The sequence below is a fragment of the Rhinolophus sinicus genome, linkage group LG05, assembly GCF_036562045.2.
Source record: "Rhinolophus sinicus isolate RSC01 linkage group LG05, ASM3656204v1, whole genome shotgun sequence".
NCBI lineage: Eukaryota > Metazoa > Chordata > Mammalia > Chiroptera > Rhinolophidae > Rhinolophus > Rhinolophus sinicus.
This window is the reverse complement of record NC_133755.1, coordinates 96,397,920-96,542,098: the sequence shown is the minus strand read 5'-3', so window position 1 is coordinate 96,542,098 and position 144,179 is coordinate 96,397,920. Positions and strand designations below refer to the sequence as shown.

Sequence of the window (144,179 nt, the reverse complement as noted above, 5' to 3'; positions counted from 1 at the left end):
AATGAAAAGGAAACTCAATGTAATACAGTTGAACCAGAAACAGACATATATCTATTTTCTTTCTAGATAAATGGATTGTATACCCTCTTAACCACACTTCCCTTGGTTTTCTTTCCTTCCCTCTACTTCCTTTTCTGTGACTCAGTCATTTATAGTTCTGGCCATGATACCCCCCTTTTTAATTAACAAGGGAGGCATGAAGTGGAAAATCTCACATAGAGCAGATTCCATTGTCCCTTCTGCCTTTCCCTATAAGGGAAGTCCAACTGGGAAAGATTACCTGAAAAACAAAATTGATATGGGAGGCACATTAATTAATTGAGCACCAACTATATGTTAAGTACTCTCAATCTGGAGTTATCAAGATTTAACTTTGTCAGTTATCCCCAAGTATATATACACATTGCTGTTTCTGCTTTTTATAATTAAACTAGGCAGTGTTGATGTTGGAAAGGACCTTAGGAGGCCCACATTTTATAAAGACCTTGAGGTCCAAAGAGAAACAGTGACTCGTCCAAACTGTGTAACATCTTGGATGACTTTATTTTCTTAGCCTCAGGGAAGACACCCAAGCCTTGGGATGAAATACAGATTGAGATGATGTTTGATCACTGCAGCCCATTAGGACTGGGCTGCAGCCCATTAACCCAAATGAGAAAAGCACTGGCTTCTCTAAGCAGCCTCTGAGCCTGAGGTAAGAACCAGCCTCCTAAAACAGCTATGCCTCTTTCCTCCTCTGGGTCAAGGGAGCTTTTCCACATTTGTTTATAGAGGGCCTTGCACTACTGGTGAGGTCAGGGTTGGGTTGGGTTCAATCCTGAAGTGAGCCAGTTAACTCCTCCAGACCCCAAGGTTTGGGGTGCAGCAGCCCATACCTGCCCCTGTGGGCCTCTCTCCTGAACCACCTCCTTCAAGGAACAGGGTTCAGACCACTATCCCACTAGCAGTGGGAGGGGAGCGTCATCTTTGACTTGGACCCAGAGCCCTTTAGTTACTGGGACAGGGAGTCTTTCAGTTACCTGGGAAGTGAAGTTGACGCCTCATTTTTCAAAAGGGCAAAATAAACCAAGAGATACCATTAACATGAGCTTTTATTGCAAATCTGGTTAGCAATAAGTGAGAAGAGTGTCAATTTTGAATCTTTAAAAAAATTAAAATACACCTCCTTGTGAAAACAAGTGTCCGTTTTTCTGAGAAGCAAAATTTATTGTATTTATGATGTAACAAAAACATTGTGTTTTGGTGAGGGGGTCAAAAAGAAAAAAACTTCTTGGCTATACTTGTTTGTTTTTTTTCCCTGCCTGTAGAAATAAACAATATCCATATTCAAGAAACTGAAGATGAAAACACAACAATCTTTTTATTTATGTAAATCAGATCAACACTGGACAATAAACCAATTTCTACCCATTACCATAACAGCTTGTCTATAAAGAACAGAAAAATTCAGATAGGATTCTACCTAGGGTCAAGCCGGTTTTTTTTTTTTTTTACCACCCATTCACAGAGGTATAGATTCACAGATAAATAATCCCAAACTACTTGCTCGCCATATTTACACATTCCCGTTAAATTAAGCATAAATAAATATATACAAACTTAACATGGTTACCCTCCAGAGCTCTTCTCCTGAAGAGTCAATAGATTGGTATTTTTCGATTGTGTGGCAAAAACAGTATTAGTGAATTAGAGACCAACTCAACAGAGAAGTCGATTTTGGCATTTAAAGAATAGCGTTCATTCCACCTTTAAAAGAAAACAAAACGAATTTTGATATTTCTTCTCTCCCCTCCCCCATAATTTAACATACGTCCGCATAGGAGGGGAAACACTGTTTGGACTCTTGAGGCAACATCAGCTGGTTTAAGGTTATTTCCTTTCCATATAATGTATTACGCATACAGAATATCAGATGTGATGACAAATTCTCTATAAACACTCAAGTAGGAACGAGTTGCCCTTTTAAGTAAGGCTTTGTACTGGAAGAACGGTGTGTAGGTAAGTTCGGGGTTTCAGGTTTTCCATTCGACCAAAGTTTTCTTAGGATATGAAATAATTGCTTGAGAGAAAGTGGTTTCCTTGTCCAAAGAAAATAAAACAGCCAGATCTTTGAAAAGCTTCTTCGGTTCTTTATGCGGGGGTGGAGAAAGCTAAGAATGTGGAGCAAGACAGAAGGAAAGAAAACGCAAGATAATTGGGGGGAGGGTTACCTTCCGGGTTGGAGGGAGAAGTTAAAGATCACTTTGAGATGGAATCCGCACCCGGAATAGCCTTTGTTTTTATCTCCCCTGAGACCCACAGAACTTGTAGGAAGAGGCAGTGTTGGACAGACAATGGCCAGGAGACTTTTAGAACCTCCAAAGGAACTTGCAAAGTGGAAAGTGTGAGGGCAGCGGCCGCCACATCCCGACTCCTCCTTTCTACTTGAGCTATTTTGGTTTGGGACCCAGCATTTAGGAGGGGGCAAGCGGCATGATAAATTGTCTAAAGAGTGTAGGGTTGGGGGGGAGATCTGCAACTCACCTGTTTGGTTTGAAAACAAAGCTCCAAAAGGCTTGCTTTAAACGTTTCCCTTGACTTAAAAGGCAAACTCTTGCGTTAATCCGACTGTTTATTGATTTATGGGTCCAAGGAAACCAAATCTTTTAATAACTCAATTATCAGGTAAATGTAGCGGGCCTGGCTAACGAAAGCAAAAGGGCGGGGGTCGTACATTAAAGGAGAAGTGAGGGAGGGAGGGGGCAGCGGGCTCTCTCCACGCGGGGAGGGTGGTGGGAGGGAGGAGACGCGCGCCAGGGCTCTACTTAGCTGGGGTGTGGGAGGGACGCACGAATGAGGGCGAAGGGCGACAGAGGTAACCTGCTTAGCCAAGTAAGAATTCCTATCCCATCACCCATCTTTAGGAGCGTGAGGATGGAGAGTTTTCGTCCTGGTAAAGGCGGGGAAAGCTTCCAATTCCCCGGATATTTCTAGGCCACTCGCCCTCCGGGAGCAGGCCCGGGAATGGCCGCTGGTAGCAAAGGGCCTAGGCAGGGCTGAGACCCCTCCCCGCCTGCAGCCCTCCGGGCACCGCCCCATTACCTACTGGAGAATGGGGCTTTCTCGGTCCCTTTAGCCCTTAAGATGAGACCGAGAGCGGGAAGGGCCCACGCGGCCCGCGGCCCCTCCAGCGGCTGATTCTATGTCCTCAACACGACTGGGCGCGATTGGCCCACACGCTCTCAGGCCCTGCACAGTAAGAGCAAGGCGCGTCCATCGCGTCTCTCGCACGTCACACGCGTGGGGCGCGTTGCCCTGCAAGGAAAGGAGACGACGGTTTTCAGTGTGGTTTCTCCCGGTCTTTTGCAATCAGAACACATCTAATGCAAGCGGCCACGCGCTTGGACAAAGGCGCAGGCTTCTGAGCTGGGGAGAGGTGAAGTGTCTACACTGTTCATAAGGTTTAATTCCCGGCCTTGGTACTCCTTCAACTCGTCTAGGGCTGAGCCCCACACACCCAGAGGCCCCCAGAGGCACTGGCGGTAGATGGGCTTGGGGTGTGACTTTAACCGTTGCTTTGGCCCTCCTAGTGATTAAACCAGCACTCTCCTTCCCTTATAAAAATGTCAGCGCAAACCTCACAGCAGGTTCCTAAACCCTGCCCTCCAACCTTCCCCCAAGACCAAGACCCATCCAGGCGGCAGAACTGAGAGTCCCAAGGGGTCCTAACTGTAAATCCTGCAAAGACATCTGGATCTTTATCTCCAAGGGATGTTGCAAAGGTCCTAACGTCTACTTTGTATAAAGAGGTGCTGGGTATCGATACTAAATTTAGAGACCTAGCTCACCCCCCCCCCCCAGGGGATTTCCCACTGCTTTTGAGAGGGTGGAGACAATGGGTTCCAGATCTTATTTCCTGATAATGCTCAGATGAAGCCCGAGGAAGGAGCCGGGGCTGCCAGAAGTGAGAGATATTAAACGCATAAAACTTTATCCACTGGGAATAGTCCCAATGTATCCAGACAGTAAAATTCAAAGCTGAAATACATCTCCTTTCACTTTGCATTATTTTACCATTATATGCCCAAACAAGTGCACGTCTGGGAGGGGAAAACAATGCCTCATTCATAAAGCATCTTGTAAGCGAGCAAATTGTTGCTGAAACATGGGCGCTTGCACCACACTCCTTCCCACGACCACTCCCAAAGCTGCTTCTTTCCCCGCTAAAACAGCTGTCACCAGGGCCCAAGAAATCCATTTTAAAGGCAGGGCAATGTTGTTATAATGCTGGGCTCCAAGAACCCTTACTCTTCTCCCCTAAAATTCAGTTTGCAGCTCCACCGTCCCCCAGAATTCCGTGTTATTTGTTAGCGACTAGACTCAAAGCTGCTTCAGTCTCTTATTGGCCACTTTCTAAATCATTCTCTTTGAGCTTCTTTAAAGAAGTGCACCTGCAGAATTCTGACACACAGGCTTTGATTAAAAAGGGATCGGATTTTTTTTTCTCTGTACCTTATAGATTGTGTAGGAAGCCCCAGTCCTCTTTGAAGAAGCTCATAAACCATGCGGGCAAAGCTTTGGAAAACAGAAGAGAATGAAATGGTACATACCCCTCCGAAGGAATTACATACTAATCAACGTATTCATATTTTTTTTTTACTATTGTTCTTAAAATTGGTAGATGACACAATTATAACAAATGCAAGATTTTCTGTATGCAGATGCTGGCAAGGCTGAGAACTAGTAACATTTCTTAAAGGAACTGATGATTGAGTCTGAATCAACGTATTGGTCCGGATTTTCCTCAGCCTCCGGAGCCTCTGCTCGGCCGGCCCACGCCAAAAGCTGCAAGTTGCAGCCACCGCCTGCACCTCCGCGGCCCTCCCGCCCCGCCCGCCCTCGCCCTCCCTAAGTACGCAAACGGCTGGGGAGCTGGCCACCGGTGAGTCTAAAACGCAGGGCCGGACTGGGCGGGGCGCGGGGGGGGGCGGTGACTGAGGGGATTGAAACACAACGCAAAAGGGCTAACCACACTCGTGTTCATCCCGGATGATTCCCGTGACAGCTTGAGGAAGGGAGGGCAACGTAGAAAAGGGTGGTTGGGAGAGAGATGAGTTGAGGGGGAAGGGCGGGGACTGCGAGGCAGTTTCCTAAAAAAATATTAAAAATTAAGAAGTTCGTGCGTCTCAGTCAACCAGCTGTCAAAGCACTGACAGCAACAGTTTCTCCGATTTTCTTCAAATAAGTTAGCGTTTTTTTCATGTTTAGTCTTATGTTTTATTTTCCAAATGAGGGGGGAAAACATGGTTTTCTTTTATTATCAGTATTACTAAGCTCGAAAGAACCGAAGTGGAAAATCCGGACGGTTGTCTCCAAGTGTATCTTGAAATAGACACTGAGAACCGATATTGTTGCTCCGTTGTATGCCTCAGTTTTTAAGTTATTTAGCTTTTTTGTTTTAATTTTGATTGTATGTGTATTCTACCTAATATAATTCTTCCAAAGCCAATCCAATATTTTAAAGCTAAAATTAATTTTTTTGTTTTCCTTTTGTATTTAAAACATTTTTCTTTTTTTTTTTTTAATTTTTCATTTCCTGTGTTTCTCCTCCTTGTCGCCAGTTTTACTACCTGGGCCTTCCCCAGACGTGTGCCTGTTAGTGGTGGTGTTGTTCAAGAACATCTTGTCCATGCCTTTGAGCGCTTCGGTGAGATAGTTCTGCAGGGCCGTGAGCGCGGCGCAAATGGCCGGGGCGCCGAAGCCGTGCGTGATGAGGCTGAAGTGCGTGAGGCAGCTCTGGATTCCGGGCTCCAGGATGGGGCTGGGCCGGCTGTTCCCGATCGGCGTCCGGTCCTGGGCCAGCAGATCCGTAAATTCTTTACAGAGTTGCCTGCAAAAGGGTGTGAGAGGAATGAAAAAATCATCCTTAGTGGCATTGGCATTGGCATTAGAAAGAAGACGCTCACACAAGCCCAGAGGCACCCAGTCACCGTAGAGCCGAAGAGCGAGTATAATGTGAGCGATTCCGCTCTGTTTCCTTTCTCAGCGCTCGCCCTTCTAGAGCAGCTGGGACTGGAAGAAAAGCAGGGGTGGGGAGGTTATGCATCCCTTCCATCCCAAAGCCTGGCCTTTTCCCCCTTCCAGTCTTTCCCCCTTCTTTCTGACCGCTTAAAATCTGCTTTGGGAAATCCACTAGGCTTTAACGTTTGATTTTTGAATATTCAGTAATGTTTAGCTCTTACCTGGCAGTTCTTTTAAAAGCCCTTTTCCCCTCCTCCCTCCTGCCTCTCCAACCTCTTGGTGATCAAGCTCAAAAAGCCCTGAAAGATTTAGGCCCCTCGGCCACAAGCCTGTCCCTGGCACAGGAGCAGATTGCTGGAGCCTTGCATGGCCCAGGGCAAGCAACTGTTTATTACAGAGGAGAATGCTGATTTCATTCAAGGCAAAAATCTGTTTACCTGCAGTATTTCGGAAGGGAGGCTTTTCTCCACCCCACCCCACCCCTTATTTTTTTCTTTTCAAGTGTAGGCCACTGAAAAATCTTTGTACAACAGGATTGTTGTCAATATAAAAGGATTCCTACATTGTTTAAATAAAACCTAAAGGTAGATGGTTAAGACACTTGGGAGGGTAGATTTTTATTTGTTGAAGGTTTTTTTTATTATTATTTCCTCAAGGCACCTACAATTTAGAGAAATCTCCCAGCCTTAGGAATCCTATGGGCCTAACTATGGATTGAGCTTATTTGAGAATTTTTTAATATAGAGGTGGACAGGAGGATTTTAGCCCGGAAGGGCCAATGGCTTGGCTCTGCAGGCAGTCAGAGGCCATCCCAGACTTTCAGACTAGACTTACCCACGCAGCCTGCCTCTACCCTGTCTGTGGTGGGTGGTGAGAAACGAAAACTATGAAATTCCAGTCCTAGGTCATTTGGGGATGGCCTGACATTTGTAGACATCTGGGCTGGCCAACAGGTAAACAGGACAGGTATCTGGAGGCCAGTGTGTGTGACCCTCAGGCATCCTTTCCCAGGGGATTACTCCCAGGAGTAATGGCTAAACTACATGGTAAATACCTCCTCCCCCCACGTGCAGCAGCTGACAGGTTTTTGTTTTTAAGGCTGGTGGGTAGGGAACACAAACAGGCATCCTCTCTCTACCTTCTCTACTGGTTTCTCCATTCGAAATGCATACATATCTCCTCACACCCAGGAAGAAACAGGTAACAGTTATATGACTTCAATAGGCAGTCCTTAAGCCAAAGGTTCCTCAGAATCATCTGTGGGGTTCAAATACACATATCCTGGCCTCCACCCTCACTGATTCCAATTCCTTGAGGATAGGTCCAGGAATAAATATCTGTAAAGCTCCCCATATGATTCTGATACTCACACCAAGTTAAGAAGTGCTGGCCTAAGAGAAATCACAAGGCTTCAAGGGGGGAAGTTACAAGCATTCCTTCGGGAAATGCCAGAGTCCTTTGTGGAGTCCTGTTATCTAATTTACAGAATTTGGTTTTATTTTTTTCCCCAAAGTACCTTTATTCTTTTATAAAGCACCAACTGATCTCCTGCCACCAGACACCAGGGCAAGGGGAAGGAGGGCAATTTACTGACAAAGATCTATTATATTGTTAGTTGTTAAGAAAACCTTCTAAAAAGAGGGTAGGTGCCAGGATTTGATTGTTGGAAGAGATGGTTAAAGTCTTTCCTTAAGTTTGTACTCATTACCGAAGTGCCAAAAAGGAAATTCTGAACTGGAGAGAACAAATGCTTAAAGAGTCAAACATTTTAAATCTTCAAAGCCCAAACCAAGGTCTGTAAGCAATTAAAGTTCTGGGACATTAATATTTTTTGACCCTGCGGAAAGGGGCAATCAAATTCCAATCACGTCTCAAAAACATCTGGACAAATTTGAGCAAATGATTTTTCAGCCTTCCATATATTTCTTTAAATTACGCTGTCAACGGAACAAACCGCGTCCTCGAGCACTAAATAAATGAGCGCCGCTGTTTGGGCCGCGCCTGCGAGAGAAACGTGCGGGCGCACGCAGCGCCGCCCACTGCAGGCCTGAGCCGGCCATAAAACACCAACAATATGACACGGAAGCCAAAGACAGGAGTAAATCAAATAAATAGAAAACCCACTGTAAAAGTTCAAATGAGCTCTAGACCTAAATTTAGCCAGAGATTTACTATTTTCCCCTCTGGAGTTGTAGTAAATTTTACGTCTGTGGAAGATGCCAAACAGCAACGTTGGAAAGAAAGTAATTAGGGCTGCGGGTGGAGATGGGCACACGTGGGTGACATATAGACACCCGGAGCAGCACACGTGGCTGTGTGGCTATGACAGGGAGAGGTGAAAGTCTGGCAGAAATAGACATTTAGGAATCCAGGGAAGAACTGGAACAAGGAGCCAGCCACCTGGAAAAGATATGCCTGGCATCCCCAGGTTTGGGAAGAGAACTGTAAAAAGCTTGGATTCAGATTCATAAAGCCATTTTCCACCCCACCCCGGGCCACCAAAGTTCGAAATAGACAAGAGACAGAGACAAACCCACAACCTATAATCTATTCTAGGGGGTAGGTGGGGAGGGTGGGGAGAAGAGGGACAGCTGGCAGAGCAGGGAGGGCTTTCTAGCCAGCAATGAGCAGGTTGCAAATGCTACTTCTGCCCCTGAAGAAGTCTGCATTTTGCTCCCCACCATTTCCTCCCAAGCCAGGTGGGTCAGCAGGGTAGGAATCAGGGATGAAACCCAGGGTTTGGGACACTCACTTGGTGGCCAGCAGCATATTCTTTCGGGAATGCAGGTCACTGGGGTCCGTGTGCTGCCGGTTCAAATACTCAGAAACAGCTTTGGCAGGAAACTCTGTTTCGCAGATGTATCCAAAATCCCGAGCTAAGTGAACAGCTTCTCCTGAAAAGACAGCAGCAGAGGTTAATAATCAGCACCGAGTCCCTAATCATCCCAGAGCAGGAGATACACCCTGGTCAACTCTTGTCATTTACAGAAGAGGCCAGCTGTTCAGAGGCAAAAGCAAAGGTGAGGCAGATGCCCTAAGTAAAAATGATTTTCAGGCTGTAATTAAAATGGACAAAACAAACTTTGCTCCCGCAGCTCTTTCCAGCCTCTCCCGGATCATTCTTTCAGTCAAATCCTCCTAGACATTCCCTGGATAGCTTCAGGTCTTCCCACACTCCATGCTTTGTCTTAAGGGGAAACTGGGCTGACATATTCTGGAGACACTTTACAAATGCATCTAGACAGTAGGCTGGATATTCAAGCCAGATTCCCCTCTTCTTAGTAGCATCTGCTATACTCGCTTTAAATGTTAAAGTTTTCCTGTCTTTTCTGTTATCTTTTGTAATCTTCCTCTAATTAGGAAAACTCTCTTATTAATAACTAATATCTACAAATATAAATGAATCAATATGTGTATATGTCCACATATATTAAAGAATGTGTGTAAAATATGCATGGAATGAATATTTCTACCCAGCAAGGAAATATTTATTCTCCTTGTCAGTTTCCAGCTAGTTAGGTTTCAGGTTTCTCCTCTTCAGAGGTTCCAGTCATCATCCTACCTAAGGACTTGCTACCGCACAAAGATGACACAGGAGCTGGACATCTGAGAAAGTCCTCAGCTTATGTGGAAGCCCCTCTTGAATAAAGCATTATTACCCTTTAAAGCACAGCCTTAGGGGTTTGAGGGAAGATCCTGAATATGAAAAAGAAATACGGTGAATTATCTCAGAGCTACATTATTTTTTAAGGACCATGTCTTACTTTTAATCAGCATTATTATAGTAACAACAAAAGACCTCAGACACGATGCTTACAACGATTCATAAAACTGGAAAACTGCCAACCAAATATTGGAATTTCAGTGAGATTTCCAGTTTCCTCCCTTCTCCACCCAAATCCCTGTCTTGGGCTGAGATTACCTTGACTGCTTTTCAAAATGAGGATTGTGATATTAGCAATTCCCTGAAGGGCAAAACGTAAAAGCCCCAGGCTAAGAGTCAACCAGTAATAAGTGTGGTCTGGCTATTTGGTGACTGCTGCCCCTGGAGGGTAAGTTTGGCCAGGTAACTTGCATTAAAGCTGGAAAAGTGCAATCCCTCTAAACGTGATGACTTTATGGTTGCTGCTTAAATATTCTAAGGTCCCCTCCTCCAAAAACCAACTCCCCACAGGACTGTCATAATATTACACCCATGAAAAACAGAAGAAAAAAGCTACCTGTTAGACTCTAGAGAAGATTCTACAACTTCCCCCATGAGGACCATCTGGCTGTATTTCTTATCCTTTGCCCATCCCACAAATTCAACTGAGATCCTCTTGTTCTAGACTGTAGAAGACCCTCTTTATTACATATCATAAATATCATCCCCAAATGATGAGCAAATTATAATGTGCATGTTGTAATTATGTCCTTCTAATTCACAACTGATGAATCTTACATTGAAGATTATACCTGACTCCCCTCCATGTTTCCTCACCCCCACTCCACCCATTTTCTCTTAGGCATCCTTGGCCTTACCAAGCTACAGTTCAATAACAATAAGTCCCATGTAATCAACAGGAGATAGGGCCCTGGGCGGGACGTGAGTTTTAAAATAACCGTTAGGGATTTTTAATATAATAATAGTTTCATAAATAGACAATGTGTTTTCTACTACTGATTCAGAGGTAAAATCTGGGAAGGAGAAGGGATACAGAATGGATTGCTGCTTACAATTACTCTTGCAAGAGTTCATACAGAGGGTGTTTAAGATCCTGTGTCCTACACCTGGTGGCAGAGGTGACCCTTGCACTGACTTGGAGGCTGTATCTGAGCACTTTTCACAGCATAGGGACCCTCATACACGTCCCCTGGCCTCTCTACAATTGCTGGCTCCCTCTAAGTAAAAAGACCTTTGAACTTCTCTCAGGCAGTCGCTTGACATCCACTCATAAGGGCACAACAATTGCAATGATTTCCAGTTAATCATGAAATGTGTAAAATGTCAGCCTTCCGCCGATAGTTAAGCTCAGCCACTTCGTGAAATGGCCACACCGTCTTGCTTACCTTCCACCAGGGAGGTGAGTAACGTGACATTTGCTGCTTTGCGCCTGCCCGCGGGTAAATTCAAACCGATTTTTTCTAGCCTTTCTCGCAAAGATCTCCCCCCATTTTTCGATTTGGCTCTGAAATTGCAAGAATTAACATTCTGATTAACCTCAGAGTGTTCCTGAAACAAAGTTTAGACTTAGCAATCTAAAGCCCAGTGGAGCTTGAAGAAGTTTTAACTTGAGGTTAGCACATTCCCGCCCCCCCCTTCCTTTTGGTTATTTGCTGATAGTTTGCTGAGGTTTGCTTAATTTCTGCAATACAGAGCATTAAAAAAAAAGTCATTTCTTTTTTTATCTTGTGAGAAAAGAAATCATACCAGATGGGAATAATTAGGGTGTAGGTTGTGGGTCTAGGGAAGGTAGAAGTTACACACACACACACACACACACACACACACACACACACACACATGCTCTTTCCTTGTCATGGAACCTGTTAGGTGAGCAGAAACTGGGCAAGCACAACCCTGCAGAAAACAGGAAAGAACTGCGTGGTTCAGAGAGGAGAAGGCACTAGCTGAAACAGGTGGGCTTTGCAGGGAAGGGGTCAAGAGTCCTTGTAATATGGAGTTGGGTTAAAGGGGAAGGAAGGCTGAAACATGAAACTAATGATGATGGTAATCATAATAGCAGTAAAACTAACACTTTAGGGAGTTTAGTTATGTGATAAGCACTTTATATTGATTATCTCACTTAATCTCATAGCAGGTTTTATACACACACGCTCAATGCCTGGGGGTGACTGAAACGTCCACAGGCTGGGGTTCACAGAACTCACTTGAAAACTGAACCAAAGTAGAGCTAAGAGGATTCAAAGTGAGAAAAGTCCCTGGGTCACACCCTCCCAAGATGCTCCCTGTATGTGCTAAGGTCTGGGCAAAAATACAAGAAAAAACCCAGTTACTCTGACCTCTCTTGCTGTACTTGTTCACACAGCCACTTTAGGAAAGAAGGGGATTTTCAACCCCCCAAATAGGCTAACTTGGAAAGTTCATTTCATGCAATGTCACCTTCATATCAGGGACACTACCAAAGGGTTCAGGCATTGGCAGGGACTTTGGGGGAGACTTTAAATCTTAAGATAAAAGCCATCCCTACCCCATTTTCCACAAGGAGTCTGTGGATTATCTTCCTCCAATACTGGGGAGCGTCTGAATGTCTCCAAGGAACTATTAATAATTCTAAAGTGGTATCGTTATTATTGGAGATGGTGTTACTTGAAGAAAGGAGGTCACAGTCTAGAACAGAGTTTTTCAAACTGTGAGGATCAAAGCATTAGTGGGTCGTGAACAACTCAGCCACCAAATGCATTTTCAAACAAAATAGTACACAGAGTACACGTCATGTACGAAGGGGGTTACTTGGTGAAACTTCTGTTTTAGACAAGTGTGTATAGATAGCTTCCAGGTCGCACTCAAGCAACTGAGTACCCTGTAAGTGTGCTGGGGGTAGGAGGGAGCAGTACGCTGGGCACAGGACTGGAAAAGGGTAAGGTTCCCAGGATCGCAGCACGGGTGCGAGAGGCGGTGCCAGCCTGCTGCGCGTGGGTCCGACGGGGCGGTGTTTGCACGCGGTCCTGAGCACGTGGCGGCCTCGGCTCCCCGCTTGCTCTGCGGTCCAGCCGCCCGGTTGCTAGGCAACCGCGTCAGCTTCACAGGTTTCCACGAGAACCCTTCCCCCACCCCGTAAATACTGCTTGGGTGGGGGTAGCGGTTTACCTTCTGAGGACGCCGCCGAGGAGAGACGCGTTGAGGCATTCAGGGGGTGAAAGCCGTCTCTGAACTTCCCCCACAGTTACTTTGTACTTTGAAGTTGAACTGAGCAGAGACAAACGGCCTGGGACCGAGCAAAACACCTCGCCAGTGTTGACGGACATGCCTCCAAGGAAGCCATCTTTATTCATCATCAGAGAAGTCACAGATTTGGGAGGAACCGGAACTAGAGAGAGAAAAAAATATGCCATAAAGGTGACCGGGTTTCGATCCTGGTGACCGGCTGATAGAATGTGTCGGTGCGTGCGCAGGGGCGAGGCCACAGGACAGGCGCCAAGTGGAAAGCTGGAGGAGGAAGTGTTTGTTCCAGTGGGGCTGCGGTGCGTTCAGAGCACTGTGTACAAACAAATGGAAAAGGCATCACTTCTCTGGAAATTTACCCCATGTGTGTAGACATATGAATGTCGCTTGCCACAGGCCTGCTCACTACAACGAATCAATAAACATGCAACCAAGATTTGGATTGTGTTGTATATGAAACCCTGCAAATCCCATTCCATCACATTCTGGCTGTGTAACCTTAGACATTTCATTGAACCTCTCTGAATCTTAGCTTCCTCATGTGTTTCCTGAAGATAATAATCACATTTGGTGCTGAAGCCTGTAAGTGATTATGGCTATGGATGATATAAAATGGTAACATCAATGGTCTTTATGGGAACTCCACCCTCCTCTCCTGTTGGACTCAAATCATGGTCCTCACTGGAGAGGATCAGGAGTGTCGGCCCCATCAGATGCTGTACTCAAAAACAGCCAAGTAATTCTATTAAGCTGGGGAGTTGGACCCAAAAGAGCTTCTCGTTTCTCTAACGTGGATCCCATTCTTTCTTACATCATAAGGGATTCACTTAGAAATGAACCCAAATGCTCCTTTCCCGTTAAAGCAATTTCTCAGTGACATGAATTTTGTTTACAAATTAACGTAAAGCACCGGCTGGTGATTGTTTGCAGCAGTTATGATTTACAACAGGTGCCCTGATCAATCAACCAATCACTCTAATTCATATGAGCTGCGGTCTTGCCTTGCCCCAGTTGTTTCATTTTGGCAAGTAATTGATAACAAACCGCACTCAAGGTATGTTTTATGCAGAAGTTAATAAGAGCTGACAGCTGGTTGCCACTGCTACCAAGGCGCACTCATTCTCTCCAGCCTGTATTTTTGTTTAATTGTGTTTCAGTGTCATCTGCACCTCAGGAAGAGGCAGGGCTCAGTAGAACCATAAAGATGGGAATGAGGAACAGTGAATAGTCAACCTCCCAGTTCCTTGGCAGTCTTGCTCCCTTGGACGTCTACGCTGCTAATGCCCCCCCCCCTTTTTTTTTTCCTGCAGGCTCTAGAAGGCACTGGGCAGGCAACTTCTCCTGACTTGCCCTACACCTTAGCATCTTCCATTGGAAAATGAAGCCCCCAAATCTTCAAACAGTAATTGTTGATCACCAGTAGAGGGGATTTATTGAAACGTGTATCTGGCATGAAAAAGGAGGCTTCCATTTCCCCACTTTAATAAAGATTCTGTCTCACCCTGTAATCCTGGTAGCAGAAAGATATGCTCTTTCTACCATCTGGAATATAGAACCCTATATTGTCAAACAAGTTGCATAATCTCCCTTGTATAGGACAGGGTAACCAACACTGAGTATTTTTGTAACAGCTTATTCTCTGTACCACAGATTCTAGCATGCAGACTCCACAATTCTTCAGAGACTCCTAAAAGCCAGTTAGGTCCCATATCTTTTATTTACTATGAATTGCATTCGGCCCTTTACAAACACCTTGCAGAAAAGGGCTTTCCTAGGGGAGTGGAAGGGGAGACTGAAGCGTTCCCTTTTGCTACTGCTTAGTAGACATTTTAGGACTTCAGGCTCTGTCCACAGAGTCCAAGACCTTATTCCAGGGCAGAGATGAATGATATTAGGTAACAGAGTGGATCTTCTGCACTGACGTGGTGGTGGTGAGTTACAGAGGGGGCTGCTTCTTTCTCATTCTCCTCATCATATTCTCATCAGTGAAGCTGCTTCCCATTTGAGAATGAACCAATAAAAAGTTAGAATGTGGGTATTAATTAAATTTGAGTAAAAGATGAAGTTAAATTCACTTTATAGACAGTAATTGGAGTGGGAACACCTATCATTTAATTCTTATACAATATCCACATCTGTTTTAAACTATCTTATTCCTCACAGCAGTCCTAATTTCCATATTTCAGATTCATATTCAAGCACTATAAACAAATAATTGATGATCATAGAATAGACATTAGATGACCTTGGAAAGTTTTTCCCCAAAATATAAATGGCCCTTTGTAATTTTAACATGGCAGGAACCGTAGAAATAAATTGTATAAAAATCTCATCTTTGATACTCAACAACATTTATATATATAAATACTACTTAGGAAATATATTTTAACAGAAAAAAACCCCACTAAGCTGCAAATAGTAAGTTCAGTTCCCATTTCCCATGCTGGATAACTGAGCATGTCCTGAGGACTGGAATTTTACCTGCTTCTCTCAGTCCCAGAGGCCAAATCTCTTAAAAAGCCAGGCCTTTAGAGACACTTTATAACCTGCCCTCTAATTTCACTATTGTTAATTGCCTGATTTACCTGACAAGAGCTATTTCCTTTGGGGAATGTATATTGCTCCCTCCCACGGGCTGTACCTTCCTTTCTGCATACACATTATCACCTAAATATCACCAATCCAGTCAGCTTCTGTCAGCACACTGCTGTGTGTGTGTGTGTATGGGGGGGGGGGTGTTGTTGTGTGTTTTTTTCCTCCATAGATGAAGACTATTTGAACAGGCATGCTTCAGATTGTATTTCCTTTTCTAAATTTAAGTATCATATTCCTACCCTCTACTCTCTCATCCTCAGGTTATAAAGCTCTCTTCCATCCTGATCTTAGCATCGGTCCCCTAGACTAGAGCCTACACATTTCTTGTCCCAACTTTCCTTTAAGTCCACAGTATTGATATCAGCTACCTTCTCCATTCTCACACCTGCTTAGCTCAGCTGATTAACCCCATATTTTATTTTTTCCGTCTTTTCCCTTCTGCTTTCCTCCAGTTTATCAATAAACTCAGAGAGCAACAGGGCCTCGGTTGATTTGTTAGTAATTATGAGCACACTGTTCCTGCTCAAGGAAGCCAGAGATGACTAAGATAGGTTTAAAGCGACAGCAGGAAATGGTAAGGAAATGGAGCATAGCAAAACTCAGCGTGAAGCTTTCAGTTCTTTACATGTTTACAATTTTCTGTGCATATATTAAAACTGGATGGTTTTTTCCCTTCAGATCTCTGTTGGATGGCCAACTTCTGGATGTAACACCCACAATACTTGCTTCCCACCTCTCTTTTTCCTTGCATTATTTTAGAGAGAAGACTAAAAGGTTTAAACTCCCCGATCAATATTTCAGTACAGTGACTGGAGTTTTGTTTCAGAAAGAGGAAAGAAAACTGATTACAGAAACTATGATTCATTAGTGAACAATATAGAGCCCAAGTGTCAATAGGCTAGCTCTGAATCTGTATTCTTTAAAGTTAAGTGTGAAATTGTAGCTTTGAGATCTTTGTGTTGGACTGGAAACAGTCCCTCTGTGAATCTGAGCTCCTGGTGGGGGAGAAGGGAAGAAATAGGTTCAAGGGTAAATCCCTCTGAAAGGTACTCGGACTTAAATATGTAAACAATACTGGGAAGCCACCATGAAGCTGATCATTGCTTGAAATAATTACTTCTTACCAGTAGAGCACCCTTTTCCTCATACTTGCATTGTTTCTAATCTATCTGAGGGCTAAATTTTATTCCACATGTATATATAACAAGTGCATGAATGTGGGCACTGAAATTCTGGAAAGAAAAATAAAAGGATTCCCACAAAGAAAGCTGGAATATTAAAAAAAAAAACCTACAAACACCCAGTGTTGGCATCCTTTAGGGTCAAAATCTAAGAGGCTGGAAACTGAGTTGGTCCCACCACTTACTTGACGTGTGGGACCTTGAAAAAGTCCTTTATCTTTTGTCTGTCTGAATTTCCATACTGGAGGTAGGGGTGGTGGGGGTGTTGAAAAAGAGTGTCTAACCTTTCCAGCTTTGAAATTCTATGAACTCTGATTACTCTCTGGGTGGCGGGAATGTAGCTCAGGATTCCTAGTTGAATAAATACTTATTGGGATCCAAGTCAGTTCTGGAAAGGCGAACCTTTTTGTTTGAGAGGAAACTCATACTGTTTTAGAGGCTCCGACAGACTCTCGGAGCTTTTCGCTTCTTAAGTCAGAAGGAAAACTCCCAACAGAACCCATTGTAATTGAAATTGGCAAATTCTTTATTCTCCTCCACCCCAAAGAAAATCCACACCAATCAAAGTGTTTATGTGGGGAAGGGGCCAGAACTAACGGAAAAAAAGTGAGAGAGAACGGTGGTTGAACTGAAACTAACCAAATAGGATATCCCTAAGACCAATAAAAACGCCCCACAGTCACAACATTTGAACCTTGGACTCCAGCCACGCTAGTCTTTCCAAGAAATCCCAGCATTTTTTTCCTGCTGCCTAAAGTGTCAAACCAATTGCATATTGGCCTCTGATTGCACCAAAAAATTTTTCTTAAAGCCTAGGTGACCCTTTCTAAAGTTTGGCTGTAGGATGTTGGCAGTGATCGTTTATATTAGTTGGGCACCACCCTGCCCCCTCCCCCAACCCAGATTCCCAATCTTAATGGAACTGAGAGTTAAGAATGATTTTTTAATGTCTCGTTGGATTTTTAGACTGTTAATGTACCGAATCCTTCTCATTATTACTTTATTGATTGCTCATTGACCAGCCCCCTTCAAATCGTATTAACCACCCTCTGCCAGTTTAGATTAGGAGGGTTTAAAAAGCACCTTTCATTACTCCCCCCACTCCTGCCATGGAGTTGAGACTCCGCAGCTTAATGGGAGCTCTAATGGGGCAGCTAAGAGGAGAGGGGCCACGGTCCCTGCCGATTGCATTAATAGCTCAAAGGGGGCCAATACAGAAAATTAGCCGTAAACGAGCTCTGGAGATCTTCAAATGAAAGAGCCATTTATCACGCTGGCTACCTTCACTCCACTCGTTTGCTCTCTCTACTGGGAACAACTCATTTCCTCTTAACTAAATTACTTCAGATATGTCAGCTAAGCCCAGATAGCAAACATAACAAGAGAGCTAGCCTATAATCTATGGGGTGATATCAACACGGATGAAAAATTGGACTGGTTAAATTTTAGAAGGGGGTCTTTTCATAATGAGAGAGAGAGAGAGATCCTTTATACCTAAATCTTCTAGCTTCATAAACACAGAGTCAGAGACTCCCAAACTTGGGCCAGTTGGGGCACTTTTATTAACGAGGTAGAATTTTAAATTTTAAAAATATCTTTAAAAGCCCATTAGAAAATAAATTAAGCAACTGAGTCCCCTGCCAGTTGTTGAGATTTACAATATTTAGTTCAGAAAACTTTCTCACTTCTTTTATGAAATTAATCTCTTGGAGACATCCCTCAGAAAGGTGGGATAAGGGACAAAGATGGGAGACCAGAGAACAGGGAAGGAGCTAATGAATCCATAACCTTATTTTAAGTGGTTCACAGTAATTTAGAAAAATAAATCAACCACTTATTCCTATTTTGCCTATGGCTCTCTAAAGATAAAACTATGATATTGGGATCTTTCCTTCATGTAATAAAACAAATACCTGAAATATTAAATAATGGAGTTGACCTAACACATCATAGTCATAACACACCCCCTAAAACAAAGTGACTGTGGTACCACTTAGATGTTTTAAGCTGCTCATAAAAAAAAAAAAAAAAGCTTTTGGGGCATAAAAAGTACTCTGTTTCTAAAACAAAACCCGCAACTTTAGTCAAGATTCTCCTATTCCTGGAGAAGAAATAAGATATCCTTATAGATAAATATTCCCATTCTGCTGACAAACCTATACAAGCCCTGAAATGAAAGTATCCCACATCTAAGAATATTTTCAGCTCTGTTTTGTTAGGCAAGCTAAGTTTCAAATATTTTTATTGGCCTGGCCATTAATAACATTTCTGATTGGTCATCTGTTGGGCATGCCCCACTGCCAGCCCAAATACTGTTTCTAGGATATGAAACCCTGAGCTAAGGAGCTCTAGCTTCCCATGAAAAGGGAAGAGGAACTAAAACAAAAAACAAACAAACAAACAAAAAGCCAATGGAGAAGTGCCTCTTGCCCCCTACCCCCCATCAACCAGCAATCAACCAAAATAGAAGACACAAAAGGAAATGGTACAAGTCAGCTGTCAGCACAGTTGAAAATTTAAGCACTGAAGACACTCGAGTAAACCCAAAAGTTAGCATTAAAAACCAAAAGGATTAAAGACCACAAACCTAAAGAGAGGGGCAGACGTTTGAAGCAACACTTAAATCGTTTTGCCCCAAACCTTACTATTATTCTTCTTCAGGATATTATATCCCAAAGCCAAATGGCATCATTTCAAGTACAGTTTCCCCATCCCACCTCTCAAAGCCACTTTTTCTGCCTTTGTAAAAGAAGAAAATTGAGAATACCTCACCCGTTTTGGAATCCTCACTTCACAACCCTCCTACTATACCAACTTGAATCTGGATTCCTTTCCAAAGCATCTTTTCATTGTTTTTGTGAATGTTATGTGGTTCTAATGAATCATAAATGACTGAAGCTAGGGATTGTTGACACCAAATATAAGAACAGGTCTTCTCCAGCATCGATAAGAAAGGGTTACTGTAGTTAAAATTGTATCTCCAAACACCAGTTCTTGTGATAATTACAGATTGTACTGTTTACACATTCAAGCTCCTAAATTTGTAGCATGTGAGTGGCATTTGGGCCTTTCGACAGCCACACTAATCGCCAAGCATTCTCTCAGTGACTGTCAGAGAAGAGGGGGAAAAATTAAGCAGCTGCAATACGCCCGAAATGAGTTATTGTAATTACATTTAATTAGTTTAATTAGTTAATTATTTTGCTTACAGCTGTACAAGAGACTGCAAACATTTGTTAATATCACATGCCCTTTAACAGTATGGGGTGATTCCACAGTCACACTAAATCATGAACGCATATGTAGGAAGATTTAGTAATGTGCATAGGCTGTCTCAGCTTCTCAGGATGCGCATATTTAGTAACACATTTGGCACAATTAAAAAAAATAAGAAACAACTCATAAAACACACAGACCTGGGAACAAAATTACCACCAAAAAATCAAATACAATAACAGGGAAAGAAGGAACTGTCTCAATGACATAGGGTCTAGTTAACAAACTCCAGTTATCAATGAAATAATTATGGCACATTTTTAAAAGCAGTGTTTCCCAGCTAATTCCGTACATGATGGTAGTTCAATTATTTAAGATTGCACCTAGAATTGCTGCCAAATGTACCATGAGAAAAATGGCAATAGTCTCTATCCCTCTCTCTCTCTCATCCGGGTTTCTGTCTAGTTCTTCCTTCCCCCTTTTCCTTCTTCCCTACGTGTACTTTCACCCAGACAGCCGCTGTCCTATAATTGTGAACAAACATTTGTGTCTTATAAAATAATGAATTCCCCCAAAGTGAAAACTCATCATAAGGACATGAATGCACAGGAAAACTTTGTTTACTTTTTTCAGGGGGAATAATCCATACCTTTTTTTATGACAGACTGGTCCAATAGATTCATGCCGCTGTTATTGGCATCTTCAACTGACTGTGAATATAAAAACATCACTATTCAAATTGACTGGATATTAAAGAATCGCACACATAAATCATGTCATTCCAAACTGGAGTTTCTGTTATTTCCATTTATATTAATTCACAAAGGGAGGTTTTATTATTATCATTATTACCTCCAAATCGACACAGAGATGAAATTTACCCAAATTATAAATTCTTCCAATGGAAGAAGAGGAAAAAGGAAACTCCGAAAGACATCTGGGATGCAGGATTGGTTTAGTTATTATATTAAACACAGATATTACATAGACATATAAACTTTTATATTATTTGCTTTTATGAATTGTGAAAATTTGGCAACAGCTGAAAGATTTTCACCAATATTAGTAAGAGCAATTTCAGTTTTCTATTCTGTCCCAGTGCATCTTAACCCCAGAGTCATTGTACAAATACATAATAGTTTACATCATGGGATTTTAATTAAAGTCTGTGCAATTTGGAATGGAATGCAAACGTAACCCATAGGAACATGTTTGCAAAGCCAGGACCGCACAGCCACTGCAGTCCGTACGTATCGTATCCCAGTGCGCTGTGAACTTCCTGCTGTACCACAGTCCCTGCGAGGAACCTGCACAATTTGCTCCCCCTCCCAACCCTGCTGCTGCTGCTTCCCAGCAAGGAGCACACCTGTTAGGAAGGCTGTAACTACAGACACACAGACACACACAGGCCCGGAAGTTCCCAGTCAGAACTAGGTAATGGCAAAGACCATTCATCTCCTGTGCCACAGTTTCATCTCTGAGGAGTTTCCACCCTGGGTGTTGGCAACACTTCTGAGTGGAAATGGCTGTGGGAATGAGTTTCTAACTGTCAGGATGCAGGAGCACAGAGTCCCGGCTGTGCATCCCAGGGCCTCCAAAAGCCGTAGATTCCTTCCCCTACCCGCCAATGTAAATAAATGCTAGGTCTTTCTAAAACGTACAGACAGCTGTTTTCCTTGATCCACAGAAACCTAAGTTTAGACCAATTTGTCACTCACTTTACAAAGAAGTAAAAAGCAAAGGGCTTGAGAGGTGGTGTTTCCACAGCACCTCCCACCCACTCATGGCTGCATCCCCAGACAGGGTGTGTTCATCATAAGGAAGCGACTCTGTACCCCAAACAAGCAACGTATTAGAAACGAAATGATCTAATCACGGAGAGGGCATGTTAATTTGTTTCTTTTCGTTTTGAATAGTCACTCTTTTGTTCTCAGAAAGGTGAAGAAAATTGCGATTCTCAGTAAGAACCATTTACCATGTTGCAACATTCTACGCACATCTTCAGAAATACCAAAAATCTTTTTAAAAACACTTCATCTAACTTATTCGAAACTCCTCAGGAGACCCACCACGCACACGCGCACACACACAGGATTCACGCCTTTCTGTGCTCACGTGTCTACAGTGGCAACTTGTCCACACAGTACAGAAATATTCGCTTGTGTCTGTGGGCGGGCCGACCCGCGACCTCACCCGCAAGGACCAGTGCGCCCCCCACACCTCACCCTCACGTCTGTACGTAAATATGTATATATGCCTCATCAGCGACGTGGGGTAGTTGTGGTAGTTAATGAGAAGGCTCTTGTCTGATTTTCTATCTAATTACGGCCGCCTGCTGGGTTTTTGTACAGGATATTCACGCAGCATGCTGGCGCTTAATCGTCACAGGGAGGATCGTAAAGATTTAATTAGGACTGCATGCGGAAGCGCAGAAAAACAACTCAGACTCGTAATTACTAGACTTCTTTAGTTAAAAGTGATACCAGGGGTTGCTTTAAGACACTGGGGTGTGTTTGAGTGTGTGTGTGTGTGTGTGTGTGTGTGTGTGTGTTCGCGCGCGCGCGCGCGCTCGCGGCCGCGCTGGGGGTTTTGACTTAGCATCCTTATATGTTTATACTCATGGGTGGTAGAGGTGATGAGAGGTTAGAGAGCAAAGATTGGAAGAAAAAAAAGAGGTGTTCATGGCAGCTAAACCAACTCCAAACTAGGTGTCATCTCACTCTTTTTTTCTCATGCTGTTTTTGAGTTTCTAACACACTGTCCCTTCCCCCGCGCCCCCCCCCACACACACACAATGGGTGAAATGTAGCATACCCAGAACCCAAACAGCGATTTGCTAGTTTAATAGCTCCTGTGAGTAAATTGAAATAGAAATTGACAGGGTTTTATAGTTTCATTTAAAAAATATTAGAAGCATTTGGTTAATTAGCTCTCCTCTTCTCTCACGGGTGGGGCGGTGGCCGTGTGTGTGTGTGTGTGTGTGTGTGTGTGTGTGTGTGTGTGTGTGTCTGGGTCACATAGCTACCCCCAACCCTTGGCCAGGTGACTACCCCTCGTTGTGAGGCCCACTGGTCTGGCAGCGCCCTTGGGCTCTGTCTGGCCCACGGCTGGGGTGGGGTAGAGAGGATCTGGAACACACACTAGGCCCTTGAGCTCCAACAAGTGACTGAGGTCCAGGTCCAGGCATTTTCTGGTCCCTTTTAAAGACCTGGAGCAGCCGACCCATTCCCTAACTGCAGGAAACGTTGAAACTCCCGTTCCTGTAACTTTAGCCCCCGTGCTACAGATCATGAAGTCGGAAGTGGAACCTCTGGAATCCGGGGGGTTCTGGTCCTAGGTACATCTCCTCCCCTTTCTTTGTCACCTGCCTTGTGTCACATCAAGCACACCTCGGCCTCAGGATGCCTGTCATCTTGGCGAGAACTGAGCTCATCCTTGTCTGGGACAGGTATGGGGTGTATCCCCCACGACCCTTTGCACTGGGGGTCACCCAGAGAAAGTCCTGTGGGCCTCCCCACCTCACCAGACTACCAGCTGGGATGCTTCTGGGGAAGGAATGGGAAAAGGTGGAGTGGGGTGGAGAATACATGATGGCCAGGGGCCTACACCTTCTCTCCACCTCTGCCATCTGTGTTCCCAACCACAACAACGACGCATGACAAGGGTGTTCTCCCAAATGCACGCTGACCTGGCCCTGTTTTTCTCTTGCCCTTTGCATTTGGCCAAACACTCAAAACTGCTCACAATTCTGCAGTTTTGAAAAACAAAACAAAAACAAAATCTAAAACACACACGCGCGCGTTGGGGTCCCTCTTTGGGGAGATTTCCTGGGTTCAGTCACCTGAGCCTGCAGGGTGGGGGTGACACAGCCAGTGTTAGCATTGCCCACAGCAATGGTGATGAGCTGATCCACTTTCATTATCTAGCACTTCGAACAGTACTCAGAAAGGTTAATTTAAAAACTTTTCCCCCAGACACATTACCTCAATGCATTAAAAAAAAAGCAACTATTAAATATTTCCTTTTTCATATGATATTCTGAAATGAGTAGTATCTCCAGACAGGGACAGTCAAGCTCAGTTAAATTAACAAAACTATCGTTCTTATTACTATGGGTAAATCCAGCCACAGATCAGGTGATGCCGTCATTTTTGGAAATAATAACTGCATTTCCTTTAAAACAATAAACCATCAGAGACCACGCACAAGCACCATTTGATGCTGTTACCGCATTTCAACTGTTCAAAATACATTTTTTTCAAAAAGGTAAAGAAGAAGGAATTGTACACCTTCCCTTTCCCACTTAATTTTCCTTCACTTCAGAGGTTATGTCTAAAATGATGCATAATATATACAACTATGCCAATGAGACTGAAGTGTCAATTAAATACCTTTCAACCATATTTATCTTTTCTGGAGACTATTTAAACTAAGGAGCAAAAGGAGACCTGCTCAGAATCACCCAGACAGTTTTTAGAAATCATTTCTTTGATGTTTCATTGTTTAGTTTAACCAAGTATTCTCAACCAAATCAGGCTCCATTGTGTAGGCTGCAGATGGGATAGTGCGTGGGTAGGGGGAGTGTTTTGAGCCTTTTGTTTTAAGAAATAAACACGTGATGCCTCTTCAGTTGGGATGGTAGCACTGGGAGAAGAGAGTATTAATGGAGGGGGAGGACTGAAGAGGGATGTAGAGAATATTGCTCGACAGCCATTTAATGGACCGAAAGGTGAAAAGAATCTCTAAAATGGTATGTGTCCTCATGGACTCCCAAATAGACTTATGGCTTGCTAGGTCTCTGCCCACAAATATTCCATTTCTCAGGTGATGAGTCTGGAACTCAGTTATCTTGGAAAAGGGCTCTGCAGCTTATGGGACATTCAAAGTAATACCTGGTTTGGACAAACATAGCGGCATGTTTTTCTTCCAATGTGCACTGTCATGCTTAACCAAGTCTTTTCAAATCCAGCAGGAACCTCTGGAACTGACAGAGGACACTGTGCCTCCATGCTGCAGCCCCAGCCCTTAGGCATCTGGGGTTCACCTGCCCTGTCATCCTGCCAGGCCCACTAAGGGACGTGCATGAGGGGAGTGCATTGGGGAGGGTACCCAGCTCGCTCACACAAAGCGTTAGAGAATAGGAAGGAGTGGGGAGCTAAAGCAAGACAAAAACATCTAGCCTTGATTCTGATGATCTTAAATTATCAAACTACACTACATTTTTCTCCTTCATGATTTCATTTCTAGTGGTTCTACCGTTTATAATTGCACCTCCAGAAACCGCCACTTAGAGCCATACACGTACACGCATAAACAGTTATATAGTACTATGTCGTGTCCAGCTGGTCCTGTTCTACAGATGGAAACTACCTCCCCCAAAGGAGACAGTTGCCCCACCCCCCAGAACTCCCCCCCAGCATTCTTTATTTATTTATGTATTGTCTTTTTCGTTTGTTTGTTTGTTTGTTTGTGGTTACCTGGACGTCTTCCATTCCGGGATGGCCAAGGCCGTGCAGCGAGAGACTGTCACCCATGCCCGCATCCAGGCCGTGATGCGCCGAATGCAGCAGCACGTCGGGCCGTCGGACCGAATGGTAGTCCCTCCGGGGGTCGAGGCCCGAGAGCTGGGGCAAGGCGGCCCGAGGCTGGGGCAGGAGAGAGCCGGCTTCGGAACCCACTTCTTGCCGCTGCCGTTGGCCCCAAGGGTGCTGCTGGGGCTGGTGCAGTGGGTTCAGGGAATAGGGGTCGTTGACGTGGGAGTAGGGGTCCTGGCTCTGGTGGTAGGGGAGCGGCTGGTAGGGGGGCGGGAAGTAGGGCGGCTGGAAGTCTGACGACGGAGTGTGGGACAGCGGCGGGGCGCTTGAGTAAGGTCCTTGGGACACCGAGCCCAGCTGGGAGAGCCGCGAGCTATGGCTCGGGACGCCATCGTGCCGGTCCTGGGAGCAGAGAGAAGGAGAGCGAGAGAGAGCGAGAGAGAACGAGAGAGAGAGAGAGAGAGAGAGAGAGAGAGAGAGAGAGAGAGAGAGAGAGAAAATACAAACGACAAATGGAGAAGCCTGGCTTCCGTATGTTCTTCCCGGGACAGGGGAAGCAAGAATCCGAAACTTATACTGCCAAGTTGACTCAGAGGGCACAGGGATTCAGCAATTCCACACGCAAGGCTTTGGGGGGGGGAATCACCCACTTAACCAACATCTGAGCCTTCAGTTGGGAGTGCAAAGCCAGCAAAAGGAGTGAAGGTAAAATAACTGCGTGTGGAGGGAGAGTCTAAATTCTTTAATTAAAAATATAGGAAGGAGTCTTACATATAATATTTGCTCTCCTGGGTATTTTAAACTATTTTTTTTGTGTAACTCTTCCAGAGGTCCAAAGCATAACAAATAAAAGTTCACACTACTTGCTATTCTGCTCCTCCAGTTGAAAACCAACTTCTGCCTTGACTGGCAACCCAGCCAGCTGCCCAGGAGCGCCCCACACAACCTGGTAATTCCAGGAGCTCTGAAGAGTCTGCCTGATCTGAGTTCCTAGTCACCACTCCCTCCCCAAGAGGAATTAATTTAAATAGCGTTTGATTGAAATGGATCTCATTGGAAATCATATCCTGAGCCCCTGTAAAATTGAGTTGTGGTTCACAGGAGTTATTTCTAAGGTTGCTTTTCTATACCTAATGCTGTTCTACTCCAGGGTGTGAAAATGAAGGACCTGGGGTTGGAAGGGAGAGAAAAAAAAAAAAGCCCAAACAACTTATTGTTGGTCCTATCTGGAATGGTAAACTAAGTTGAAGAAGGAGGCATGTGTGAGAGGGGTGTTTAAGTTTCTCCCTCTCCTCTGTGGAAATGCCAGGTACAGTCACCATGGTATTTTGGAGAAATAGTCACCTAAATTTCTAAACTGCAAAGGCGAATAAAAAGTTTTTCTGTTCGGTCTCCCCCCTCCCGAGCTGACTCTTGGAGCTCAGACAGAGAACACACAATGCAGAGAGAAGCAGCTGCAGCCTCGTCCAATTATGGTGCTAAATTACCAAGCCAAAGGCGCTCAAAGGAAGACAGAGACAGAGAGAGTGAGACACGCACACAGACCGAGAGACAGAGAGACAGTGAGAGGAGGGAGCATGCAATTCTGGTACAACGTGAATCCAAACTCACCATGGATGAATAGGTGTGGACTAACATCTGGAAAAAAAAGCCTGGTTACTGCTCAAAATCAAACAATGATTTCAAAAAAAAAAAAAAAAAAAAAAAGATCAAGGAGTCCAGCAGAGAAACGAGCTGGACACAGGAGCTGAGCTTGAGGTGTTTCCAGGACAAGCCATCAAAAAACAACAGCACAAAAATACCCCTCCCCACACCCCCAAACAAGATTGGTGCTGCCTGTCACACACAGACAGAGCTGTTCCTCGGTCTCTTGCTGTCTTTTGGGCCTTTTTTCTTCTGCCGGTCCTCGGGGCTCCAGATGCAGTCCTCTTCCACCCGAAGCTGGGCTCAGACTGCTCCGGCGCCCCTTCCTCCCTCCGCTTGCCTACACCGCCTCATAATAATTGATATTCATGACTATTAATATTACACGAGTACTTTAAAGGGAGAATGGAGGACAAATGGAGCGTGAAGCAGCAGCGAGCGCAGAGCTCCCCTACTATTGTAAATGACGTTCATTCAGTGGAGAATTACTAGATGTAATCAGACGAGGGGGCTGGCAAAGGCAGACTGGGGAAAAAGTTTAGCAGGAAAGAGGCAGAACTTCAATTAACTGAGCCGGGGACACGCGTAAAGCAGCCTCTGCTCTCTTGGACAAGGCAGTGAGGGAGAGCATCGCTGGGGGGCTTGTACAGAAAGTAGGTGTCCTTGTTCCTGGAGAGGGGCTTTCCTAATGGGAAGAATTAATCACCTTAGGTGCTTTGTGTGCAGATTAAAAAACAAAATAAAAAGGCGTTGCCTTCCTTCTTGGAGGGGAGAGAAGTAAACCGGTGTGCCTGGTTGTTTACAGTGACGTTTGCAGACCTTCACTGAATATTGGAGATTATGATTATTTGTTAAAAGACATAGGTAGATGGGGGGCTTTTCATCCCTTATGCAGCCTTCCCCTCTTTAATGCTCATAGTCTGTGATTTTTTTTACCACAATTTAAAATATATGCAATCAATCCTCAAGTACACTAAACTTATCCTTTCCAGGCAAAGCCAGGGGCAACAGAAAACCTTTTCGGATGTTTCAGGAACCCGTTCAACTGGCTTGACTGCCATTTCTGTTAAAGTTCAACCTTCCTCCCGACTTAAATAGGCTTCTTCTACCAGGCTGCGGGCTCTCCTATATTGCTGAGCAGAAAATTTAGGCAACTAGGAATACCTGCGATATTCTGTCTCTGTCTCTCTGTCTCTCTCCTCTCTCCCTCCCACTTTATCTCTCCCCCTCTTCCACTCCACCCCTTCCTCTTCCTCCCTCCCTTCTTCCTTCTCTCCCTCCCTCCTTTCTCATTCAGCCAGTTTACTTTTCTTAATCAAAGAACGAGTTCTAGCCTGGTTACTATTTAGAACCCACTGAAACCCTCCCTGTGTATACCCCGAGTTATTTACACCGTGGCCCGATCCCCTCCAGTGTCATGCCCACTTCGGCCGCTCACATTCTTTAAGGTAGTTCTAGCGCCTTCCACTTTACCATTATCCTGCTTGTTAAAGAAAGAAAGGAGGCCGAATCGAAACAAACCCCAGAAGGCGGAGTCGCGGCTCTCGGTTACAGTCAATACACAACCACAAAGAGGAAAGGAAAACCCCAGTCATTTGCAGAAAGACAAATCTATTTCTTTCTCTCTCTCTCTCTCTCTCTCTCTCTCTCTCTCTCTCACACACACACACAACACCCCCCCCCCGCAAAAAAAAAAAAAATTAGGATTCAGGGCTGGCCAGAGCTGGGGGGCACTGGGTGCGGGCGGCGCTGCCTGCGGGATGCAGCGGGCGAGCCCATCTGTCCGGTAGGTCTGGGCTAGCAGCATCGGTTGGAGCTCGCAGCCGCTACTGTGAGCGGCTGGTTCCTAATATCTGCAGTGCGGCTCGGGGCCGAGCTTTCCGGAGTCTTTCCGGCGCGGCAGGGTAGCGTTTACCCCACTGGGTGGGGAGCCTCTGTGCGTCCCACTGCGAAAGCTTCGTCCGACCGAGCACTGCCCGCGCTTGCCGCACGGGACTTGGTTTCCCTTCCTCTCTCCTTTCCAACTTTTCCTCTTTGCAAATCTCCACTGCCCCCGTCTCCAACTTCAACCTTCCCCTTCCCTAAATCCCCTTCGCCTTTCCTCTCCACTTTCTCCAAGCTTTTCTTTCTTCCCTCCCTCGACGTCTCCTCGGAGTCTTCGCTTTCCCCTCTTCCCTTTGAACCCAAGTCCGGGTCTCCGAGACCATCCCGCTCGAGGGCTAGGATCCGCGGGCCGCTGCCGGCCGGCCCTCGCTGTCCAGCCGCATACCCCTCGCCCCGCCCGGCCGCCCGCCTGGCCAGCGAGAAGCCTGGCCGCCGCTTCGCTCCGCGCCGGAGATCAAGACGGCTTCGCGGGCGCGGCCCAGCTCCGCCAGCTGCGGGCGCCCGGGACTGCGGGCAACTTCTCCAGCCCGAGGGAGACTTGGGCTAGCTCGTCGCTAGAGAACCGTGCGCACTGAACACTGACCGAACCTTTCGTTTAAAATGCCCAAACGTTGGGGTGTCTGGGGGTAGGTTTGGGCGCACTGACCCTCAAAAAAGCAAACCACAAGAAAAGAGAAAATTAAAAAAAAAAAAAAAAAAAAAAAACTTGTCTGCTACGGCTCCCTTGGCTTGTGCTCTGTCGACATCCATCTATCCACTTATCTACCTCCTTCTTTCTAATTTACCGTCCTCTACTTGGATCCGTTTGTTATCGATTTCAGAAATTTTACTGAAAACAAAAAAATTTAAAGCCCGAGTCTGTTACGATGAGGCTTGAAAACCTAATTCTGTCCCACACTCAAAACGAGGGGAGCCTCTGCCTTTATAGCAGTCTCTGTTTTCTCTGCTCACATTCAGTAGCTCTGCATTCCCCATCAGAGTCTAACGGGAAGGGGGGGGGGCGTGGGGAGGAAGAGAGAAAGAAAATAAAAGAAAAAGAGAAATCTTCTAAGTTAAAGTAGTCAGATTTCAACTTTAAAGTCCTTTTTCAGAATAGCGAAGTCTCCCCAAGCCAGCTTTTCTGAAAGTTAGAGAAAGCTGAGAAAACCGACCGGAAATCTACGAGTAAATAGCTTAAAAATATATATCAGTTGGGGTGTCAAGAAGTTCAAATTCTCTATCTGCAAAGCTCTAAGATGCATCTGGGGGTGTCGGCTCACCTCATAGATATCTTCGTACTTGACATTCTCCACGAGCTTCCAGAGCATGATGGCAGCCTGGTCTCTAGGAGGTGAGTGCATTCATGTGAGGAGCAGATGTCTGGCTTCTCAGGACTCCGCTGTCTGTAATGATCCATCTATAATTGGAAATGGGGGATACACACCAAATCCGACGCTCCTCTCGCATCGCAACTTATATCTGTTGTCTCAAACAATAGGCTGGAGAAGTAAGCCTCAGCAGAGAGAAAAACATTACACACACAGGAGTTAGATGCAACCCACAGACATATATATTATAAAAATCATAAACACGTATTTACACCCAGACACCCACATTTAGTTATATAAGCACCCCTGGGTCACTGCAGAGTCTACAGACTGTAAACACGCATTTAAAGGAAAGATGGTTGTTCAGTGTGATTAATATAAATATACATTTTAAAAACCTCTATATTGAAAAGGATGAATCATTGTAGCCACTAACTAAAGTCTTTAAAATTCATAATGAGCAACCAGGGGGCCAACAGCCCCCCGTTTCTATTTGGATTTTAAAAGGACTATTACTGAGATTTTTCAATACAAAAACTCCTATTCATGTTTGTTCCGCAGGAGGGTATTTTGAAGCTGGATTTGGGGATTTTAAGGGTGATCTCTCTGTGTTGATGACTACACAACTTTTTTTTTTTTTAAACTGTACCTCTGTCACTGTAGAACAAATAAGCCAGTTCACCACAGTCACCATTCTAATATTTTCTGGTCATTTTGCCCAATACATTTGGTACCTTAAATACTGTATGAACACCTCATTCTGTACCGTTTGTCGTTTTAGGGGTTGTTTGTATGTATTTTCAACAGATTCCATGTGCCATTCTTTTCTTGGCTGCAGTCTCCATTTTATGAAGTTTTTTTTTTTTTTCAGATGTTGGGAGCAACATACACACGCACACAATTACACAATGAGTGGATTTGGAGCCTTCTTTGCAAAGACACAGGACATTTTATATTTGCATCTGTTGTCTATAACGTTTAAGTGGTTTTAATCATGGAGAGCCAAGAAGTGGTCCCCTAAACCTTTGGAAGGTTTAAGCAGAATGTTCTTCAAAGACATAGTGAAAAATATTTTGGGATTGGTGGGGTTTTGTTTGTTTTGAGTGCATTTTTTCGTAGTAAGGTGATTTGTATAGTTTTTTTTTTCTTTTAAAGGACAGCATAAACAACAACAAGAACAAAGTTAACCAAACCTCGAAAATGAGCGCCTTTTAAGGCACAGGGTTTCCGAATTTCATCACGAAGTGAACATTCGCCTCGTTCCTTTTTTTTTTTTTTCACCCCCTGTATTTTTCTACTCCTTTTCAGGGTGCGGAAGGATCCCCACAGCCAGAAGGGAAGTCCTGTGGAAGATCTCTACCCCTGGGGCAGAAAATAAATGACGGGAGGGAATGAGGAGGGACCAGGGCAATTTGGGGTGGAAGTTATTAAACCTGATAAGAGTGAATCTGCAAACGGCGATTGTCTATAAATCTGAGGACTACTTGGCGCTGCCGAGTGCGAGCAGGGACAGATACTCTTTGAGGAGAGGGCACCGGACAACGGCGGTGGACATCGACTCTACAAAAACCAAGGAGACACTTCATCCAATGCAGAATGAACAATTCGGCAGATTTCTAATTTATTTATTTATTGTTTTCACGATAGGTGAAATGAAAGGAACACAAAGAAGGTGCTTCAGAAGGAACTTCAGAAATAAAGGCTGTCTTCATTGCCAGTTCTAATTTTTACGTTTTGTCTTTCCCTTCATCCCTCCCTTCTTTCTTCTCTCCATCCTGTTTCCTTCCCTCCCTCCCTCCTTCCCTCTCTCCCTCCCTCCACTTCCTTCCTTCCTCCTTTCCTTCTCTTTAAATATTGACACCTTAAATTATACAAAATCTACACAGATTTTCCATTGGGAGCCTGAGCAAAGATTTTTTTCTTTGCCCCTAGAGCTGGTTTGTACATGGGAAGGCATTCTTTCTAATTTTATTGTGTGTGGGACTTGAAACGGCTTTTACCCTCCCTTTTCTCCCTTTCCAGAACTAAAATCAGTCCAAATCAATATTTTGCAAGAGAAATACTACAGACTTGAAATTCAGATTCTCTAGACACAAATTTATTAATGGGAATAATTGTGTTCTCCCTTTTCAAATCAATAACTCTATTATCTTTTTATCTAAAGATCATTCCAACCAAATAAAAAGCATTTGTAAAAATCTTAATGTTTTTTCTAAATGCTTTTAACAGATTTTCCATCTCTTTTTGGTATATCATTGATTAGTCTAAAATAAATAAACTAAAGCTTAAACAAAAAACCCCGAGAGATAGTTTTATATAGAAAACGATTTTAAAACTACATTGTTAGTTTAACTACTTTATACCTTTATATATGTATAATTTCAAACTTTGCATATGTAATTTTATTTGATGCTAATGTTAGGTATTTTTAAAATTAGAAACGTTTTGAAATATTTTGTTAAAATATATATAAATTCTGTAGGAAAACTGAAAAATAACCAGTCTGGTTTTATTAAGAATCAAACATAAATTTTAAAATATGTACAAATATATAAAGAGATACCCAAGGAAATACATAACGATAATTAAAACCCGAGTCAATTTTTCAACATGGGCATTATTCAAAAAATCCTAGAAATTGCAAAGGAAATATTTCTTAGCGAGCCTTCTCAGTCATTGAACGGGCAACAGCGCCCTCTGTCGGGGTTTTGTATAAGCAAATCGTGCAAAGCCGCTCGATTCCTTTTTCAGCGAATTCTTTCGGTTCTTAAAAACCTGTCATTGCTAAGAGCATTTTAAAAGTTCAATTCCTATTAGATCTACTAAGTTTAGAAACGATTGTTTCAGCATTTAGAAAGTTCAAACGCCTGAAAAACTGTACAAGTAAAAGCTCAATCTCGACTGAGAAAATTTTCCTAAACCGGCTTTTTCTTGCCCTTAACTTTCTATTGCATTTGGCTTTACCCTCCAAAAAAATTAAGAAAAGATTCCAGCAAGGACTCAATAAATGCAAACGCATAGCCAAAACAAACTCTGGTTTCGAAGGGAAGTTAAGCGAGTCAAATATGCATTTTCACCATCGTTTCGTTTTTCATTTCGTCTTGCCTTGTGCCTGTATTTCTTTTTCAGGGCACACATACGCTCAGCTAGGTAGAAGCGCACTGGAGACATCCCAGATAGTTATATTCGTATTTTCCCGTTTTCACTTACATTTATTTCCGTTTATAACAGCAGAGAGGAGAGTTAGTGATACCCTCCTTTTCTCAGCCTCAGACAGAGCGATTATTTCCCAATAAACGGAGCCACTAATGGAAAGAGAATGCACCGAGCATGGAGCCCTCTGCTGGCAATTTTTGGAGTAGGTTTATAACTTTTTTTTTTTTTTTTTTTAATGTTACTGAAAAATATTTCATCCAACCAAGGTCAACTATTAGCACCTTCATGTCTCATTTCTTCTTTTTTCTAAAAATCTAATTATGAATTATCTAAATTTCTCAGACTTCCCCTATTCCTCACCTTGGCAACTAATGATTTAAGGCTTCATAAACTGTCTTCCTTTGGGGCTGCCTAATGCACTCACTTTTTATTTTACACTTTGCATGCCTGGGTCTCTCTTTTTCACGATCCCCAAATACAAAAATAATAAACTGGGAAAAGACAAGACTTTGAATTAGGATTATTGTGTCAAGTCAGGGCCCTGATCCTTCTCATTCTGAGGGAGGGGGCAAGCTATTTAATAGCCTGAACTTCAGTGCGTCTAACTGTGAAGTGGGAAGGATTGTGCCAATTCAGTAAAATAACATTTGTGAAGGAATATATTTGATACTGTCACTTGGTAAAACAATGTAATTTCTCAACATTGACTCAAGACGCGGAACCGGGTGCCAGGAAAGTGAAGGTTTCCATCAGCCATGGACTTGCTAAACTCCTGGTTAGAAAGTGGAGGTGGGAATTCCAGTGTAGGTCTTCGCACTGTGTGCTCAGCAATTACCCCCAGCACAATCATGCCGTTTGTCTTCCTTCCTTCCTTTCTTCTGAAATTAAGAAGTATTTAGGGTGGCAGATTAGCTCAGGTGATTAGAGCGCGGTGCTGGTAGCACCAAGGCTGCGGGTTTGATCCCGGTATGGGTCACTGTGAGCTGCGCCCTCCTTAAGAAAAAAAATACATATTTGGAAATAATTTTTTACAGAGTGATTTTTGTCTTGGATTTACAAACAGGCCAAGGAAGAGTGAAAAGGGAGCACTGACTTTCTTTGACATACCCAGATACTTCCCCCACCTCTTACTCATCAGAAGCATTATTGTTTGCTGAATTATTTAATATGTCACAACAGCTGCACTTTTTATTGTGACCAATCTAACTCAGTTTTTTCTACTACGTTTCAATCTTCAAGCTTACTCATGATCATATTTTGGGGGAGTCTTGATGATGTATTTTTAACATCCATTTGGAAAATTTACTGTTCAGCGTGTGAAATTACAATTCAAGTACCTGCCCTTGGATCTATAGGGCTTTGCTACCACATGGGTATCAGTGATCTGAGTACGAGGAAACATAATACGAGGGACTGATGCTTACATGAGAGTGTTTAAAAAAATTAAACGAGGGTGATGTTATCTCTAGATTGACTCTTCATGGTTATACAGATTGAGGCAAACATTGCAAAGGAAGTAGCATTTCTTACATTAACAATAGTATGCAATCAATGGTACGTTTACGAATCTATAAAGTAAAATTTAGTTGAAATGGCCTGTGAGAATGAAAATTGTTATGGCTGTGGAAACACCTATAGTCTCTCGGAGTTTTGACGGGGTGGCAGTAATTTTATTACATATTTTAGATGTTCTGAAGTCCTAGGATTTTCTAATTGTGGGAGTATAAAGTTGCCAAGAGCACAGTTTTCAAATTTCTGTCTTCTGGAGATAAAGCGGTTAAGGAATGGAATACGGAGGGCTTGGAGTAAATGATGCAAACAGCCATAGAACAGTTGCTTCCAATACCAATGGATATTTCACATACAAAATGTGAAAGGTGCACCTCTTCCCTGGCGTGACTAATGCGGGAAGACAGGTATTTCCATCACTGTGTACATTTTCCATGTTATTGCTTTAAGAAGGAGCAATCTCAAGGGGTGAAAACACTAAACAATCTGGTTTCAAAATGCAACCAATAGACCAATACATTTCTGTGAGGAAAAATTTGCAAATAAAGACGTGGAAAGATGTAGAGCAGAAATATAACCTTTAAAGCATGAATACACACACACAATGTACATCAGAGATGAAGAGTCTCTTAAGTACAGGGGACATTTGGTAGAAATTAGCATTACATTGGAACTATTTCCTAAAACTCACATTTACGCATTTTGTTGATAAAATTAGAGCATGCCATTCATTTTATGACCCTTTTTATTTCTTTAACGTAAGATGATTCTTTTACTTACCAGCCATGTTATCTTCAGCAAGTCCTTTGACCTTTCTAGGCCTCAGCTTTTTCATCTATAAAAATGAGGCTAATTTACTGGGTGATATCCAAGTTTTTCCCTTAGAAATGGACTTTATGAGATTTATGAGAGCATCAAGTAGTAATTAATGAAAAATTTAAAATGAAACTGTTCCTTCCTGAACATGTTGCTGCAAACTCTCAGCTCTCTGGGACCCTCTGGGAGACAGTTTATGAAAACTGACCCCAATCTTTTGATAAATGCTCATCACACATACACACACACACACACACACACACACACACACACAGTTTTTAGGAGTATCATCTTAGAAGAAAGCAAACAAAGAAAGGACAAGAATACAGCTTGATGGAAGAGGATATCATTTTTTTTAATTTTTAGAAATTTATTTTTCAATCGTTGACACACAATAGTATATTAATTTCAGGTGTCCAAAACAACATAGTGATTAGACATGTACATAACTCACAAAGTGATAACCCCAGTAAGTCTAGAACTCATTGGACACTGTACATAGTTATTGCAATATCATTGGCTATGTTCCTGATGCTGTACTTTACAGAGGATATCATTTTAATAGTACCTAACAGGCACTTTGAAAGAGGTCAAGCATCTAAATCTAGAAGAATGACATCTGAATGTAGTGAAAGAGTTTGCAGCTTTGATCTTGACATTATGGTCAGTAACCTTTGATAAAGTAAAGCAAAAGGGAAGCAATGTGTAATATCAGAGGTTGGAAAATACTTCAAAAATGGGTACTAGAAACAACAGGTGAGAAATCATGCTAGCGTTTCGCCTGTCAAAGTGGTTGGCCATGCACGCTGAAGGGGAAAGAGATCCCTAGGAACAAGCATGGATTCAGAAAGAACAGGTCATTCCATGTTCTCATTTCTTTTTGTTATGGATTTACTAGACTGGGGATATAATGTATCGGCAGCCCATGGAGACATTTCAAAATTTCTCGTTGGCTCTACTGTCTGAGTTGAGTGACACCTTGGTAGTTGAAGGCAGTCTGCCTTTTGACTAAGGAGATGAGATTTGGAGTGGGACATGTGTGAGTGAATTCCATGTCTGCCACTTACTCCCTTGGATATTAGACTTACTTAACCTTCCCGAACCTCAGTTTCCTTATATGAAACATTCGAAACATATTTCCATATGAGACATACTCATGAAATGAAACATGTACGATGAGGTATGATAAAAAAAAAATACAGTGAATGTTTAAATAAAAAAAAGTTTTGCCATGGCTTTAGTTGTGCTGGCTTGATGTCCTGAATAGACTCAAAATGTTTATCTTTCATGGTCATTTTGACTTTGGGGAAGAGTCAGAAGTTGCACGGCACTAGATCCAGCGAATAAGGTGGATGAGGACACACTGTAATGTTTTTTATTTGACAGAAATTGCCATACCAGAAGCGATGTGTGACATGGAGTGTGGTCACGATGGAGGATGAAGTAAAGACACTCATGAAAGAGGACTTCCAGAACTGCTTCAGAAAGTGGCAAGAACAATGGGGTAAGTGTGTTTGAAATGAGGGGGAATATTCTGAAGGGGATTAATGGCAATGTGTCTTTTTTTTTTTTTTTAAGAAAGGGAAAGAGGAACAGGACTTTATTAGGGAACAGTGTGTATTTCCAGGACTTTATTGGGGAACAGTGTGTTTTTTCCCAGGACCCATCAGCTCCAAGTCAAGTTGTTGTCCTTTCAATCTTAGTTGTAGAGGGTGCAGCTCAGCTCCAAGTCCAGTTGCCTTCTTTACTTTTTTTTTAATCTAGTTTGGGAAGGAGCTAGGGCGTGGCGCAGCCCATCAGCTCATGTGGCAGTCGAACCGGCAACCTTGTTGTTGAGAGCACGCGCTCCAACCAACTGAGCCACCCGGCCGCCCAGGAGATCAGTGGCAGCTCAGCGGCAGCTCAGCGGCAGCTGTTGTCCTTCAATCTAGTTGTGGAGGGCGCAGTTCACTGGCCCATGTGGGAATCAAACCGACAACCCTGTTACTCAGAGCTCGCACTCTAACCAACTGAGCTATCCGGCTGCCCCTGGCAATATGTCTTTTATTGTAATAATGTTTTTTATTTAAACATTCACCATATCTTTTGATCACACCTCATACATAGCAATAACCATCGCATGGGGGCGGTCATTATAATGAGATAATACATATAAAATGCTTATCATTGCCTCCAGCATAAGAAAACCACTCAGTATGTTGAATCTATTGTTACCGTCACAGATTTGCACCTATTTAAATCTCTCCCAAAGAAGATGACTGATTAATAAGAACACATTTGAGGAAAGTGCTTCAATAGTCTGCCATAGGACTTGTTCTTAATCTCATTTTTTTCTAATATTAAAAAAAAAAATTGGTGATGCGGAAGAAGAATGAGAAGACTCCCTATTAAACCAAAAAGTCTCTAAAAGAAAGCAATCAGAATACAGAGAGTCCTGGAAGCCATGTCAGGGGAGAAAGAGTTGAGAAAACTGGGATAATCATCCTGATACAGAGAAAGCTTGGGGATGTGAACTCTTGTCTTCCAGTATTTGTGGATGGTCTTGGGAAAGAAGGAGCAGAAGAAAAAAACTGGCATTTGTCTTGTTCACTGCTATATTTCCAGCATATAGCAAAGTGACTGGTGCAGAATGACTCAAAATATTTTGGTGAAATAATTATCTTTCCCTCTAAAGATACAGCATAAAGATCAATAGAGAGATGCTACTAGGAGGCCAATTTAACTCAGTGTGAGAACAAGTTTTTCTAAAAATCTGAAGTACTGGACAAGGTGGCCTTGATTGTGGTGAATTGCCAGTCTCTGCAGGCGGCAAGCAGAGCCTGAACGGCTTCTGTCAGGGGTGGGGTAACCCTGGGCAGGAGGTCCTTTACCATCCCAAGATACTGTGATTCTACTCCACAGACTTAGCTCGATATTGCATTGTGGTTTAGCAGATTAATAATTGTAAATGACTGCCACTGAGAGATGTATGTGGACGATCCTATTATTTCTGCATCCGTATAAGTATTATCTGACTGGGGACTTGTTCGTTTACTGAGCCCATGTTTCCATGTACTGCATATGTTATCTGATTTCTATTAGTAGAAATAACATCACACAGTAATTATACTCAATAGCCTTATTGGTCTTTCAGTCTCTGATTGTTTTGCTTCTGTCATTATCACTTCTCTCCCCATATTTAATAGGATATCTGTGGGTGGCTTTATAGAATAAAAAAAGGACATTTATTTATTTAGGATAGGGATGAAGGGCCTTTTAGGCTTTCATTTGTAGTCATTTTTGAGGGGCATTTGTTTGAACCCTAAAATAAATAAATCCTTTCCAAAAGATGTATCTAGTGATTACACTTAAAGTTGGACTCCCTCTGAGCAAGTTTCAAAAATCTTTAAGCTATCAGTGTTGGTGCTCTAAACAATGAACAGTTACTTTAATTTCTGGATTTCTGTGTATAAACAAATCTTTTTGCTCTTTATACTACAGTAATACTGTGTCAGTGTAACTCACAGAAAGGTACAGTAAATAAATAAATAATTTTAAAACAACAATAACCAAATCTTTAGGCTATTTAATAAACACAACGAACAGAAAAGCAATTCTTTCTAAATCTTTCCTTAATTTCAGAGGCATGTAAAGATGATTTATAAAACCTTCACTATTGGGGCCGGCCCGGTGGCTCAGGTGGTTAGAGCTCCATGCTCCTAACTCCGAAGGCTGCCAGTTTGATTCCCACATGGGCCAGTGGGCTCTCAACCCCATGGTTGCCAGTTCAACTCCTCGCGTCCCGCAAGGGATGGTGGTCTCTGCCCCCTGCAACTAAGGTTGAACACGGCACCTTGAGCTGAGCTGCCTCCCGGATGGCTCAGTTGTTGGTTGGAGTGCGTCGTCTCAACCACAAGGTTGCTGGCTCGACTCCCACCAGGGATGGTGGGCTGTGCCCCCTGCAACTAGAAAAATGGCAGCTGGACCTGGAGCTGAGCTGCACCCTCCACAACTAAGACTGAAAGGACAACAACTTGAAGCTGAACGGCACTCTCCACAACTAAGATTGAAAGGACAACAAGTTGACTTGGAAAAAAAGCCTGGAAGTACACACTGTTCCCCAATAAAGTCCTATTCCCCTCCCCCAATAAAATCTTAAAAAAAAGAACTTCACTATTATTCATAAATTATGAAATATGTTCTTTTCCTGCTATAGTGTAAAATATTTTTTATTAACTCCACCATCCAACCTAAACCAAGTAAAAAGAACTTTAAGACCCAACTAAGCATGGGTAGTCAGTTTTTAAACCTCTTTCTTTCACTAATTTCCTTCAGAATTTTGATCAATACATAAAATGTAGTGTTTTCACCATAAAAATCATGTAAAAGCTTCCAGTGAATTGAAATGAGAACTTGAGTTAGGTCCTATTTGCAGCTTCTGAAGCCATCTGATGCTTTTGTGGGGTTCATTCTTTCAATAAATATTTATTAAGGGTCTAGTGTTTTGTAATGCATTATGCAGATGCAAAGATAAATCAGAGAAGGAAATTACTTGGAAGGATTTTACTGTCTTAGTAGAGGAAATGAAATAAAGGATAAGTTTGTGATCTTGATTATGAAACTACGTTAAGTGGTATTTTAGTTTCTAAGTAAGTTATCACATCCTGTCTATGTTCAGATACCCTAGTCTGACACATTTTACTTTGTTGCTTAGAAGTATGTTTCCTTTTAAATAAAAGTCATGAATTGTGATTAGCAGATGAAATGCATAAGAGTGCATATGTGTGTGGGGGAGGGTTTATTTGTTCCCTCTCAGGCTCTAAATCCCAGACTGTTCAATTATTATTAGGAGAAGCCATTCCATATTCTGCCAGTGGTGACTTTGTCCCATAGTCTCACTCCGAGTGTTCCCAGGTCTTGATCCCATGTCACCAGTGAAAGCCTATCTTTAGGGCCATATTTCTTATCACCTTCGCAGCTTTTGGCCCTTGGCCTAAGGAAAGTAAAAAGCATTCAGTTGTGAACGGGTGAGGAGGCCTGTCTTGGCCTGGACACCAGTGTACTCTCTGGCTTTGGCTGGTCTTTTTACTTCCCTGGGTCTCAGAATCCAGGATTGGGATTCTGTGACTGAGTATGCCTGCATGTAGAATGACAGCTTGTGGAGAGAGCTGAATAAAACAGCAAGTGGTCAGTTACTTGGCGATGCTAAAAAGGATCTGTTCCAGGGCTTACAGCTTTACCTGGCAGAAACTTTCTGATTTCTACAAATCTGCAATGCAAGCCTGACATGGTTTATTCTTAAACTTGTATCTTGGGGGGATGACTCTTTTAAAAAAATCAGTGACCTTGATGTTATTTTTGCAAATACTTTTTATTTCAGTTCTAGTGATGGGGACAGTACTGAAAAATGAGGAACATAATTTTAGGCTATGTGATGATGTCAGCTGCAAAATGAACTTTTGTCCAAGTGATGCCAAAGGAAAAAATGATGTTGGCTACAAAGAGAGACCAGAGATCTAAGGCCTTCCAAGTCATATTAGATTTAAAGGGAAGCAGCATACCAGCTCTAGCCTTTTGAAATCAGGGTGTTTCAAAAATTTTCTCCAAATATTACTTGGTGAGTTAAACTATTATTTCCAGCTAGCTCTTTTTTCTTAAGTAAAAGAAGGGAGCCATTATTTTTGGAATGATTATTATATTAACATATTCTAGTACCACTGACTTACATTTGAGAAAAATGCAGTTATTCCTATGTAAAAGGTCGTATTATAGACACTTTGATTAAATTAGCAATTTTTGGTTTTAACTGGGCAGAAAGGCTCAAAGGATAACCATCATTAACGTTGCCATTTATTCAACATTTATTTTCTTTAGACTGATTAGATTCTATTTGTTTTGACAACTAACAATAATAATGCTTTAATTTCTTTTCTTTTTTTTAAATTAAAGTTTATTGGGGTGACAATTGTTAGTAATGTTACATAGATTTTAGGTGTACAATTCTGTATTACATCATCTATAAATCCCATTGTGTGTTCACCACCCAGAGTCAGTTCTCCTTCCATCACCATATGTTTGATCCCCTTTACCCTCATCTCCCACCCCCACCCCCTTACCCTCTGGTAACCACTAAACTATTGTCTGTGTCTATGAGTTTCTGTTTTAATTTCTATTATGAGCTCTTTTAGTCTTAAAATATTTTCACTGTGATTAAAGTATAGCTTCCTCCAGTTTTTTCAGATGAGAAAAACCAAGGCCCAAGGAGATTAAGCAACTTTCCCGAATTGTCATAGGACCCATAAATGACACAAATAGGACTTGAGCCTGACTGCAATTTCAAAGCTGGCCCCTTAGCCTTGTAGCCATTCTATGGGCGTTCATCAAGGCCCACAGTCAGCTGTTCTCTGACTTCCAGGGGCCTACGGTTTGGATGATAGTGAAACTAAGTCACATGTGGTAGAGACAGAAAGAAGAAACAAAGAATAATAGGATGAAAAAGAAATCAAATAGAGGAAGGAAAGATGAATGGGGAAAGAAAATGAGAAAATGGGCAAAAAGGAAAGAAAACAGATATAGCATGTGGTGAGCTATTGACTTTCTATCTAGGCAGTGGTCCTCAACGTGGGGGTGATCTTCATCCCCAAAGGACATTTGGGAATTTCTGGAGACGTTTTTTAATTGTCACAATTTGGGGTATGGCGGGGGGGGGGGTGATACTGGTATCTAAGAGGGTAGAGACTAGGAATGCTACTAAACATTAAACAATGTGTAGGACATCTTCCACAACAAAGAATAATCAAACTATCCTGAGGTTGAGAAACCCTTATCTAGGATTTGCTGGTCCAACCATGAAGATGGGACATTTTAGAGTTCTGGTCAAGATGTCAAAGTAGGTCAATGCTGTGCTTACCTTCTCTCATGACCGCATCAAAATTACAACTGAACTACAAAACAACCATCATTGAGAATCACCTGAAATCTTGCTGAACTGAAACTCTACACTAAGTACAAACAGAAGAAGCCATCTCAAGACTGGTAGGAGGGACAGAGACACGTGTGACCATTAAAAATTGGGAAGGATATTACAGCTGTGGATGTCCCCAGCAAAGGAACAAGGGGTCTCAATGCCACACCAGGCTCCCCAGCCCACGGTTCCAGTGCCACAGAGAAAAATCCCCATAATTTCTGGTTGTAAAAACCGGCGGAGATTGTGGCTGAGCAAGATGAGGGCGGCTGGAGTCCCAGGTACTTCCCTTATAAGGGCCCACACACAGACTTACTTACCAACAGGTCACTGGTTCTCATCTCCAGTGCTGGGGCAGCAGCTGGTGAGGCAACAGGGACAACAGGGGAGGAACTGAGTTTTCTGGCTTTAGGATAAGGGCTGGAGGGGCAGCTTTCTCCCAGATAAAGGAGCTGATGGAAGCCATTGTTCCTTTGTTGAGCCCTCCCCCTTCCTGGAGTGCAGATGCAGGCAACCACCATATCTGTGTCTCCAACAAGTGAGATAACACCATTTATTCACCATGCCTTGGTGATTCTGAGACCATGCCCCACCCAATTTTCAGGCCACTTCCAGTGGCTTTTTCATACAAACTGCCTACCTTGCCTCATGCTACGGAGTTTCCTAGGTGATCTCAAAGGTTTGTGGAACACAGACAAGCAGCATCTGGCTTCAGCATACCCATACCACTGGCTGAGCAGCTCTAAGCCTGGCACTAGTGGCAGCTGGCCTTGGTTCACAGCTTGGCCTCACAACACACTTCCAAACACGGTGCAGGAAGCAGCCACATGTGGATTGCTTTGTGACTCCTGCTGGGTGACCCCAGGTGGGACATGGGCTGCAGCTGAACTTGTCCTGCAATGGGTCCCCTCCCAGGTGGTCCTGGGGTTGGTGTGCCCAGTGGCTGGCTTCGAAATGAGTGGGAGCATCACCAGCTGTCTTCAAGTATGACACACCCAAGGGGTGGATTGGGCATGAACCAGAGCCTTGCTGAGGCAGATCCTGCTCTGTAGGGTCAGCTCCTGCACCACAACTTCTCCACTATAGTCACAGCCAGTTCACATAGAAGTGAGCCTGAGGATCAATCCCTCCCACTGATGTGCAAAAAACAACCAAGGCTCAACTACAAGAGGAGAGCACACACAACCCAAATAGGGACACTCCTGAAGTGCATGGGTCAGGTGACCAGGAAGAGTGTGCCACTGAGCTCCACAGCACATCTGCAAGGCCACCTTACTAAGACCAGGAGCCATAGCAGCCCTACTTAATACATAGAAACAAACACAGGGAGGCAGCCAAAATGGGAAGACAAAAAAACATGTTCCAAATGAAAGAACAGAACAAAGCTTCAGCAAAAGAACTAAATAAAATGGAGACAAGCAATCTACCAGATGCAGAGTTCCAAACACTGGTTATAAGCATGCTCAATGATCTCAAGGAGAACTTCAACAAAGAGATAGGAAACATAAAAAAGAACCAGTGAGAAATAAAGAATACAATAAAGGAAATGAAGAATACAGTACAAGGAATCAACAGTAGACTACATGAAGCAGAGGATTGAACCAGCAATTTAGAAGATAAGGTAGCAGAAAACACCCAATCAGAACAGCAAAAGAAAAAAGAATCCAAAAAAAGAGGAAAGGTGAAGGGGCTTCTGGGACAATATCAAGCATACCAACATTCACATTTTAGGGGTACCAGAAGGAGAAGAGGGAGAGCAAGGAACTGAAAACCAATTTGAAGAAATAATGAAAGAAAGCTTTCCTAACCTGGTGAGGCATATAGACATACAAGCCCAGGAAGCAAAGAGTCCCAAACAAGATGAACCCAAAGAGTTCAACACCAAGACACATCATACTTAAAATACCAAAGCTTAAAGACAAGAGAGAATCTTAAAAGCAGCAAGAGAAAATCAGTTAGTTACCTACGAGGGAGCTCCCATAATACCATCAGCTGATTTCTTAACAGAAACTTTGCATGCCAGAAGGGACTGGCAGGAAATACTCACAGTGATGAAAAGCAAGAACCTGCAATGAAGATTACACCCAGCAAATTTAATACTTAGATTTGAAGGACAGATAAAAAGCTTTCCAAACAAGACAAAGCTAAAGGAGTTCATCACCACCAAACTAGTATTACAAGGAATCTTAGATGGACTTCTTTAAGATTATATATATATATATATATATATATATATATATATATATATATATATGTAAATATATATATTTATTTACATGAATAATAATATGGCAATAACTACATTTCTATCAACAATTACTTTAAATGTAAATGGATTAAATGCTCCAATAAAAAGATAGGGGGGCTGAATGGATAAGAAAACAAAATCCTTACATATCATGTCTAAAAGAGACTCACTTTGGATCGAAAGACACACAGACTGAAAGTAAAGGGATGGAAAAAGATATCTCATGAAAACAAATAAACAAACAAAAGTGCTGGGGTAGCAATACTTATACCAGACAAAATAGATTTTAAAACAAAGAGTATAACAAGAGACAGAGAAGGACCTAGTATTCCCACTTCTGGGTATTTATCTGAAGAAACCTAAAATGCTACTTTGAGGGGACATGCTTATCCATATGTTCACTGAAGCATTATTTTATAATAGCCAAGATATGACGGCAACCTGGGTGTCCCTGAATAGATAAATGGATAAAGATGAAGTGGTACAATTCAGTTTGCGAACTCATCCTAGAAAAAGTGCTACATACCTCATTGCTGAATATCACTATGGTCACCTTCGATGTACTCCCCTTGGGAAGCTATGCACCAATGCCAGTGTCTAGTCCACCCTTCAAAGCAATATTGGAACTCTCTTTCTAGAATGGTCATCAGAGCTGTCATCGTATACCCTTGATGTCATGAATGTTATCAAAATGTCTTCCTTTCAATATTTCCTTTGTCTTCAGGTAAAGAAAGAAGTTATTGGTGGCCAGATCAGGTGAGTAGGGAGGGTGTTCCAATCCAGTTATTTGTTTACTGGCTAAAAAGTTCCTCACAGATAGTACCCTATGAGCTGATGCACTATCGTGATGCAAGAGCCATGAATTGGCGAAAAATTCAGGTCGTTTTGTCTAACATTTTTACGTAGCCTTTTCAGCACTTCCAAATAGTAAACTTGGTTAACTGTTTGTCCAGTTAGTAAAAATTCATAATGAATAATCCCTCTGATATCAAAAAAGGTTAGCAACATCATTGCAACAAGTTGATGAACTTAATTAGCAGACCTCCTACACAATGCAATATTATTCAGCCATAAAAATGAATGAAGTCTTGCCATCTGCGACAATATGGAGGGACCTAGAGGGTATAGCATAAGGAATACAGTCAATAATATTATAATAACTACGTTTAGTATCAGATGGGTACTAGATCTAGCAGGGTGATAGATGGGAGGGGGGTTGGGGGCAGGGTGAAAAATGTGAAGTGATTAAGAAATACAAATTGATAGTTATAAAATAGTCATGAGCATGTAAAGTATAGGGAATATAATCTATAATATGGTAATAACTATGTATAGTGCCAGATGGGTACTAGACTAGTCAGGGAGATCACTTCGTAAATTATATAGATGTCTAACCACTATGCTATACACCTGAAATTAATATAAAATAATATCAAATATCAACTGTAATTGAAAAATTAAAAAGGGGGTAAGATAAAGTGGAATAAGAGATCCTAAAGTCCAGGTATAAAACAAATGTCTTGAGAATGTAATATACAGCATAAGAAATATAGTCAATAATATTGTGATAGCATGGTGTGGTGTCAGACAGTTGCTGGACTTATCATGGTGATCACTTCTTTAGCATAAGAAATATAATCAATAGTATGGTAATAACTATGTATAATGCCAGGTAGGCACTGTTGAATAATTATGATGTACACTTGAAACTAATACAATATTGTATATTAGCTACATTTTAATAAAAATCTTTTAAAAAGGGATGGGACATTTTAGAATCTGTAATTTTCTAAGTGATTTTAAATCATAATCTCAAACAAGTCTAGGGTATACAAAAGAGAGAACCCTTAGTTCTAGTAATCTCGTTTTTCAAGCAAGATTTGGGAGATAAAAATTTATAATGTAGTTTTAGGGTGATACATTTTATATTTTTAATACAAAGTTCAAAAATATATTATTCCATATAAATTTCAATTCAACTAAATTCAGTCAACAATAAGGAAGCAGAACTGGGTTGAACAATCACTTCTAACTGTTCTGTGTGAGGACTTTAGAAAGCCAGTGTTAGAAGTGGGAGGAACATAAGGAACCATTATACCTGGTCCATGATTTTACAGAGGAAATTAGGGCTCAGAAAAGTGAAGTCACTTGCCTAAGGTCATACATAGCTGGGTCAAGACATAACTCCAGTTCTTCTATTTTCTAATTCTTTTTTTTTTTTTTTTTCCCTCCACCAAGTTTGCTTCTGCAATTCACTGCTACCTCTCACTGTGGAAATGACGTAAGCATCTTTTTCCTTAATTCCTCAGGCCTGTTGGTTAAAAGCACCCAAGAACATAAGCACATACCCTAATACACACACATTAACATTTGCAGTCTCTCTTAAGAGTTTTGTGATGAATGATAAATATTTGCTCTTTCCTCCGAGAAGAGAAATGGAATAATAATGACAGACTGAATTTGGTTGATCCAGATTATAGTTTTGCTATGTCGGTAGTTTGTGAACTTTTATAACTTATAGTAACTGAGGAAAACACTACTAATTCACTGTTTCTCTTCCTTTAATGTAGTTTTCAAATGTGCCCAACTTCTTTATCAGCATAACTTAACCGTGGGAGAGTGGAGCTCAGCAATTAAAATCAAATACGTGAATGATTTATGCATTAACGTACAAACGTTTGTTAGAAGCCCATTACTTGTCTTCAGCGCCTTCGGTAGTGACAATGACGACTAACACTTATTAGGTGTTTCTCTGAGCCAGGCAAAGTTCTAAATATATTTGTTGGATGTGTTACCTCATGTACTGCACTAGCCACTGTATGATTTGGAGATGAGAAGAAAGTGAAATAGGATTCCTTTGTCCTGTGGGGCTATGTATTATTTAATTAAGGAAGCAATGCATATAAAGCTAAAATCCACTTATATTTGAAAATGCCTGACCTAGTCTAAAGGAGGAATAGTTAAGAGGGAAAGCCAGTACTAGTCAGAACATGATTCTAATCAGAGAGGGTTATGGAAGAAGGTGAGTGAACAGCTAAAACTTAAGAAAGTGGAGGAGAAGGAAAAACACAAAGAGATACACAGTTGAAAGAGTGCCATTAAAATCAGACATTCCAGATTAATTCCTGATACAAAATAAAACAAATAAAATGAATGAAATATGGTGACAGAAGATAAATAACAAATACTGATAAAGAAAACATGTGTTTTTTTTTCATTACCATGCAGCTTGGATTTAATGATAAATGAAACTTCATACGGCTCTCAAAATGTGAATTTTGGCATTGTTTGCTTAGACAATGGGAAAAACACAGCTTTCATTCTCTATGCAAATAGTAGCAATATTATACCTTGGGTATTCATGGGAAAAGAGACAGAAAATTCATTTTAACAAATACTTTAAAATCCTTTTTTAGTATGTTGATCAGAATGAAGAAGCTTAAACCAACTTTAGGAATCAGTTGAAAAATAACACAATGAGCAATATTTTTCTCTCTTTCAAATTCTGGAACATGAGATGGGAACTAAATTTTCCCTTCAATTTTCCAAATATTAGAGCTACATATTTATATACAAATAAATAGTGAGAATATAATCAGTTAGATACAAAAGGTGGAGGAAATTATGGAAGCCTAGAAATCCAGATGTGATCATGAGTGAAAAAAATATGCTTGGCATTCTCTTTGTAGCACTTATGCTTCCCTTGGAAACTATCTAGATCTTGAAGTAAATAAGATAGTTGACCTCAGTACTTGTGATATAAATGCACATGGTTCATCATGCAATTAGATGAGGAAAGCATGGAAGTAATTTTTCTCGAATGGTTTTATCATATTGCAAGAAATAAAATACTTAAATTAGACTCATGAATTTTTGGTGGGAATAGCACAGAAACTATGTTTTCTCATTTTATTATGTCAGAAGGAAAATGATATCTAGCATGGCTGGTGATATTAACGTTGATTGCTTGGCTCAAATGGTGTCTGCCAGGTGTCTCCATTGTAGTCACTCTTTTCCCCTTATGAGGAGGAAACACTGGAGAAGTGCAACTTGGGATATACTACAAAATAACTGCTAATGTCATGAAAGAAAGACTGAGAAACTGTTTTATATTAAAGGAGATTAAAGAGATATGCCAACTGAATGCAATGCATGATCTGATATTTTCTTTTGCTATAAAAGACATTAATAGTAAAATTGTGAAATCTATATAAGGTTGTAGGTTATAAATAGTATTCTACCAATACTAAGTTCCTGATTTTGAAATTTTTATTGTGGCTATATAAGAGAATGTCTTTGCATTTAGAACACACAAATTGAAATATTTCAGGATAAAGCAGCATTATGCCTGCAATTTATTCCCAAGTGGATGTATATAATGCAAATGAGGTAAAATATTAATATTTGTAGAATCTGAGTGAAATGTATATTAACACACACTTTGGCAATCTATAAGGCAGAAGAAAAGGCTCAGGTCTGGCCGCTGGTCCTTGTTTTGACTTCTTGTCTAATCCTGGGAAAAATACTTAGACATTTTGCTCTTTACCTCCCTCAACTATCACTGTCACTGTTTTTCAGTTTATTCCGTTCCCATTTGTAAAGAATTTATATTCAGACTTTGAAATGCGGTTACTTTATAGCCTTAGCGAGTTCAGTTTTACTAGGAATAAACCTTGCCGAAAGGCTGTCTTTCCCAGCCTCTGATGGTCATATGTCATATGGCGAGTGAACTGTAAGTTCAGGGTGGTGTGAGACTTCAGGAAGGGTGCTCAAAGAGCAGACTCAGATGGCAAGGGTGCATTTAGACTTTGCTAATGTCTGTTCCCAATTCCTCTTGCCTTCTCTTGCCTCTTGCCTGTGGGTATGATGGCAGTCACCTGGGACGGTGAATTGAGTCTTAAAGATGGCAGCCAGGGCTTGGATAATGGAGCTGAGGGAAAGAAAGAGCCTGGGCCATTGACAACTGGAGTCGCTACATCAAGCCTGGGATGCCTACCTCTGGGTTTCTTTTATATAAGAGAGAAATAAACTTTTATCTCATTTAAGCCATCAATACTTTGGATTTTCTGTTAAACCTTTTCCTAACTGTCCACATTACTTTGAGAGGTTCACCAAGACAGTTTCTCTAGGCACTTACTATAATAAGGAATCAAACCTATATTAATCATATTTTCCCTAGTCTTTCAAGTTTGGCGTGCCTTATGGAATGAGGATATGATCGAAGACTCAGGTATTCTTCTTTACCTTGATAGAGGAAGGTTGAGTCAAAACTTTCACTTCGTCATTTGGATCTTCCCCAACAGGTACAGGTGGAGGACTAGAGGTGTAGTGATGACAGTTTTCTTCCAGGATACAGGGGGTACATATATTTCTCCCCTTCCTCCAATACTTCAGATTTCACTAGGTCTGGAAAGGGAAGGATTCCAATCACTGGGAGAGGCTGACAACGTCAGGGCATGACTTTTCTTAGGAGAAAGTTACAGTAGAATCAGCATCCAGCACAGACCCTCCCACGGCAGCATCTATCCTTCATATTTGAGGATTCTACTGACCTTCGCTTGCATCACACCCTCTTCTGGATTCAGAGACCTCCAAAATGTTTTCCACTCCCTTGATTTGGCTGATTATTTGTCTCAATCCTATCAAGCAATTTTCATCACGGTACATCAGTTTCATCATTCCAATGTCCATCTCCGGACTTTTCTTACTTTCTGCCTAATTTTAATATTATCTAGGAACCAGTCCAAGTTCCGCCTTCTCCTGGAATCATGCCCCAGTTAGTTGAGTGCTCACTGATTTCTCCAATTGCAGTTAGAGTCAACAGCACATGTTTAGTAATTAATCATCATTACATCTTTCATGGCACAGCCATCTCCTTGGGAAGTGTAACACTTTTTTGAGGGTAAGTAACACAGTTTATCCCTCGGTATATCCTGTATGTACTTCTTATATTCTCTTGTGTGCATGGCTTTCTGTATCCATGCTATGTTATTAAATTTCCCCAAACCTGAATGAGGTAGGTAGAAGGTATGTTAAAAAACAATCATTTAATAGGAAGGAAAGATATGAAGCTAGGAGAAGTGAAATGTTTAGTAGAGAATAAGTTGGAAAATAAGAATTAGAACCCAAATCTTATTTCCTAGCTCTTTCTCTTCCATAACATAACACAAGTTAGAATGCAAGCTCTATGAGGGCAGGGGCATTAGTGTTTTGTTTTGTTTTGGTTTTTTGCATCTATATCCCCAGTATCTAGAAGGGTGTCTGGAACATAGTAGGTCCTCAATACACATTTATTTATTCAATGTATGGGGGCTTCAGAAGAAGTTTAGTCTATTTGACTGCAGGAAGCAAATACTAGTTTGGTACAACAGTAATTGCAGTTTAAAAGGTTAAAAATAATTGCAAAAACCGCAATTACTTTTGCACCAACCTAATAAAAATATAAGGTATATTTGTAACAAAAATACTGCTTAAAATAAATATATATGAAGCACCTATTTCTTTCATGTCGTTAATTCTCTGATAAAATGAGCCTTCAGTAAACAGGTTAGTAAAATTGCTATTTTTTTGGGTTTGTGAAACAAAGACTATTTTAAAAATACTTAAGAGGTCACTTTATACAAAAGGAAACTCATAATTTATTTTGAGAAGTGAAGAATTCTGTATAAATGTCACTTTATTGCTATATAAATTTGTACATCCACACGACAGGTTTGCTTGAAGTGTGGCAAACTGATAAAGAGGGAATGGGGGCCAGATTCTTTCACTTATCAACCGTCTACCAACATTACACCTATATTGATAATTCTTTGTTATTGATACATGGTGAGTCTCCTAGATAGAAACATTTACAGGAGTAGTAATTTGTTATATATTTTTTTAGAAAATAGAGATATCACATGCAACTGAAATTTGCTAATTAGTACCTTGGAAACTAACCTGATAGCAAACGGAAATCCCCTCAAATTTTCCAACTTAGAATCGTAAAAGCCTATTTCACCAGAGGGTGTATAGATGAACCATATAATTTGGGGCTCACAAGTAGGTGTGGTAATGACAGCTTCCCATTTGATATTTACTTATACAGGTTGGAGCAATAGACATATGAGGAAAGATCTGCAGAATAACATTTCGGCCCTTTGGAAAAACCACTTCAAATGGTCGAGGCAACCAAGGAGTGTAAACACTGTATACAGGAGGAGACATTATGGAACCGTTAATGGTGTAATCAGGGCTAAAGACATGCTGCACGGAAACAAAAGACATCTCTCTAAAACCATTAAAACTGCAGGGAGGACACTTGCATTGTCTAATATCGCTGTATGAATCAGGAACAACAACTCTAAGATATCTCTATTGTGGTCTCTGTGTCTTATATTGCTTCTAAATAATGACTCATCCTATTCTATGCATTTGGGACACGTAGATTCTTCTAATAACTAGTAAGTTCAAATAAGGTGGGCTGGTCCAGATGTGGTAAATCATGGGATTGCAACATTAGTTAAGGTGTGAGTATTGGAAGTAGAAAACCACCTCATAAACTTTCTGGCTGTGAACAGCATTCAATTAGGTACGGGAAGGGGAAAACATTTTAGGGCTGCATCCAACCAACCTGGTCATGGATAGATGAAGGGAAAAGAAAAGCTGGGGAAGCCACAGCACATGTGAAAAGGATATTTCTTTCTCCCTTTGCAGTGCTCCGTGGGCCCTCCATTTCTCCCAGCTGGTCACATTCTCATAGGTCTCTACCACCCTCTCAGTTAGCTTTTCCATCTCCTGACCCACATTGTTTGTTTAGTCTGGACTCTCTAGTGGTGCTTGAGCCACTTGAGGAGATAGATGTGCTTTCCTATGCTTCTTTTTTTCCCCCTATGATTCATTTTCTCAGTAGACTGGCCAGAGAGGAGTCCTTGAAACCCACTCACCCTACAGAATCCTTAGATGATCTTATTCTGTGTGGTTAACTCACCCCAAACTGCCTAGTGATTTCCATGGAGATTTTGCCATCTCAGAAAGGAATTATGATTTTGAATCTACATATGTTGCAATAAATTAAGAAATGTGATTAAAACCAACAATGCTTAGCACATACTTATACACATCCATAAATACTGTGTGTGAAACTCATAGGCATCTTCTAGTCTACACAGATCCCATTTTTTTTACCATGAAGGGAAAAGGAGAGAGAGAGAGAGAGAGAGAGAGAGAGAGAGAGAATGAGAGAGAGAGAGAGAGAGATTACGATAAGGGCGTGGCAGGGTAGTAGGAGCAGAGCAGAAAGTCAGGGAAAGTCAGGGAATCCAGACTCCTCAGTCCTGGGAATGAGGCTTCAGAGGTGTACTGTGTTGCCCTCTACGTTTGACCTTCGTTCTCTGTTCTCAGATGGTAGTTTTCAAACTTTTAGGTGCTTTAATGGGGAATGCACAGTTAATATAAATTCTCAGGCTACACTCCTAAAATATTGATTCAGTAAATCGGGAGTAAGACCTAGGACTTTTCCTTTTAACAAAGACTTCAGAAAATTCAGATTCACGTGGTCCTATGAAACTTTGTAGGGGGTGGTGTACGGTGTGTGTGTGTGTGTGTGTGTGTGTGTGTGTGTGTGTGTGTTACTTCTTTTTGAATAAATGTGACCATACTGGAAATTCAGGGTTGTTATTTTGACAAAGGAGAATGAAAGGATGTCTGAATCAAGAAAGGAAAGGGGAAACCTTTATCTATCAGAAGCCACAAGTCCTAATAATCTAAAAGGAGAGTTATATTATTTTTCTGTTGTGCTTTTTCGGCAGACATATGTGATTTGATTAGGTTTAAGATCTGACAGAAAAGGCAGCCTAGACTTCATTACAAAACTTTCAGGAGGTGGGGCTATTCAGACAACAAGCTGTATCAGGAGAAAACACAAAGTAATGGAAATCACAAACCGATCTGACAATGAGGAGTTCCTGGTCCAATTTTGGTGTTTCTTGGGACAAACCTTTTACATTCTCTCAGCATCATTATTCTTACCTCTAAAATGAAGGCTCTGGGAAAGATGGTCTTTGGTTCTCTTCTAATGCTGCATTCGGCAGGACGACTGTAGTGGCCTTATTGAGTGATTCATCACTGTTAAAAACTGGATAAATGTAAAATAGTCTATAAGCACCAAGTTGTGAAGGGACCAAATACCAGCAACAATTTTATTCAGTATCCACTAGGGACCCAGATCTATGCTTCATACTTTACATGTATTTTCCCCAATCTTCCCTCAAACCCAGCAAGCTGGGTTTCTTTACTATTATTTTATAAATGAGGAAAATATGATTCAGGGAAGAGAGGTGGCATAATGTTACGACTTCAGAGAAAGGATTCTAGAACCTTGAGCCCTGGGCTTGAATTCTGACTCCAGCACTTTCTAACTTTGTGACTTCCATATGTGAAAGTTACTTAACTCTTTCTGTGTCTTAGTTTCCTTACTGATAAATGAGGATTATGAATGGTACCTCCCTCTTGGGGCTCTTATACCGGTATATATTATGCAAGTCTTTACTGTAACAGTTATTACATGTTTTTGTTGGAGCAGAAATTCCAACCCAAGTTTGAATCTGAAGCCTATGCTAGTTCCTTGCCCAATGATTGAAGTAATATTGCTGAACTGGTGTTCAAGCCCCAACACAACCCCAGTGAGTCAAGATGCATCATTCAGACATAAAAGTGAATGTCAACAGTACCTGGTAAGAGAGGTTACAACATGTTCCCAAACTAGAACCAATTAAAATTTTAAGCCATTATATTTCATGTAAACCTTTTGAAAACTTTGAATTAAATCTATGGTTCAAATAAAATTATGAGATTAAATATGACAACCATATTTTAAGAAAATTCAGACAAAACACACACACACACTGTTTATTTGTCATGCTCAGTAGGTTTATAATGTTGAAGTAAAAACATTTACTTTAAAGGTGGATGAACAAAGGTACAGAGTGATACAATTATTTACTGAATGTTGTTAGTAAGGGCTCTCATGAACTTTATAGTCCAGTAGGGCTCGTAGGTGAGTAGAGAAATATAACAAAGAATTATATTGTTGTGATAAGGTCTTTACCCATCCACTTATTCTTTGTTTATTTATTTGACACCAGTTTTCCTGTTTTAAGCTAGATATTTTCCCTCTTCTGAGCAGCTTTGGTTTATCAATTATCGGCACATTGGTTAGAATCATCTCTTTCCATGCTTCCTACTCATAAAATGTTTATGATTTTTAAGGGAGCATATAAGTTTTATTTTGCAGGTTTGTAGAAATTTAACTTAGTTCCGTAATTAATCTAATTGCAGTCTTGTCTCTGAATAATATTCTAACTATTATATCTATCCATCTATCTATCCATCCCTTTATCTATCTATCTATCATCATCATCATAATCATATATCTATTTATCATCTTTATTACATGGTACGTTGACTAGCAGGTAATAAATAACTAGTCATTGAATGAACCATGGAGAGATTTCTCCCGCTTGATCCAGCAATCTAGTTGATGGGTGATAACTCTCTCCGTCTTCCAGCAGAGGGCAGTAGAATACGCTCTCTTGCTTACCAGGGCCTTGGGAGCTACTGCTTATATTTTGAAAGGAAGTACTATGTTCAGATATGTTTGAAGAAAGAGTAAGGTGAGTTTTTAGTGAAAAATAAAATAGAGGGAAAATGGAGGTTACATTGATTGCTGTTATAAATCATAATAGAAATTATTTCTCATGGTAAATTTTTCTTCTTCAGAGAATTGGTAATTAGTGATTGGTGATGAATGCTCAAAAGCATTCGTCACCACATAATCCTGTACTTTTCTAGTATCTTCATTAATTATCTTCTGTATTTAAATAGTGTTTCATCCATATTGTATTTCCTTGTGAAATGGATGAAAGGGCATATAAATCTGCCCCTATGGTTACTAGTTTATTTAGAAAGGTAAATCTGTGCCTCATAGCTACTGAAATATTTAGTAGTCAGATAAATATGTGCTCTATAATTGTAGTTTATTTATTAGTTATTCAAGGAACATTTAAAAAGTAAGTTTAAACCATTTTTTTGGGCAAAGATTCTTTTCCAGAGCCTTTTTCCAGAGTCTCAATGCTACAGATAATATTTTTCCAAACATTGTTTGTTCGTGCCATACCTATAAACGTGTTAGGATATGCAGAAAGTTCTCTCAGCCCTCATCCTTTGATCTCAATACCTGTTTGATAATATTTTCATACCCTGTCACTCAAGTGTGCATATCTCTATCATCCACAAACATCCACACTGCCCGTGTCCCTCCTGCCACTGTGGTTATGTCTGTGCCAATTTTCAATTAGGAAGATAGAAAGTCAAGGAAGTGATAAAATCTAAGTGTTCCCCCAGATCACAACTCCTTGAGGTATACTGGTGTTGGAGATACTCAGCTGCTTCTTAGCCTTGATGAAGGTAAAACTGGAATTTGGGGAAACAATGGGTAGGGGAGAAGCATGGGCCACAATAGAAGAGATAGGAAGAGTTTACTGAGCAAAGTCACATACACAGCATTTTAAAATTGCTGTCTTGGATAAGATTTAAAGTCTATATCCTCTCAAATATTATATTCATTATTATTTTTAGACCTAAGAGACAGGATTGTATTACACCAATAGTTCATTCCACCTCCATATTCTCTAAATAGTTCCACTTACCTGTGCATGTGTCTGAGTGATTTGATGTAACAATCTCCATCAAAAACTTTTCCTGCTGTCCCAGGCACTGTAGGAATAAGATAGATGAGGTCCCTTCTCTCTTGTGAACTTTTAGAGTCCAGTAGACCTCATAAATGAAAGGAGAAATGTAATGAAGAATTATAATATTGTTCTTCCATTTAACCTTTGTTTATTTATTTAACTAACATTTATTGATGAGCTACTCGGTTAGGTACCCCACTCTCATGAAGACAGAAAATAAATGACTAAACAAATGAACAAGATAATTTCAGATAGTGCTAGAGCTATGAAAAAAATAAAAACAGTAATACAATACGGAGTGAATGGGAGAAGATGTGATCTGATTGCATTTAACCTTGATTTAGATGGTAGTTTGGGTAGTTGTGAGGGATACTACCAAAGGCTGTGTTATATACACTAAGACCCAAACGATTTGTAGGTGTGAGAGGTAAAGGAGAAGGTGGTAGGTGGACAGCATTCCAGTATGTGCCACGTCTAGATGGTATGACTTGCCCTTTGAGGTTGTTAAAATATTCAGAATCTTGCCAGGAGCTCTGAGAGAATGTGGTAGGTGGTGGGGCTGGAGAGAGGCTGACAGGGGGAAAAATGTATTAAACATGTCTTGTCCAAAGAATACGTTTAATTTCATTCATTTATTCATTAATATTTAAGTGAGTACTTCAAGTCAGGCATTGTTTTGGGTGATGGGGATACATCAGTGAACAAAACAGATGAAATTTCCCCACACAGGGAGGTTCATTTGAAGGCATAAATTAGAAGAGAATTAATTCCTTAGGGAATTGTTTTGTCCCAAGAATTTGAACGATCTGAGATTTTGCCTTACTTGCAAGTTACCAAGTTAGCCTCCCACAGTTTCACTGAAGCTGGCAGAAGACACAAGATTCCTAGGTCAGAGACAAAACACTTTATTACTCTTGATAACAGCAGTAGCTAGAGTGTAAGAATTTGTACCAGTTCCCAGTTCCCACAGGGCACTGTGAAGAGGGGCAGATGATACCTAGGTGTGCAGTGGATTGTGTTATAAGAAAGGAAATCAAACCTGAGCTTATGGAACATGAATTTTTTACAAAGGGCAGTAAACAAAAATATGACCATCCCCTGCTCCAGAGGTAGATATCATCTCTACCTTCCACAACTGTTTGTATTATAAACATCCTTGAAGACATCATTTATACCAAAGTAGTTGGTGCAAAAGACATAGAAACACAAGAGACCCATGGAGAATTGTCTCCCAACAGGTTTGTCTTTACTTCAGTCAACTTAAAACATGGGCCAGATGGGAGGGGAGTCGCTGGGGGGGTTGGTGGTGAAAACCTGAAAGGATTAAGAAGTACAGATTGGTAGTCACAATATAGTCACCAGGATGTAAAGAACAGCATAGGGAATAGCACCAATAATATTGTAATAACTATGAATAGTGTCAGGTGGGTACTAGACTTATCAGGGGGAATCCTTTCGTGTTTTTATATATATATATATATATATATATATATATATATACACACATATATGTATATATATAATATTTAATGTTACATATATATTTTACAATATATGTTACATATATAATATATAAGTATATATATGTATATGTCCATTATGCTGTATACCTAAAGCTAATATGAAATAATATTGAGCGTCAACTGTAATTGAGAAAAAAAACACATGGGCCACAAAATTATTACATGTCCAAAATAAGACTGAAAGGTCATCTACTTCTTTTATTAGGAACACTATATCTAGATATACCCTTAGTGGGTCTGCACATGTGAGCTTTTGTGAATAGCTGGCCTCAATGCATTAGATCTGTAAGTTTGTTCCTGTCTACAGACATGTTTTCACAGTGGCTGGGAGGTGTAAAGGTTCTATATACTCCTCTTTATGACTGCTTGAAGTTTGTTACACCTTTTAGCACACTTCAAGGCTGCCTTTTCTGTTTATGTTAAACTTATGTGCATATGTAAATAGGTGAGAACTAGGTATGACCAAATGTAGCCAGAGACAAATTTTTCCTCAAAAATTAATTTGTAAAACTGTCAAAATGGTAGCTCTTAAGAAATTGTCATAGGGAATTTCTGGCCAAAATTGGGGATCCTTTTTGATGGCTTCTTGTCAGTGTCTTTAAGGGATTTTCAATCATATAAATAATATTTTAATTATTACTTATTATTTTGAACTCTAGAAGTCTAGGTAATTTGAAATTTAATGTTAAAATATTTTATAGAATATACACTTAGTTACTTAATCAATAATTATATGATTTTTAAAAATGAGAAATGCTACACTTGTCAAACATATAAAAACATTCTATTTTGGGGGTTTTATGGATAAAAACGTTTTCAAAATACTAGAGGAGATAAGACCAAAGGTTTACTTAGGTAGACACAGGATTTTTTTTTAGAAAAAAATTACACTTGAAAGATTCTTTTCATTTAAAACCATCGATAATCTGAAACAACATTCAACTTTTTATACTTACTTTCCCTAAAATTCCTTGGATAAAGGAATTTATCTTGTTTTTGTTTTTGGATAAACAATATTGCATGGTAAATATAGGTGCTTTTACCGCAAGGATTTAAATGGGAGTAGCTTTATCTTCTTTTTCTAAAAGATGATAGTGTTGGCATTTTTATAGTGAAGCCATCAATGTTTATAGTTTTGGATATCACAGGAATATTCATAGTTCTAAAAAAACGAACTCACCATGGCCTGGAATTCCTTAGGTGAGTCGCAGAGTTTTCCTGCTTACTTTGTGCATCTCTTTTGTTAATAACCTCATTCATGTGACAACATTAAACTTTACCTAAACCCTGTGTCCTTGGAAAATAGCAACAGTTAAGAAATCCTCCTGCTCTTTTGTGTTCAGGAACTGGCTTCTGCAAAGAACCTGCCCTGCCTCATATCACTTAGATAAGACCCAGATGCCCCCTGCTGACCTATGATAATGCCAGATACACACTCTCCAAATTCCCCTTCCTTGTCTCATAAACGATTAGTTGAACTGTTTGTACCCACTGACTAATGTGAACAAACAAGCTGACTTGACCAAAGGGCAGTGAAGCTACCCTCCTCCCTCAGGCCCTCCAAACTTTGACTCACTCTCATCCGGAGCCTGTACAACCCCTCCTTAACAGCCCCTCCGAATCAGCTTACCAAAAGGAAAGACATTCCTGGGTTGACTGTCCTATCATTCCACCCACTCTCCCACACCAGATTCTTTCCAGCTTTGTTTACCCCTCTCCATATATTAAAGAAAAGCCCTTTTCTGCTTGACCTTTGAGACCCTGCAGGTCTTACACTTGGAATGTTCTCCCTATTGCAATAGGCCCCTGTTCCCTTCTTGTAATCCCCTTGAATGAAGCTTCTCCTTAACTGAGCCCTGATTTGTTTCTACTTAACACATGTTAACAGTATATTAACATATTGTTCTTTTCACCACTCTGCAAGAAAATTGTGAACCTGGTCTATATGGAATATTAAGGAGGGGAGGGGATGGTAGATAAAGGCAAACGGGATCAAATATATAGTGATGGAAAGGAAGGAGAACTGACTCTGGGTGGTGAACACACAATATGCTATATAGATGATGTATGACAGAACTGTACATTTGAAAACTGTGTAACTTTACTAACCATTGTCACCCTAATAAATGTTAATTAAAAAAAAAAGAAAAGAAAGAATGATTAAATAGCAAGTTTGTTATGTTACCATTGTCTAAGGAAAGCCACATGGTTAAGCTCAGAGATGGTATGAGAAGGCACCACCAAAAGTTGTGGGTGCTCAAAATCAATCAATGCGCTCAAAAAACACAACATGGAACAATATTTACCTAGAAGGCCAATCTTGAAGTCACTGCAATCCAATATCTACCAGAAATTCAGCTGAGAGGAACAGTCTTCTTAAAGTCCTGACTGATGGATACCAGTTACATAGTTACACTAAACATAACCCAGGATTAAGTTAGGCCACTGGAGGGCTGAGTAGCTAGACTATCTGACCAAAAAGAGCCTTGTTTATACTAAACAGTATCGTGATAAGTGTAATATGCCTTTTGTTTAAGCAGCAGTGTTTCTCCTCAATGGATCTACTACAGTGGTTCGTAAGGGAGAGGCCTTAGAGGGGGTGGGAGGGCAGTGTGGGATTTCAGTCTCCAGAGGACATGTAGCAATGTCTGGAGACATTTTTGGTTTTCATAGCTAGAGTAGTGGTGCTCCCATCATTTTGTGGAGAGAGTCCAGGAATTGCTGCTAACTATGTCACAATGCACAGGACATCCCCCTAGAACGAAGAATCACCCAGCCACTATGTCAAAGGTGCTGAGATTGAGAAACTCTAATCTGCTGAAAAAATATTGTTTATGGTTCTTTTTCCAAACATTCTTTTGAGAAACTTAATTTTTTTCCTAATCTAAGTGTCAGAAATAAGTGTATTTGTGATAAGCAATGGTTTTGGCTTAGTCTTAGACACAAACTAAGTGAATTGAATAAAATTATCAACTTTTCCATTTTGCAATGGCTATTAGAAAGCCCAAAGTTAAACTTGTTACCCACCTGTATGTGGCAAATACAACTCTGTTTTTCATTAGCCTCTGGTCTAATTTATAATTTTACCATTAATTTGCCTTTTTATTTCTCATCTACGGCTAATTTATAATATTTTATTATTTGTATAAGTTCCTGAAAGCTGTGTTAAATCTTATTTTTCAAGAATCTAGAGACATAAATAAATAAATGTATAAAATAAAATATATATAGTTTATGATGAAGGACTTACTCAGAAAAAAAAAATACGCAATGAGAATTGCTATTTATAGCCACCGGAAAGGAGCATGAGCGCCCAGATCTAGAACTTGAAATTAATATGAATCTTAAAGAAACAAGACCAATGACAACAAATGATTGAATAAGATTTAAAGTTCTAATGCTGAACTTATTCAGCATCTTCTATTATAGTGACTGGCATACACTAAATTCTAAATAAGTGTAGATTAATGAATGAATGGTTGGATTTCATTGGTCTTTATTTCTATAAAGACTGTGAGAAGATTTTATTAATAAAATTTCTGGGTTCAAGAAAGTCTTTGTGGATTAAATATGATTTGTTGCTGATGGTTAGCATTTTAGCTTGACCAATTTGCATAGAACTCTGGAATTTCCAAAGTTACCGTTGCATGTTCTCGAACTTACATATTCATATTAACAATTAAATACACGCTTTCATGCAGGGTAAGTTTAGCCAGGCAATAGGGGGAAACTTATAAGCAGTATGCTCTGCTTGTAGCACTGCTTTTTCCTCTATGTTCTAAAGCAGTCATAGGCAATCTTCTCCAAAACCTTTTCAATAAAACCATTACAACACTCTTCTGTCTCAAAGTCATTATAATAGCTTTATAACCTCTAGGATAAATTACTATAATTTCCAGTGGAATTCTGTCATTCATTAAGAAAACAGAAACTTACCGACTATAAAATGAAAGTTAACTAATTAGAGAAAACATTTATGAAGCCAGAAAAGAAATGCAGCTTTTCCATACCCTCTCAACTACCGTCAGGGAAAAAAAAAAAATCTTGACTGCGCTAGTAAATAGGTTTCAAATAGATAATTAGAAGCAATAAACATTTATACCCATATCAATGCTATTGGAGGATATAATAATTTGTACAAAGAATGCTTTGCTGTAGATGAGACAGTAAGTTGTCAGTTTTATTTTCCATTACTCTTTTATTTAAAATCTTAGTTTCAACAATGTATAAATACTTACAGGATTTATGCATTGAAGACTGAGCATGATAATGACTTTCTGTGTTAATGCATGAGATATTTTGTGCCTGTCACTTATCACTCTGGCATTATGAATCTGAAAACACTTCCAAGGGCTTCCAGTAATTTATGATTGTCTCCATTTTTTCTAGAGAATATTACATATTTTCTCTATACACCTTGGGTTAGTCCTTGAATTCCATTCATTCATTTGCCCATCATTCATTCCTGCCAGGTAGGACTATGCCAGGTAGGCACTGGGCTAGCTGCTGGGAATACAATGATAGGCAAGATACATGGATTCTCTCTTCAAAAAGCTCACGATATTAATATTAACAATTCTGTTATTTGCAATAATATTAACAGCTAACATCATTTGTGCCCATACTATGTCTCAGACACTGTTATTGTTTCACCTGGAAAATTTCATTTAATCCTTCTAACAACGTAATGATGCAAATGCCATAATTATCCTCACTTTACTATTATGGAAACTGAGAATCACCTTTCTTTTTTTTTTTTATAATTTATTGGGGTGACAATTGTTAGTAAAATTACATAGATTTCAGGTGTACAATTCTGTAATACATCATCTATAAGTCCCATTGTGTGTTCACCACCCAGAGTCAGTTCTTCCATCACCATATATTTGATCCCCCTTACCCTCATCTCCCACCCCCCTGCCCCCTTACCCTCTGGTAACCACTAAATTATTGTCTGTGTCTGTGAGTTTTGTTTCTCATTTGTTTGTCTTGTTCTTTTGTTGTTTTTGGTTTATATACCACATATCAGTGAAATCATATGGTTCTCTGCTTTTTCTGTCTGACTAATTTTGCTTAGCATTATACTCTCAAGACCTATCCATGTTGTCACAAATGTTCCTATATCATCTTTTCTTACCGTCAAATAGCATTCCATTGTGTATATATACCACAACTTCTTCATCCATTCATCTACCGAAGGACATTTTGTTTGTTTCCATGTCTTGGCCACCGTAAACAAAGCTGCAATGAACATTGGAGCACACGTGTCTTTATGTATAAATATTTTCAGATTTTTTGGGTAGATAACCAGGAGGGGGATTGCTGGGTCATATGGTAATTCTATTCATAATTTTTTGAGGAACCTCCACACTGTCTTCCATAACGGCTGCACCAGTCTGCGGGAATCATCTTTCTATTAGGAAAGATAATTAAGCAAGTGGTTAAAAAAAATATTTACTAAGTGACATGACCAGGATAAATGATGGTAGGGTAGCATGAAGGAGAGAGAAAAGTGTCCTGGTTTAGAGAATCAGAGAAGGTCTCTGGTCAGTAGAACTCTAAAGATGAACTCCCAAGGTTTCTGGCCCTAATCCCTGGGACTTTGAATATAATGTGATATCACATTCATAATTATGTTACCTTAGGTGATAAAGAAATTTTGCAGATTTAATTACTGCTGTTAATCTATTGACTTTGAGTGAATCAAAAGTGAGATCATCCAGTGGATACAATCTAATCATATGAACCCTTTAAAAGCAGAATGTTTTCTCCACACTCTGGAGAAAGGGAAAGTCAGAGAGACACTTGTTGATTTGATGAACCGTCACTGGCTTTGAACATGGAGAAGACCAGGAGATAAACACCTGAGAGCAGACTCTGGGAGCTCTGAGTGACCCCTGGTTGATAGCCAATAAGAAAACAGGGACCTTAGTTCTACAACGACAAGGAAATGAATTTTGCCAAACACCTAAATGAGCTTGAAAACGGATTCTTCCCTAGAGGCTCTTGGTAAGAGGCCAGCCTGGTTTTTATCTTGAGTTCAGCCTTATGAGAGGCTAAACAGTTGAGCCAGGCTAGACTTGCAACCTATAGAAATGTGCACTAACAAATGGATGTTGAATTAAGCCACTACGTTTGTGGTAATATGTTACGCAGCCATAGAAAATTTACAGAGTTGCACTGAATTAGTCACTTTGAAGCTGATGCCTGACAGATGAGCAGAAGTTGGCTTAGTACAGGAGGTTAGGTAGAACATCATGTTCCAAGATAAGAGGACTATTTAGCAAAGTCTTAGATCTTGGAGAGTTTTAGGGATTCAAAGAGGCTTAAAGTGACTGGACCATGGAGTGTGTATACGGTGGGGGGAGAAGGGAACGTGATAGGGGAAGCAAGGATACAAAGCTGGAGAAGGCTGGAGGAGAGAGCAAAAGCTAGGCCACAAGGAAGCGGTAAATCCTCGAGAAGAGTTACTTTATTTTAAGGGCAACAGCAATCCAAAAAGAGTTTTATTTGGGCTGTGCAGATCAGATTTACTTTTTAGAATGATTCTCTGCAGTGTGGAGAATGGAATAAAGAAGAGCAGGACTGGAGGGAGGCAAATTAGTTAGGTAGTTATGGCAATAACGCAATCATGAGTTGATGATGCCTTAAACTGGGGGACAATCAGTAGGCCCTGACAAATTAATTTATTATAATATTATGATATTAATTTGTCAGAACCTAGTAATTTACTCTAGGAAGGGGCAGAGAGAGGGAAACATTTAAGATGATTCACAGATTTCTTTCTTGGGCAACTATATGAGGGCATCACTAACAGAAGTAGAAAACTCAGGAAGAAGAGTTGGTTGAGGAAGGAGATAGATTAGGAATTCATTTTTTGATATATGCTGAGTTGGAAGATATGCTGTTTTTCATAAGGAGATGCCCATAGGAAGTTTATTATGTGTCTCTGGAGTACAGGAGGATAGTTTGGAATGAAGATGTGGATTGTAATTCATCAGCATTGGATTAGAGGAGGCTAACAAATAGTACCAAATAGAACCTCCTTTACCCCGACAATTTCAGCAGTTTAACATAAAAGAAGTTTAGGTCAGAGTAATGTGCACATCTCTTCCATGTGGTCATTTAGGGATCCAGGTACTTTTTATCTAGAGTTTCTGGCATCTCTGAGACAGTGGTTCTTAACTAGGAGAGATTTTTGTCCCCCAGGCGACATTTAACAATGTCTGCAGGTAATGTTGGTTGTCACAATTAAGAGAGATGCTACTGGCATCTATCATGTAGAAGCCAAAGATCTACAACACACAGAAGAGCCCCTCACTACAAGGAATTAACTTGCCCAGAATGTCAGTAGTGCCAAGCTTGAGAATCCTTGCCCTCAGGCCTCATCATCTCATGCATCTAGTCGAAGAGAACAGAAAATGGAGGCAAGAACATGGCTGGTTTTAACTAGTAAAGTCTGGAAATGGCAAAATCACTTCCATTTCCCCACTGGAGAAAACTTAGTCACATAGCTCCAAACAGCAAGAAATACTGAGAAATTTAATCTAGGTCAGGGGTTAGCAAACTGTAGCCCTCGGGACCAATACTGCCCAGTGCCTATTTTTGTAAAGATTTATTGGAATAGTCATGTCCATTTGTTTACATATGGTTATGTTCACATTTACTTATGTTTATCCTTTCCTGCTTTTCATGCGTTGTTATTTCAGATTTTATGTGTCTTGGCCTTTTTGAATCCTCTTTGATGCAGCTTAGAAGTAGCAAAAATATTGTTTTTAAGTGTAGTTAAGTATGTCTGTCTGCCAATTTAAATATATGGCAAATACCACTGTATTTGCTAAAACGTGATGTAATTTCTATTTTTGAGCCTTCAATTTAAATGTGGCAGAAATTTGATCTCAGTCCCTTTAGGGTCTCTTGAGTTGCATTTATATCCCTGAGTTGGGTGGGGAGGGCTTATGTAGAACAAAGTTTTGTGTTGGAAACCGTGGCCTTGATTTTCACCTACTGACACTGGCTTCTGCAGAGATGACCACTCTTCTGTATTGTATAATACTGGGGCTAGAAGTCTGAAAACTATCTTTCTCATAACCCTTTTCCAGTAGGCTTCTAATTGGGTTCCAACAGTGGAAGACTCTGGTGAGAACTCGATAAACGAAGGAGGGAGAAACGATGCTCCACTTACTTCCAGTTCCTGTCAGCACCCCTCCAGCAGAAGAGGAAGGCTATGGCTCCAGCCTGGAGCTTCTTTTGCATTCCCAGCATTATCCATGCTCTACCCACTCACAGCACCAGTCTCAGAGGTTCCAGCAACAACTGTAGGGAGGGGGATGCCCTCCTCCAAGCTCCCAGCTGCAGGTAACCTCACCTCTTTCCTTTTGCTCTCCCCTCTATAGGGGTGGTCGCTACTTTTTCAAATTATTAATATTTGCATGATTCAGTGTCTCATTTTTGCTCTTTCAGTCTTCTAACACCTGTTTAACCTGTTTTCTTTATTAAATCATTTCTCTTTGAAATCCCTAGAAGGGTTTCTGTTCTCCTGACTGGACTCTTAACTGATACACCTGAATTCCCACCTGGTCTTTGGCACATGTCTCAGGTTTCTCCTGTGTGTACTTGTGTCTAACCTGTGAGTATTCTGCATGCTTCTCAGCTACCTGGGTTGGTCCTGGGTGTGCCTGAAATATCCTTTTGCAACTGTATCCCTCTGGGGTGCAGGAATTGCTGCTTCTTTCTTTTCTTCCTGCACCCACATCATCCTGATCTCTCCATGCCATGTTGAGAGAGACTCCCTGGGAAAAGCCCCGTGAGGCTGTCTGGGGACCTTCTGCCTAGACACACAGCATATAGACAGCCCTTCTGCTATTGCACTATGCTGGGTGTTCGTCCTCCCTGGGCTTTTCTTGGGGATGAGGACATAGTTCTCACTGTCCCCAACCTCACCCCCAGGACATGGCCCCTTCTCAGAAAGATACAATGATAGCTCAGCTTTCTATCATTAATCTGTTATTTTCTCCTTCTTTCCCCAATCTAGGGACTATTTTCTGGTCTCCAGTGTGCGTGTGTGTGTGTGTGTGTGTGTGTATCTGTGAGGAGGAAGGAAAAACGTCCTGACAGATATGTTTTTAAACCTCAAGTCCTTCTTAGGGCCTAGAATTTTGAAACTGAAAACTAGTACAGAAGTTCAACCGTTTTGTTGCCTGTATTCCGTTGGGTTTCATTTCTGCCCTGAGGCAGTGCAGACAAAATGTTAGCCACCCCCAAAAGGTAGAAATAACCAGAAATAGAAGGTACATCTGTTAGTTTACAAAATAGTATCCTGCCCAAAATGTTTTTAATTCATCCAGAACCATAAAATCCCCTTTTCCCTGACCTTTACCTTTTTTTCTCTGATCACAACCCCTTCCTTGATTTGCCACCCTACCTTCTACCCTTCATGCCCTTCTCCCAATTCCCTGGACCCTGGTTAGGTTTGTGTTGAGGCAACATGTACATGTTTTCATCATGTCACTCACCATATGCTAATGGCTGGGATCTTCATAGGACAGTGTGAGAAACTTGAAAGAAAAATGTTCTATTCCATTCTCTATCTTCAGTCTCGAGGAGAGAGCCTGGCATATAGGAAGGGTTCAACAAACTGAGGTGAAACTGATATCTAGATAAAAAGAATAGTTTGTCCAAGTATTAATGACAATAGCTAGCACTAGCACAAACCACGCTCCTGTTCTGCTCTTAGCAGTTTAGGTACATTAACTCTTTGATTCTGACAGTAATTCTGTGAGTAGATGTCTATTATTATCTTCATTTCACAGAAGGAAAAATGGAGTCACAGAGAGGTTCAACCACTTGCCTAAGGTCACACAGTAGGAAGTGAAAGAGCCGTGACTTGAACCTAGGTAATTTGGCTTTAGAGTCTATGTTCTTAGTCACCTGGCCACACTGCCTCTTATATGATGTCTTGGCTTTTGTAAGGAGAGGGCGTGCTCATTGGGTAGAGGATCCTGACACGGCACATTTGAAAAATTGCACTGGTCTAAAATGCCTCCAAAGCGGCATAAAAGGAAGAAAATACTGGGAAATGGAATTACACTGTTTTATTCATTATTAACAAGAATAACTTATTGACACATTTACCTTAAAAGCACCAGGTGACAGAAGGTCAAATTCTTATCACTGTCACACTAGGGTCAGAATGCTCATAGGAGATAAAAGGTCATGTTATGTTCCGGACATTGAAGAGAATATATATACCCTCAAAAAATGGAACTGCAAAGCCAGAAAGAATAATTGCTGTTATTAAAGCATCACAGGGAAAAAAAAAAAAAGCAGGAGAATAGATGAGGCATCTTCCCAGTATTCTGATCTTTCCAAGGGGGAAAAAAAAGGTGAATTCAGAGTTTTCATTTTTTTTCTAGAACCATCAAGCTTAAGTCAAATGGTAACTCTAATGAAATAGCTATGGAGGTGGCATTTAAATTGGTTATTGAAACAGCCTTAAAACAAACACTTCTATTTCTAGGAATTTGACCTAATCTTCTACAAGGTTAAACATAAAAATCTTACACTAATTGTCATTATTAATTTTGGGTAAGTATGAGAGGTTTGGACAATTTTTCTGGGCAAGTAATAGTTAATCTGAAAAGCTTTTTCATTGCTTTACTTATTGTAACCTACTTATTATAACACTGAAAATCAGGTAGATTTTTGTGAACTACCTTCCTTTACTATAAACTATGCTACTAATGATTATAACTTTACTGTTGTTGAAATTCTGATACCATCTTATTTTATTTATTGTTTTATATTAACTATATCTACTTGCAACTAATGTGATATAGTGGAGATATTTGTTACTCAAATAAAAAGAATTATCCATAAATTACCATGGAAGAAGCAAGCCAGATTGAAGGACTGAATATTAAAAAAAATAAAAAATAAAAAGTAAAAAGTCCTTTGGCCCATTTTGGACGAAGAACACACACACATTCATTTACTCATTTATTTAAAAAGTGTTGAGTACCTATTATATACAAGGCAAAAGTTGGCATGTTAACAATGTCTATTAGAATATGATAATAAATAATGACTCTAAACATGACCAGTCCATCAATTCATTTATGTCCTAATGGCTGGTTAAGTTAAATGATGGGTGCTGTCCCTTTAAGGCTAAGACACCCAAAAATCCTGGTAAATAATGTGCACTGTAATTATAGTTATATTTTTGTTTCCAAGGCTAATATATAATAACACCCAATGAGGTGTTCCGAACCCAACTAATCACAACTATGGGTGGAGAAGTAAGCCGGTACGATAAGCCAGGTCTAATTTTTCATCTGAATATTGGTGAACATTTGACATGGTATATAACTATATTAAGTACCTAGCAGATATGCATATTAAAATGCCATATTAAATACATATGTATTGTTAATAATAAAAGGAATAAAAGAAAGTTAATGTGGAAACTTCATTAAGGAAATATTAGTGGCCCACATTATCTGTATATAGCTTTCCTACTACATATGAAACTGAAATATTCATCATTTTTCATGTGTATATTTTACAATATGGGAAATTTCATGTAAAATGAAATAATTTATTTTGTCATGAAACTTAGAACTGCAGCAGAATCTCGGCTTTATTCTACTTTATTTCTAAAAAATGTGAAGCCTTGAATAATGGTAAAAGTTTAAAAATGGATCTAGATAAACACATGAAATCACAATTCATTTCTTTATTTTAAGCTCTTCTACTGTGTAACTATAAAAACCCTTTATTATAGAATTCCTTAGTAGTGTCTTCTGTTAATTGGATTTAGTCTAGAAAATTTAGGTTTTCACTGGTTATGGTTCCTCTTTTCTGTACAAGACTGGAGATAAAGGTCAAATAATTTTAAGAATTATTAGACAAAAATGTTTTTTGTGTTCTCTACATGAAAAATGTTTTTTGTGATCTCTACATGGAAAATCTTGAGCAATTTCTTCTCAATTAAAAATAATACTAATATTCCCCATGGGGGTTATAATGTGGTGGCAACTTTTTTAAAATAATTAAAATATGTTAACAAGAAGACAGTATTTTCATGCTAAACTCAGTGTTGGGAGTCCAAACATTATTAAAATATTTTTTAATAGATGATGACCTGTATCTTTATTTACTTAGAAGTTTGAAAATTGCTAACAGTAGGAAGGTTGGAACAATGCGGTACCAGTCAGATTTCTTGACACTTTCAGGTTTACATGGACTGAACTGTTATTCAATTAGCCCCTGGCCCTCTTGTTTTCAGTGTCTTAACTAAAGGACAATAAAGCTATAAGAACAAGCTATGAAAAAAGGAAGCATCTTAAAAGCAAAAGTCTTCTCTGATCATTCTGGGTTTTTTTTTTTTTTATTGAACACAGACCTGAATGCTTCTGTGTTTCTAAAGGTTTAGAGCACAGCTATCAGGCAGGTAGAAGAAGCATAAAGGTAGAAAAATAAGGGGTCTCATTTTTATCTTTCAGTCATTGGCCACCCGCACTTCAAGGGGCCTCCACTAATCCCCTGGGCTCCACTCCTGTCTCTGAGAGGCAGAGCTTCCTGCAAAGATGACTGTTCCTAGTCCTGTGCTTTTCCAGGCAGTACCACACTACCACTTTCCATTGGGAGCCCAGGAGTGGCAAATCTACCTTTACCTGTACCCATCCTGCCCTGACCCTATTACGTGCAGTCTGTTTCCTTGAAGTGTTAGGTTTGGTGTGAGAGAGGAGAATGGATAGAAAAGTTCATCTCTTATCTCTTCAGTATTATGCTGAGTCTCTTCTTACCTATCAGGGAAAAATAAAAAGCGACCTAGGGTGGGGTGAGAATAGTCATACACAGAGGGAACAGAGTTTTCTGGAATTTTTAAATACCACCAAGGCACTGGCAGTTACGTGGGCGATGGGTGACCAAAATTTTAGAATTTCTGTCAGTTCTCAAGACAAAGATTCATGACTGCCCTTTTCAGTTCCCAAAGCATTTATTGACGGATTGATTGCCAGATTGGTCTAGTTAATGGAAAGAGGCACTCTTTTGTCACTGGGGAATTAAGTCAAGAAAGACCGGAGCTGTAAGCACTGGTGATGGATTCCAGGTTGGTCATGCTTTCTGATCCCTAACTATATAGTTGGATAAGAAAGTGCGTCAGTTAGATGTGAAAAAGCATGTGCTGCCTCTCCAAAGTCCAGAAGTGCTTAAAAACTGTGACGTATGTAATTCAGAACAATAAATTACGTGCACAAAAGGAGTTTATCATAACATAAAATAAAAAAGTGACAATGTCATCACACGGTTACACTGCTGTTTTTTTTTTTCCCTTTTTTTGTGTGGTTTTGTCCTTTTTTGTTTCATTTTTCAATTCCATTTTTGTTTTTTATGGAGGGTCAGGGGAGGGTAGAGATTCGGTCCACTGAAGATTAATCACCCTCAATGATATATATATTAGAAAAAATATCAGCAGCAAGACTCTCTGGAAATAGATTCTGTTTGATGTAGCTAGTCTGTCTTTTCTGTTTTGCCCTCTTTCACGGCCGCCTCTGAAGTTTTCCGCAGGGGGGCTTTCTCCGAGTTGGCATGGCCTTGGCCAGAATCTGCCGCTCCACCGTTTTTGTGGGTAGTGTGTTTTTCCAAGTAGTTCAGCATTTCACTGAGGACTGTTTGGAAAGTGCTTAGGGCTGCACATATTGCTGGAGTCCCAAAGCCATGAGTGATCAAACTGGAAATGAGAAAGAGATGAACAGCTTACAGCATGATATAGGATAATAAATCCCCCATTTTATCCAGATCATTCAATTCAACAGGCATTTCTTATGTGCCTAAGTGGTGTCAAGCATTATGCAAGATAGAATACAAGTCAATCTATTGCTTTTGACCGTAAGAAATTTAGGACACATTTGGAAGAAGACTTGTCATTGGTAGGCTTGCAAGTCTGCATGTTTAACTCATGACTTGACTTTGATTCTCTATCTCATTAAGAAAGTCAGAACATACAACTTTCTATGTATGGGAATCATCTCATTTTCGAGGATGGCATCCGCACTTGTATGGGCATAGATCATACAAGACTAAATCAAAATTGGCTGAGTGTGCCTGATGGCTGCTTCTCTGACTTCGTTCTTCTCTTCTTCATAGTAATGTAGTTTTGTCTGGGCCATCCAGCTGGAGACTACATTTCCAAGGTTCCATCGTAGCTAGCTTTGAACATGGGACTAACCCTCTCAGAGTAGAACATGAAGGGAAGTGTTGCATATATGTGATTACCACCTGCCTAAAAGGAAATTGAGTGCCCTTTATTTCCTCTCAAAATAGTTCCACAGCTAGGCAGATAAGGATAATCACCTTGGTGGTGGGGACAGAACAAGATGGAAGGAACCCACTCAACTCCAGTCTCCTAAATGAGAGAAAAGTAAAATTCTGTCTTATGTAAACCACTCTATGTTTGGGTTTTAGCAGCTAACTAACTAACTAGTAATCATAACTAATGAGCAAATGTAGGGAGTGTCAGGGCAGTCTCAGCATAGGTAGCCCTTCCAACCTTGATAAATGTCATTTCTAGTTGAGCAAATACATAATTGCAGATTCACTCTTCTTGTGAAGAGATGTCACCCAGATATTCATTTGATCAACTGTTTCTGAAGTGACAGTCTGCCAGGGGTCTCCCTACAACTCATACTTATAAAAATAAAGAAACACATGCTTGACATATTTTATGCATATGTTACAATATATATGGTATATACAGTGTATAACATGGTATATACAGTGTACATAAGAAAACCCCAAAAACTATTAACTGCTTACAAGTTCTAGGTTGCAATAGTTGTTATGACATTAGCAGTTTTTAAATCAGATAGAATGACCCTCCATAATATTTCACCTAGTTGGTTAACCATCTTAGGGTATGTAATCTTTAGGAACAAAAGTAATAAGATTTTAAGAACAATGCAAATGAGAGATTTAGGGTCTCAGGCAACTTACTGATATTCCTCAGTGGGGATAACAATAGGATCTACCACAAAAAATTGTTGTTTCTATTAATCCATGCAAAGGGTCAGGATAATGATGCCAGACCTATAATAACTGTTTAATAAATGATACATATTGTTGGCTATGGGATATTTATGGTAAGGGTAACATTTTCTGCATGTCGCTCATTATACTCTACAGGATGCTCGCATCTTTCATCTGGACATTTCACAAAGCTTTCCCTATGTCTAGGTCACAATTAACATACAAAAAAGGAAAAAATACTGCAGTCTCCAATTATTTAGAACACAAGAACGGTCAGTGCTTGGGCAACTATGTACACCAGAATTTGTAATATCAGACATCATCATAATAAAGCATATGGATATCATTTTGGCAGTGCCTTGCCCTCTGAGCAGGAATACTGATTTTAGCTCCATTTCCACAATGAGATAACTAGAGGAGAATCCATATGCTTTAGGATCGATCTGGGAGTCTGGACAACAAATGGAATTGATCTGAGTGGTGGAAGAATCAATCATAGCCGCACCCACAAAAAGAGCTGAGTGAAGCCATCCACTGATGTGCAGGTGGCCCTGGGTACAACCTGCCTCTTTTCTCATGCCTTATTCCTGTTTATGGCTTCTTGTACCATTAGATGAATTTTATTTTCCTCTGTATTACCAAGCCCTCTCGGTTGTGACTGCCCTCTTTACCTACTGCTGAGTATGCAGAATTTAGTTTCACCATGTTAATAATTAAAGTGAACAGCCAATATTTAAGTCTTGAGCATATGCCAGGCCCTGTTCTAAGTGCTTTATTCTGTATCACCTCATAGAATCCTGGTATCAGCACTAAGAAGCAGGTATTATTATTTCCATTTTACAGATGAAGAAACTAATTCTCAGAGAAGTGAAAACATTTTCCTGAGAAATCTGATATTCTGTATTGCCTTTGTGCTTATGTTCTTCTGAGGATGTGTTTTAGTCCTTTTCTTTGAGAAATCACATTAGCTTAGTTTCTCTGTGTTCTTTGGGTAGACTTGTAGGCCTGGAAGATGTTAATTATTCCTATTCACTTTCTGGTCTAAGACCAAGATTTTAAAAGTCAAGTACAAAGTGGAGAGGTCAATATAAATGCTTTAATTCTCCATCTTGAGAAGAGTTGCCACCGTAAAGAGAGATTCTTAAGCTGGTATCCCTTCTTGGCTGATGGCCTTTCTTGCTTCTAAAATACGTATCTGATCATTAGCAGTTTGCATTGTCAGCTTTGCCCTGCAGTGAGAACCAGGTGTACCAAGCCTTCACAAGGGCTCTGACCAGAAGCACTTTGTGATTTGGGGAAGTTATTTAGCCTTGTGAGATGACAATGGTCTGACTAGAACATCTGCAAGATTCTTTCTAACTCTAAGCTTTAATTCACCCGTACAAATGCTTAGTGTGCTCTTCTTAAAACCCAGGATGTGGACAGAAGATTATGGAAGCTGAAAGACCTCTGAGCTCAACAGAGAAGTCTGAAACTTATTGTGGTATATGCAACATAAGAAGAGTAACTACTTGGGGCGGCCAGATGGCTCAGTTGGTTAGAGCGCGAGCTCTCAACAACAAGGTTGTTGGTTCAATTCCTGCATGGGATGGTGGGCTGTGCCCCCTACAACTAAGGATTGAAAACGGTAACTGGACTTGGAGCTGAGCTGCTCCCTCCACAACTAGATTGAAAGACAAGGACTTGGAGCTGATGGGCCCTGGAGAAACACACTGTTCCCCAATATTCCCCAATAAAATAAAATAAAAATTAACAACAACAAAAATGAAAAGTAACTACTTGAAGTGATATCTCTTGACATGAAAAATATTATGTAAATTTTGTTAGTTTAACATTATCTGTACATCAAAAAATATGCATAGGATAATACTAAATGCAAAGGATGGATAGCCTCTGTTCTAGTAGTTTTCAGTGAGGTTTATGAATCCAAACAATTAAAATATTCTAATATTATATTAGAATAGCACAGAAAAAAGTATGAAATCACAGGATGATTCAAAATCTAGGAACATCATGCTATTCTGTTAGCCCCAACCACTCCAGAAAAATAGACGTGTTATATCACTCAGAGTGACATACAAAAAAGAGAAAAGGACTAATGTAGAATATATAGAAAAAGAAAAGAAAAACAGAAGTATGGCTGATTTTCAGTCCTAGACAGAAAATAAACTAAGGCCATCTGTAAGGCAATCCACTATAGTCAAATCTCTAAAATCTTTGATAATGAAGATTGTTTTTGTCTTTAGAAAATAAATACTATTTTTCTTTTTTTTCCCCCCAAAGAATGTCTTTAATACAGAGGTTTCAAACACCGTATTTAAGTCATGCTTGACATTTGCATATATTTCCATCAGATTAACATCAGAGAACATTTCACAAGCAAATATTACCAGAGTTAAATAGTAACCATGATGGGTGATGTGTATAATCCAACTCTAGAAGTTCTTCTAAATTCAAATTCATCTAAAAGTTTATTCTCAACAAGACACATGAAAGAGACAACTAGCATTGTGCTAGATGTGTCATCTTCATGCCACATTTAAAAAAAATGTTGCTGAACACTGGCAGAGGATGCAGATGTTATATCAGATTTTTAATGTACTTGCATTTCCCAGGCCTCGGTCCTCTCCCTTTGTACTCTTATGTCCTATTGCTTTATGTTTTGAAAAGCTTATCTCAGGGGTATTTCCTCTCCATTCCCAAACCTATGATGGCTCTTCCTATTTGTGTACCTTTGCCCTACCTCTTCTTGTCAGCCAATCAAAAGTCGACTCACCTTTCAAAGCTCCTTGAACAATACTGAAAAAAAGGAGTTAATTTTCCTGACCCCTCGATTAAGATACTGAAAAAGATGCGCTCCTGCCAAAGGATATAAACATTTGTCAATGTGACAAGAGGACTGAATAGAATTCTGAGGAGAAAGGAACAACATTCCCTCCAAAAATGTAAAACGAGAACCCAGAGAAGACAATGGGAAGAAAACAGACAGGTGAGGGTAAGATCTCAGTCATGGATATGAGGATGAGGAGTGGGTGGCCTTAGAGCATAAATGACAGTGAACGATATCAGATTTTAATGCAAGTGGCAAATAAGATGCTATATGTATCTTTAAAAATTTGTGGTTTGGGTTCTGACTATAAGTAGGTAATCACAATTATACTCTAATCTTTAAAAAAATACAAACAGTGTTAAAACAAAGTGGAAACAAATCACAAACCAAACAAGGCTGAGATGGGGCCCTACTGACATCGACCTACACTCTACTTGACAAAGACTGCTGCCAGCTTTTGGGTATTAGTCACCTGCAGGAGGCAGCAGCCTCGGGGGAGAACGGGTGGGGACTCCAGGTATGGAAAAGTTTAAAAAAGACTAAAGTTTCCTTGGTTTCATTTGGGAATCTCTGATGCCCAGGCTAGGATTTAGTTTAAAGTTGTATTTCAAGAATGAGGAAAAGGAACATTGCAGAGACAGGCGCAAGGCTGGGGGAGATAGTGCTGTGTTAGCATATGAAAGATTAAATGGTAATTAAGATACTTTGCTTTCTTTTTAAAGTATTTAATCTTTAAAACTGGCAATAGCATAATTAATGTAGTTGAGACTATTTAAGTATAGGAAACTCCTATTTCAGGATAAAGAAAACACAGGCATGTGTTTCTGAGGTACTGGAGTTGTTAGGTAATCTTTGAAAAGTCATAGAAGATGAGAAAGTAGTGAGATGGAACAGAGAAACATGCTTTAATAATCAAAGCTGAGGAACGAGACAGATTTGAGAAACTCTGGACTTTTAAATTACATTGAATTAGTCCCTAAACAAATTCCTTGTGATGAGATTTTTTTTTTTTAAATCAGGTATTGAGTTTGAATTTACATACGGTAATCTTTACCCTTTTTATTATGTAGTTAACTGAATTTTGACAAATACATAGAGTCATGTAATCACCACCATTAGTCAAAGACTATTCTTGTGCTCTTGTTTTAGTTAATTCACTCTCCCCACCCCCAGCTACTAGGAATCAGTCCTAAATTTTCTCTGTCGATTCCAGCTCATTGATTTCATTTTCCTATTGCTAATTTCACACTGAGGGACAAGAAGATTCTGACAACTGACTGTGAGCAATACAGTCACCTGCTGAGAAAATACTCACCAGACTGCTATAGTTTATGGCACCTGATGTTAGAGAAAATGTAACTTGTATTTAACAATCACCTCCTTAATTTTATTCATGGTTTTAAAAACTCCTACTTTGCTGGACCTCTCAATTAACATTCTCTAGAGCATCTTTCTGCAGCATAAACCATTTCTTCAAATGGGCCTAGTTCAGGAAGGTAGTAACAATTTGCTGGACACAGAGGTAAAGCTCTACTTTTTGAGAGAGAGAGAGAGAGAGAGAGAGAGAGAGAGAGAGAGAAATAGTTGAAGGTAAATATACCTTTTAAGCCTGACCAGCTATGATCCAAACTCTACATTTTGACCCTTGCTTGTTTAGTTTAGACTTAACTGATTTGGTAAGGCATTTCCCTAAGAATTACTCGTGACTCGGATCCCTTTCTCAGTATACTGCAAGTGGATACGGCTTCCTTAATCTCCCCTAAATTTCACCTCATTGATTTTGGCCCACCAACTAAGCTTTTTACCACAGGAAGGTATTTCTGAACGTTGGTTCTGCTATCCAGTGCAGGAATTTTCCTCTCTATTTTAATGCCAGCCATTAAGTTACAAATCCACGATGCCTTCAACCACATTGTCAATTAACATGTTGAGCAGAGTGGAATTAATGAGAGAGCCTTGCAGCACTCACTAGAGATGTCCTTCAAGGTTGACAACTGCCCTTAAGTCTACACTTTGGGTATCATTTTCCAACCAGCTGTGACTCTACCTGACTCTGCTGTCATCGAGCTCACGTCCCTCCCCCACCCCAACTTATCATATGGTATCTTTGGGGACACATTGCTAAACTCCTACGGTAAACTGCATTGTTACTGCTCTAATAACACTTTTATCAAAGGAAATAATACAGTTACCTCGCCGGGTTCCTTACTCAACCCATGCAGCACTTCAGTGATCACCTCTATTTTTTTTAATGTTACCATCTCAGATTTGCAATAACCCATTACATGAACAAATTGTGATGAATCCATTCATTGGGATACTTATCAGCAATCAAAAGAAGTTACCTATTGATAAACACGAAAACATGGATGAATCTCAGAATTATTATGTGAAGTGAAAAGAGGCAGTCACAGAAATCTACAGACTTTATGATTTAGTTTAGATGACATTCAGGGGGAAAAGTAAAAACTATAGATAGGACACTGTATGACTGTACTTGACATTAATGAGGAGGGCTGTCAAGAAACTTCCATACAACAGAAATTTCCCAAAATTCTCTTCAAGTTTCTGATCCATGGGTAAGAACATTTTTTCTTGGGGCCAAGACTTTGTGTTTACCTTTAAAATCTCCAAAGCTTCAAGGTTTATTTGAAATGGAAGTCACTATAGGATTCTGAATGCACCTCTACCAGAGGAACAAGAACTATTGTACGTTCCTGAATCTAAGTAAATATGGTTCACAGTTCATTAGCTTTGTTGGATGCTAGAGAAATGTTACAAAGCTGTTTCCATATTGCTGTAGTTGTCCTTCAGAAATGCTTTATCATTACTTTAATTGATTTGTCTAAACTAATTTAAATTAAACCACAAGAGCAATTTTCTAAAATAAAGCCTAAAGCAAACTCCTATGGAATCTTCCCCTGAATTCTTCCTATCTTAGCAAGATCTGGGCCTGGGTTCCAGCACATTCCACCTACTAAGAAAACACTAATTTAATATGTGTTGAAAACAAAATGAAAGCCTCATTAGATTTTTTTCCAGTGAAGACGGGGTCACTCAGTTGTGTCTGCCAACCATGGATGGATTTTTGTAACTTCCTTTTGAGAAACAAAAAGCTGGAAGTAACTTATACTACTATGCTACAAACCAGAAGACTGAAAACCAAGAGAAAATCGCCTGCTGCTGTCATCACCTAAGTAATTAGAGTAAAAGCAAATATCATTTTGTCAAATTTCAACTTTCTACATAGAAAATGTTTGACAGGCAAACTTCTTCCATTTCTTTTGGTGTGTGTAAAGGTTGAAATCGTTTGGGCTATTATTCCTATTATTTTGTTATGCTGCGTCATTCCCGTGGGTGTTTGAGATCGCGTTATCTTTGATTTCCCAACTTTCATACAGATGCCACTGACACCAACTTCAGTTCTGGTTTTTGGCCTGCAGGAGGCATGCACGCGGCAAGATTTAAAGTGAAATCAAGCCTCTTTTTCCTTCCCTCCTGGATTATTCAACAACTGCAGGGCTAGGTCCAAATGTAGCCCGAGGCTCAGGCTGAACTCCCCGCTACAGTTTTTGGTGGTGGCCGGAAAAGTGCCTTCTTGCACTCATGAGAACAGCCGGGAGGTCAGGAGGATGGGAAACAGGCACCGGAGAACAGCAGCAAAGGATTGTGGGGCTTCTTTGCTACACCCCACTTCTTTTCAGAGCTATGAGGGCCAGACCCTTCATCTCTCGGAAGCAGCACAACCCCTGAATATAGGCCACCCGAGGAAAGCAGCTTGGGCTTATCCTCCCAGAACTTGACAGCATCTATCCTTTGCAGCCTGACTGGTTGAGGAAAGACAGGAAAAGGGAAACCGGCTGATTGCACTTATTTTTTACATAGCGTATATTATCCCACGGTCCCAAGTACTTTTAAAATGGAGTTTAATGAAGGTGCATCATTAAGGCATATAGTTCTCTGGTGGCTAGAAATCATTGAAATGTACTCATTAGCAAGGCCTTGACAGCACTCATGAATGTTCTATGTTCCTGCAGCTGGTGGTTCTCAATCCTAGAAACATACAAGAATCATCCGGGAAGCTTATTTGAAAAAATACCAATGTGTGTGTCCCACCCCAGAGTTTCTGATTTAATTGGTTTGGGATGGGTCCAAAACATTAGTATTTTTTAGACAGCTTAGCTGCAGCCAGAGAGTTGGATGTGTTCCCTTAGGGCCAAGAAATAACACCTAACTACCATGTCTGCTCTCCTTCCTAGGAAAAGGCAGATGATGGATTTCCTCAGCATTTCTTTAGTTCCATGGGATGTTAATTAGTAGTCTGAGAAAAAAGAAACGTCTCTGGGATCAAGTTTGGAAAACATGGGACTAAGAATTCCTTCCATTCAAAAATGGTTCCATTCAAATGGTTCTGGGAGCCTTTGACACACTAATGTGTGTTAGCCGTACTTCAAGAGGAGTGTAATAGTCAGGGATGATTACGAGACACTTTCGTGGTGCATCTCATGGGATGTTTGCTCTGTGAAACTCAACTTTGGAGAAATGTGTTTATGATTGCCCTAAATCGCTGCCAGGTTGGGAGAGGTGCTGCCTATCCATCACCTAAGGATACGTTCCTCCTGCTCTTCTCAGCCACTTACTTTGAGGTCCCAACGAGAAATGGGTCCTGGTGATCCCATTTCACTTCAGTCCAGCTCACTAGAAAAGGAAGCTAAGGATACAATCGTCATACACCCAACAGGAGAGACCCAAGTCAATCACATCCAAGTAGAGGTTTTGAAGGTAAAGATATTTTTTTCTTTACTTCTACACTCTGATTTTTACATACGGGAATAGAGCTTCTGGAGATAAATGAACTATTTCCTTATATTTCTCCCTGTGAGACAATTCATATTTTTCTACTTAGTATGGGGAATGGAGACTCGAAGCTTAGGACTCTTGTGCTTTTTAAGATACGTTGTATTCAACTGTTGACTTTTAAAAACGAACGAGTTGCTAAAACATAAAGAGAAGAAATGAGATCATATGGAAGTACAACATAAACAATGATTTCAAATGGCACAGTAAATGGACAACAGGGTAAAATATCATTATTCTAGCAGGAGCCTTAGAAAGCATCCAGTTTAACTCTTATCAATCTATAGACGAATATGCAGAGGCTGGACCCCCGAAATGCCTGCTCTAAATCCACACTTCCAGCTGGTAATCAAGAGAAGACTGAGCTAGGCTCCCCGACATCCATCCTGAGTGTTTCCCATGATCTCATGCTGTCTCCCTACAGATCTCCCACAATCCACAACTCAAGAAAACCAGAAATTACTGAAATAAAAATTTACCAAATTTCTTCCCAGACATTTGCATGTTCCCTAATTAATTATTCACACATAGTTACTGCAGCTCACATTTGCAACTTGTTATTAGAAACAGTTGCCTCTGGTTTCTGTTATTTGAATTACTAATCTATGTGCTGAACCTAAAAATTCATAAAAATGTCGTCAAATGACTGCAATGAATGCTTTGATGTCCGTATCTCCTGCAGCATTTGGTTTAGTGCCATTGCAACTTGTGAAATACAATACGTAAATATTGACAACTGATTTGATTCTTTAATTTCCTACTTAATGTTAAATGAATGTAAGTAATTTAATATAGACTCATACAAGTAATGCATCATGCATGGTTTCATTTGTTTGCTAAAGAAGTGAAAACTTGCCTGTTTTATTTTTTGGTTTTTTTTTCAGTCTACATGGTTGCTAGTGAAAGTTTTCTTCACTCTTTTCAACTTTTGTGTCAATACAGACTGTTCTTGCTTACTTAACTGGTGGATAAGACCTGACAAGTATGTTCTTTTTCTTTGAGCCTGGGAATGGTACTCACTTATAGAGTTTAAGCTTTAAAGTTTAATTTCAACCTTACATAAAGGAGCTTAAGTTTGGGATATATAGGATTTTTTTTTCCTTCACAATTCAGGCCCACTATCTCCAATATCCTTAAATAAAAAGGGCTTAGGTGTCCCCTGGAGTTGGCCAGAACTCCCTGAAGATGTCTTAATATTTTTATTTCTTAAGTGCTAAGCTTAGTTGTGAGTTGTGTAATTTATTTCATGATGTTTTCTTTTGGGATTAGAGATTGAATTGAAATTTCTTCATTTCTCTTCTGGCACTAAAAAAATACTTTCACAAGATTAAGAAAATCATCCACTGCTGATTACCTTCCCTGTCACTTTCTCATCCCAAGAAAATAAAGACAAATAAACAAACAAACAAACGAAAAAACCCCACCAAAAAACAAACAAACACAAAAACACAAAACCACAAAACAACTATACATACTTCAGGCTCCTTGAGGAAGGCTAAACATGCTTACGTTTAAGAAGAGCCAAACATCCTTTCTTCAGCATGTTGCCAAGCACATAGCTAGCTGAGTTGACTGGAACACATGACATATGTGTAACACTAAAGAAAATGGTGATGTCCTGAGATGACTAGCTCAGGAAGAGAAAACTCTGAGAGACATGAGAGCTGTCTTTAGAAATTGGGAGGGAAACAAGATCAAATTGACTCTGTAAGGCCCCCTAGGAGGGGGATGTTACGGAGACAGATGTTGTCTCATTGGAAAAAAGGCCTTTCTAATAGAGCTGTCAGAGATAGAAGGGATGCCTCGTCAAGAAAAGAACAGTCTACCATTGAAAGTTTTCAAGCCTGGAATGGGTGACAACTTGACAGGGATGTTGAACAGAAGATCCAAATATAGAAGAAGAGTGGGAAATGCAAGGGGCTTTCATCAGTGAGAATCAATGAAAAAATTTAATCACCACCACACACACACAGATATCTGGGAATGCCTATACATTTCTTATTTCCAAAGCGTTATGGGAGTAGCAGGAGGATCTATTTGTTAAGAAGTTGTGATGTCAGCATACTTTTTGACTCAAATAGGAGAATTAAGCAAATTGATCATTTCACTTCTCCAGCCCACGGCTCTGGGAATGAACCAGTAGAGGATATATCCAAGACCTAATAGAGATATCATCATAATCTACGTTTATTAACATATATTTATTGAGCACTTACTATGTGCTAAGTACTGTGAGTAGAAAGATGAAAGCCTTTCCTGGTTGCTTCGGTAATTACCTGTACTCTGCTTCATTCTTTATTATAAAATCTGTCTCATGTAAATCTTTGCATGTAACTGTCTTCTACATTAGAAGTTCCTAAAGAATGGGGCAACCATTTAGTCTTCATTGCACCACCTGCCATTCGCACAGTAAAATATGAGAAACAATAAAATTTCCAGCTCCCAAAGTGGGTGCTAAGAAAATGTCCTTATTTTTTCCTAATGGTCTGTTTTCTCTGAACTGTGCATTAATCTAAATTGCTCCCCTATTTATGTTGTCAAAAGAGCTTTTGCTTGACTTCAGCTTCAATGAGGTTATGAGAATATAAGAGACAAAGAAGGGGAAAGTTAAGATTTCCCGAGATGTCAAAGAGGAGAATTCCCAACATTTCAGAAAATGAGATTTCAATATAAGCTGAATCTGTTCTGTCCGTGAAACTCCATGCCCCTGTGGTCTAATTGCAACCACCATTCCTGGGAATTGTGTCTGTGGGGTCTTCCACAGATTTAAAAATTTTTTTTTCCTTTATTTTTTTAAGGAGGGCGCAGCTCACAGTGGCCCATGAGGGGATCGAACCAGCAATCATGGTGTTATTAGCACCACGCTCTAACCAGCCACCCCCCACTGATTTCAACTAATTCTCTTTCCCCTTCCAGTGGGAGTTGTGCTGTCTGCTGTGTTCTCTACAGCAATACACTTTTTTTTTTTTTTTATGGTACTCACTAAATTATAAATAAAGAATAAACCTGCCTCCTGTCATTTTGTTGGAAACAAGCAGCTTTCCAGGCTGGGAATCATGAGGAGGGTCACTGCTTGCAGGTTTCCAGAGCACCCAGATACGTCAACTACCACAAAAGAAAATGGAGGTAGTTATCTGTGCTTTCCAAGGCCAGGTCATTCCCTAGCTTACAGGATATATTCAATCTGCTGAAAGTAAGCCACAGTTCTTAAGGTACCAAATCAGCCATCCTATAAGGTGTAATTCAAGTGCTCTGCGCTGGAAAGGAGATTTTGACTAAATAAAATAGTAGCACAAGGTGACATATAGATGATGTATTATAGAAATGCGCACTTGAAACCTATGTAATTTTACTAACCATTGTCACCCCAATAAATTTAATTAAAAAAATAGCACAAGTTGATGTTACTAATTTGAGTATCTTCTATACCTATCCAATCATGCTCTCTCCTTACTTCTTTCCCAGCCAGCACTCAACAAAACCAGTAGAAAATCAGACTCTGCCAATGGATTGTTTTTGGAGTCAGATGTGACATGTTTCCTTTCTAACTCATTTATCTCCTGAGCTTATGTTTCTATCAAAATTAAAGCTACCGCTGTCAGTAGGCAACTATAAAAGAGACAGACTTTATGCTAACACATTGTTACCCAGATTATTAGCAGAATAATAGCTGTAGAATCTTTTTAATATGTTAGTATCCAAGACAGAATTTTTACATAATTCTCAGTGTCACTATAAAAATGAGTTAGAATTGTTTTTCTTCCAAAAAGAAAAAAAGCGCTGATAGTCTAAGAATATCCTAGGACTGAGATTCCTAAAACTGCCTAATTATCACAATGAACTTCAGATCTTCAAATAACACAGATGCCTGAGTGCAATCCTAGACCTACTGAATCAGATCTTTAAAAGGGTACTTCATTCAGTTCTTAAGATTTTAAAAAAATCTCTAAGAAAGATTCTACTGTGAAGCCATTTTAAGGGCTACACTTGTAAAGCGTGGAGTCTTTTTTAAGATCAGGCAACAAGCTGGTGTTTACAGTCCTATGAAGATAGTCTACTGAGGCTACTTTTAATAAATACACAATAAAAGCAAAAATACACACATTTAAATTTGTTCTACTGACTTCCTTTTGGGTTTTAATGGGAAATGTCCACCATGTTTAAACCTTTTGCTTAAAAGGATGTACAGTAAGTTCTTGAATAACATCATTTCATCATAACATTGATGAGATGCCACAGGAATTTAACTCTTGTTTATATTAATGAGCCCGTGGTAAACTTGGTTTCATTATATGTTGTTTTGCTTAAAGTTGCAGACCCTATTGATGACGTTAAGTGAGGACTTACTGTAGCTTAAGACAGACAAAAGAAGGAAGTTGGACACATACCTTACACTATATACAAAAATTAACTCAAAATGGGTCAAAGACCTAAATATAATATCTAAAACTATAACACTCTTACAAGAAAATATAGTAGGCCAAAAGCTTTGTGACGTTGGATTTGGCAAGGATTTCCTGAATATGATGCTAAAAGCATAGGCAATGAAAGAAAAATTGGCAAATTGAATTACATCAGAAACATCCATGCGTTGGGGCAGCTGATGGCTCAATTGGTTAGAGCACAAATTTTCAACAACAAGGTTATTGGTTCAATTCCCACATGGGATGGTGGGCTGTGCCCCCTGCAACTAAAGATTAAAAATGGCGAGTGGACTTGGAGCTGAGCTGTGCCCTCCACAACTAGATTGAAGGACAACGACTTGGAGCTGATGAGCCCTGGAGAAACACACTGTTCCCCAGTAGTCCCCAATAAAAACAAACAAACAAACAAACAAACAAACAAACAAGAAATAAATTCCCAAAACAGATACATTTAAAAAAGAAATCCATGCATCAAAGGACACAATTAACAGAATAAAAAGGCAACCTACAGAATGGGAGGAAATATTTACAAATTATGTGTCTAATAGAAGGTTAATATCCAGAATATATAAAGAACTCCTAAAACTCAACAACAAAAAAGCAAATCAGCAAATTTAAAAAATGGGCAAAGGATGTGAATAGCTATTTCTCCAAAGATGACACAGAAATGGACAACAAGCATATGAAAAGATGCTTACCATCACTAATCATTAGGAAACTGCAAATCAAAACAATAATGAGATATTACCTCATACTCATTAGGATAGCTACTACTAAAAAAAAAAATGAGTGATGGCAAGGATGTGGAGGAATTAAATAAAATCCTTGTGCACTGCTGGTGAGAATGTAAAATGGTGCAGCCACTGTGAAAAACAGCATGGAAGTTTCTCAAAAAATTAAAAATAGAATTACTATATGACATAGAAATTCTACTTCTGGGTATAGAACCAAAAGAATTACAAGCAAGAGCTCAAAGAGATATTTGCACTCCCATGTTCATAGCAGCATGATTCACAATCACAAGAGGTGGAAGCTTATCTACTGATGGATGAATGGATAAGCAAAATATCTCATATATATACCATGGAATATTATTCAGTCTTAGAAGGAAGGACATTTAACATGTGCTACAACACAGATGAACCTTGAGGACATTAAGCTACATGAAATAAGCCAGTCCCAAAAGGACAAATACTGTATGATTCTACTTATATGAGGTATCTAAAAAGTAGCCAAATTCATCGGGACAGAAAGTAAAATGGTAGGTGCCAGGGGTTTGGGGGAGGGTGAAATGGGAGTTGTTATTTAATGGTCATAGAGTTTCTGATTTGCAAAATGAAAAGTCCTGAAGACTGGTTGAAAAATAATGTGAATGTACTTAACACTACTGAAACTGCACACTTAGAAATGGTTAAGATGGTAAATTTCATGTTGTGTGTTTTTTACCACAATTCAAAAAAGGTGTAATTTAGGAAATATGCTATAAGTGTCTTTTATCACCATACTACTTTCCATTAGGAAATAAAAAGATTTCATCTAAATAAATAATCTAGAATGTAGTTAAAGAAAAATAAATGAAAAATCTGGCAAACATTAAAAAAAGCATAATAAACGGGGATCATAACTTTCTGATAGCAAAATACTCAACATATAAATAATCACACCAAAATTTTATAGATAATACTTTTATCAGTAGATATACCATCTAGAGTTAAATATTTTAAGGTGTGGTTATGTATTTAAAATTTTTGCGACTGAAAATCTTCAGCCAGATTTTCAAACTCTGAAAAAAATCTTTCAGAGTTTTACACCCAAAATCTCTCTCTCTCTCTCTCTCTCTCTCTCTCTCTCTCTCTCTCTCTCTCAGCTCTGGGTAATACCAGATTGCGTCTTACCATATTCTGCATGGGGAGGTAAATAAGAGCATATAAAACCCACATAGGAAACATTCAGTTCAAGTTTAGAAGTGAAAGTTTTCTCTAAAGAGTTCTGTGGCATTAAGGTGGCAAAATGACTCAAGTATCAGCACATTATCAGATTGTGCCTATGCTGAGCAAACAAATGATTTGGCTATTTATTTCACACTGTAGCTCATATTCAATTTATGCAATGATGCTGTATTTTGTTTTGAGCCTGAAAAGGGACAGCTCACTGTCCGATGAAGGCTGCGGTGTCTCTAGTTGAAAATAAAGTAGGTAGTCGACATGACATAGAGTCTTAATCCTCTGTATTTGAACAGTAAGTTCTTCCTTACAGTAAATTTGTAATTTAACAAATTTCCTTAAATCCAGAATTGACTTTGCATGAAAATTATTAAGTTCTGACTTAAACTTCTGAAAAAATTATAAACATTCTTAGTATGTACGTAAATAAAAATGTGGAAAATATTTGTGCAGATATGATAGTGGAGCAATCTACACCATTGAAAGTTGGATCAGTGGTGGAGTAAATAATACATCATTTATCAGAATGTTTACTTTAAATTCATTTTCTCAGTTTAGCTCACCACCACCATATAACAGAAGGCTTCTTATTCCACTTGAAGCTAGGGAAAAGAGGCTTGGAAAAAGTGTCTAAGTTACTCCTAACAACCCAGCTCAAATGTGTAAGGGTCTGGATTTGAAGATGGTTCTACTGACTCCAAAGTCTTTTGCTCTAAACTTCTGGGCATTACATTTTCTTCCTGTTTTAGTATACTCACCTTCACTAACCCAATTGAATCATAGGAGAAAAGTCCTGTGAAATAGATCCTACGTTTGGTACATTTTTAGAAGATAGACCCTAAGTTTAGCCTTCAGAGATGTGTCTATTACATCTTGAGGAGACTTGTGACATTATGGAAAATAAAAGATTCTATTTAAATGTCGCTGATGTTGCAGATAAAATTCCAAATTATTTTATTATAATGGTATATCCTCCTCAACAGCATGGTAATTGAGAAGCATTAAAAACATTTTAAAGTTTAATGTATATTAGTATTTCCTTAGCATTGTTATTTAAACTAAATAATAATAATGAAGAGGGGATATTTTTATATTGATGAGAAATATCATATAGGCATAGAATTGTAAAGTTTTAAAATTGGAAATCTCCTGAATAGTTATCATGTTCTTTTTCACTTTGTATCCAGGACATGAATTAACCAGAAAAAACTCTATTCTCTTCCAAAGCATCTCAGAAAATGAAATTTAAAATATGTTTTTAATAACACCTTCCAAGCTTTTTAATATATGTTTGTGTGGACTAACTTAAGAACCATTTGCAGTTTCTAGTTGTGTACAAATTATACTCCTGGAAAATCCGTCTATGCTACCTCATTAATTTCTGTCATATCATCTGTTCATTCAACAATTTACCTACTCAAGAAAAAGAACTGTTTAAAGGATTTCAGATTCCTGATCGAAAGTGCTACTATTTGAAATAACAGTGTCCACTTTCCAAGTCACAATTTCTTATAATCACATTAATATGTTAAATTTTCTTATCCAAAATGCTTCATGCATTAGTTTTACAATTTTTACTTGGATGCTTGATATTTTAAAAATTTCAGTCAGTCACCAGATAAATATATAAGTAATATCTCTAAATGGATCTGTGATAGGAATTCAAAAATGTCTAGGTTAGTTGGGTTAAATAAAGGCAGTTTTAAAGAGCATCTGAGCAAATTGGAAAACCAGTCTTACCTGAAATGTGTTAAGTGTCTCTGGATGTCCAGGTCTAGAATTGGAGTGGGTCTGGACGATCCCAGCGGTGATCTATCTTGGCTTAGGAGGTCTTGGAATTCTTTACAAATTTGCCTAAAATACAAGATTCAAAGTTGAAGCTGAACTCTTGAAACGGGGATTTAATTTAACCCCATGATATTTTATCAATGGTTTGTTTTCTTTTTTACAAGAGGACTAGATAAAATTTTATAAAGCCACCTATGAAGTTCCATCTACCTCATACAGATGAAGCTCCCAGGGGCAGCTTTGCTCTCTAGTACAATGGGATAATCGTAAACTTTTCAAGGGAGTAACAGTCCACTGGCATTGATAAAACCAATGTTAATTTTAAGGTGAATGAATATTCATAAATTAACCTTAGAATAAGGAAAAATCTATATGAAAGGATCACAACTAATAATTGTTCTTTTAAATTAAAATGTGATTTTGGGGGGATATTATATCAGTAAACAAGTTTAAATCAACGTAGAGGCTTATTTCGGAGCCACGATGCAAGGAGACTTTGGAAAATCTTTTTTCCCAGTATTATAATTCAGACTCTTGTGGACTAAATTTGTATTTCAATATTTGATGTGGATAATCACTTACAATCTAGTCCACTAGCCTCGCAAAAATGATTTTGTTATACTCCACGAAAGGGATTTTCCTGCTGCTTTTCTTACTTTAAATGATTATGATTTCTGATCATTGGTTTCAGTTTTAATCACTACATTACTACATACGATGGATTGCAGTGAAACCCTTGTGATACATAGTCCAAAGAACATAATTCTAAAGAAACAAAACATATTTAAAAAAAACCAGTTTTTGGATTAAAAACAACAACAACAAAACCCTAGATTAATGCAGTAGCCGAAGAGTGAAGTGAAAGACTCCCAAGAAATTGCTCAAAAGAATATATATTCTAAAGTGAGATCACTCCATACTGAAGGAGTAATACGATAGTGGTTAGGTTTTATTGTCTGGATTTACAATGGGCAGTCACAAAATATAAGCATGTAGCTCAACTATAATTATCACTATAGCCAAAGACAAGTACAGAAGGGTCAGACTATTCCAAGAGAATGTCGCTCCATGGACCCAGCCACTGATTCTTCTCCAAAGCATTGGTGTCATTAACAAATAACTACTGAAAAATGACAAAATGTCTTGAAGCACAAATCATTTATCACTGAGTTAACAATCAGTGGAGCCTTGTTTATTATTAGGTACCTTTAGCAACTTCTTCCAAAGATCATTCGTGATTTTTTTCTAATGAACAACGAGTCTCAGGTTTATTGCTTCATTTCACAGAATTTGCCTTATTCATTTTGAACACAGGTGAAAGTAAAGAGGATCACGGGGAGAGATAAAACCAAGAAACAAACAGAGATAAGTCCTGATCTGCTCTAAATCGAACAGGATCCTCCATTTCTCTAGCTAATGTTTGGTTGAGTCTCTGAGACTCATCTAAATGCATGCTTTTAACAATGGCAGGTGTGTACTTTCACTGACAATATGTGATTTTGAACTTCTCACTTTTTCTGTCCTAAGTTAGACTCAATTGGCTGACTTTCAGTTATACAACCTATTTTTATAGATGAATAATAGTAAGTTAAGCTAAGTGATGGCATTAAATGATGACATCTGGTGGGACATCATCATCTGTTGTGCTTTGTGTTATTTAATACTTAATTATATTGTTATTAGGAAATTTCTAACTAACATTTTAAATATAGACTCATGCTATCATTTATTAGACTAGCAAAATGGATTACTATCTGGTAGGCTATCAATATGATCCATTAACTACAAAGGAATGCTGGAGTTGTTTAAAAACTAGTCTTAATTTTCTATCAGATTAAAATAGAACACATTAAAAAACTAAAATGAACGTTGAAACATTGCTTCAGTTCTTGTTATGATATGGGAATTATTTGGATAATTGAATAAACTAATTTATAAGTTGGCAAATCAACTTCCTTACTGTAAAAACAATATAGCAAGTTACAATTAACTTAAAGTTCATGAAGAAATGAAGAAAATGCAAAGTGTGGAAAAAATTAACTATACTAAGCAATTCAGCTAACTACACCATACATAAAGCTGTATCAGGAGACGTTTCAGAATTCTCAACCTTTGATATGTGATTCTGCTGCTTAACTCACTGACTTACGACAATTTCTAGACTTAAAAACAGATGACAATTTTGTAGATATCCCTGAGGCAAATCATCATCATCATTTCATTATGACACAGTTATTTTTTTATGTTTAGTTTCATTTTTATTTAACATTTTATCTATGAAGCTACAGTAAGAAATACTCTTATTTCTCGAAACAAAATGTCACATTATGAATTATGTAACATAAGGTGATCTTTGATGAATCATAAATTCTAACTTTATCCCTTATGTCATTGTCCTTCAGGACATAACTTTTTAGCTGATGTCTGAATTTAAAGTTCTATGTTTCTCCTTTTGATGATTAATGGTATGGTAACACTCAATTAAAACTTGCTAACTATTCTGCTTTACCTTTATGCAAATCAAATGTTAATCATATTTAGTTCTAAATTTAATGAAAAGGTTTAAATGTGTTTTCCATAAGTCACATAAATGTTTTGTCTGGTACATGTTAGATTTCAAAAATTATCTAACTCTGTTTCTATCTCTTCTCATAAATAACTATTTAATTACACCGAAGTATTTGGTTAATCAAAAAAGCACTAGAAATAAAGAGGAATTAGGAGGCTAACAGCACTTAATCAATGGGCTCTTCATATAATTATATACTTGGCAATACAATGATATACAACTGAATCTGTTATTTGTAAAGGTAAAAAAGAAATATGTAAGCCAGTCTGTCAATGCAGATCAGCAACTGGATCTCTCATACAAAGAATTTTGAGTTTTGTAAATATTTTTGAAACAACTGCCAGTCTTGTGAACATAGGTGAGCTATGAGAATGTGATGAATACCATGGAGGCTACTTAATTGCAACTTTGAGTATTTTAATTGAAAATAGCCAATGCTTTACCATTAAAAAAATTAGAAACCACATGTTGGATCCATTGATAAGATGCAGAAAAGGCATGTTATTCTTATACATCCCGTACTTTATCTACTTATATTGATGATTACTTGTATTGTATATGTTGGCTATGACTGCATAGTCTCTGATTCTTAATTCTTGTTTCACATTGTCTAATAAGAAGATGGGATGGGTATAAATAACCAAAAAGACCAATAAATAAATAAATTAAGGCTCTCTTAATTTCTGGATGTTTATGGCTTATTTACTTTCACATAAAATAAGGTCATAGAATTAGTGAACTCAATTTTTGCTTGACATTTAATGGTCCGCAAAAGTCTAGCTATGGACAGAGGAATCAAAGAAAATTACATGTTCTCACAATATTTTATGAAATCAAAGGTCAAAATAGCACCTAAGATAATATAACATATCTTGGATCCCAGGTGAAAGGAAAATAGGACTCCTTGGTTGAATCTACTACTCTAAAATAGATGTCTCTGCATAACTTTGACAAATATGGAAGTACTTCTCTTATTTCCCTCAAGGTCTTCGAACATTTACTTCTGTGAAAAAAAAACCTCAGCATCAGTTTGAATGTACTCACTCCAAAACACTTACACAGAGTGATGGGAGCTGCCAAGAAAATGGGCTTGTATTTTGAATATTAGTGTGGCACTGCTGTGTGGGGGAGCGGCCAACAGTTATGGAACCATTCCTGGGGGAAGGATGGTAAGAAGAAGGATTTCTCTGATTTAAGGGGTGAAGTCTTAGAATATGCACAACGAAACCATAACCGAGTGATTTTGAGGTAGAAAATATGGAGGTGTTTTCTCCTGAATAATGTGTATTTTGGGATAACTTTCATTCAGAGGTATCACATGGGGACGTATATTGGGAAATCCATATGATCCTGCCAGCTAGAAGGATATGATACTTTGAGAAAACCTGGGGGATACCATCTAACTTCGAGCACTGTATATTTCTCTTGATCTATAACAAGACTTTATATTCTCCTGAGATTATATTAAGGATTCAAATTAACAAAATACACGTACATTCAGTTCCTTCTGGAAGAACTGAAATATGACTGATGAACAAGAACACTCTGGGTCAAGAAATTGTTTGAAAAAGGGAAAGAGTTAAAAGCAAAATAGAAGTGGAGACACCCCCCCCCCGGAAAATAAACCATGCAAAAAGTCCAGGTTTAGGTCTTTCCACTAGCAAGTGTTCAGGAGCTTTCACAACACGAAGTTTATCCCCCAATTTTAAATCCAAATGCCACACCTGCCTTATAGTTTTCTTTCTTTAACTCTTGGACGGTCTCTCTCTCTCTCTCTCTCTCTCTCTCTCTCTCTCTCTCTCTCTCTGTATCTCTGTCTCTGTCTCTCTCTGTCTCTCTCTCTCTGTCTTTCTGTCTCTCTCTCTCTGTCTCCTTCATTCTTGGTCTTCAATCTCTTTCTGCTATTCCTATCCCCCTTTTTCTTCTACTTTTGCTACAACTTTTTGTTTTCCTTCTCTCTGGGGCAATATAAGAGAATTTCTAGTACTCTCAGAAGAGCAATGCATAAATATATCCTAAGCCCAAACACTGACAGCCACAAGCAGCACAAATCCCCAAAAAAGGAGTTATGTGTCTTGGGCAAGCCTGTTAGGCAGTCGCTGTCCCATAATAAAACCTTAAATTTGTAAAAAGACATCTATGTTACCTTAGAAGTTGGTAGGAATGGAAGAAGGAATATTTACTTCTGGTTTTATACATTTTGAGCCAATTTAAATTTTGGTCAACATATTATAAAGTCATTTTATACATCATTTTATCAGAAGCAATGTTTTTAACACTATCTACCTTATGTTTTCTCTCTAAAAGATTTTCCCAAATAAGAAACTAATTTATAAATGATAATTTAGCTACATAGGACTAACTTCTAAAATCTGAGCATAGAGTTTTGAAATTAGATAAGATTATTAATGGTCTATAGGTAGCAATAATTTATTTTAATAAAGAGAAGAGAGCAAGAATTAACTGCCTGAAATATTTTTCTGTAAAAATGTGAACATGACTTGCAGCAGTGCTTATAGTTCTGTTGGTTTTTCATACAAAAAAGGGTAGTTCTTTTATTAATTATCAAAGAACTTTTAAGTTTGAGGGAATTTGAAATCATCTTATGCAAGTGTCCTCCTTCCTACATCATTTCCCTCATTATTTTAATTCACATTTTAATTGGATTATTTTCCAAGTCTTAGAAGCTTTCTCATACATTATACCTTTTCGTTTCCATAATATCGCCACAGGGGGTCGGACAATTTGCTTAATTATACACAAGAGAAGATGGGGGCACTGATGGCTATCCTTGGTCCCAGAGGTCTCCCTGTTACCTTTCATGCATGCACCTATGTCCTCAACTTTTGTCATATGCTGCAAACCCTCATAGTGTTTTAAGACCTTTATCCACATTTTTAAGGTACAATGAGTGGCTTAAAGGCATATTTGCGTGGAATCGACATCTCTTAAACATGTTTTTCTCCTAGGAATTCCTGCATATTCTGGAGAAGTTTTCTAGGAACTTCCATCACTGTCAATGACAGCACGATCAATAACCAAGGGTAGTTTGTAAATCTTGCTACAAGCCACGGGGTGTGTGGAGGGTTCTTATAGCATCTAGTGGTATTTTCTGTTTCCCTCCTTCAAAGAAAATAGAAACAACTGAGGATAAAGGCACATAGAAGCTTCTTCATTCTGCTTACTTGGTCGCTAAGATCATCTTTTTTCTTGCTGTCTGTTCTTTCTGTTCCATATGTTGTCTGGCAAGATGTTCTCCTACAGCTTTGGCTGGAAACTCTGTTTCACAAGTGTAGCCAAAATCCCGAGCCAAGTGTAAAGCCTCCCCTGTTGGCAGACAATAAAAGTCAGTTTCTCGGGAATGTCCAAACTCAATAAAAGTAACACCTTAAATTTTTTTCAAGCCTCATTCCTGGCTGTGGACAGATGGATTATTTTTCCTATTCATTCTAAACAACCCAAGGGAAAGGACTTTTTTGGGGGATGGGGTAAGGTTGGGTAGGACGAGGAAAAACTGAGAACAGAAGCTACTTACCAGACAGGCAGTTGTGGAATATCGAGGGGAGAAACCAGAACCACAGTTTAGGAGTTTTGACTCCCCTTGAGGCTCTAGCCATTAGACCAGACTTGACATATGAGATCCTACAAGTGAATGTCCTCAGGGTAAAACCCTCAAGGGTATGTCATTTTGTTGCTGTTCAATCTACAGCCTGTTCTCAGCATATCTGAAATATTCAGCTATCTTTTCCAAGAACCCATCATAATATCGGCAGAGGGTCCAAATAATTAAAAATAAAAAAGGAACACTTTGGAAAGGGAGATAAATAAATTGTATCAATTTCATATCATTATGTTGCTAAAGAGAGTGTATTACATAACTGCAGTACTAACATTATCAGGCTTTCTGGTCCGCTTTAGTACCCGTTAGCACGACTTACAACGCTTCTTAAATACATTATAAAATATGTGATGCTTTTAAAGTACAAGAACATCATAAATAACTGTTGTTCTTTTACAAAATCTTAAAACCAAGTAAATTTTTGAGAAATGGGGTAAAAATGGTTTATCAGCAAAGTCAGATTTGGTGATGGGTTTCTGTCTGGAAAAAAAACAAAACAGTGCTTTTAAAGCTCAATCAAGCCAACTCTTACTTGACCATTACAAATTTTTAAAAGTAAGGTTTCACTACATGTATATTGAGCACCTACTTTGTTCAAGGTGTAGTGCTAGGCAGGAGTAATGGGGGAAATAAAAAGGCACCAAAGATCCTCCCTGTTTCTAGGAAGGTGACAATCATACCAATACTAGTAGTAGCAGCAACATCTTAGTAGTACTTTATCATTTATATTGTACCTATATAAGCATTATATATAATCCATACATGTTTATTGACACTATTTTGACATTTTATATAAAGTATTATATTATAAGTATCAAATGAGTGTTAGAGATAAAATGTTTACATAAGTACAAAGGAGGAGAAGGTGGTAATCAAGGAGAGGTGATCCAACAGCCAGAAGGTCAATCAAATTTTGCCATTAAAAATTTTTTTAAAAAGTCAGGCTTGATGACCATATCATATGATGCTTGTGTGGTGATTGGCCAAAGTAACCATCTAAGAAGTAATGGATTTGATCCTGCCTTATACTCATAGAATAACAGAGTAGTGGATGAATTAATACCAGGAAGAAATAAAAATGGTTAATATTACTATAGAGAAGGAGGAAAAGTCTATAGATACACAAAATAAATATACAAAATAAGCTAGTTAATATTAATGCATGAAGACAAGAACCCAGTCACCTCTGCTGTGGGTTGAGTTCTCTCTTGGACATCCGGTGAGCCTCTGATGACACAAGTAACACAATAACACCAGTGATTGTGTCATCTTCATACAGTATGTCACGTTATATATATTGATATATCTGCATACTGCAATATTACAGAAATAGAGCTTTAAATAACAATCTAACAAACTATATATATTATATATTACAGACACACATAATATATAATGTATATTAATAATATATAATATGCATAAAATATAATGTATATTATATATATTTTATATCTATAATATTATATATATATTTCTCCCTGCCCCTCTACTATATGTGCTATAGTGGGAAAAATGAAACAGTACCAACAGGAAGATGGCAGCATGTCTCTTAAACTTTGTGCTAAAACCTGATTCTTAAGGATCTGGTCCATTTCATGCAAAGCTCTCACTGTGTGGTTGTGGTCCTTTTAAAAACAGTTTGAATGGAACAGCTGCTATTTACATTTATACTGACAGCCAGATCCTTCCTTCCCTAAGTTCTGTTTACTGCTTTCTCCTGCTTGCAATGTAACATTGTTACTGGATGTATAGCAATGCTACATCAAAAGAAGTGGCAAGTGAAGACACTTTGATATGTCGTTAAAATGCGTATTATCATGCCACAAAAGCTTTGTGTGTGAGGACACAAGAATGAATGAATAAATGGATACATGAATTAAAACACACATGATATTCCATAACGATGACACATCTGTAGTTAAATCCTGTACAGCAGATATTGTAGAATCAACAGGTTTAAGAAAAATAGAAATTTTAGGATCAGCAAAGCATATACAAAAACCTGTAGGGAATATGACTGATGTGTGAAAATAAAGTTCTAGCAGCCTCTGTCTCTGGTGGGACAAAATGCCCATGTGCACAACAAGCAGGGGCTATAACCTGTAGTGAAAAGAGGGATCCGTGAAGGACTGGAAATATTTTCCCTTCTATTTCCACAGCAAATATGGCTGCCTCCATCTCATTTCTGTACAAATGAAGCAGGATGCCCTAGTTCTTTCCTTTTTTCCCTTCAGAATAGATTTGAACTATTTCTTTATGTCAGTGCATTGTGCCACTTGACAAACCAGTCCCCCCACCCACTCTTGTTTCTACACAACTGAAGCAATACACTAACTTTGGTAAGTACACCCACTGTATTTCATGTCGTTTCAAGAATTACTACTTCAGCACAGGGATACATGGATGTTTTGGGGTGTAGTGTTAGTGCTTAGTCAGGAGTATTCTAAGTAGGAGGCTTTAGGCCCTATATGCCAAGTAGTGCCACCTCCCTACTTCCAAAATGTAGGAAACCACAAAAGGATATTCAATTTTTCAATAGGAACAGCAGCAGTTGATGACTCATATTGAGTAACTCTCTTAAAAAGTCAGCACAAGTAAAATTACAGACTATGGGAAGAACATAAAAGGAGAATTTGCTCCCTGGTTTCAGGCCATTCATTTTTCACACTCAAAAGCAAAACGGGAAAACATTAGAAAAAATTTAAATGGCAATTACTTATGCATCCCAGAAATAGAAAGTTAACGGAAAAAATGTTTCCTGAGAAAAGTTGATTGCTCCTTTTACTGAGATTCTAGGTTCCCACACTATTTTATCATAAGTAGATCCAAATGTATTTTTAAATAGAAATAAGTATAACTGATGTTCAACCTTTTATATGGTCATTAAGTATTTTTCCTTCCTTTAAAATTCTTGTATTTTAGGGGATAGTGTACTTTAGACAACTAAATATTAATATCTAAAACTAATTTGTACTAAAGGATATTTTATATTATTCATTAGATAAGTCTTACCAATTGTTACTGTAACAATACTGCCTTACAAACAATTTAGGTTTAACTTAGTGTTGCAATACCAAAAGCCATTAAATAAAAGCAACAATACATATGTGTTAAATTCCAGTCACATATCTATGATTTCAATCTCATTTACATGTCTGGGGAAATAGCACATTCAATTCTATCTCTGGGATTATTCTAAGAAGTACCTATTAGAAAGCAAATTTGAGAATATTTTCAAACCCGGATAAGATATTATGTACATTAAATAAAGATGTCAAACTACAGTAAACCCTAGAGCTGCAGGACAAAGTTAATACATCTGGTAGAGTTTCCCAAACTATTCTGAAAGAAATGTACTCTACGACACTATATGTTATACAATCTATGATATAGATCGGTGCCTTATAAAGTGGTAGTTTCTGTAGCTCAGTGACAATTTTGTTTAAACACCAACATTGTTTTTCAAAGTGGTAGTTTTATTCGCCATTCCATAATCTGCACTCAGCACAGCACCTAATTCATAATAAGTACTCAGTAAACATTTGTTAAATGAAAAAGTTTTCAAATATTTCATTGGTTAATTAGAACAATCATCTTGTAAGCCACTCTTCCCAAAGACTATAGTGAAAAACTAGAGCAAAAGAGAATTGCTAGAAAGAATAAAACATCAAGTAGAGCCACTTCACAAAATAGACTACAGTTGAAGGTAGTGTTTTTCTGCTTCCATAACCTGGGAGTTTTGTGTTTTTTTTTGGTTTTTTTTTGTTAAATCTGGGTTCCATCCCATATCAATTAATCTCTGGAGCCAAGGCCTCTGCATTTTTTGAAAGCCCCTGCAGTAATCTGAAGCCTGGGTTGAGAACCACTGCCCTAAAGTGAAGGGAAAGTATTATGTAAAGATTAACTACATCTTCCCCAAATATAAAGATTCCGTGGAGTATACAAAGGGAAGGCAGTCATTACAGAGTTAATATTAAACTATAAAGGCCTCTATCTGGGCTCTTGCATGATGAGTTCTGCCATATGATATCATATTGCCCCGAAAATAAGACCTAATCAGAAAATAAGCCCTAGCATGATTTTTCAAGATGACAACCCCTGAACATAAGCCGTAACATGTCTTTTGGAATAAAAATTAATATAAGACCTGGTCTTATTTTCAGGGAAACACAGTATAGTATAAACTCTAGAAACAAAAAAACAAACAAAAAAAGGAAATGTGGTGGTAGAAGTAGAGAGAGCATCATTAGGGAAACAAAGTCATCAGTCCATTGAAAAAGTATATCTATATAGGGAGATTTAATACCAGGTGAATTTGGCTTTTCACACTAGTTGGGGAAAGATGGATTATCAATGAAAGGTGTTAGGACAACTGGGTGACCATCTGGAAAAAAGCAAAACAAATAAAATTGGATCTATACCATATATCTGACAACAAAAAAAGAGTCCAGCTGGATCCAAGATTTAAATATAAAAAATAGAACCACAAAGTAATTATAAGATGGGAAAATTATAATCTTGGAATTAAAAAAAGCCTTTTAAAGTATTATAATAAAAACTAAAAGCCATGGAATAAAATACATGAGAAATATGATTATATTAATATCAAAAAGTTCTGCAGGACATAGACCTGAACAAATAAGCAAATACACACACACAAAAAACCTCATAACCACAAAGAAACAAACCAAAGCCAGGGGTGGGGTGCTTTGCAACTCATATCAGGAACGTATAACCAATTTTCCTGATATATAATGAATACTTACAAATCAATGAGAAAAATATAAAACTTAACCCCACAAGGACAAGTTAGATGAACAGACAGAAAAGCTCATAACATTTTCCTAAGAATACACATAATTCAACCTTATTCATAATAAAAGTAACCTATTTTCTTTAACCAATCAAATTAGCAAACATCAAAAAATTGATAGCACCCTGTTCGGGCTAGAGTACAAGGAAGCACTATCATACGCCCACTGCTGATGGGATTAAAAATTTACAACCTCCATTAATAGTAGAAATTTGAGGCTTTGTCTATGTACCCCAAGTACATAGACAAAGGCATATGTGTAGTAACCTATTTCCTCTGCCTCGACATGTCAACACCTTTTCCTCCTAAAAGTGAATGAAGTAACAGATGCAGACCAGGGAAGTAATATTAGGAAGTAAGCAAATGATTTAAGATGTTGTTTTCTAAGATGGTGTCTATTTGTCCATAATATTGTATGATATAACCTCTGTTTCACTGCGACCAATTACTGAAAATTCTGATAAATACTAGTTGTTAGATATTAGAGAGCAATATCTAATTGTTACCTAATTACCAATTATCAAATATAGCCTCTCAGATAGAAACTATTCCATGACTTAGAATAAGAAATTTACAGATAAGACAATACCTATTCATCTGAAAAAAAAAAAAAGGCTCTACTAACATTTACTTCAGTGAACTCAATTCCACTGGCAGCTCTGAAATGCAAAACTCACTGCCAGAGTGTTTGTGTGCAAAAGGGAACACCAGGGTCCCCGAATGATTGGGCTTTTCCAGGTGACTGTCTGACTAAAGCCATCACAAATTAGTTATTATGACAAAGAGCAATGTATTATCCTTTTTATATCATGGGCAGTTTTAGAAGAAAGCTGAAAACCTTTATATCCCAAAGGAGGAATAATGTGGGAAAGTGATGGCTGGAATGGCCAGTGGAGGAGTTATTTGGAGATGATAGTCCTTTGAGACCTACAAATGCCATGAGTCCCTGGAGGCTAGCCTTAAGCTGCACACATCCATAAAAACCCATTGTGGTACCCATGTAAAGGCAACGAGACGATCAGCTTTGTCTTCAATCCTATGAGGAGAGCAACCACTGCTGAGCATACCCTGCGCATGTGTTATTACTACCGTGTTTCCCCGAAAATAAGACCTAGCCGGACAATCAGCTCTAATGCATCTTTTGGACCAAAAATTAACATAAGACCCAGTATGATATGATATGATATGATATGATATGATATGATATGATATGATATGATATGATATGATATGAACCCAGTCTTATACTAAAATAAGACGGGGTCATATACTAATTTTTGCTCCAAAAGACGCATTAGAGCTGATTGTCCAGCTAGGTCTTATTTTTGGGGAAACACAGTAATACTTGGCAAAGAATTTTAGTGTTTCACTCCTACAAGCCTCAAGCAGTGAACAATCCCTCCATCTAAAGTAAAAAGCCATGGACTGATCACGTATCTAGCAAACTTGATACACCTACACTCTCTTTACCTGATCTATAGGAAAGAATTCATTGCCAAGTCAGTTGCTCTTTTCCCTCGTTTCCTGGAAAATGCAATTGCATGGGCTCAGTATTAAAGAAAAGGGGGAAATAGCACCAAGTGATAACATTCCTTTCTCCATTTTGTTGGTGTGGCTGGATTGGAAAGAAAAGGTTTCACAGGGCAATCTTATAACTGACTGACTACATTGATACTCTGTTGAAAATACAGGAGATATTATTGGTAATTATTCAGAAATGAGGGACAAACTGAAATTTAATGTCATCCTAACTTTGGCAGATTAAGTAGTAGCAAAGGGTTCATTAGGATTTTAAAATCTTGTACTGGCGGATGTGAGAAAGCTCAAGAAACTTGCCCAGGATTCCTAGCAGCGGAGAGGTCCAACCCACAGTGAAAAACTGGCTCACAAATTGATAACGTCTTTCTAACCCTCTGCTATACTTGAGTTAAATTCAGAGTAGTTCAGCAATGTAACTCTTTATAATCCATGCCAAAAATACAAATTCAAGCAGAATATACATGGTGGTGTTGCAAACCAGAAGACCTGGGTTCTCATCCTTTCTGCTCCCAATTTTATGATCCTGTGCAAAACAGTCAATCTCACTGCACCTTAGTTTTTCCATTTAAGAATAATGATAACTAAAATTCCTCAAGCACCAAGTTTGTGCTGGGAACCATATTAAGTGCTTTACAGACATTCTGATTTAACTCTCACAACAACCTTAGGAGGAGGGTACTATTATTACCACCACTTTATAGATAAAGACACTGATGCTCAGAGAGGTTACATGTATTTCCCTATAGCACATAGCTAGCAAGTGGTAGAAGTGAGTTCAAACAAGCTTATTTGATTCACGAAGCACACTCTTAACTGCTGTGACTTAGTAGTGCCTCAGATTACTCAATCTTCCATTTTCCCCCAGTGCTCAAGTTTTATGATTCTGAGTAAATTTTGCTATTAAATAATGCTATTGTTTAGAAAGAAAGAAGGTACTAAAGGACAGGACCTAATCTGTATTAAGTGCCTCTGTGCCACATGGTACAAAATATTTATGTGAATGTATCTATTCCTAACAAAAGACACGCAAGACAGAAATGGGTGCTCGACAGTCAAAGATTTGTCTTTTCTTTACATACTCTAGAGTTGTTACATACTAGAGACTACATTTTCCAGTATACCCTACAGCCATCTCTGGAATTAGTTCTTAAGTAATGTGAATCACTTCCTAGCCAAGTGGGTAAGAAGCTGTGTAATTTCATCGTGCTATCTTTCCTTTATGTGAGCTGATGAATAGGACTCCTAGGACTTAGAGGAGGGCATAGCTATAGGTGGAAGGACTCTGAGTGCCTGAATGAGACTGTGAGAGGAAGGAAGGCCCCTGACGAGTAACTCCAACATCAGAGAGAGAAATAAGCTTCCATTGTGTGAAGCGACTAAACACTTAGGAATTAACAGTTATAACAGCTCCTGTTATAGTACAGATATTATGATCCTTATTTGTAAATTAAGGAAATGAAGCTCAGTCAGGATAAGCAATGAACCCAAAGTCAGACAAAATTTCAGAAGTGATAATATTGGGGGTGGTGGTGGTGGTATTAGGCCAAGGGTAATAAATTTTGCAAGTGATACCACTAGCTCACATGAGGCAAGACGTGCAGAGTATGGTCTGGGAGCTTACATTTTTTGAAACTAAAGAAGGGAACAACAGTGACAAAGGGTTTAAACTTGAAAAGAGTGAATTGAGATCATACACAACATTTGTAAATGGTCCCCTTTCTATGGCTGATGCATATTTTCACCTTTTGCTGTCCACACTGTTCTTTAAAAACATATGTAAACAGAATGTGACTACCTGTCACTACAAACTGCAGGGCAAGGCAATTGTGTTTAAGGATGTAAACTGTGTTTACAGAACTCCTAGTGTTACCTGAGAATGTTAGGTGAGCTTTTGCAAATTTAGCAGAACTATGCCAGGAAAGCACCCCACTCAAAGTGAACAAAACTTCCCTCCAGCAACATTCTTTTCAAGTGAGGTGGGAGTGAAGGGTGGGAATGACTACATAATTAACTCCTCATATTTGTTTTAAAAACTACCAACTTTGCAAAGCGTATTCTAAAATAAAACATAGGGAGGAAGTGACGGAAGCTGCTGAAGTGCTGAAGAGAAGCATCAACTATTTCAATCTGACAAGAGGCTGATAACTCCGAGTTGTGTCACCACTATTTTGCATACATCTGGCATCATCTACAGGATTCCAAGGACAATGAGCCTAATGCAGTACATGGCATCTTTCTGGCTGGAAAGAAGTCATCAGTTGTCACCATGAACCCAACTGAAATGTGGGAATATAAATAAATAGGAGAGTCCTCAACAATGTAACTACCCGTCTTGTCACCAAGAGTTAAAATGAAGCCTATTTTCATTTAAATAGAATGTCTCTGTTCTTCAAATATTGAGTTCTCCTCATGTCCTAAGACAACTTGTAATTTTTTTTAATTAAATTTATTGGGGTGACAATGGTTAGTAATATTACATAGGTTTCAAGTGTACAATTCTGTAACACATCATCTATATAACACATTGTGTGCTCACCACCCAGAGTCAGTTCTCCTTCCATCACCATATATTTGACTCCCTTTAACCTCTCTACCATCCTCCCTCCCCCCTTACCCTCTGGTAACTATTAAACTGTTGTCTGTGTCTATGAGTTTTTGTTTCTTTGTTTGTCTTGTTCCTTTGTTGCTTTCAGATTTATATACCACATATGAGTGAAGTCATATACACAATGGAATACTACTCTGACATAAGAAAAGATGAAATACTGCTATTTGTGATAACATAGATGGATCTTAAGATTATTATGGTAAGCGGAATAAGTCAGTCAGAAAAAATCGAGAACCAACCTGTAATTTTTTAAACTGTGGGTCATGACCTGTGACTCAGCAGAGTCTTGAAATAAATTTAATGGGTTTACAATCAGCATTTAAAAGAATGCCAAAATATGGCATAGGAAAAAAAAATCAGAGAACATAGCACATAGAAACGAAACTTAGAACGTGTGTGTATGTAAGTGTAAGACAGTGTGTTTGAGCATCATAATGTAATAAGTGGATAGTTCAGGGATGGAAAAGGTCCCTTTGCCCCTAAATCTCTTTTCCTTAGTTTCATCAAAGTGCCTGAAATTCAACAATGATTTATTTCTCTACATCATGAATATTTGGGGGACTTCAAAAGCATCCAGTAAAAGTAAGAGGCATTTGTGATAGGAGAGGTATGCTCAAAGAGTAGATGGCAAGACCATGAGATCATCCTAGGATTTCACATATTTAACTTGCATCCTCCCTGTTAGCCTCCATCCATGATTCCTGCACAGGATACTCTAGTGCTTTTGGCTACTATAAAAAATCAATGAGAAGAATTGTGAATATACCCGTTTATGGCTCTTCAGTTTGTACTGGCCAGTACATTCACAGACATCACAGAGAAAGGTCTTCATTTGGGTCTTTACTTTTCACATCTGTTACAAATTCCATGAGAATTCATAGCCAGTCCATCCTAGGTAGTGGCAAGGATCTCAAGGAACATTTAGACAAAAAATCTTTAAACCTCATTATACATCAGAATCACTGGGGTGTTTTAAAAGAATATAGATGCCTGGGCCATGCCCCCGGGCATTTTAAATAAACCTCCTTGATTCTACTGTGGAGTTGGGTTTAAGAACCAATCAACAAGATACAACATCCATCCATTTATCCATTTATGATTAAAACACTTAATAAAATAGGTATAGAAGGAAAATACCTTAACATAATAAAAGCCATATATGACAAGCCCTCTGCTAATCTCATAATTAATGGAGAAAGACTGAAAAAAAAAAAAAAAAAAAAAAAAAAAAGAACCAATCAAATCCTACCACCTATATGATTCTTGAATCCACTATCCACTCCATTATATCCTGAACGAGTGTTTTGTTCTATTGTTAAGTAGCTATAATTTTACTTATATTTTTCCTTAAATTGAGCAGAAATCTGTCTCCTTTTAGAATCAATGCATTAGTCATTTCTTCTCCTTTGCACTTTCCCCCAGTAACCCCCAACTCATATGGGTCGATGACAAGTCAACTCCCTCTACTATATGTCAGCTCTCAGTATCAGCACACACTAGCAAACACAGCACTGCCATAGAACACAGTAACAGTAGCACATATTAAATGTTAGTGGCCAAAAACGTAATTGTTGTGGTTGTTATCATGATTACAATTTAGGGGACAGAGCAAAGATAACCGTAAACAGCAAAATCACCAAAGCAATTTGCCAAGACAAACATCAAGAACACATTACCTCACAAAGTTGTGCAGCAAATGGGATGTATTGATAATATGGAAAAATGCATGATGTTTATTTTTGTGTTTCACTTATCTCTCACCACTTACAGTGCCTTATAGACAAGTAAGCAACCAATGCAAGAAAGTGTCATAAGTGTGTTCTGGTGAGTCTTGGCAAACAATAGCATTCTGGGTTATGGAAGAGCTCTCCTTTGACATTCAAAAGCTCCCCTACAAAGTTAAAAATGAATCTTTAAAAATACCTCTTCTTAAAAGAAGATTGAATGAGAATATGTAAAGTTTAGTTCTTACAGAAGAAACAAAAGGAAATTGGAAAAAAAAAAAACTTCCGGGAATGTATTTATACCTGTCTCTACCCCACTGGTTAACCTTAACCTTTCTGTGACTCAGCTTATCTACCCATAATGTGACGGAACACCACAGCTCTCTGATAGATGTCTTCTCGGATTAAAATAATGTGCTCTCAGGCTTGATATCATGCCTAGACTCCATGAAACCTTTATAAAGGATTATTATTTATCCTGCATATCATGTTGTACTGAATTACAATGAGCTAAATCAGATTTATCTGAATTCTAAAATAAACAATAATAAAAAATGACAATAGCACAGGCAGTTTTTTGTTGCTGTTATTTAGGGTATATGTGTTGAAGTACCTAAATCTTCCATTGTTGTCTTCTTCCCTATTACTGCCAAGATTAGTAAATTAAATATGTTATGAATTATCTAAGCCTTATACTAAGTCTAATTGAATCATTGTCAAGATTAATTGGGAAATTCATTTGCAACTGTTAACTGTCTTGATTAATAGTACAGACAAAAATGAAATAGCATAATCTAACAAACCTGGGTTTCAAAGAATTGCTAACCTTCCATCATTACTTTGCAGAGCTGAAAAGCCATACCTTCAACTAAGGAAGTGAGGAGGGTCACATTTGCTGCTTTCCGTCTTCCTGCCGGCAAGTTCAGGCCAAGCCTATCCAGTTTCTCCCTTAGGCAGCGGCCCCCATTCTTGGATTTTGCTCTGTCCAAAAACAAATAAAAACTAGGTTTTTGAAAGTTCACATTCTGAGGAAAATGATGAGAAGACTTGACCACATGGGGAATGCAACATCGGACAAAAGATGTAAGGGCTGAGGGTTGAGGAATATGATGAGGACAGTTAGAAGACCCACAGTGCCAGGAAACAACTTGGGCTTACCTTCGCAAAATGCCTCCCAAGAGTGAAGCATTGAGGCATTCTGGTGGTGAGAGGCGTCTCTTCACCTCAGCAATGGTCACCTTGTATTTGGAAGTAGAACTGAGAAGGGACAAACGGCCAGGGACAGAACAAAACAAATCTGTGGGGTTGACCACACAGGTGCCACCTTTGGAGGAAAAAGTATATTATATGTTAATGACAGTGAGAGAAGATAACTGTATGAAAGGGTTAATATCAAGACACTACTCAGGATTTGGGAATACGTGGCATAATTTTTCATATATAGATATATGACTTGGGTCATCTCAAAAAGCTGCTCTGATGATGTCCTTTCAAATAACATTCATGGTTTTGTCTTTCAAAGATCATACAAGAAATGTTTATGATGGTATGATTTCAATTTTAGTGTAAATTAGGATCTTACGTCGTGTGGACCCACCAGTATTGACTTTGACATCAGCCGTACCAAGAAACACTTCAATTAATTAAAACTCCCAGACTCCACTAGTTAACCTTGCAAAGGGTAGGTATTATTTATCCATGGTTGTCTGTGAGTGTGTAGGTGTGTATGTGCATGCTCATGCACGCACACACCCACACACATATAATGGATGGATTATTTTATCCATGACTTACTATATACATAAACATTTTGAAAGGTCTTTTCAAAAATGTTTGAGAACTATCACCTCCTTTCCCACATCCATCTACCAGCTACAGGCACTGGATTCACTCGTCTCCCAGGCACCGCTAAAAATCATTTGCCCACTGCCAGAAACATCCAACCCATGAGGTTGGATGATAAGTCAAATGCCTCTGCCATATGTTAACCCTTAGCATCAGCACACAGTCAAACCCAGCACAAGACTTAGAATATAGTTAACAGTAACATTAAATGTTAGTGGCCAATAATATTATTGTGGTGATGGTTATTATCATCATTATTATTAGGGAGCAAAGATAACTGCTAATAGCAAAGTCACCAAAGCAGTTTTGTCATGCCGGGGCTCCTGGAGCAGAAGCCTTCTGTCTCCAAGGTCCAGAAAGCTCCTTGAGCCAATTTGCTCTCCTCCAGGAACAACAGAGTACATTCCCTAACCTCAGGCAGCTGAAGGAGACTTGAGGACCCACAATGATTACCGTTAGGGAGAGTTTCCTGCTGCCCAATCCTCTCTTACTGCAAAATTCCTGAGCCAATATCCACACTGCTAAGATGGCGGCCGTGTAGCCCCAGGATCAAAGGCTGCCTCCCTCTCCCAAGCACTGAGCAATGTGAGGGTGGAGCTTTTGAGATTTAGTGGCAAGGTCAAATTCAAAGTTTGATTTGCTGAGCATACATTTGAGTTCTTCAGTTAAGGGCGATCTTAAGACACATCTCCAGAAAAGGGTCAAGTTCTATGAGGGAAAAGAGTTTTATGTGGAGGAAGTAAAATGGGCAGGAGAGTGTTGTCCAAAATCTTTTTACTCAAAGGGCAGTGCTCAACTGGCAGCAGTGGCATCTCCTAGGAGCTTGTGAGAAATGCAGAATCTCAGGCCCAACCCCATACCTTCTGAGTCAGAATCTGCATTTTAAGAAGACCTTCAGATGGTTCACGTGTGCATCAAAGTTTGAGAAGCACTGGTCCAGGACTCACCGCCCACTTCCCAGGTAGCTCCTGCCCTCTTTTATTAAGTAGCTCAGATGAAATGTAGAGTCTCTGGTATTCAGATTCTGGGCATGGTGGCTAAGGTACCAGGGAGGATGTTTACACCAGCAAAGGGGTTCTTGACCTGAGTGCAGAGAACAAGCTAACCTTGCCCTACTCTTAAAGTGTTTCTACCCCTGTGCTTTCTGGAATTCCTGGCTATGGTCATCTGACTTTCCCCTGCAAGTGCTGGGACCACCGTCTTTCTCCCTAAACATTCTGAGGCTGGTGATCACCCTGCATGTCCGTCAAAGACAGGAGAGAGGATGTTAAGAACCGCAGAGCAGCCAGCCCTCTCCAGGCTAGAAGGTGGGTCTTGTACATTTGGCTAAATTGCTGGTGCTAATGCCTGGAAACCTGACTTAGTTTGCAATCTGAGAGACCATAATCTCAATTGTCAAATTGAAATCCTTTTCTAGGCATTAATTTTGTGGCCAACACTATGGAAAACCATGCAAATGCCTGCCTCAGGAGCTAGAAACACAAATTTGCCTGTACTTCCTCCCCCAGCATTCTCAGAAAAATTTAAAACAAACAATCATACAATAGTCCCCTTTTTTCCATAAGGGATGTCTTTCAAGACCCTCAGTGGATGCCCCAAACCGCAGCTAATACCAAACCCTACATATACTATGTTTTTTCCTATACATACACACACTTAACTGCTTCTCTTTGGCATATCTGAATTGTCAGCATCGCTGCTCTTGCATTTTGGGGCCATTATTAAATAAAGTAAGGGTTACTTGAACACAAGCACTGTGATACTGTGACAGTCGATCTGATCACCTAGACGGCTACTAAGTGTCTAAAGAGTGGGTAACTTTTACAGCTTATAGGATATGCTGGACAAAGGGAGGATTTATGCCCAGGGCAGGACTGAGTGGGACAGCACAAGATTTCATCACACTACTCAGGATGGCATGCAATTTAAAACTTATGAATTGTTTATTTCTGGAATTTTTCATTTAATATTTTCAGACTGCGGTTGAACACAGGTAACTGAAACCATGCAAAGTGAAACTGCAGGTAAGAGGGTACTACTCTAATAATAATAATAATAATATAATAATAATGAAGTTTTCCCAGATTTCTGGGATCAAAAATACCATACTTTTGTTTATGCTCTCACTTTGTACCTATAGATTCAAAATGCATGTTAAAAATAAACTCTTAAGTGACTTCTCAAAAGTTGAGATGAACAGGAAAGTAAGTTAGATTATCAATGAATTTGGGTTGTAGTGTCATATTGTGAGAATCATGAACTTAATAACTTTAGAATTTAGGTCATTGTGAGGACATTTGAAGCAAAAATATATTAGAAATAATAATGTCTATATTCAAAATTCACACAGCCCTCTCCTGGAAATGGGCCTCCACCCACGGTTACTATGAATCATAAGTAAATTTGTATTCTTACATAAACCCCCTTCTCTTGCACACTAGTCAGACAACACTGAGGTTACAAGGAATCTCACACAATGGGTCTCAAGTTTATTATGAGTAAGAGAAGGTTTGCATATCAGGTCGTTTTCCTGGTTGCTAAGGGAAAGAAGGACACAATTTTAGATCTTTTCTATCTTTACTAATCTACCGTGGGTTAAAAACCTAACTTAGGGAAATGCAGAATATTATAGTTTTTGTAAAATGAGTTAAATCAGGGAAGTCACTGGGTCTGCCACCTAGCTAAATGCTAACTCTCCAGGCCCTGGGTCTTTCTCTCTCACATCCAGGTTGGGCTTCTGGCTTATGCGCAAATAAGCATTTATTAGGTAAATTACACAGGCTGCATAGTAAGAGTATGCTTTATGCACACACAAATTGCCTAGAGGATTTATTTTGTATTCAGATTAGCTATCAACTCTAGAGTCTTTTATTTTTTATGTCACAGCATCTTTAAAGGGAATTTCTGTTGCTTTGATACCTGGCATTGGTGCAGCCTTGGGGAACTCTCTTGTCCTGGCTAAAGATGTGGCAACTTGTAGAGTTTACAGCAGCATGTGGAACCTGATATTTTTCTTCCCAGTGGTTTATTGTTTAGGGAGGAAGAAAAGAGAAATAGGTCAACAGAACCAGAGTTTTGCATTTAGAATGACAGTTAGGAGGGGTTGGGATGTCTTTAAGGGGATCCAGACTACAGATGGCAATGATGAGCTTTCAAAGAAAGAAAGTCAGGAAAGAGTCAAACATGCCCGGCCATTTACAGTACTCATCCGCACTGCTGCTAGTTGACATTCCTCATGGTGCCTTGCCTGTGTTCCTTGTCAGCTCTTATTGAAATCATGTAATATTCATTCGAGATCCAGCGCTCCAGTTAGGGGTGTCTCTGGGGCCATAGCCAGGGTATTCTAGAGTACAAAACTTCTCTAGAGGACATCTTTTCCATTCGTAGTGCTCAGAAGCAATACTTCTATGAGGGTCCCTATTTTTAAAATTGAAACTTGGAGACAGGGTTTCCTATTTCCAGTGATGCTGCAAAGTTAAATGGGTAGCTACAGTAACAGCATAAGAAATCAGAGACTATTTGTTCACGGTCCCTTGTCTAGGACGTGGCTATCATAAAAAGGAGAATAACTTTGCCATCGCTATAGGAAATACTCAGCCTAAGACTTACTACTGTGTGGGGGACAAAACCATGCACAAAACACACAGATGCAGATTCTCTAGCCGCCATACCTTGTTAGATCCCATGCCGCTAGAAGCATGGGGTTGGTTGGGGCACTGCCCTTCTTGTCTTAGGTAGTTAGAAACGTCTGGCCCTCTGTCTGCAGGCACCGTTCCGGGGAGTGGAAAGAGTACTGGGCTGCAAGTAAGAAGCTGGCCAACTAGCCATCCAACCGACCTTAAGCTCATAACTCTGGAACACAGTCTGCCCATCTGAAAAATGGGGGTGCTCCCACTTGTTCTACTTGTTTTCCCAGCTTGTGAGGAGGTGCAACAGGAAATGGATGTATGCTACTCAGCAACCTGAGTAAAGGCCACCCAATCCCACTATTGTGTTGAACAACTACCACGTCAAGGGGTGCGAGCTGTGCAGCGCGACAAGACACCTCCCCCGCCGCCCCCGCCGTCCCCCCCCCACACCCACACACCCACCATCACCACCACCTTTTGTGCTGCTACCTGATAGAAAGCTAAGCGCCGAAGCCTGGGCGGCGCTTTTCCTCTTCTCATTCCAGGCAATTAGGACAGAGGAAACAGCCAAGGTCTTCTCCAAGGAACCGAGGCTCCCCTGGCGCCCCTAAAGCTGCCTCTAAGCTCCACGCGTCCCCTCTGGGTGCCTCCCCCCTCCAAGAACAGAGCGGGTTATGGCTAGAGGCCCCCTGCCCACTCCAGGTGCGATCAATACTTCCCCGCGGGCTCCCCGGCGCCGGGTGGTGCGCGCAGCCTCTCCACAACCGTAACACCGCCCCTCTCGCCGCCGCTTCGGTGTTGACATAATTAGACCAAATCTTGAGAGCAAAATAAATGTTCTGTTCGCCTTACAGCCAAACAGATGTTTACAATTCAAATGAAAGAAATACAAACGGCAGGGATTTTTTTCCTCCCCTTCTTCATCTCCAGTGATCGCTCGTTTTTTTCTGACACATTAAAAATATGTAAGCGATTACAGGAGTTTCCTGTCCCAGTTTGTTCTGCGGGTGCCTTTCTACGAGGTACGCGTTTAAACTGGGTGGGGTAGGATCATTCTCGGCGGGTTTCCCTCTAGCCTCTTGCCCTTCTCAATCCCAATTCCCCCGTGTAAACCCTTCCCCCGTGGCAGCACATGCTAATTGTAAACATATAACAAAGGGATAGGGGCTTAATTGTAATCAAATAGGCCTCAGATGATGTACGAGCAGCGAATTGCGCTGTTTGGTGGAGGGATATACCAGGTATAACTGGATTACCAAGTCTGAAAGCCCTCCTCCTGGTGCAGAATTCAGGCAGAACAAAAGAAATGGAGGTCTTGAAGGGGAGACCTATTGGTTTAATGTGGCGGTGGGTGTGTAATAGTGCGTGTGGCGGGATTAATCCCTATTTCCCAATGCAGAGAGCACTTGGACTTCTTTTGGTGATTTTCAAAGCAATAAAGAAATCGGAGAGAAGGCTGTAGGTTATGGAAAAGCAGCTCCCCAACCCCGCCAAAAAAGATTTCCAACAAACCACGCGTCTAGGTCTTTTGGCATATGGATTTCATACTTCGTATAAAGGAAGTTGAATTCCGAATCTGCAGCATCAGTATTTATGGACTAACAAGGCAGGAGAGGCTTCAGGTGCATTTCTGGCTCTACTTTCATAAGGAATGAGCCACAGAAATGAGTTAGGGCTATTCGAGTAAAGAGAGATTCCAAGGGTTTTGAAAAAAGAAGAGGTATAAGGCCTCCCAATCCTCTCCAGTTTTACTCCTTCCAGGAACTGCGGAAAGAGCCAAAGCCTCTCTCTAACTCGCATTACAGAGCTCACCGGTCTCGAGAAACCGGAAGAAGCTGAGGAAAGCTTCTTCTACCTAAGCAGCCTGTGGGCAGCCGTGAGAGTCCATCCACCCTGTTATTGGCAGACTGGGCGATTGATGCTAAGCTCCACTTCACCGAAGCGTTTTTTGTTTTGTTTTGTTTTTGAATTAAATCAGATCTGACAATGTTTGTACCGCAGCGTAAATGCCTCCGCCTTGGTGTGCCAGTCACCTCTAAGCGATCTGACAAACTCCAGCTCTCTTAAAACGTGCAGAGTTCAGATCATATTAATTCCCCAAAAATGTTTTGATTCAAAGTAGTTTGTATTTTGTGTAGCCACGGGCAATCCGGAAAGCGCTCCAGCCAGCGGATGGCCGGGTCCGCTCCCTCTCCGCGTGGCCCAGAGGCGATGGCGGTATTTAAGCTTCTGAAATTAGCCTGGGGCTGCAAGGCAGAGTGATCACAAAGCGAAACAAGGGCGCTTCCCCTCTTCACTTTTTTTTTTTTTTTTCATTTTTTTCTTTCTTCCTTTTTTTTTTTCTTTTTCTTTTTTTTTTTTCTGAGTTTGCCATCCCGATTTCACACACACAAAAAGACCAGGGCCAAAATGTCACTTTCCACCCAAATATGGAAAAGCTAGGTTTCTCATTTCACCTCCATCCTGTTCTGAAGGCCACAGCCCCTCTACTCGATTGAACCCCTACCCCTGCGATTCCAATCTGGATCCACTCGTTATTAGCCTCCTCCTCCTCCTCCTCCTCGTCGTCGTCGTCATCAACATTGTTTCCTACTATTAAATTCTCAGAGAGAGAAATGAAAGGGACAAGCGCCTGACAAAGGGGAGGGGGCCATAAGGCAGTCTCAGAAGATTCATGGGGAAAAGAAGAGTGGGTTTTCCTTTCTTTTTTTAATGATTAAAAACACAGACGACTCCTGTAAATAGAAGCCTCATTTCTTCAAGAGATGCCTTTTGAAACCCAGTATCTGAATATTCAACGAAGGCAAAGCTCCACTCTGTATGTACAACATTAATATGATCTCTGCAGAATTTGCTACTCAGAAATATTAACATATCAAAGCCGACGCCGGAGGCGAGAGAAGCTATCGATACCCGAGCACTGGGTAAAGTAAAGATTATTGGTTCTGATGGTTGGAGTGGCGGAGCTGCGGGCAAAATCGCGCACACCATTAACCGAGAGTGAGCGCGCGGGGAACCGCACCTCCGAGGCGGTGGCAAATATTTTATCTAGGTGGTAATTACCTCGCTGCTGCCCCCTCTTCTGCGCCTCCTTCGGCTGTTGGGCCTTCATTATAGGCAAATATACTGTAACTGCCACTTACCAAAGTGAGTCGGGGAAACGACATTTTGTTCTTTACAAAGCGAAGTGGCCAAATGTAAGGAACTGACACTCCCCCCAACCCATCCACACACCACGACAAACAAGGACAGCCTGTCTGTGGGAAACTCACAGAGGGCACGTAGGGATCTGTCTTTCTTCCGCAGTCTTTGGAAGTGAAATCAGTAAATTCTGGAAATCATTAGAAATGTAAGTTCATCCGAGAGCTTAGCAAAAGGAAAATGGTAAAAAGTTGTGCTTTTTCAAGAAATGATGTTTCATGAGGAGAATCACCTGTAAAGCATGGATTGGAAGAGAAACAGACATTCCCATCTAAGCTATTACGCAATGTGGCGATATGGCGGAGTGCTTGAGTCAATATCCTCAACATTACTGAACAACAAAGGTGACTTGAGTTACCGATATTGGGAATCCTGTGCACTACAATGACAATAGAGAGAAGGGGCTTCCTTAGCGTTTCTTTAAAAACCGGGCATCCTGAGATGAGGGGCTGGGCGCGCTCAGGCACGACATGGCAACGCCTTTTAAGGCAAGACTTCCTTGAAATCCTTGCTATCCATTTGGAAATTGTCACGAACATTGATCGGTTCAGAGTAAACAGGCTATCCCAAGTAAATTGGCCTTTCTCTAAGAAACAGAAATGGAATGAACTCGGCAGTTAAATTCTGAATGCCATTGCAGCGTGGGGGAGGGTATTAGGGTTTAGTTATACAGTACCGATCTAAACCCCACGTTATCCCCTTTCCTCTTCGGAGCGACCTTGTTCTCCTAACAGATCAGTATTTGGGTTAAAATAGCAGATTTGGCGCTGATTTCGAGGTGAAACGAATTGGCACCGAATCCTCCAAGAATAATAAAATATCACCTAAAGAAGACTATTTCTATAGCTCTGATAGAATAGAACCTCACCTCTCATTTCCTAGTTATCCAAGAGCTTTGGCCTTTTTGCAGGGAGAATGGTGTGGGGGTTTCCCTTAAGGCTCTCTTCGAAAATTCAACTTATTACACAGCCGTTTCCCATTCAGCTCCCGCCCTCGGCCTCGAATAATTCCCATTCTCTGTCAGCTATTGTACAATCTGATGCAATTTCCTAGCAATTGAGAAGGTGATCAAGTGCGGAACTAAACGCAAAAGACGCAGTAGCGCGTGCCGGGCTCTGGGAGGAGCCGGCTCCGGGCGCTAATTAGTGGCGCTGTCCTTCAGCACCACCGATATCTTCGTGCGCCCTGACTGCTCGGCTTCACCTTTAGTCTGACCACCCAACAGACCCAGATCAGCAGAGCTCACCTGGCCCCTCTTTCACTGTGCATTTTTCACCTATCCTCCCCAACAGTATGTCTATTTTATTTTGATTTTCATTAGTCTTGGGCTTATTTCATGGCATTTCAATATGGCCGAGTATTGGCCTGGCTGACATTGCTCGTTTAAAAAAATCTTTGTGGAGCAGCAATAGTAGTTTTTAAAACATAGTCTTCAAATCTCCATGGAGTGAAACAACAAAATTGAATAGCTATTTCACATTTCTTGCAAGTTTCAAGTATCCACTATGACAATAGTCAAGTTCCAAAGGAAAGCATTTCTTTCTTTTCTTCCTCCCTCAACTTAAATGGCGTTTCACACTGGACCTCGGGTTGTGCAATCTACCCGTTTAAACATGAATGAAGCCACTGCTTTCTATCAATGCATTTCTTTCTTTGGAAACACACTGGAATCTTTAAATGAGCTTTGAAAGGTGGAGAGGGACTGAAGGACATTTATTTGGTGCCATCAGAATTGACTTAGTCTTTAGTGGTTCAGTTACTAAAAACAACTGAGGCCCTGGAGCTGGAATTAGTCCTGGTGAATAGGCCACATCTTATTAATTCATATGAAGTTGGGATAACAGCTGGTCTCCCTTGCCTTGTGTGCTCCTCGGGTTACTGAGCTTGCTAGGAAAATAAGCTTCATAGACTTTGGGTAGGTTAAGTGGGAAGCCAGCAAAATCTGTACTGCCTTGAGGCCCTTAAAATGTCATAGTTGAAAACCTTTTGTCAAAATGGAAAGTCTGAGATGCAGCCCCTTCAAGGTCTGAGCCAAAATCAACAGCTCTCTACTTTTGTCTGCGCGCCCCCCCCCCACCTTCCAATTCCATGGGTAACTCTGGATTCAGATGTTTTCCTTAACAGATGGGAACAAGAAAGCTTTATCCAGTACAGTTAACACCACCTCCGCCTCCCACCCTCCCTTAAAGAAAGAAATGTTCTGGACACTTAGAAAAATAAGGGCAGCTACAATATTGGTGTTTCATTAGCCTTCCCTGGAGCCTCAATGAATCTAGCCTTTCACAGAATCCTTCAAAGCCTCAAGCTAACACCATCACCTCAAACACCCAGGCTGTGGCTGGCACATTTAGGGCTAAAAGAGACCAGAAATTCTGCTCGAGGATGTGGTGATGAGGGAAAGGGGTGTGAGAGGATTGTTTTTTTGTGTGTGTCAGAACTTTCATTCTGCCACAATTCTGTGAGAAACAGCAAATCTCTTCTATCAAGGTCTTTTGGGCCCATGCTAGGTTCAAGCCTTGGTGGAGGAAGGGAAGCTTCTTAATGTGAGTACACCTGTGTGGACAAGAGCAATTGACACGACTAATTGTTTTCTTAATCATCAGACAAGGGATCTGATGTTTAAAAGTGCCACCAGGTCTTTGAAACGAAGTAATAGATGAGAGAAGAATGTTTAGTTTTAACGTGTTGTTACTTACCTCTTCTTATCACTCCCCCTTGGCCATTGAGAACAAGACCACATTGCGCTTCCACAGAACCCTTAATAAAAGAAAAAGAAACAAAATCACTCAAATAGCTACCAATAGGTATGCCCACAGGAGTTAAGTCTTTCAATCTACCCCATCCCTGAACCCCACCATAGTAGACATTTAAAAGCAACCATTGAGCTGGGGCAAATTTGGCAGTATGCATGAGGTTAAGAAAAAAATTTGGAAGAAAACCACAATCTGAAAGTTGTATAAATCTTAAGGTATGCATTTTACAGCGCCCTACAATATTACACTTCAAAGAGCCTGAGTGTCTTTCATGTTAGCATGAGAGAATGAGCAGCGCTTTGAGTCCCCATCAAGGCACATAGCACATATAGAGACAGTTTCCACAGCACTTTATGCGTGAAGCAAATTACACCAAAAGTGTCAAGTCTGGCACTGTGGATTTCTTGGGAGCTCAGAGGAGTCATTTCAAGTGGAGGATTCAAGTTATCTCATGAGAGTTCTGCTTTACCCCAGATATAGGAGCATCTATCTTATAATGTTGCCCAAAATGGGTCTTACAGAAGATCTTCAGGTTCACTCACTGTAGATCTTCAGGCTCCTAATGGATTGAGAGATCATTTGAAGTGGGATGGAGGAAATGGTTTGTTGAGTTTTGATTAAGAAAAATAAAAATTTCTCTGTGTCTTTTTCTGTCTTTCTTTTTTTTCTGAGTCGAAATGTGTTAAAGGCTCATTTTCCTTTACAAACAAACGAGGTATTGGACATGAAAGAGGACTTGAAGGGTGTTAACCTACCCAACAGCCCGTGAAGAGTTAAGTAAATGCGGAGAGAGTCGGTGCATAATAAAAACCCACTTTACAAAACAACCTTTACAGCCCTGGCTCCTTTTTGCTTCCCCATTTTCACCATATTGAAGCAGGCCTGTAAGAGCCCCCTTTTCAGCCTACTCACGAGCTCTTTCTTATTTTAACTGTTCTGCCTTAAAGTGATTATCAAATCAATATGAAAAAAAAAACTTAGAGACTGAGCATAAATTAAAGCGGTGATGGGAAAAGGTGTGACAGTTTTCTTTGTTAGCCATAGCAAATCTTTTTAGGGGACTCAAAGATGGAACTGAAGCCACAAGACTGTTTGCATCTGTTAGGCAGACTTAGACCGCCCTCCAAACCATTGGACTTTCACTTAAAATTCTGTGCAGGGAAAAGTATATTTACATTTGTTGCATTTGAAATGAGGCATATGCTGATGAATGTTTTAAAAAGGAAGAAATAAAAGGAGAGAGACGGGTTTCTCCCACACATCCCCTCCCATTTCTTGTTTTAAAAGTAACTATGTCTCTCTCTCTCTCTCTCTCTCTCTCTCTCTCTCTCTCTCTCTCTCTTTCATTCTGCCTACTAAGTCCAAGAGGAGTGGAAGAAAATAACTTGCCAGATTTACAACTTGCTTCATATATACACATATGTAAAATTATAAATACGTATATAGATATGTCCACAGACATCAATACATTAATATATCATATACCATACTCCTCAATTTCTTCTAGCATCTTGGAGTGTCTCTCTCAGTATGAATATTTCCTCAGTATGAGTAATAAACAGAAAAAAAGGAGATTAAGAATATAAAAAAGACATAGACTGAATAAAGGTTTCAAAATATCTGAAATATAGAAGGTAAAAGGCCTGGAAGCTCTTCAAAGGAGCGACCGCTTTCCCTCCCATTCTCTGGCGCACCGTTAAGATGTTTATTTTCTTAGCAGAAACGAATCTTGGTCTCTTCACTTAACAAACTTTTCCCCCTCATAAGTAAAACATGTTGTTTGGTCGGATGACATTGCATAAATGACCAGTTGAATGGCACTAAGTCGAAAATTGGATAAACTACGGTGTTCTTTTGCACAGGATTCGCTCTTTGTCTGGCGCTACAAATGTTCTAATCCCCTCTTTTGAAAAATGCCCGGCTTTGTGCCTAGCACAGAAAAAAAATTTGTACAGATACAAAAAAATCAGCAGCAGACGCGGCTATTAAAAGGAGTAAATAGGTTTTAGTTGAGCTAAGCGTTGAATGGCAGATTTTTCCCCCCTTGAGACATAAGTGGATCCTTGTGAAAAACGTAAAAATGCCCTGAGCGTATAAAATTATTTCGTGAATATAAATGTAGAAAGTCAAGGTTTATGAAGCCAAATTTTTTTTCTTGTGTGCCGATCTTGCGTCTATGGCTCTTTGTTGGGACTCTAAGGGCTTTCGTTTTAATTTTAAAATGATCCCTTGCTTGGAGGTAAATGAGGGGGAAAGATTTTCTGTGCGTAACAAGGGATCTCTTTCCTCTCCAACTTGTGCTCTTCAAATATCTCGCCTTTCGTTGTGGAGCGGTGGAGAAGGTGGCCAGCTTTGTGCGGACTGAAAAAGTAATACTCACAGGTAGAGCTGCACTTTCAGGCAAAAGAACCTACAAATTCTTGTCTTCTGGGTTCTTGGACATTTATGGGCTTATTTGTTTGAAATGAGGCTGTGATAATATGCTTGCATAATTATAAATTCAATTGTTTCAAAGAATGTACAAAAATGAATTAAGAAAGAAAGTAGGAGAGAGATGTCTAATTGAGTGACGGCCTCCACAGTATCTGAATTCCTTCCTTTCTTCCTTCCATTTTCCCTTTATCCCTCCTCTCTCTCTCTTCCTTTTCTCCTTTCTCCCTTCCTATTTGTTTTTCTCTCCCTCTCCCCTCTCCTTTATTTCTTTATTTCCTTCTTATGGAGTTACATCTTACTTAAAAGTTAATGGCTTGGAGAGGAAAAATAAAGTTGTAAATTAACTGGGCGGTGGGATTGGGTGCACCTCAGGCAGAGAGAATTAGGCTCAACTACACACCTGGAGAAGTGCAGGTCCTTTCACTTGCGATTCTTTGCTCTCCACAGCAATCTAGTATCTTTGGTGAAACTTCTGCTAGAGCTCAGGGTCTCAGCAATGTCCCCAGAACAAACCACCCTGCCAATTCATGGTTAGCTCCCCACAGTTCAGTCTGGGACAAACGCCTGGGACACATGGGTTGACCCAGCAAAGCGCCCAGACTGAGGGTGCGATTGGTCATCAGCTTATCTGGTCTTACTCTGAGTCCAGGAGGCTCAGCCCCAGCCTCCTTGATCTCCCCCACTGTATCCCCTCCGGGACACAACTACGGATTCACAAAAGACATCCGCGCAGGCCAGCCGAAAGTGGAAGCGCTCAGGTAGCCGGACTCCCCAGCGTCCAGGTGAAATGCCTTGATCCAATGAGAAGACCCGAATAGCACACACCTCCTCTAATTGTTTTTATAACTTTCCATAAGTGGTGGTGGTGGTGGTGGGGTGTGTGTGTGTGTGAGAGAGAGAGAGAGAGAGAGAGAGAGAGAGAGAGAGAGAGGGAGACGGCTTAGTCAGAGCTTTAACCAAGAGGGAGGGGGCGGACGACGAGGGGAGGGAGCAGACAAATTCACTGCATGCTTATTTACCTGCAAGTCGTCTGCTCCCGCGGCGGCCAGCCCCAGGCTGGGCCCTGGCAGGAGTCTTTGATCTGGGTGCATTCCATACTGAGAGCCATGGCTCATGAGGGACAGGTCGTGGCGGCGGTAGGCATCCAGGCAGCCCAGCTCCCGCCTCTGCTCGTCCAGGCAGGACGACTTGAGCGCCCGCGCATTGTGCAGATTAATAAAGTCGGTGGGCTCCCCGTGGTGGATCTGCTGGTAGTACTGTTGCGAGTGGTGCAGCGAGTTCAGAGAGTAGGCGTCGGGGGTGACGGCCGGGTGGCTGTGCTGAAACTCGTAATGGAAGGACTGGTGGTGGAGCGGGGTGTACTGGTGGTTAGTGGAGAAGTAGGGGGACGCAAACTCGGTGCCGGTGGTGGAGTAAGTTAAAGGAGAGGAGGAGGAATAGGCGACAGTGGAATTGGCTACGGACTCCAGACAGCCAAGCTGCATCAAACGGTAGCTGTTTGATCCGTCGTGACGTATCTGGAAGGAAGAGGGGGAAAAGGGAGAGCAGAAAAACTTGAGGTTTGTCATTTTGCAACCAAAGCGCCGCTCTCCCTAAGCCAGGAGTCTGGCTCTCCAAGGAGAGCGAGCGCCCAGGGCTTGGGCCGAGCCGCAGCCGGGGCTCAGCGCCTTTGACAGACAGCTTTTGCGAACTGGAGGACGGGGTGGGCGGCCTCGTCCTTACAGTTGAGAGCGGGGGGAAAAAAATCCCCCACCCTATATAGGTGCGGGTGACACACACACACACACACACACACACACACCCTGCCCAACTTGTGCAGGGAGCTGGGAGCCAGGTTTACGACTGACTCTGGGGCCGCGGGGAGCAGATCGAGAGAGTCGGTACACAACACAGCCGCTCCAGCCAGATCCCAACCCCGAGATTCCGCCAGTGTCCAGGCCAAAATGTTTCGTCATAGATGTTCAAAATGACTGTCTATGTATTAAAAAATTCCAACCTGTGTAAATCGTTCCACTTGCTCATTTCCTTAACCATTTGGGGCAAGGAACACGACCCCCTTTTCCGCTTCACTTTTCTAGAATAAGCCCACTCCAAAAGGGGTGCGTTGTCCCCCCCTTGTCCATCTACCCCCCCACATCCATCTCTTTACTTTGCCTTTCTGAGTATCTTTTTTTCCATCTCTATCTCTTTCTCCTCACTACCTCCTCCCTTTCTTTATTATTAGGATTATGGTTTCCCCCCTCATTATGGCAAATGTTTCTTAACGTGGCAGAGAGTTGCCCTTCCTGGCGACAGATGTCATAACGAACTTTCTCCCCTTTCCTTCCTTAACTTCTCCCGAAAGCCAGATTATAATTAAACGTAACGGTCCAATATAGATTAGAGACAGGGGAAGCTGCCACCGCCGCCGCCACTGCCGCCGCCGCCACACACACGCGCGCTCAAAAAAAAAAAAAAAGTAATAATACCTCGGCATCGTGGACTAGTCCGGGAAAGGTAGTTGACATGTTGGGTTTCTCCGAAAGCTTACGATGCAATTTCCCCCTCCAAAAAAAGAATCGGGAAAAAAATCCAAACTTCTTGTATTTTCCAATTTTTTTTAAGGGAAAAAATGTTCTATAGATAGAGATCTAAATTGTAATGGCTTTGCCCGGATCAGATAGCTCCTTGCCTCTTACCCACTTAAAAACCTGTAGGAACAAAATTTTCCCTCTGCACAAAAGCAGCTCCCTGGAACAGATTTTGTACTTGCTGAGTATTTCTTTGGCTGATGTCGTAGGTCCCTTGGTAATATAGAAGTTTTGAAAATTAAGCATCAGCACCGAGAACTGGGAGGACAATAGGCAGAAGAGATTTATCCCAGGAGACAAGGAATAAATATTGTATCTTCGCCTAATAAGGAACTGGAGGTTCTTTCAACATTTTTATCCATTTTTTCCAACCTTTATCATGCTTTTTCTATACCGACTGAGGTGGGGACTCATCTTTACAGAGAGTATTTGCACACATTTTATCGTGAAGATAAAGCTCTAGCCCCGATATGTGTATATTAGAGATAGAAAGATATATTAATTAAAGCTACCTTTTACAAGAGGAAGTGTCCATTCCTATTGGTTCCACTCCCTGGATGCTGAAAGCTGCTTTTTTCCCAAAAGCACCCAAATCAATTTCACCCAGATTGGGGTGTCTGCCTTTAGCTAAGTGGAAACAATACTGCTCTTTCCATATTTACATTGAATTTGGGTTCTTTTCCCTCTTTTGAAAGGCAACATCCGGCGGTAGTATAGACTTTCCGCAGCTTTTACAATAAATAGCCATGATGGGCAGTCCCAAGTTTCCATCATAAAGAAATGGTGTAACTGGCAATATATTTAAGAAAAATACAAGAGAATAAAGATGTGTGACAAGATTCTACATTTAGGTACAACGTCTTTCAATCCCCAACTCATCCCATTCCCCCCTCTTTTGTGTTTCCTTTCTCCCCTTTTGGAAACAGTGCTAGATGGGGCGTGGGGGTGTAGTCCATTTAGCAGTGGCACCAGGTATTTGAACACCAGTACCCCCAAATAAACCTTAAATTTTTAAAAGTTGTATTTTACAAAGAGAAGGCAGGAAGGAGGGAGCTCACACCTATCTCTAGCTCTTCCGTGGATTTCTCGACTTTCAAGCAGTGTTTGAGCTTTACTTCGTTCAAAATTTGGCTTCGGGCACCAAGTGGTCTAGCGCCTGGAGGGGGTAGCGGTGACTACATGCCCGCAATACTGAGGTTCTACGAGGTCCTCTCTCCAGCCCTGTCTATCTCATAAGAATTGGCTGGCTCCACATACTCATCTCAGAGATAGAAGGGGTAATTTGGTCTTAATTGCCATTTCATTTGGTTAGCTTTTAAGTATTTAAGCTGAGAAGGTGTCTTAATAATAAGCCGCAGGCAAACAGGCATGTGGCTTTTTTTTTTTTTATGTCGGGGTTTGGGAGGGTTTATTAGGACCTGCTCATGCAGGCTAACTGGGGCTGTCACTCAGAGCTCTTTGCTTTATATAAATGGACAAAGGCACACGACAAGAATTGAAATGCACTGTCTGAAATGGAGATCTGTGATGCTTCAGCCCTGCATAGGGGTCAGCAACCAACACTTGCTCCCCTTTTCAAGGTGCGCAAGCGTCGTTCCCCCCCACCCCACAACTTCTTGAAATTCCTTGTTTTGGTCTAATGAAGTCAGGCGACTGAGAGCCCAATGAAGACGAGAAGGAAGAATGCCCAACTTGATCTTTAAATAGGAGGGGTAAGATGAGTGCGGTTGCCACTAAGGGGCTGAATCCCAAAATGCTTGCAGCGGCATCTTTTGTTTGCCAGGACTGAGTGAGGCCTCTACATTCTACCCACAGACGAAATAAGTAACAGTCCGTGGGGGCTGGGGTTTGGCCCCACAACCCTACCCCAGGAAACTCCCAACCCCCCTGCGAAGTACAAACCTCCCCCCAGAAGAATGTGTGGGGCCCGCAGATTCGTCTAGGGAATTGCCAGACGCGGGTTTTTTTTTTTTTTTTTTTTTTTTTTTTTTTGTGGATGATGTTGGTTTCCCAGTTAGTCCAACTCAAATGGAAAAGGAAGGCCCTTTCTCAGACAGGTGCAAACCCCTCCCCCATCCCCCCCTACTGTCAGATACATCTTCATTGAAGGTGAAGGGACCTTCTTTCCCCGGCTTAGGTCCAGGCAGCAAACGCAAAATCCTCTCCCCCGGGAACAACTAGGAGGCTCAGGACGTGGTGGCCGCCTGCTCCGCCTGCTGTCCCAGCGCATTTGGCCCATGTGTTTGTGCTTGTCCGGGGAAAAGATCTACACGCAGCCCCCCCCGCACTTCTGATACTCTCGGTAATGAGCTCTGGCCTGGAGCTGAGTGTCGCTACGGAATGACCTCTAGTTGTGTCATCAGTCTGAATACTTCAGGACATCACCAAAGAACTGGCGATCGTACCTCTCCATTCCACTCCCTAGACTCACCCCGTTTTCCCGAGTGACTTCTAGGTACCGAGATAAAGGCGTCTAGGGCTACATTTACTGGGCTTCTGAACCCCCGTGGAATTAGAGGAAACTAAAGATCATGTCGAATGAGAAAAAAACAAAAAACTTGCATTTGTATTTACAGGAGATGAAGAGAGGAGGGTAAACTGCCTCTCTTTTAGTTTAGGGATCTACTTTGTCAGGGCACCATGTCTCCTTTTGGAAAGCTCTTCTCTCACACGGGTGTCCCGGCTTCCCGTGCCAGCGTCTGAACTGCAAGGAAACTCCATTTGGCCAACTGCTCCCTCTCACCTCATCCCAACTTTAAAAACAAAACCAAAAACAACAAAAACCATGCTGTTTGTCCCTGAAAGAAAAGTTGGGGAAATCATGCACACCATATGCACACACTGGTCAGCGCTCGCTTCCATCTGCTCTAGGGTTGCTCAGAGCGCCCCTTTTCTAAAGAAACTCATCGAGGCAGGTGTGCGTTGTGCTTGGTGTCTCTGTGTGAGTGTGATGTGCGCGCAAGCCGGATTTGTTTCTGATAGACAGTCCCCTCCCACTGTCTCCCCTTCCCATCCAATTAATAGTCTTGAGCAATTAATAGGTGTCATCCTGCTTGACCCAAAGGCTGGGCTTTTCAGCAAAGCTAATTCCTCTTTTTCTGCTTTGCCCCTTTTCGGGAGAGCGATTGGCCCCCATATTCTCCAACGGGCGGCGTAATTGAATTAACTGGCCAAGGCGAGTTGGAGACTGGTGACAATCGCCTGGGGCTCCCTCCCTCGGGAAACCGGTAGTGAGCATCCCAGCCTGAGCTGCAGGCGGAGCTGGCTCCCGCTCACTTGAGAGAGTTCTTACAAGCAAGGGAGCAACCCTGCCAAGCTCGCACCCTAGAACCTGGAGAGGGTCTCCCTTCGCACCCAGTGCTTCTGTTCTGCCTTCTGATTCCGCACTCCATAGTCCAGGAGGGATGGTTCTACCACAGTCACTTTAGGACTGTGGTAGAGATATCTTTGTATCTATTATTATTGTTTTGGTTAGGAGCCAGAGCTAGACAAGAGAGTTTCTGAACTGTGTCCTACAGCTTCCTATAGTTCAGATGCTGATGTGGGAAGCTCAAGTCACTTCTTGAGCTCCTAGGCTGATACCATAGAAGTCACCCCAGTTCTTATCCAATCTCAAACATCTCCACTGAAAGGGTCTGACACCCATTGCGTGTTTGAGGTTGGTGGACAATTACCAGCAAACAAGTGCCTATCCCTAGTTTTATTAAACATGTATTTTTCTTCCTCCTCCTTATTCCTACTTGGAATTTCCTTTGTTTCTCCAAATGGATTTTGTTTGTTTTTCTGTTGCCTGAATAGACTTTCCCACAAAATTGCCTGTTTAATCTTAAGTGAAGTGGAGTAGTTAAGGATTGTATTTATTTGGGTAGTTTCAACCAAAAATATTTTCTTGGATATATTCGCACACATGAATCAACCAGAGTATCTTCCTTCTTCTCTCCTTCCTTCCTTCCTTCCTTCCTTCCTTCCTTCCTTCCTTCCTTCCTTCCTTCCTTCCTTCCTTCCTATCTTCCTTCATCTTTAGAGGAAGGTAGAGATGAGATTGAATACATTAAATCTATGCCTCAAGACAGCAGGGGTGTACATTGTCTGAGAGTGAAATGTAGTGTGCTCTGCTCCAGTGGGGCATGCAGTTCCCTAACCCAGACATGAGTTTGCGCAATAGGAGACAATCTCCATGATTATAAAGACCCTGGCTTTGGAAGGGCACTTGTACAGGAGAACAGTGGAGCACTAAAGATCTAATGTAGCAGGCAGATGTTCTTTCCACAAAGCAAAACAAGAGGTCTAGATCTAAACATCAGTATCTCTCCTAAGGCTTCCATGCCTCTGTCCTCCCACTTCTTATTTTGGATGCACATAAAGAGCAAAGGTGCCTGTAGAGAATTCAAAGAAAGCGAATGGCTGTTCTGTCCTATCTTAGTGGTGTTCTGGTTTTATCTGTCCTCAGGCACCCTTCCTTCTCTGTGAATCCCCTGCCCTCTGAGGCCTCCACCTTGGATAGGCTTCTAAGCAGGCTGGGGTCTCCAAGTGCCAACCACACAGAGCTATCAGGGCCCTCTTTCAAGGGGCCCAAGTTTCACAGTCATTCAGGATTCTAATGACCTGGAAAAGTCTTATCCAAGGATCTACTCTGCTGTGCTCCTCCTAACCTCTCCCAGTTACTGCTACTGCTGGTGGGTGGGTGCCATTCTTCATGTGGTGGAAAGGCAAATATGTTGGATTCCCCTCAGTATCCCGGTCCCCGATTCATTCATTTTTCCTCATTAGGCAAGGTGGAGAGAGAAGAGCGTGCCAAATACCAAGAAAATTCTGGACAGGAGCCAGGAATCTAAAACTTGACCCAATTACAAGGACCAGGATATTGAAGAGAAAATGCATGGAAGCATAGGGGTTCATGAGCAGGCACTGGAGGTCAGACTCTGCCCTCCCTATCACCCCCCCACCCCACCCAATGAATTGCTTGCCTTTCTTACTCCTATTAACCTGAGCTGTTTGATACTGACTTTAGGTGTCTTTCCAAAGGTCCCTCCCCTCTCCTTCCCAGTTAAGATTTGGTAACTCTTCTATCTCCTCTCCTCTCGGTTATCCATCCCTCACCCTCATTTCACCTTCAGTAACAGAAGGGACACTTTGCTTAAAACGCGCGCGCCCGCGTATGTGAAACATCCCCCTGCACGACCCTACCCCCGCCCTCTGGGCTGTTTGTCAAAAGCCTAATGCGGGTCGGTCTTAGCCTTGTGTATTGGGTCTTAGCCTTGCTGCCGACAGGCAACACAGATTCCATAATCGTGCAGAGAAGACGCATTTGCAAGCAATTAAAAAGCCTTGCGAACGTACTAGTCGAAAATTAAATGGAAGAACTCTCTCGTCGGAAGTCTTGATTTTGATAACAGTGAAACTTGGAGCTCAGGCCCTCCTTCGGAGGGCGGACTCTTCGCTGGTCTGCAACAGCTGCTGAGTTGGACGCAGGCAGGGCGCGGACTCGCTCACCCTCTCCCTGCAGCGGGGGCGCCGGCAGAGCCGCCTCGCCAGCCCGGTGGCGTCGGAGGGCGCTCACCCCCCGCAGCTGGGTGACCCGGGAGGGCGCGGCGACCTGGAGGCCTCCTGGCTGACTGCGCCTGCTGAGGCTGGAAGCAGTGTCTTCCGCTAAGGCCTTGCTGTCCCATGGGAAACTTGCCCCATTTAGCCAAGAAGTGTGTCTGTGTGTGTCCTGAAAGGGCTGTGCTCTGTGCTCTCTCTCTCTCCCCTCCCTCGATTGTTTGACCTTGTAACGCACTAGAGGTTTTTCAAAGCTCGCTTGTCTGCAGTCCGGTCGTATATTGAACATTGGTTTACTAAGCACTTTTACAAGTATTGACTCATTTGCTCCTGACAACACAACTCAAGTAGGGAGGACATGTATAACTACTGCTCTCTTTTTATAGAGCCCAAACAACAAAGTAACAGCGCCAGCTAACATGTATGGAACACTTATTCGTGTCAGGCCCTGCTCCGAACTCTTAACAAGCATTATATCATTTTATCCTTACAACAACCCTATGAGGTATGTATTATGCGGTGCTGTGGAGTACGTATTAGTACTAGTACGAGGTAGGTATTAGTGTAAACGAGAACCCTGAAGCTCTTGTGAAAGTGAGACACAAAGAAGTTTGGGTAATCGCCAAGGTCACACGGGGCTTTGCAGTCAGTGATTTTAGCTTCAAATTAAAAGAAAAAAAATTTCCTACTACATCTCCTGGCCTCTGCTGTTGCATATAACTTTTCCATGTTTTAAATTTCCTCCTTTAATCCCACATCTCCGTTCCTTTTCAGACGACTAACGGAAAATACCCACATTGGAGGCCCATTCAAGTTTTCTTTTGCAGCAAGGGACTTGTCATCTTGACGCTTTCCAGCCGAAATCTTTCAGACTCCCGCCGCCAGCAAATCCAGCCTCCTTGATCTTACCTCCCACCCCCCAACCCCCCTTTTTTCCATTCTGGTGACGGACTGTGTGCGGGGCTTCCAGAGGCTGTCCCTTCCCTTGGCAGGTCGCTCTCTGACTCTGTCCCAGGGAGTCAGTGGCTCCAGCTGCCCTGCATGGATCCTCTGGGGCTGCAGCACGCGCCTAGAGCCAGGCCTCAGGGGCGACCAGCGTGCCCGCCGGTCTCCGGCACCCGCTCCCCAGCGGCCAGAGCTGCCGCTTTGTGGATTCTGCGCTGGCCTCCGGGAACCTCTCCTGACCGAGTTTGCTAACTGTGCGGCAACAGGAACGCAGGATCTAAAACCACAGGGACTGGGGACGTCAATCCTTATTCTACATGAGCAAGTTACTTATAACAGTTAGCTCTTTCGGCTGTTGTGAGGTGTAAGAGATTGTATATTCATCAGCCTGGAGCGAGGGAAGCGGATAGTAAATGCTGAGTGTTTTTATTTGGAAGGAGGGGATTGTTAAAGGGGCACCTGTAGAGAGGCGTTGTTAGTAGCTCATTCTTGCTTCTCTAGGGTCCATTTTCGCGGCCCTTGAACAGATGGCACCAAAGTAAATCCTGCTGGGAGAGTTCAGAGACCGTATGAGAGCCTACCCTTCCTTACCTGAAGTATAGGTATGAAGTCACACCACTGTGCAAGCGACAAGGTAGAACTCAGATGCTTGCTTTGACTCTGTCCAAACCCTCTCAATCAGAATCCAGGAAATGGACAGCTCAGTCTTCCTTCCCCAACCCCAGTGCCATTTCTTGTGAGACTGATTAGTATTTCCTCCTGGCTTAATTAACATTTTGGTCTTTTACAATTTTGAATTTCATTGCTTCTCTCTCTTTCTTCTCAATTTTTCTCTTCACCTCCCTCCCTCCCGCCCTCCCTCTTTCCCTTTGTCTCTCTCCATCCTTCTCTCCGCCTACTTTTGTCCCAGGGTCCTCCGGGATTCTGCTCTGATTTAGTCCCTACCTTTTAATCTACAAAGGTTTGTTTTACTCTTGCCTCAATATCCTGGGCATCTACTCAGTGGATGGGGGTAGTACATACCTCATCCCTTGCCTTCTAACCAACCCCTGTGGACCCCTCTGGTTGTCAGCCCCAAGCACCTGCCTCTTCTCCCTTCTAGTAGCCTTGTGGAGCTTTCAGGCAACCAAGCCCTCCAGTTACTTTTTTGGGGGCAGGGAGTTCTTTTGTTTTATTTCTTCTTTTTTTTTAAATTAAAGTTTATTGGGGTAACAATTGTTAGTACCTCCAATTACTTTTATTTATTTATTTTTTAAACTAAAAGAGGTTTTACTGCCTCTTCTGTCAATTACCCCAGAAGCCTCTGAGAGATCCCGTTTATTTTTCCATTGACCTTGTTTTCCTCATGTACTGGAACAATGCCTTATAATTTTATTTATCTTAATCTCTGGTGCAATCGCCCTTTTATTCTTCAACTTGGCTGTGCTAGTGTTTGACTTCACACTTTCCTGAGTTCATTATGTAATCTTGCTGAATCTCCTTGCTCTGTGCATGCTGTTTAGACCTCACGTATGTCTTTTACTTACCCTTGAGCAGTTTTGTTTTGAAACTCCTGATCCATCCATATTTACCTTATTCCTTTGTTTCCTTCAATGTATATATGCTGCCTGGAATGCCCAAGGATATTGTCTAGAAATTTGTACCAGTTCTGTTTTATTACTCAAAGTACCCAACAGGACAGTCCATTAAATATGTTTTTGCTACTTTGGGCCTGCCATTTTTGGCAGCCTGTGGTTTTGCCTTTTCTTCCCAAGTCAGTTCTGGTTACAGGCACCGTATGAGCATTACATAACTGCTAGGATGAATTTCTCTTTTTCGATTTCCCTTTGAGAAAGTGAAAGATAGTGAAGAATACACATATTCTGCCACCGATTGGCTTTGTGACTTAGACAAGTCACTTAAGCACTGCTCTCTCTCACAGCCAGGTTGGATTACATGGGGGCAAGTATATACATATATATATGAAACAACTTGTAATTGATAATGTGTTTTAAAATGACTAGGTATGATTTATTTTTGTAAGTTCCCTTCCTGCCAGTAGGCCAAGCTTCATTGGATTTGTATGAACCTTAATGGTGATGAAGATAATTCTTTCACTTTTGTAACCTATCCTATCTAACACTAAAGTTTGGTTTAACTGTCTTCATTGTAGACATTTCTATTGATTTTCAAGTCAGAGAACCACGTTCTAGAAGTCTAGATTCAGAAGGGGGCACGTTTTGCTCAGGCCTCTTCTTCGTTCTGGTATCATGAAAACTTTGAAAACTCTGGGTACCCTCCTGAATCTCTCTGAATGTCAATGATCTCTGTAAAAGATGGAGGTTGCAGTCCCAGAAACAGCCTATCACCACTGCTGCCCTTTGGTAATCGTCTCTCCATCAATTGCCTCCAACACTCTCAACCACTCATCCCCTTCTCTCACTGTCTTCAGATAGTCTTTACTGAAGAAAGTACAACAAAAAAGAAGACAACCCACTCTATTGATTCTTGGAGTCTCTTCCCCTTAGGGGCGTCCTGCTGGGACTAAGTCATGTCACAGAATGTCCAGTTTAAGAATTTACATGAAGTGGGTCAGTATGGGTTTAAGCTTCAGATGTGAAAATGATACCTCTCAAGCCCTCCTTTTTGGAGGAATTGGAGACTAAACTTGGCATTGAGACTTCTTTCTAGTATAAGACATTGAAAACACATATAGACTGTGATGTATTAAATATGTACTATCTATTAGAAATATCAGTAATGAATGCAGACATTCTGATAAATAATGCAGTGTAAGGTTCTTTGTATGATTGAACACTATCTACTTTTCATATATTTATGTGCCAGCAGTTAAAGAGGACAGGTTTCTTTAGCTAGTTAAATACATTGAAACAGCATTAGTCTTTTAGGAGTGTGTTCTAATCTGAATGCTGAAATTTAGATGGTGACAAAACTAAGCACATGTAGGTGTTCTGCCCTGGTACATTCAATTTTGACTTAGAGGAGGAAGCTCTTCCATTAATTATCTGGGTTCTGGTGGTGGAGGAGGAATAGTAATGCAGAATTTTAGAGAGGCATCACTTAAATGTACTTTTCATTGACAAAGTCAAATGTGTCTCAGATATAGTTGACAGTAGAATTCAAAATCCTTGAGATGTAGAAATTGTATGCCTTGACTATGTGCTTGCTTGCCATCATTGTATAGATTATGGTAGCCAAAATAACCCAAACTTTAATGAGGTCTAGGATTTCAAATTATTCACTCTAATTTTTTCTCCCTTTTCAAAATCAGCAAAGCAAAGATCACTCCAAAATCTGTGTTTTTTTTCCAGAGAACATGGAATATATTCATGCTTCCACAGTAAGATAATACCACTGGCCTATTAGGATATAAGTATAGAAAGTTCATCCTGTTCCTCCCAAGATGGTATATCTAATGGGAGACAGAGGATAGCTATGTCATGAAGAGTGCCAGTTGGATGGCTTGGAATGACCGAGTTAGAATTCTTATGACACAAAAAATACCATCAAATCTATTCTTACGAAGTGATTCATTGACTGGACATTAAGAAATGCTAAAGGTAGGGATTAGTATTTGGCTATGCCTAAGTAATCACTTTAGTTAAAGCACCTGAAATTAATATAAAATAATAATGAATGTCAACTGCAATTGAAAAATTTAAAAAGAGGGAAAACAGGTGAAAGGGAATAAGAGGTTCAAATTTCCAGGTATATAAAACAAATAAGTCATAAGGATGTAATGTATAACATAGGGAATATAGTCAATAATGTTGTGACAATGTGGTATGGTGCCAGATGGTTGCTGGACTTATCATGGTGATCACTTCTTTAGGTATATAAATGTTGAATAACTATCGTGTCCACCTGAAACTAATATAATATTGTATGTTAGCTATATTTTAATAGAAATCTTAAAAAAAGAGGAAATGATAAAGGGCAGGGAGATGTTTCACTTACTTTATTTAACTGCTTATGCAACTGCACCCTGCTGCAGAAAACTGGGCCATCTTAGCACCTAATTACAGAACTCTTTACCATGAAATCAGTGCATTGCATCATAGGGAAAGGACATATAGAAAAAAGAGACCAAAGACATTCCAGAGCTCCTTTACCTGCAGTGAAACTTGCAGAATATTTTTGATTATACCAAGAAATGTCTCCAATCAATGTGAGTCTCTGACAAATAGCCACAGTCAATTTCAGGTTGTCTATAACTGTGCTGTCTTATGCAGTAATGACTAGCAATATGTGGGTATTGAGCACGTTGTGGACTGAATTGTGCTTTGCCAAAATTCATATGTTGAAGGCCTAACCTTCAATGTAACTCTGTTTGGAAATGGGGCCTTTAAGGAGGTAATTAAGGTTAAGTGAGGTCATAAAGATGGGGCCCTAATCCAATACGATGCGTGTCCTGATAAGAAGAGGAAGAAGTACCAGGAATGTATATCCACAGAGGAAAGGCCACGTGTGGACATGACAAGAAGATGACCACCTAAAAGCCAAGGAGAGAGGCCCCTGGAGAAACCAAATCTGCTGACACCTCGATCTTGGACTTCCAGCTTCCACAACTGTAAGAAAATAAATTTCTGTTGCATAAGCCATCCAGTCTGTGATGTTTTGTTATGGCAGCCCTAGCAGACTAATACAAGCACTTTGAGGAAAAAAAAACAAAACAAAGCAAAAACCAAAAACCAAAAAACCAAAATGGCCCCTGATATCTATCAGCTATGCCATGGTGTTGTTACAGGCTGGCCTGACACAGTCAGGTTTTGGTGTTCTGTTGAACACAGACCATCTCACAGATTGGGCCACTCTGACCATGATGGATCAAGATGAAAATAAGACTACACTGTAATCCTGTCTGAACATAGACAAACATAAACATTGTCCAAGCCCCAAAACACCAAAACTCTTCTGGCTAATATGAGTGACTGCTGCCTCTTTAGCAATTACAACTGTAACTTTAATCTTTCCTGTATAAAAAAGGTCACTGAGATACCCAATCATAAAGTTCTCCTCTATTTCTGAGAGCACTCAGTCCAGTGTGAACCCCCGATTCTTGGCTCAACCTTGAAATCACCCAGCTAAAATACAAATCCTGTACTAAGTCCTTTCTAACATTCCTCTATTGAAATGTTCCATGGCTTCCCATGATGGGGGTCCTTCTTTGCTGCAAGTTATGAACCCAACTTCTTCAACTATAGGTGTGTGTTCAGTGGCCTTTAGCTGGAAGCCATTGGCAATTTGAAATGCAGCTAGCCCAAACTGAGATGTGTTGTAAGTATGAAATACACACCTGATTTTCAAATACTTACTATGAAAAAAATGTAAAATATGTCATATTTTTGATTGATTATAACATTTTATATATATTGATAAATATATTATTAAATGTAAAATCATGTTTGTGTTTTTTTTTAATGTGGATATGAGAAAAATTTAAATTACTTATGTGGCCTTGGTTTTCTTTCTGTTGAACAGCATTGGTTTATAATGTCCCATGACAATTCTGACCATGAGCAGCTTACTATTTTTTTTCTTTTAAAGGAGTTTATTAGTCAAATTAGGACATGCTGTACCGTGGTAACAACTCCAAAATCTCTGTGTCTTCACACAAAAAAAGTTTATTTTTATCAAGCACACAATCCATTGAGGATTTGGACAACTTCCCAGGGTCACTATCCTTCATTTGGAAGTTAGGGAGGGGGCTGGAGAGTCTTGCACAAGTAAATAAGTCCTTTATTCCAGGAACGCATCAGCCAGATCTAGCCACATGTCTAGGGCAGGGAGAGAGTGTAATCTTCCCATATGCCCAGAAGAAGGGGGAGAACTGAAAATGAGGAACAAAGGTAATATTTACCATAAGGGGAGAAATGTAAATAAAAATGCGTATTCTAGGTCTTAGTTTAATAAATTTGTGACATATTTTGATATATTCCTAATGCATTTTATTTAGGAGATCTAGATTCAGAGGATACCAGCACTGATGTTGAATACACAGACAAAAAAATCCTCAAAATTTCCAACGCATTTCTATGATATTTTCAAATGCATGCAATGCCTGGTTACCAATAGCTTGCAGGTTCTTACATCTTTTTCTCCTATTGAGATGAACTTTAAGACAAAGTTCAAACTTTGTTTGAAATCAATGTGTAATTGGATTAAATAAAAAAGAAGCAGCTTTTCAAGATCCTGATATTTTTAAGTTGGTTGATCAGGCTCTATATGTCTCTCTTTCTCTCTCCACACACACACACACACACACACACACACACACACACAGTCACACACGTATGCACACATGCACTTTATTCAACAAGGTTTTGTAACATTAAGTACAAATGTGATCCCAGAGATTTCATTAGTTAGAATCCTCCCATCTGCAGGAAGTGTTCCTAAAATGCAAGCGAACTTGCCTTTCTTATTATCTTCAAAGGTCTCTTCTTAGCAACAGTAAAGTTGTTTGTAGTAAGCCCAGGGGAGGGAGGAGGGTCTGACAAGCTTTCTCCTCCCCTTTTGTGGCTGAAATGAGAAAGCTTCTAGTATGACTAATTTTACCAATATAGATCAGTAGGTTAATTTCTGGAAGAGGCAAGCCTGTGACTGTGTGGGGTATAAGAACGAGGGTAGAGTCAGAACTTGCTCTGACTCTCGGGCCCTTTCTTTCTTTCCTCTATCTCCAGGGTCTGCCACCGGCTCATGGACTGCTAGCCCCTAGCGCACATCTTAAGAGAAAGGAGCTGTCCGTTCAGTACCAGGGCCACGTGCAACCTGCCCGCCAAAACACAAAGAACTGAAATATTAATTAAAAAAAGCCAATCTGCTCAATCCTCCGCCCGCAGGCAGGCTCTAACGGAAAACCGCATATGCTTTCCCTTTCTCCTCAATAAATCTTCATGTGGGCATTAAAATACCTAAAAGGATTAGTCATTAAATGCTTGTACATTTGGCTTTAATTCGCAAGAAACTGTATGTCACAGGGTTACATCAGAACTGCAGTTTAATCTAATTTGCAGTATTTGCGTAAATGCTTTATTTCTTTTGCTGATTGTTACAGAGGATAATATTAATATCCCAAGTGTCCAGAGGGAGAAGGTTAACACACTAGCACGGAAATGAGCTGGATGCTGACTGATGTATAAAAATATCAAAGCTTCTTTTAAGGTAAAACACAAAAAAGAATAAATGGGAGTGTGGCTTTTCCTTCTCAAGCTGCATTTATTATTATTATTTATTATTTGATCTTAAGGTAATAAGGAAAACGTGTTTTTTGAAAAGGATTTTTGCACTTCAGTTGGGTATGCTGTCCTACATATTGCATTCAAAAGCTGTCTATATGGAAACGGTGAAACAACTCTTCAAAAGATTTAATTGCAGAATCATTTTTATTTGCTTTTGAGGAGTGTCTGTTTTGGCAGCAACATCCAGTCCAGTTATATGAGCCATCCCTTCCCCCTTCCCCTCGCCAAGAATTTTGCTTTCCACTGAACTACTGGAGCATGTATTGCCTGTATCATGCATTTACATCTAGCCCTAATAATTTACTTTTTGGTGTGCCTACTTATTTTTGTACAAGGTTTTTATGACTTTACTGGACAGCAAGTCCCTGGGCAAAAAATAGATCAAAGCCCCAGTGCTATATAGAGAAACGATTTTATTAATTAAACACATATTTATTGATTACCTATGCTGTGAAAGCACTTTGCTGATTTTTACTCACGGCATATTTTCTAAAATTATTTTTTGACTACATGATTTGGACACATCCTAAATTAATGAAAGAAGACCTTAATTTGAGTTAGTTCTTGTTTTATTTTTGCCAGAATACAAACTAATGTATTTATTTAAAATAATCAAAGTTTGCCTTAATTTTAGTGAACTTAGTTTTTAAGAATACAATGAGATATTTGAATATGAAGTCAACTTGATTGCCCAAATTTTATCTATTTGTGAAAAGTAGCCTTGGACTTGTCCAAAGAGTCCATTTCAATCCAGGTTTTTCCTTTGTTCATGACATATTGTATGACACAGACAATAATGTTTCCTGTACCAACTGGGAAGGTTAACTTAAGTTAATACTCTTGACATATTGTGCAGGTGGTGAAAAAAGATGATGAATGGACAATTTGAGGCATCCCTTAGAAGAAAAGTTTTTTAGGGTATTCAATATAACAGCATTTACAATTGAACTAATGTGCATTAGTATTCATGATCGATGGATGAATGTCTGTATGTTGTGGTAAAGGAGAGTTAGATGTTTTTTCTGTTGCTGGTGTAGTTACTTATTTTCACACTAATAGCAAATCTCTTGGTCTCTGATGCCTTATCTCTTACTTTAGGCAGTTATACGAGGCATCTCCAAGATTCCTTCATGCTCCGACCTTCTATGTATCTAACCGAACATCTTCAACTTCTAAAGTTTTCATTCCACATTTTGTCATGACATTTTTTCTCTTCAATTTATTTAATTTTATTTTGTAAAGGTTTTTATTAAAATATAACTAACATGCAATATTATATTAGTTTCAGGGGTACACTATAGTTATTCAACATTTACATATTTAAAGAAGTGATCACCATGATAAGTCCAGCAACCATCTGACACCGTACCATGCTATCAAAATATTATTGACCATATTCTCTATGCTGTACATTACATCCTCATGACTTGCTTGTTTTATACCTGGAAATTTGGATCTCTTATTCTCCTTCACCCTTTCTCTTCTTTTTAAAATTTTCAATTGCAGTTGACATTCAATATTATTTTATATTAATTTCATGTTTACAGCATAGTGTAGTTTAAGAAACGATCCCCCTGACTAGTCTAGTACCCACCTGGTCCTATACATAGTTATTGCCATATCATTGACTATATTCCCTAAGCTTTACTTTACATCCCCATGATTATTTTGTAATTATCAGTTTGTACTTCTTAATCCCTTCACCATTTTTTCCCCTTCCCGCCCCACTCCCATCTATCACTCCAAAAAATCTAGCACCCATCTGCACCATACATAGTTATTACAATATTACTGACTATATTCCTTATTCAATAGCCTACATCCCCATGATTACTACGTAACAACATATTTGTACTTTTTAATCCCTTCCCTTTTTTTACTCACCCCCAAGCCCCTCCCATCTGGCAACCATCAAAATGTTCTCTGTATCTACGTGTATGTTACTGTTGTTTGTTTATTTTTTTCTTTAGATTCCACATATGAAATAAATCACATTGCATCTGCCTTTCTCTGCCTTTCTCTGTCTGACACTCCACTAAGCAGAATCCCATCCCCACCTCCAGGTCAACCCATGCCACTGCAGAAGGCAAGAACCCATTCCCTTCCCTGGTTGAGCAATATTCCATTATATATATATATATATATATATATATATATATATATATATATCATCTCCTCTTTATCCATTCTTCCAAACATGGACACCCAGGCTGCTTCCAAATCTTGACCATTATAAACAATGCTGCAACGAACATGTGGATGCACATGTCCCCTTGAAGTAACGTTTTGTGTTTCTTTAGATAAATATCATGAAATGAGATTACTGGGACCATCTTTGTCTTTTACTATAGCTTTTGATTTAAAGTCTATTTTGTCTTGTACAAGTATTGCTACCCCAGCTTTTATTTTTTTTCCATTTCCCTTTTCATGAAATATCTTTTTCTATCCCTTTACTTTCCGTCTGTGTGTAGCTTTTAATCACCAATGAGTCTCTTGTAGGCAGCATATGTAAGGTCTTGTTTTCTTATCCATTTAACCCTCCTATATCTCTTGAGTGGAATATTTAACCCATTTACTTTGAAAGTGTTGATAGATATGTAGTGATTACCATGTTCTTATTCATAATTTTGATGCTTTTTTTTTTTATCTGAAAGAAGTCCAAGGAGAGGCCATGCTGTGAACCAAGGACTTCTGTCACCAGTACCCAGCCTAGGGTAGCTCCACAAAATGCCAGGACATCCCAAGGAGGTTCAGCCATTGATAAAGCCTTGTACAGCACACAAGTTGGGTGTGGCAAGGTCTCAGGGAATCTCTAGTGAGAAGAGGTGTAGTCACCAAGTTAATGTAAATTCTGATTTGGTGCCAGTACTGAGACTGAAGCTATTCAGCAAAAGTCTTAGAGCACACCAAGGCCAGTTGCCACCCACCTGGTGTTTGTCAGACTCTGATAGTTTTCCAAGAAAGAGTGCAATGTGGATGGGGCTGGCTGCTCTTGGAGAAAGTGCCTCCAGCGTTGGGGCAGATGGGTGCTTCTAGGTCTCAGTAAGTCAGCAGGGTGGAGCCGCGGAGTCCACCAAGCCAATCAGATTCAGATTTGGCCATGTGGGGGCGGGCTCAACACAGGAAAGATGGCCTCTGCCTACCAGCTGCATAGGAGGAGGACCTTCTTACAGGGAAACATCAACTGTTCTCTAGCCCTCAACCTGAAGTAACACAACTCAGCCTGCCCCCATATGTCTCCAGCAACCCCCCCTCCCAAGTTACTGTCTCTCCGCTGGAACCCAAGGTAAGTGCTGGTAGTGAGAAAGTCTGTGTGTGAACCCTTTAAGAGGATGCCTGGGTTTCCCACAGTCTTCGGTCCCATCCAGATGGTTGGAATCCCCACTGTTTTTCACAGCCAAATGTTGTGGGGACTCGTCTTGCCAGCACCAGTACTCTGGGCTGGGGAGGCTGGTGTGGGGCTGGGGTTTCTTCCTTCTCTTGGGGGAAACTACATGGCTGAGATATCCCTCCCAGTTCTCAACCGCCACTCAGAGGTTTGGGGTGAGCCTATTCCTCATGGCTCTCCCTCCTACCAGTCTTAATGTGGTTTCTACTTCATATCCTTAGTTATAAAACTTCTGTTCAGCCAGATTTCAGATGGTTCTCCAGGTTGATTGTTCTATAATTTAGTTGTAATTTTAATTTGTTCACGGAAGGAAGCAGGCACAGTTTATCTACTCTACCATCTTGGATTGTCTATCATAACATTCTTATCTAAGCTAAAATTTGTCTTATTTGTGTCACTCTTTTCAGCTTGTTTTTAATACAGACATAAATAACATGGAGATTTTAGTTATCAATTAACCCTGAAATCATCAGAATTATTTCAGTTTTTACTTCTTTGACAGTTTGCATTTTACTTGTTATTTTTATTTCTATATCTTTTATCTCATGCTATTGCTCAATAATTACTCTTTGTCAAAACATATATGATTATTATTACTTTCTTAGTAGTCAATCAGGGTCATGACTTGATTTATTTGTCATCAAAGTTTTGTTTTAGTTTGGAGACTAGTTTTTTTTTACTCTTCGTTAGATGTAAGTTTAGCATGTTAATTCTCAAAAATTTATTTAAATTCAAATAAAAACAATTAAATAATTAGTAAGCAGCTGTTACATTTATATCCAAGACTTTATTAGATAGTGAGGAAGGCATTAAAATGTACATAAAATGTAATTTTCAGTACTTGAGGAACTTATGACCTCATTGGGAAAATAGTATTCACATATAAGAAAAAAGTTAATTAGGAATACAAAACCAATTATAATAAATGGAAAGATGTGGTAACAAAATGTGACATCATGAAGTGGGGCAAAGAGTGCAGTAGGTTAGTTTTGTTGGACTTGGTGAAGAGGAACAGTCTACAACAACATGATCATAGCCTAGGCATTGAGACGTGGCATTAAAAATCAAAGTTACAGAGTCATAATTTATTCACATTTTGAACCTCTAACTCTTCTTTGAAAGATAATTTTACTTTCCTACTTTTATATTAGGACATGGGTATTATTTTGTCCTTCATGTAAAGCTTTTGTTCTTTCTGGGAAACGCTCATATTTTCTTTGCTCTACAGAAGGAAATGATACTCACGTTCAAAGCATAAGCCTGAACTTCCCACAGGACAGCTTGGATGATAACCGGATAAGAGAATTACATTAGGGCAGAGGTGCAGGTCATATCATATCAAACCATAAGCATGAGTCTAGAGTCAAGTTTGGTGAATTTTATTTGTATCTGATCATTTTCAGACCAGCGCTACAATTTAAAGGCTTCCCTAAATAAGGATAATATTCTTGTCACTGAACAGTAAATTGAGCTTTTGTTAAAGTAACAAACTAGCAATCAGAGAACCACAGACTCAGAAATTAGACTTGATATGGAACAAATTGAGATGAATAACTCAGTTAAAATATTTACAATAAAAGTATATGAATCATAGAAGTGATTATGCAAGCTTTTAGGCAAGGATACTGTTGTTTTTTTGTTTGTTTGTTTTAACAGGAACTGCTTTTCTAATGCCTTGGTAATTCTATGGAGAGAACTTTTTGGGAAATTTAACTCCAAGACTATTTAATATCATCTGTTGTCTACAGAAATACATAACACTTACATCCAATTTATATTTTTACAATTATTTTGAGAAAGTTCTTGCTATGACAAATGCTTTTTTTTGCAAATATATTCTGTCTGTTACGTTGATATATTTTACAAACTCTGAAAAGAGAATTCAGGGTAAAGGGTGCATAATAATTAAAAAATACAGAGGGTGCCAAAAAATGTAAACACATTTTAAGAAAGGAAAAAAAACAGTATTAAAATTGTAATATTCAATATATACTGATAACAAAAGATGAATACAAGTCATGTTTGACTTCTGCCATTACAAGAGGTGCTCATAGTGGTTACCATCAGTGTTACTTTAACACAGTTTTTTCCTTTCTTAAAATGTGTATACAACTCACCCTCTGTATATTATAGGTACTCTTGAAACACCCCTGACAAATGCTATGTAATAAGAAGATTGTGAGCATATCCTTGCCAGAAGATACGTTTGGTGGTACTGGTGAGTTGTTGAGTGAAAGTGAGAAGTGTGTTGTGTTTCTGTTTGGCTACAATCTCCTTTCAGCCATTATAGAAGCAAGAGAGGACATATAATACCGTCTACAAGAGGTACTGTAAAGATTAAATGAGATAAGTAATAAAAAAGAGAAAGGACATATAAATATCATAGCAGTAGGCAGGTGGGATTCATATTTACTCAGCCCAATTAAAAGCAATTACATAAAATCTAAAGCAGAGCAAAATTGAACATATCGATTGGGTTGGAGCTGGGATTTGGTTTAGGATAGGATCTGTTAACTGTGATTTATCTGACTGCCCATTGCTTCATTGGGAATGTGTTGGGTAGTTGGCATAGTGATAAAGGAGGACTTCCAAAGTGTATGAGTAGAAAGTAGCAAGATACATAGTCTCTCTCTCTCTCTCTCTCTCTCACACACACACACACACACACACACACGTACTATGTTCCCTGTCGACTGGACTATTAATATAGATGTTTATTCCTTTGAGCCAAGTTTTCACAAGCTTATGATTAGGATCTGAGGGCTCAAGACCAGTCATGTGATAATATCACTCTCTAGAGTTTTAGTTTTACTTCCTTCCTTGGCTTATCACAAATACAAACAACAGATTAATAAGTCTGAAAAATAAATTTTTATCCATCTTGATGGCAAATATAACTTTCATATCCAATATTTTATATTCTTAAGAAAGGCTTACAACTTTATGTAAAAACACAGGGGATGTGACAGCCATTATATGGCATTTTGTCATGGAATGGAGGCCAGTAAAATAGTTCAAGGCTTTTTCTTCATTCACCTGGGGAAATGCACAGGAATATAACCAAAAGAAAGAAGGGAGAAATTATATTCCTTCTATGCAGAAAAGGGAGTACTGCAGAGAATGGAGAAATGTTCTCAGCATGATTTTTAGTACTGTTGTCACTTTAATTGGGATCGGTTTTGGGTGGAGCTAGAAGTTACACACACATAATGATGGGTTTTGTGCAAGGTTATGTAAAAGTGTTTTTATACTGATTTCTTTTCCTAGGAGCAGCAGGGGCCTTGGATCATCTTTTCTCTGTCACTCAGGTTCACAACTAACTAGAGAGGAAAACTCTGTAGGAACTAAAAGGACATTGTTCTTCCATTTCCATCTTTCCAGGGAGACCTTCAAAGAGTAGAAAGTCAAAATCACTGGACATCTACTATTTATTTTTATAACTGTAGCTAATTTCTGCCTGTGACCATCGACCTTATATCCTTTCTTTCATCTTCCTGTATGAACCCCTGGACAATACTCTGAAAAGAAGGAGGGAGGGTGCTTTGATGGGGAAATGAAAAACGGTCTACTAAACAATAGATACAGCAGTGTCTTTGAAAGAAAGCAATAGGCTGTCCGGAGGAAGGGTAAATGACTAGAACAAACAGAAGTAGCAAGTCACTTTCTGCTTCCCCAAAATTTCAATCAGCAACCCCCATTTTGAGCAGCTCTACTAGAGTTCAAGAGCTCATTTGAAAACAGGAGAGTTTGGCCCTCTGGATTATGAACTAATTTCCTAGTTCTTTTTTTCCTTCTTCTTCTAAAACCCTGTTTCTTTGTTTTCCTAAATCTCTCCAGACTTTGCTGAACTTCTGTTCTCTACTGTTATTCTAGCAGCTTATACTCAGAAGCTTCCCTCCAGGCTAAAATCATAAGAAGGTGGCCAAACATCTTCTTCCCTCCAAAAATCCCCCACAATGACTGCATTTCTTTTCATTTAACGTTTACTTACATTATATGATAATCAGCTGCTAACCAAGTCACCACCCTGTAACTCCTTAATAGCTAAGGTACAGTTCCAAATTTAAATTCAACTATTCTTGTGCTGATGACTTTTATTTTTTAGACCCTTCACTCTTTAAGATGCTAAACATCTGCAATAGTAATTAAATAAGGTAATTCATGAAGGCAATGTCAAAGTAACAAATCTTCCCCCAAAGTAGTAAAACAAGTAAAGAAAGTTTTAAGTTTTGTTCTACCCTGTAACCAAATCCCTTTCTTGCAGAAAGTTATATAATTGGAATAAACATTTTAAATTGCTTAGGAAAATACTTTGAATATGATATAACAAATGGTTTGGACAGTAAATTATAAAAATATTTTATAAAATAATAATACATAATATAATAGAAGGAGGGAGCTTTCATTTACTACCCACACTGTGCTTGTGCTAGACAGGTGCTATATGTTTTAGTGTTTTATCTAATTTTCTTCAGTTGGGGAAGATCAAATTCAAATTACATTTAAACTGCTTCCTCTTTTTCCTAGGTCTTCTTAGAGAAAAGAATAATTCTAGCTTTAATCCATAGCAAATATGAATGAACAATCATTATTTCTGCAAAATTTTCGTCTGTTGATATTTCTCATTCTCAAGGAACATTTTTTATCCAAACTGTTTTATTATAAGTATGTTAACAGTACCAAATGGGTCTATACGCTAATTATAAATCACTCTT

The 144,179-nt window shown here is 40.0% G+C and overlaps 2 protein-coding genes across 10 annotated transcripts; both read right to left on the bottom strand.

The window, feature by feature from the left end:
* Positions 1-1,341: 1,341 nt before the first annotated feature.
* Positions 1,342-30,494, bottom strand: TFAP2B (transcription factor AP-2 beta). Of its 8 annotated transcripts, XM_019734783.2 has the most exons (10): positions 30,200-30,494; positions 27,024-27,050; positions 25,356-25,814; positions 20,528-20,588; positions 12,812-13,031; positions 11,050-11,168; positions 8,753-8,894; positions 5,610-5,869; positions 4,492-4,554; positions 1,342-3,294 (listed from the first exon to the last, which is right to left on the bottom strand). In XM_019734783.2, exons 1-9 carry the CDS (start codon positions 30,278-30,280, stop codon positions 4,493-4,495), a joined length of 1,431 nt encoding a protein of 476 aa, XP_019590342.1. In that variant the 5' UTR covers positions 30,281-30,494; the 3' UTR covers positions 1,342-3,294; position 4,492. The 8 variants fall into 8 exon arrangements, 7 of the variants coding, with proteins under 7 accessions (XP_019590342.1, XP_074189160.1, XP_019590345.1 ...); XR_012496633.1 differs by having other exon boundaries at positions 4,492-5,869; positions 30,200-30,492; XM_074333059.1 differs by lacking the exon at positions 4,492-4,554.
* Positions 30,495-68,277: 37,783 nt separating this feature from the next.
* Positions 68,278-122,702, bottom strand: TFAP2D (transcription factor AP-2 delta). 2 transcript variants are annotated; one of them, XM_019734607.2, is made up of 8 exons: positions 122,248-122,702; positions 120,799-121,296; positions 117,290-117,350; positions 107,077-107,242; positions 106,781-106,899; positions 94,798-94,939; positions 88,996-89,109; positions 68,278-71,906 (listed from the first exon to the last, which is right to left on the bottom strand). In XM_019734607.2, exons 1-8 carry the CDS (start codon positions 122,284-122,286, stop codon positions 71,687-71,689), a joined length of 1,359 nt encoding a protein of 452 aa, XP_019590166.1. In that variant the 5' UTR covers positions 122,287-122,702; the 3' UTR covers positions 68,278-71,686. The 2 variants fall into 2 exon arrangements, with proteins under 2 accessions (XP_019590166.1, XP_074189159.1); XM_074333058.1 differs by lacking the exon at positions 122,248-122,702 and having other exon boundaries at positions 120,799-121,437.
* Positions 122,703-144,179: the final 21,477 nt, after the last annotated feature.

Coding starts and splice junctions, on each gene's coding strand:
- TFAP2B (XM_019734783.2), bottom strand. CDS start 30,280: ATGCACTCACCTCCTAGAGACCAGGCTGCCATCATGCTCTGGAAGCTC. Junction 11,169..12,811: donor CTCGGCGGCGTCCTCAGAAG/GTAAACCGCTAC, acceptor TTGCAATTTCAG/AGCCAAATCGAAAAATGGGG. Junction 4,555..5,609: donor CACGTCTGGGGAAGGCCCAG/GTAGTAAAACTG, acceptor TGTTTTCCAAAG/CTTTGCCCGCATGGTTTATG.
- TFAP2D (XM_074333058.1), bottom strand. CDS start 121,347: ATGACAAACCTCAAGTTTTTCTGCTCTCCCTTTTCCCCCTCTTCCTTC. Junction 117,351..120,798: donor CGGGAGCAGACGACTTGCAG/GTAAATAAGCAT, acceptor TCTTTTATTAAG/GGTTCTGTGGAAGCGCAATG. Junction 94,940..106,780: donor CCTCACTTCCTTAGTTGAAG/GTATGGCTTTTC, acceptor GTCTGCCAACAG/GGGAGGCTTTACACTTGGCT.